At 43.5% G+C, this 144,179-nt stretch overlaps 3 protein-coding genes and 1 pseudogene across 4 annotated transcripts; 2 read left to right on the top strand and 2 right to left on the bottom strand.

Moving 5' to 3' along the window:
- Positions 1 to 13,400: 13,400 nt before the first annotated feature.
- bmp2 (Bone morphogenetic protein 2) lies at positions 13,401 to 20,290 on the bottom strand. Its single transcript, NM_001173834.1, is given in 3 exon segments — positions 13,401 to 14,681; positions 18,598 to 18,965; positions 19,927 to 20,290. Coding segments are annotated over 2 exon segments (1,269 nt in total). The 5' UTR covers positions 18,953 to 18,965; positions 19,927 to 20,290; the 3' UTR covers positions 13,401 to 13,767.
- A 38,122-nt stretch (positions 20,291 to 58,412) lies between these two features.
- On the top strand, positions 58,413 to 81,700 carry LOC106608053 (fermitin family homolog 1). Of its 2 annotated transcripts, XM_014205729.2 has the most exons (15): positions 58,413 to 58,534; positions 66,883 to 67,041; positions 69,451 to 69,684; positions 70,229 to 70,369; positions 71,206 to 71,392; positions 71,555 to 71,657; positions 71,791 to 71,898; positions 75,105 to 75,233; positions 75,458 to 75,507; positions 75,809 to 76,040; positions 76,160 to 76,236; positions 76,328 to 76,469; positions 76,718 to 76,842; positions 77,127 to 77,268; positions 80,953 to 81,700. In XM_014205729.2, exons 2-15 carry the CDS (start codon positions 66,891 to 66,893, stop codon positions 81,124 to 81,126), a joined length of 1,995 nt encoding a protein of 664 aa, XP_014061204.2. In that variant the 5' UTR covers positions 58,413 to 58,534; positions 66,883 to 66,890; the 3' UTR covers positions 81,127 to 81,700. The 2 variants fall into 2 exon arrangements, with proteins under 2 accessions (XP_014061204.2, XP_045576942.1); XM_045720986.1 differs by lacking the exon at positions 66,883 to 67,041 and having other exon boundaries at positions 58,422 to 58,534.
- A 1,661-nt stretch (positions 81,701 to 83,361) lies between these two features.
- LOC106608051 (tRNA (adenine(58)-N(1))-methyltransferase non-catalytic subunit TRM6-like) lies at positions 83,362 to 92,500 on the top strand (annotated as a pseudogene).
- A 13-nt stretch (positions 92,501 to 92,513) lies between these two features.
- chgb (chromogranin B) lies at positions 92,514 to 101,499 on the bottom strand. Its single transcript, XM_014205730.2, has 7 exons — positions 101,253 to 101,499; positions 100,924 to 100,970; positions 100,700 to 100,793; positions 97,905 to 99,642; positions 97,607 to 97,739; positions 96,382 to 96,489; positions 92,514 to 92,975 (listed from the first exon to the last, which is right to left on the bottom strand). Exons 1-7 carry the CDS (start codon positions 101,299 to 101,301, stop codon positions 92,892 to 92,894), a joined length of 2,253 nt encoding a protein of 750 aa, XP_014061205.1. The 5' UTR covers positions 101,302 to 101,499; the 3' UTR covers positions 92,514 to 92,891.
- Between the last annotated feature and the right edge of the window lie 42,680 nt (positions 101,500 to 144,179).

Here is a 144,179-nt window from a genome sequence, read left to right as displayed (position 1 = left end):
TTCAGTCTAATCAGAACAGAAGTGAGGAATATTAATATCATGAAAGCTTTGGATCCAAGATGGAACATATCTTAGTGAACTTGACCACTGCTGTTGTCCCATTCAAAATCCTGCACTCCCAGTAGATTAAACCCCACTGTGAGTTACCACTTTATAATGTAGAGCACTTTGAAATGAAGAAAACTGCTATATACAGTGCATTCAGAAAGTATTCAGACCCCTTGACTTTTTCCACATTCTGTTACACTATAGCCTTACACTAATTTTGATTGAATTGTTTTTTTCCCTCATCAATCTACACACAATACCCCATAATGATGAAGCAAAAACAGGTTTATCGATGTTTTTGCAAATGTATAAAATGTAATTTAATTAAATATCACATTTACATAACCATTCAAACCCTTTACTCAGTATTTTGTTGAGTCACCTTTGGCAGCGATTACATCCTTCAGTCTTCTCGGGTATGAGGCTACAAGCTTGGCACACCTGTATTTGGGGAGTTTCTCCCATTCTTCTCTGCAGATCCTCTCAAGCTCTGTCAGGTTGGATGGGGAGCATCGCTGCACAGCTATTTTCAGGTCTATCCAGAGATGTTCAGGTTCAAGTCCAGGCTCTGGCTGGGCCACTCAAAGACATTCAAAGACTTGTCCTGAAGCCACTCCTGTGTTGTCTTGGCTGTGTGCTTAGGGTTGTTGTCCTGTTGGAAGGTGAACATTCGCCCCAGTCTGAGGTGCTGAGCGCTCTGGAGTAGGTTTTCATCAAGCATCTCTCTGTACTTTGGTTCGTTCACTGCTGAAAAACATCCCCGCAGCATGATGCTGCCACCACCATGATTCACCGTAGGGATGGTGCCAGGTTTCCTCCAGACGTGAAGCTTGGCAGTCAGGCCAAAGAGTTCAATGTTGGTTTCATCAGACCAGAGAATCTTGTTTCTCATGGTCTGAGAGTCCTTTAGGTGCCTTTTGCCAAACTCCAAAGCTGGCTGTCTAGTGTCTTTTACTGCGGAATGGCTTCCATCTGGCCACTCTACCTTCAAGGCCTGATTGGTGGAGTGCTGCAGAGATGGTTGTCCTTCTAGAAGGTTCTCCCATCTCCACAGCGGAACTCTGGATCTCTGTCAGATTGAACAGCGGGTTATTGGTCACCTCGCTGACCACGGCCCTTCTCCTCCGATTGTTCAGTTTGGCCGGATGGCCAGCTCTTGGAAAAGTCTTGGTGGTTCCAAATGTCTTCCATTTAAGAATGATGGGGGCCACTGTGTTCTTGGGGACCTTCAATGCTGCAGAAATGTTTTGGTCCTCTTCCCCAGATCTTGTCTCACAGCTCTACGGACAATTCTTTTGACCTCATGTATTGGTTTTTGCTCTGACATGCGTTGTTAACTGTGAGACCTTACATAGACAGGTGTATGCCTTTCCAAATAATGTCCAATCAATTGAATTTACCAATAAAGTTGTAGAAAAATCTCAAGGATGATAGATGGAAACAGGATGCACCTGAGGTCAATTTCGAGTCTCATAGCAAAGGGTCTGAATACTTATATAAATAAGGTATTTCAGTTTTATTTATTTTTTGTTACATTTTCAAAAAAACTGTTTTCACTTTGTCATTATGGGGTATTGTGTGTAGATTGATGAGGAAAATGTATTTAATAAATTGTAGAATAAGGCTGTAACGTAACAAAATGTGGAAAAAGTTAAGGGGTCTGAATACTTTCCGTATGCACTGTAGATGCAAATCATGACTTGATCATTCACAGCTCAGACTAACTATCTCTCAAGTGGATGATAGGTCACATTATTGTAACAGATTGGTTGTTGCCATCTACTGGCTGATGCCAGATGATAAAGGCCCCATGTTTACAATCTGTGTGCTCCAGAGGAGGCTGGTGGGAGGAGCTATAGGAAGACAGGTGCATTGTAATGACTGGAATGGATTCAATGGAAAGGAGTCAAATATGTAGTTTCCATATGTTTGATGTGTTTGATACGATCCATTAATCCATTCCAGCCATTACAATGAGTTTGTCTTCCTATAGCTCCTCCCACCAGCCTCCTCTGATGTACTCATAACAAGATGGCCAGGTCCGTCATCTATAGAAGACATTGATATAGAATGTCATTTCAAGTAGCTTCAGAAAGTATTCACACCCCTTGACTTTTTCCACATTTTGTTGTGTTTCAGACTCCATTTTGTCTCTGGCCTACACATATTACCCCATAGAATCTAAGTGGAATTATGGTTTTTATTTTTTTATGTATACAAATTAATTAAAATTGAAAAGCTGAAATGTTTTGAGTCAATAAGTATTCAAGCTTTGTTATGGCCAACCTAAATTGCCAACCTCTGGGATTTCACCATGAGGCCAATGGTGACTTTAAAACAGTTACAGAGTTTAATGGCTGTGATAGGAGAAAACTGAGGATGGATGAACAACATTGTAGTTACTCCACGATACTAAACTAATTGACAGAGTGAAAAGAAGTAAGCCTGTACAAAATGAAAATATTCCAAAACATGACTGCTGTTTGCAACGAGGCACTAAAGTAATAATTAAAAAATGTGGCAAAGCAATTACATTTTTGTCCTAAATTCAAAGTGTTTTGTTTGGGACAAATCCAATACAAAGCATCACTGAGTACCACTCTCCATATTTCAAGCTTAGTGGTGGCTGCATCATGTTATTGGCATGCTTGTCATCGCTAAGGACTGGGGAGTTTTTCAAGATAAAAATAAATGGTATAGAGCTAAGCACGGGCAAGATCATAGAGGAAAACCTGATTTAAACTGGGAGATTAATTCACCTTTCAGCGGGACAATAACCTAAAACACAAGGCTAAATCTACGCTGGAGTTGCTTACGAAGAAGACAGTGAATGTTCCTGAGTGGCCAAGTTACAGTTTTGACTTAAATCTACTTGAAAATCTATGGCAAGACCTGAAAATGGTTGTCTAGCAATGATCAACAACCAATTTGGCAGAGTTTGAAGAAGTTTGAAAAGAATAATGGGCAAATGTTGCTCAATCCAGGTGTGGAAAGCTCTTAGAGACTTACCCAGAAAGACTCACAGTTGTCATCGCTGCCAAAGGTGCGTCTCCAAAGTATTGACTCAGGGGTATGAATACTTATGTACAGTACCAGTCAAAAGTTTGGACACACCTACTCATTCAAGGGGTTTTCTTTATTTTTACTATTTTCTACATTGTAGAATAATAGCGAAGACATCAAAACTATGAAATAACACATATGGAGTCATATAGTAACCAAAAAAAGTGTTAAGCAAATCAAAATATATGTTGTATTTGAGATTCTTCAAAGTAGCCACCCTTTGCCTTGATGACAGCTTTGCACACTCTTGGCATTGTGCCTCGTTAAAAGTTCATTTGTGGAATTTCCTTCCTTCTTAATGCGTTAGAGCCAAAAAGTTGTGTTGTGACAAGGTAGGGGTGTTATACAGAAGATAGCCCTATTTGGTAAAATATCAAGTCCATATTATGGCAAGAACAGCTGAAATAAGTAAAGAGAAATGACAGTCCATCATTACTTTAAGACATTAAAGTCAATCCGGAACATTTCAAGAACTTTGAACTTTTCATGTGCAGTCGCAAAAACCATAAAGCTCTCAAAGTCATCAAGCTCTCAAAGTCATCAAAATAGAAAAGAATTTAGATGCACTATTGTAAAGTGGTTGTTCCACTGGATATTATAGGTGAATGCACCAATTTGTAAGTCGCTCTGGATAAGAGCGTCTGCTAAATGACTAAAATGTAAATGTAAATGCTAAAATTGGCTCTCATGAGGACTGCCACAGGAAAGGAAGACCCAGAGTTACCTCTGCTGCAGAGGATAAGTTCATTAGAGCCTCAGAAATTGCAGCCCAAATAAATGCTTCACAGAGTTCAAGTAACAGACACATCTCAACATCAACTGTTCAGAGGAGACTGCATTAATCAGGCCTCGAATTGCTGCAAAGAAACCACTACTAAAGGACACCAATAAGAGGAAGAGACTTGCTTGGGCCAAGAAACACGAGCAATGAACATTAGACCAGTGGAAATCTGTCCTTTGGTCTGATGAGTCCAAATTTGAGATTTTTGGTTCTAACCGCCGTGTCATTGTGAGATGCAGAGTAGGTGAACGGATGATCTCTGCATGTGTATTTCCCACCTTGAAGCATGGAGGAGGAGGTGTGATGGTGTGGGGGTGCTTAGAATTCAAGGTACACTTAACCAGCATGGCTACCACAGCATTCTGCAGCGATATGCCATCCCATCTGGTTTGTGCTTAGTATATAATTTGTTGTTCAACAGGACAATGACCCAACACTCCTCCAGGCTGTGTAAGGGCTATTTTACCAAGAAGGAGAGTGATGGAGTGCTGCATCAGATGACCTGGCCTCCACAATCACCCGACCTCAACCCAATTGAGATGTTTTGGGATGAGTTGGACCACAGAGTGAAGGAAAAGCATCCAACAAGTGCTCAGCATATGTGCGAACTCCTTCAAGATTGTTGGGAAAGCATTCCAGGTGAAGCTGGTTGAGAGAATGCCAAGAGTGTGTAAAGTTGTCATCAAGGCAAAGGGTGGCTACATTGAAGAATCTCAAATATAAAATATATTTTGATTTGTTTAACACGTTTTTGGTTACTACATGATTCCAAATGTTATTTCATAGTTTTGATGTCTTCACTTTTATTCTACAATGTAGAAAATTGTACAAATAAATAAAAACCCTTGAATGAGTAGGTGTGTCCAAACTTTCGACTGGTACTGAAAATTAGATATTTCTGTATTTCATTTGCAAAAAAATTGCACAAAAAAATGTAAGCATCTTTTCACTTTGTCATTATGGGGCGTTATTTGTAGATGGGTGAAAAATAAATATTGAATACATTTTGAATTCAGGCTGTAACACAATAAAATGTGGAATAAGTCAAGGGGTAATAAATACTTTCTGTAGGCGCTATTGGGTAACAATGCCCTGGTTAATATTTTAATTATTTATTTAACTAGGCAAGTCAGTTAAGAACAAATTCTTATTTAAAATGACACCCTACCCCAGCCGAACCCGGACGACCCTTGGCCAATTGTGCGCCGCCCTATGGGACTCCCTGTAAGGATCTATGTGTAGCTGGTGCAGAGGAGTCAGGCGCAGGACAGCAGAGATGAGTAAATAAAAATAACTTTACTCAAAGTCATCAAAATAGAAAAGAATTACCAAGCCCACAAGTACAGAGCACAATACAATCACTCACAACCAAACATGGGGAACATTCACATTGTAATCATTTAGCAGACGCTCTTATCCAGAGCAACTTACAGTAGTGATTGCATACATTTCATTTCATGCATTTTTTATTTTTTTTGTACTGGCCCCCTGTGGGAATCAAACCCACAACCCTGGTGTTGCACACACCATGCTCTACCAACTGAGCCACAGGGAAGAGAGGGTTAAATAATAAACAGGTAATTGGGTGAGTGAGACCAGGTGTGTAAGACATAGACAAAACAAATAAAAAGTGGATCGGCGGTGGCTAAAAGGCCAGTGACGTCGACCGCCGCCCGAACAAGGACCGACTTCGGCGGAAGTCGTGACACTCCCAATCACGGCTGGATGTGATACAGCCTGGAATCGAACCAGGGACTGTAACGACGCATCTTCCACTGAGATGCAGTGCCTTAGACCGCTGTGGCACTCGGGAGCCCAAACACATTACTTGATGATATGTACACTATTTTGATGCCTTGGCACCCTATGTCCAACCCACATTTCCCCCGTTAAATAGTTTAATTTCTTGTCTATTCACAGGGGAAGACTGGACAGAGCCTGGTAGACCCCCACCTGTTCCGGGTGAGTTGATAGAAATGCCTACTTAGGCCTATTCCTTTTGATTTAGGAACCTATTTTTCTGACAGTGTTTTTGTATTTTTTTAGGAGATATCTTTCTAACCGTAATTTTGTAGTACCTACTATTTAATAAAAACCTGATTTTGCACCTTGAACTTTGCCCCCTGTTGAGACCGTAAGAAACGTTACCCAAGTCACTGTTATCAAGCCAGGGTCTTCTCAGCCTTGGTCTTTTCAGCCATGGTCAACCTAAGGCCATCAAACAGGCTACCTTCGACAAGTCTGAGAGTCGTTTTTGACCTGTGTGATATCAGTGCTGGAGAAGTTACTGTGAAAATGAGAGTAGTTTTTGACCTGTGTGATATCAGTGCTGGAGAAGTTACTGTGAAAATGAGAGTAGTTTTTGACCTGTGTGATATCAGAGTTGGGGAAGCTACTCTGAAAAGATAGTTTACCAAGCTACCAATTACTTCACGCTGGAAGAAATGAAACTACACTAAAGCTACCCTTAACAAATATAGTTTACTTAACTAAAGTTACTTGAAAAAGTAGTTCACTACATCCAAACTACTTTGTGAAAAATGATCATCCCTAAATCTGAAATGTCATAGATTTACATTGCAAAAACAGATCACTCTGTAGTCAGATGTTAACAGAATGTGTAATTTAGCCTATTAGGCAGATCTGGTGTCAAAAAAGCAAGGAAATTCTTGCCTACTTTACCCATATTTTATTTTTGCAAAAGAAGTATAGTGTAGTTCTAGTAATTAACTACACCACTGCATGGCAAAACAGTAATTGACTAATGAATACACTGCCAAGATTTGAATTTAGTTCAACTACCACCAAGCTACTGCAAAATGTAATTAAATGACTTGTTGAACTGCATATATTTCATTACTCCCCAACACTGTGTGATATACTGAAATACAACAGCTAGCGTATATCATGTGTCATAATGACATTTACAGTTCAGTAGATTGACATTTATCAACGTGGCGTGCTGGGCTTGTCATGTAGTCATTAATCTCAAAACTTCCTGCTACTAAGATGGAGAACGCTCCCCATAACCACACTGACTCCCCTTCTTCACAACCCTCCGTATGTATCTCCTTCCTTAATGCCCCCTCGCTCTGTATCTTCATTTCTCACTCTCCCTCTCTTTTTCTCTTTATTTATTCTCTCTCTTCCTCCCTCTATCTCTCCCTCTCTTTCTCTCCCTCCCTAACCCTCTCTTTATTTCTCTTTATCTCTCTCTCCTCTCTCCCTTCTCTTGATTTTCTCTCCCTCTATCATTCTCTGACATAGTGGGTCCACAGACAGACAGGCTACAAAGGTAAAGATCCTTAAATTCAAAGCATTGAGGGAATCGTGTACATACTTGAAGTCAAGAACAAAAGGCAAAGTCTGATGCACAGTTTATAACAACTTTATTGAAGCATTGTAAATATTTATAAGTTACTGAAAATGGCTTCTTGATCATATGAAATGTTATGTGTTTTTCTACACTAGTATATTTAGTCACCTTATATAATACGGACAATATTGTAAAATATCATCTTGATGACTTATCTTCCTAAATACAGGTTGAATAAATACGAAATAATGTATTTATAAACTGTTTGCCATGATGTCCGTTTTTTTTTTAATAAACATTTGTTTTTTCAGTCTTTTGATTCCAGATCCAGTTGGGACCTGGAGAGAGCGACAGATCCACGCAACATGCTAACTCACAGGAGAAACTGTGACAAGATTTAATGTTGAGGTGAGTAAGCCAAGGTTTTTTTGTGAAGACTCCTGTAATGTGGTCTTTAGCTGGTGGATTAATTGATCAGTTCAGGATATAAAACTATGACACATGGATCCCTGTTTGCCTATTGGTGAGTCCATCATACACTGGCTGCCTGGAATGGACTCATGTCCAACCATGTTGCCTTGAGGTGAAGTCTTTAACAATGTAGCCTCTTATAGAATGAGTAGGCCCTTGACAGTGAACTGTGGCTTAGCTCCACTACCACGAGAAGGCACACACACGTTTGTTTTACTTTTCTTGTGGTGACCAATCAATTGATTCCCATTTAAAAACCTAACCCCTAACCCTAAACCTAAACCTAACCCTAACCCTAAACCTAACTCGAACCCTAACCCTAACCCTAACCCCAAACCCAAACCTAAACCTAACCCTAACCCTAAACCTAACCCTAACCCTAACCCCAAACCCAAACCTAACCCTAACCCCAAACCCAAACCTAACCCTAACCCCAAACCCAAACCTAACCCTAACCTAACCCCAAACCCAAACCTAACCCTAACCCCAAACCCAAACCTAACCCTAACCCCAAACCCAAACCTAACCCTAACCCCAAACCCAAACCTAACCCTAACTCCTAACCCTTAACCCTAATTGTAACCTTAACCCTATTGCTAACCCCTAAGCCTAAAATAGCCTTTTTCCTTGTGGGGACCGTTAAAAATGTTCACTTGTTTTTTTTGCTATCCTTGTGAGGACTTCTGGATAGTAAAACCATAAACACGCACACACACACACACAATGGAATAAAATACTATATAAGAATAAGTACTATCATCTCTCCCAGTCATTCTGGAAAATCCATTTCCATATTTGTTTCTCCTGTTGACTGTGTGGACAAACGAGGGCCTGTTTGATGTGTTCAGAGCTGCAGCACAGATGCCACAGTTTCAGCTATGCTGTACGTCATCTCACTGAAGCCACAGTTTCAGCTACGCTGGACGTCATCTCACTGATGCCACAGTTTCAGCTACGCTGGACGTCATCTCACTGATGCCACAGTTTCAGCTACGCTGGACGTCATCTCACTGATGCCACAGTTTCAGCTACGCTGGACGTCATCTCACTGATGCCACAGTTTCAGCTACGCTGGACGTCATCTCACTGATGCCACAGTTTCAGCTACGCTGGACGTCATCTCACTGATGCCACAGTTTCAGCTACGCTGGACGTCATCTCACTGATGCCACAGTTTCAGCTACGCTGGACGTCATCTCACTGATGCCACAGTTTCAGCTACGCTGGACGTCATCTCACTGATGCCACAGTTTCAGCTACGCTGGACGTCATCTCACTGATGCCACAGTTTCAGCTACGCTGGACGTCATCTCACTGATGCTTCTCGGAAAACAGAAAAAACACCATGTGCAGTGCACCACCTCTAAAATTAGCGTGCAGCACATGAAGAAAAAAAGACAAAAAGAAGAAGAAAGAAAGAGTCACACCCTGCCTGGCGAGAGGCCGGGACGAGATCTCCCATAGCGACGGACGGAGCACTTCGCTTCATCAAAGGTGCACGGCACGCCGCACACTTTCCAAATAGAGCACCGCCAGAAATCTGGAAATCTGATTTCAGAACCCTTACGATTTTGGTTGTTGGAGCTGCAGATACTTTTGGTGTGGTTTGCACACAGCTAAACGAATGGGCCTGCCATGCCAGTTAGAGAGAGAGTCCCTCTCTCCCTCTCTCTCAATGTTATTCTCATCAGTTCTGCAGCCGTTCTGTTGTGTGTAAACAAAAACAGAGAAGCACACCTTTAACTTATTTACCAGATGCTCAGAAAAGGAAGAAAATAACCAGCTTTGAGTTTGGAGAGGGATTTTGTTTGAGGCCTGTGTAGCAGGTGAAGGAGGACCCCTTTAAACCAAGCATATCTCTCACAGCATATTTCACAGTTGTTTTTAGCTAAACCATAATACATGGGCATAATAGAAACATACACACACAGTCTTATCTGACAGTGTGCAGAGCTCGTGGTAGTCTACCCTAATAGAACTGAGGAGTTTCACTTTGCATTGTCACAAACAGCTTATGGCAAAGTGACAAGTCTGCTAGTCAGAGCTGTGGTAGAAGTGAGTCATAGTAGATCATTACTGTGACCTCTAACCTTGGTCCCCTAAGAGAGGAAGGGGAGGAGGTGGGGTGGGGTGGGGTGGGAGAAGGGGGGTGCTGATATAAACCTGGCCCTAAAGCGAGCCCCTGGGGGGTGAGAAACACTGGCTGACACAGAGTACCGGAACCAAGTGGAGTTGGATTAGGGGGCAAGGGGGGCAACATTCAGGAGTACACCACACGTGTCCCCCACCCTGGGAGCAGTATTTCCCCCCAATCCAATGAAAGGTTTATAGACTGTAGCTATAAAGGCAAACCATTAAATCTAACATTGTTTTAACACAGGCATTTTCTTCCAACCCCCTCTCCCCCTCTTATGACCTAAAAGTATTGGCAGTTCAGTTTTATTTTTATTTTTATTTTTTTGGGGGGGGGTTTTACTGTTGAACATTTAGTTGATTTTCATCACATTTTCAATAACTTTGTCAGCGAAGTGACCTTCTCCTGAAGTCCATTAAAATGGTGCGCTGTGGCAAGGCAGGTAGGGAGGGAGGCAGAGAGGGAGGGGAGAGGGAGGGAGGTGGGGAGGGAGGCAGAGAGGGAGGGGAGAGGGAGGGAGGTGGGGAGGGAGGCAGAGAGGGAGGGAGGTGGGGAGGGAGGCAGAGAGGGAGGGGAGAGGGAGGGAGGTGGGGAGGGAGGCAGAGAGGGAGGGAGGTGGGGAGGGAGGCAGAGAGGGAGGGGAGAGGGAGGGAGGCAGAGAGGGAGGGGAGAGGGAGGGAGGTGGGGAGGGAGGCAGAGAGGGAGGGGAGAGGGAGGGAGGTGGGGAGGGAGGGAGGCAGAGAGGGAGGGGAGAGGGAGGGAGGTTAGGGAGGGAGGGAGGCAGAGAGGGAGGGGTGAGGGAGGGAGGTGGGGAGGGAGGCAGAGAGGGAGGGAGGTGGGGAGGGAGGCAGAGAGGGAGGGGAGAGGGAGGGAGGCAGAGAGGGAGGGGAGAGGGAGGGAGGTGGGGAGGGAGGCAGAGAGGGAGGGGAGAGGGAGGGAGGTGGGGAGGGAGGCAGAGAGGGAGGGGAGAGGGAGGGAGGTGGGGAGGGAGGCAGAGAGGGAGGGGAGAGGGAGGGAGGTTAGGGAGGGAGGCAGAGAGGGAGGGGAGAGGGAGGGAGGGAGGCAGGCAGGTAGGTAGGCATACAGGTGGTGCTACTGGCAGGGCTATGGGGGGGACCATGTGCTGCGCTGAGTTCTGTGGTTGGGGTCTACACTACAGAAATGGACACCAGATGAGAACTCTCGGGGGAACGGATACAAGGTAAAATAAAATAACATGTGTAGGCCAGGGGATTGAAACTGATGGACCGGAACTGCTCTAGCTCAAAATGGCTGCTTGTTGCATCACCCAGGTGGGTGCTGGGTAAGATTAGGTATTAGGTCATCTTCTTACTGAGGAATGTAATAGTTTTTCTTTAATATTTGTATTTTGCTGTATTTTACTTGTTTTATATTGTATTAGATTTTTGTTTTTGTCTCATGAAACTTTTATATGCAGGACTCCCTTGTGAAAAAGAGCCTGGTCTCAATGGAGCCTGGTCCCTGCTTAAATAAAGGTTAAAAAAATAAAAATAACATCTGTCTGTTGCACAATGACTTCTCAATATACACAATGGCAAAACATCAGAGAATGAGTGAAAGTTGTTATCTTAGGACTTAGGGACTTAAGGATAAGACATTTCACCATTATACTGTCAGCCATTTGGAAATGTAACTCCTGTATTATTAAACGATAGATGAACTTGAGTTGAAAGCATATATTTGTTAAAATGGATTGTTTCCCCACAAGAAAAAGCCTACCAGTCTTTGCTGATTGAAAAAACAACCATGTTGGGTTGCTCTCTGCAAGTGAGTGCATGCATGTGTCTGAGTTTAAAACCAACATTCCATGGTTCCAATGTGCACTCGTATAAAAAACATTATATTTAGAGCTTCTTGAGCTGCCTTGTGTTCCGTTCCAAACTCTGTCTAATGCAAACACAGCAGAAAACAGTCTGTCAAACTCCACAACCTTTCCTCTCTCTTTCTCTCTCGCTCTCTCTTTTTCTCACTCTCTCATTATCTACCCCGCCAGTGTGGCTACGGTATGTATTTCATCTGTCTCTTTTAGGACTATTCCCAGTCACTCCATGTAGGCTAGTGATTGCATTACTTCTCTGAGAACAATACAAGTATTAAGATATTAATTCTAACCTTTATGCCTGTGCTCTGTCTTCGACATGTGATATGTTTTGTTTTTGCCATCCCATCCTACCATTATCTGTCCATATGAATAAAATATGAGCAATAATCCCGTTGTTTGTCACTTGGAGTGTTGTTTGTTAGTGTTCATTCATTCTAAAGCCCCGTTTATACCTGGTGCTAACATGGGTCCTTTGTCCTGATCTTGTCTATATTGTTATTGTGCCAACATTTACAGAAATATGTCTACACATAGTATTAACATGTGTCTGTTATCCGTCCACTGTATCTGCATTGTGGACATATTTCCTGGTCCCTTCCTTTATGCTAATTATTTCACAGCTTTTCTTTCAAAATCATATTTATCTATCTATTGTAAGACACATATTGATGCAATCAGTCAATGGTGCCTGTCAATGAATTTAGAGGGTGGAATAATGATTATTTAAATAGTTTCACTGTCCAGATTGATTTACACTTGTAAGATATCTAGACGTGTCTTACTACTACCTCTGATCACAATCAGATCACAATGTGTTTTTTTATTGTCAAAAAATGTGGGCACAATCAGAATGTGGACAAGATCAGGACAAAGGACGCAAGTTAGAACCAGGTATAACAGAGCTTAACAGAACTATTCCCACTGTTGCCAAAACCACAACAGAAGAAGGCAGCCAATAGCGGGAGAATGTGCCTGAGCATGTGCATATGGAGCAGGTACACCTATGTCTGTGTGTTTGTTTGATTGTCTTTATTAATTAAAGCAGCTGTAGACCTCGTGTCTTTGCTGAGGGCCCATTGTGTCTGTCTGATAGCTCGCAGCCTGTCATGTCTCAAATCGCACAGTCAACAATCTCACAGCACAGCCCAGCACAGCCCAGCACAGCACAGACACAATACAAATCCCTCACACACTGACACACAACTCAGCATGTTTGTTTTCTTTCTCTTTCTCCCTACTTCCCCTCTCTCTCTCTTTCTCTCTCTCTTTCTCTCTTTTAAGTTAAGAAAATGAACTATTCCCAGGGGTTAACTTTTACCTCAGCTTTCCTTCCCAGAGTTCTGTGCAATGCCATGTAAACCTACTGGAGGAAAACATCTCGCTGTGTTTTCCCAGTCCTCCCCAGAGACCTTATAACATCTGTATAGATGTAGCAGCCTTGGACCCTTCTGTGATTCTGTACCCCACTGCAGACCATTACATCACTTACACTGACCCTTTCAAAACACACCGCCAGGCTCCAGTTACTGTACGTTTATCATAAGAGGTGTAAATGCTTCATCTTGGCATTCACTGTTAGAGAGTTAGCTTTTAACCTTGTCTTCTCAGTTTTTTTGCGGCTAATTTATGTGGGAGAGGTTCTGCTACTTTTGACCCCATGACATCCTTAGTTTGATTTGAATGCTTTTAAACACACATTGGGAAGTCAGCTGGACAAGTGTGGACAATTGGAGCAACCAAAGTGTTTTCTCACGATAAATACACATTATTTATTTACAAATAAAGTGGTTATAATAGAAATAAATACAAATAGAAATCTGAGCATTGTACTTCATGTGGTATTGCACCCATTTCGAAATGTACATCAGAAATACATTTTCAAAACCAGTAAAGGATTATTCCTCTGAGTAAAATATTTATTTTTTCCCAACTTTAAGTAGACATAAATATATTCATATATATTTGTTTTTTAATCTTCTTCCAAAATAGCTATGTTTGTGTCTTTTCTGTCATATAAATAAAACATCTTCATTGGGAAACTGTCCATATAACCTCGCTCTCTCTCTCTTTCTGAGTCTCTCCATCCCTCCATCCTTCTGTCTCTGTGTGTCTCACCGGCAGCCACATCCCTCCACCACCATATCCTGGTAGTTTTTGAGGATGACCTTCTCATACTCATCCAGATAGAGCAGTGATATGGGGCTAAGCTCTGTGGGCACGCAGCACGCCCGGGGGATGTTGGAGTTCACAGAGTTGACCAGCGTCTGAACGATGGCGTGGTTGGTGGAGTTGAGGTGGTCGGCCAATGGGAAGGGGCACTCCCCGTGGCAGTAGAAGGCGTGGTAGCCAGGGGGTGCAACTATCCACTCATTCCAGCCCACGTCGCTGAAGTCCACGTAGAGGGCATGTCTGCGGCAGTTGGCCTTGTGTTGGTGCTTCTTCCTCTGTTTCCTGTGGCCTGCTGCCTGTCTCTTGTCCCTGTGCAGCACCGCATTCCCCTGTCTGTCATGACCGTAGGTCACCAGCAGGGGGCGAGCCTGGGGCCATGAGTTCTGGTCCCCGTGGAGGGAGCGGCTTACCCTGACGTGTCGTCTCTGTCTTTGGCCCTCTTCGCCCCCCAGGGTGTCTGGGTGGAGCATCTCAACCAGGAAGCCGTGGTTGTGGCGCCCCCCGGAGGCCCACTGTGACACGGCGGGGCTGACGTCAAAGCTCTCCCAGCGGCTCAGAGAGTCCTGCACCAGCCGCGTGTCCAAGAGGCGTGTCAGGGGTTCCCCACGGGGAGACGCAGGGGCTCCAAACACCTCGTACACGTTGATACGATGGAAGCCACCAGCACTGGTACTGGAGCTGTTACTGCTGTTGTGACTGGTGTTACTGGTGGGAGCTGCTGTGGCCCCCAGGACCTGGTCCCTGTATACCCGGAGCTCTGCAGAGGTGATAAGCTCTTCTCCAGGGATGGAGGTGAGGTTGAAGAAGAACTGCTGGGTTGTCCTGCCCTTCAGACTGGCCAGAGCCTCCATGGACTCTACAAGAGAGGAGAAGGAGAGAGCTAGGGTCAGTGGATGATGTTGACATAGACATTTATGGCTAAGATTAGGACATGTTTTTTTTACTGCAAAGGTTGTGTTGATAAAGGTGGTAGAGTAACTCCATGGAGAAAGTTACTGGGAGTGGAGGACAGCCACTAAGAGAGCATGCTGCAATGTAAAAAATGTAGAGGCAAACATGTATGTCTTTATAGATTATACAGGAACAGGGAAGAAGATTGACAAAGGTTTACTGTCCTGACAAACTGTTATTCTTTCCACAGCTCACTTCAACACAGAGACATTGTTGTCATTCATGTCATCATACACACGCTCACTAAATCCAGTGTAAAGGCAAAGGCTAACAGTTATGACCATCGAGCTGCAATATGGTCAGGTTCATACATTTCATCAGAGGAAATGTCATGACATCAAAGCAGTGGTGTTCCAATGTTGATAAGATGTAGTAAAGACCAGTGATAGCATCTAACCATTATGCATGTGAGGCCACTAAATGCCATGGAGAATGTCCTGCCCTTTAGGATGTGGCTGCTACATGATGAAGTGCTGTTATTATTGTGGAAAAAGGAATTGTCGTCCATCATGGAATCATCAAAGCTCGATTATTATGACATAATTACGGGCCATAGGGAAGTATGGCTCATTTATCTTCATGTTTTTTTACATATTTTTTGTAGCAGTCTATCGCTATACATTTTTATTCCTATGTGCATATTTGGCCTGATTGAGAATTAATTATTAACAATAGTGTGTAAAACAAATTTCACATACATTTGTCAATGTCAGCACTTATATTTTCTTGATTGTAGTCAAACTTTTTACATTTACCTTTAAGTGTTTTACAGATGGCACAAAGACATGCTTGTTATCTGTTTGGAGTGGTAAATAAACACTAACTTTGAACTCAGGGCGTTTTCAAAGGAGGCATTTAGGAAATTCCACCCCCTCATCCTAAATCTCTCTCCAGAAGCACAAAGACCTCAATTAGACCCATCAATCCTTACTGATGTGGGAAAACCCCTTCTCTCTATTTCTCTCCTTCAAACCCCTTCTCTCCTTCTCTCTTTCGCCCACTCACTCCAAAATCCCTCTCTCCCCTTCGCTCTCTATCTCTCTCCTCACCCCAAATCCCCCTCTCTCTCTCTTTAGCTCCAAATCTTTCTCTCTTTTCTCTCCCCCCTCCCCTGTCCCCCTCTCTCTCTCTATCCAGAACCCTGCTGTGTGAGTGAAGGAGGTACTGCATGCACTGTGTGAACAACATGTTGGGGCTTGTCTAAGAGTTGTGAACCACAGATATGAGTGTATCAACATTCCTAATTTCTTGGCTCTCTGTGGGCCAAAACAAAAGATAACGGCTAATATCAGGTCATTCATCTCTGCTGTCTTTGGCAGCCGGTTACTGAGTTAGGCCTGGAAATGTTCTGTTTGGCAAAAATAACAAAATAAAATTGAAAACCGATATTACAGAAATGAATTGCCCCTCTGAAATGAATATCACGGAACGGATGTGAAGAATGGATAAGGCTTCAGGCTTTGACATTATGGTTTACATGTGTAGCTACACGTATATTTAACATATAGGACCCCCCACTCTTCACACTTCTACCATAGGAACAATCAAAATACCCAAAACCATGCTGCACTGGAGCATTGGATGAAAAGACAGGAGGATGCAAGGGTAAACAACCAAACATGGCTGAAATGTATCCCAAATGGCTACAATTAAGGTGTGGAGTCAAGTGGAAGTTTACACTAGTGGAGTGAGTGGTCTCAGTCCCAGTCACCATGCCTCCTACCAGTGTGGTTTTGTGGTGTGTCAGTGATGTTTGTAGTGTCAGTGGTGTTTGTAGTGTCAGTGGTGTTCGTAGTGTCAGTGGTGTTTGTAGTGTCAGTGGTGTTTTTAGTGTCAGTGATGTTTGTAGTGTGTCAGTGGTGTTTGTAGTGTTTCAGTGGTGTTTTTAGTGTCAGTGGTGTTTTTAGTGTCAGTGGTGTTTTTAGTGTCAGTGATGTTTGTAGTGTGTCAGTGGTGTTTGTAGTGTTTCAGTGGTGTTTTTAGTGTCAGTGGTGTTTTTAGTGTCAGTGGTGTTTTTAGTGTCAGTGGTGTTTTTAGTGTCAGTGGTGTTTGTAGTGTCAGTGATGTTTGTAGTGTGTCAGTGGTGTTTGTAGTGTTTCAGTGGTGTTTTTAGTGTCAGTGGTGTTTGTAGTGTCAGTGATGTTTGTAGTGTGTCAGTGGTGTTTGTAGTGTTTCAGTGGTGTTTTTAGTGTCAGTGGTGTTTGTAGTGTCAGTGATGTTTGTAGTGTGTCAGTGGTGTTTGTAGTGTTTCAGTGGTGTTTGTAATGTCAGTGATGTTTGTAGTGTGTCAGTGGTGTTTGTAGTGTTTCAGTGGTGTTTTTAGTGTCAGTGGTGTTTTTAGTGTCAGTGGTGTTTTTAGTGTCAGCGGTGTTTTTAGTGTCAGTGGTGTTTGTAGTGTGTCAGTTAGTCCACTGGGTGTCATCCCGACCAGGCATCAGGAGAGGAGAACACCCAACCACCCCTCCATCCTGACCCAAACACTCCAATGAGTCATTCACTGGGTGGAAACTTCCTTGTGCAGTGCAACACTCAGGAGTCTGTGTAGAAGGCCCTCCATGGACACATTGGGCATGTACCGTACACTACTGGAGCCAGAGCCAACTAAAAGACAGGTACTATCAGATAGACTGTCCAAAAAGCATTAAGGGAAATGCTGATTTTTTTAAAAGTTTCAATATTTGGTTTTCATGTTTCATTATTAAGTGTTCTGGTGTGTTTGTTGCAGCACTGTAAATGTAGTGCCCAGATGAGCTATTCGCCTTGTAACACTAGACTAGACATCCTCTGATGCCTACCTCTCTACCCACTGCTACTATACAACATAGTACAGATACACTACCAAATCAAAAAACACCACCAGAGTTCACATCACCATAAGAAAATGTCCATGTGTGCCTCCAGTTCAGCTCTTGGATCAAATACCTCCTATTTATTTGAGCATTTAGACCAATTGGCCTATACTGAAAAAATATTCTGGTCTGCATGTGTTTCTGAGGTTTATAAATGTGTAGTTTTAATGTACAATCACGCAGTTAGCGACGCATATGCAGCTACATAATAAGTATGTACGCCTAATTACGTGGTTCTATTATTTTAACGTGCGTAATTGCGCATAAAGAGTGCGCCTTGAGAGAGCGATTGGAAAAGGATAACGCTCACCCCCAAAACCAGAATGAGTAATGAACTGACTAGTCCTGTCTAAAAATGAGACGGAGCAATGTCTGCCACAGTGGCCTCTGTCATAATGCGTGTGTAGACAGTGTAGTGTAATGTCATGTCGTGTGTTATTGAAGTAGCAGCAGGACGATGACTATCACTTGCGCACGCACACCGCCCTTTCTTTATCCCTCTCCTGTGGTGCGTGTCTGGAAAAACTGTTTTCAGGGCCCACGCAAACACCATCAATTATTAAGAAACAAATGACCCTTGTGATACCACCCACCACCCTTGATGTTTTGATGCCTGTTATAGCACTGTCAATGGAATGTTCCGTGTAACGGGTTTCATCACCGCATATTTCAGGGATTAGGCTACTTTGCACTTCAAAGTTACACATCATGTACTTCTCTGTCGAACCCTGACAATGAGTTTTACTCGTTACATTGTTAAATCCCCCTTTGTTATTTTATGATCTACTTATAAAGGGTGTGTGTCACTGACGCGTGTCACTCTGTTAGGATATGAGTGGGCCTGTCATAAAAAAGTGTAATTGCTTTGGAAATCCTCTTCACAATCTGAGTCATGTTTAAATACAGGTTTGACATGTCTGAAGGAGCAGAGGTGCTCTACCTTGCCAGGTGAAATATGCCACTAATACGTACCTTCATGGTGAAAGCTTCTAATCGTGTTGGCCTTGCTGGCGGCTCTCTCTGCGTGCCTCCCCATGCTCCGGGGCCGTTTAGTGCTGTGGTCTCCGTTCAACGAATGCATACGGTACAGGTCCACCATGTACTGAGGCACCACAGCCTGTCTGCTCGGGTTCGGCCTCCGCTTAAGTCCGAACATATTGAGGAGCCGCAGCTCGAACTCGTTGAGAAAGTTATCCGACTGCTCCGGGCTCTGCTTCTCGGACTCACTGTACTTCCTCCGGCCAACCTCGGGGATTAGTCCCGCAGCGCCTCCCAGCAACACCTGAGCCAGCAGCAGTACCATGAGAGAACGAAACACGGCGACCATGGTCAGTTAGTCCCTGCGAGGAGAGGAGAGCAGTTTATGTCAATACACATGCGCCGCCGACACAGCACACAGACAGCTATCGACAGGAGAGACATTGGAGGTTCACTGTAAAATTCCCCCAGCTCAGCTGCCATAAATTGTTTCTTCTTCCATATAATTGCAATTTGTATTAAAGCAGGTTAAAAGAAAAGACACGTCACTTTGAAGTAAAGAACATAAAGGTTGGCAATAACATAGCCCGCGGGCTACGCTTAGTGAAATAGGGGATTGATCTTTTAACGTTATAGCGGCAAAACTAAAACACCAGCATATCAAGGTGAGGAAGTTATGAAAGAGAATTGTCAAACAAAAAAATCGGGTGGTAGCCTACAGGAAAAGGAGAAATCAAAGAAACTGGAAGAAGACAGAGAGAAGACGGCAGACAAAAAGTCTGCAATTACAGAAGAGCTAGGAGGACGTGTTTGGTGGGTGTGTATAAAAGAAATACTACGTAGACCTTAGAACACACAAAGCATGACAGAATGTAGGCATCAAAAAGGTTCCACTAGATACAGTCGTGGCAGCAGTCAGATAGCGCTACAAGCGTCTATTTGGTGAGGCTTTGACGGCAATGTATGACTATAATCATGCGGGATAGAGTTACTTCAAGGGGCTCGCAGGTGTGAGATCTGACGTTCGTATCCTGGCCATATGTATCGCACTGCGCAGACAAGACATCAACACACATCTAGGTCTACATCAAAAGTACATATCCTTAAAATACTACCAGTATGAATTTTTGTATGTACACTATGTTTCGGAATTTATGTACCCCCCCCCCAAAAAAATAAAAAAATAAATACAAAATGGGGGGGAACGGGGTTATTAGATCCAGAAGACTCAGCGGATGGACAGTTTATGAGATTTTCTCAACTTTTCCCTAAATATAAAAGTTGTCATTCACTTCAATAATGAATACCTCTAACTTGTTTTACCTGATAAGGAAGCGCTGTGTCCAGTCGTCCTTCCAGCTTTGGGCTCCAATAAATTCCACATTAATTCGTGTTTATTCCACGCTTTTCCTCTGCGGGCGAAAGACAGTCCGTGCACTGCTCCGACCCCTTTCTCTCGCACATATCTCCGCAGCTGGGAATCTGGAGACGTCTTGGTCAATAGAATAAAAAATCGCCTAAAGTTATATCTATGAGGTGGAAGCAGACTGGTGTAGGCAGGACCGATCTAAGTCGTTGAACATCTTCAAATGCGAATTTATAGATAAAGTTTAGCAGAGACCGGGTGTAGAATATCAGACTGTATAGTGTGTAGCTTAATCTCTCTCTCCTGTGCGCAGCACACTAGCAGTCCAATTGATTGGTGCCTTCTCTTCCCCAACGAGGCTTTTTGTCGTGCAGTGATGTCACCAACGCAGAGCTGTCAATCATGTCGATTCCAAAGCACCTCCTGTGCGTTTTCAACCAGTCCTGCACCTACAGTAGCCTGCCCAAACTCGCGCTGCTACACACACAAAATGCTCCTTTAAATGTCTTTCGGCTCTTACAAAATGACTCAAATATGAAACTTTCTTTGATAATAGGCCTAGACTTGTATTCGTCCGTGTGATCTAACATTGTTACTTTTGACAGCTTCAAAATATCTAACTTTAGGTTTTATTTTCCTTTTTAGAAAATAGGCTACTCATCATAATGCATTCTAGTGTTCGTTCTCATTTCATGCAGAACTAGGCCTATATTTTTTCATTGTTGATCATAGAGAACAATAACTTGAATCCCATTTTAGAATCGTAATAAACTGCAACAGTTCAAAAACGAACCAGATCAAAAACGAACCAGAGCAAGTGCGCCAACGTGTGGATGGACCATATTAATATCTATTAAACCCCCCCCCCAACCCCCACCCCCCCCCACACATTCACACACACACACAGACCAGTGAGTGACATGCAGGCAGGATAGGCAATGCCCACCCTGTGATCATTTAATGTAATCATTTTTTCATGTAATGTTTTTTCTCAATGATTCTGGTGGTTTTTATGCTCAAAATCTAAACATTTGCTAAAACTGCATCAATCTCTCAGGAAAGAAGCCAGGGTATTCATGCCTTCCTTTCCACCCATTCAAATCGGTGACACGTGTGGCTGTTCCTGACTCCAGTCACTGTTAATGGACAGGGTCAGCATAGGTCACCTTGCTTTGCCTAGCTTCAAGTAGCTTCATTTGTTGCATTGCTGCACATGCATATTGCTTAAACATGATGTGTGGGTATTGCCTGGGGTAAACTCTGCACATTTGGACGTGTCTACATAATTTGGCGTAGGCATCCCTTGAACTGACACATGGACTATACTGCACTTTAAAAAATGTCTAAGTTGGAATAATGTAACTCTTTTTGTTTCAGAGTGAAAATGGAAGGAGGCCTTGGCGATGCTTCTCCCATAGCATCCCCAAATAACGGACATGGGGTTCTTCTGTGACTGCTACATTGCTGTCACTAGAGGATCACTCTGAATGACTCACCAATGTACTTCATTTTCAAGTAAAGGTAGGCCTAAATGCATTTTCTTTTGCAATTTGTACTGCATTTTTAAGTCCTTTCAATTGTTGATATGGACATTTCATAATAACCTTATTTATTATATACACTACCGGTCAAAGTTTTAGAACACATACTTATTCAAGGGTTTTTCTTTATTTGTACTATTTTCTACATTGTAGAATAGTGAAGACATTAAAACTATGAAATAACAGATATCGAATCATGTAGTAACCAAACAAGTGTTAAACAAATTAAAATACATTTATATTTGAGATTCTTCAAAGTAGCCATCCTTTGCCTTGATGACAGCTTTGCACACACATGCATTCTCTCAACCAGCTTCATATGGAATGCGTTTCCAACAGTCTTGAAGGAGTTCCCACATATGCTGAGCACTTGTTGGCTGCTTTTCCTTCACTCTGCAGTCCAACTCATCCCAAACAATTTCAACTGCGTTGAGGTCGGGGGATTGTGAAGGCCAGGTCATCTGATGCAGCACTCCATCACTCTCCTTCTTGGTCAAATAGCCCTTAGACAGCCTGGAGGTGTGTTGGGTCATTGTCCTGTTGAAAAACAAATGATAGTCCCACTAAGACCAAACCAGATGGGATGGCGTATCACTGCAGAATGCTGTGGTAGCCATGCTGGTTAAGTGTGCCTTGAATTCTAAATAAATCACAAACATTTCATCATTTTTTTTCAGTTTCAGTTTCACTTACTTAGCTAGCAAATGCAGCTAGCTAGTTTAGCCTACTAAAACACCCTGCTCAAACAGAGAGATGCTATGTTAGCTAGTTACTTTAGCTAATATGGTGACAACAATGTAGGCTGTTTGTAGAGGTTTGGCTTGGAAAGGTTTTTTCACCTGGTCACATACAGCTGATTTGTTATACATTGAAGTCCACAAGCGAAGCGAAGAGAAGGAATACAACATGGCTGTTATGAGAATGAACTTTGTTTACGCATGATCAGGAGTGTATTCATTCCGCCGATTCTGTTGAAAAACGTTTCCTAAACGGAAGCAAACAGAACAAAACGGGGATAAACAGACTAATGATTAAACCCTATATCAGCTAGATGGCAAGAGTGTACAAGGCGGTATTGAATGTCACATCAAATTTGTTTCTCGACCTATGTGCACTTACATTGTAAACTTTTATTCATAGGCTAGGTTGTAGCAACCTCATTATGGGTATAGGGAAAGTTTGAGTATCATGTAGTAGCCTAAACCTATTACTGTTACATTGAACTGGGTGAATGGAATATGAATGTGAGTCATCCAATATGATGTAAGAGAAATAAGGCCATGCTCATAAAGAAAAATGGTCCTCCCTCATCATAAACAGCACTGACCGCCACTGCTGTGGATGCTACATTGATCTGTCTGAGCTGAGTTAAGTAGTCTGTCATTTTGTTGGATGATATGAAATATACCGCCATCGGAGGCTATCGCTTGTATATCTTGGCCACATTGGTATTTTAATTAAAAAATATATATATTTATCCTTTATTTAATTAGGCAAGTCAGTTATTAAGAAAAAAATCCTATTTACAATGATGGCCTCTTCCGGCCAAACCCTAACCCGGACGACGTTGAGCCAATTGTGCACCGACCTATGGGACTCCCAATCACGGCCGGTTGTGATGCAGCCTGGAATCGAACCAGGATCTGTAGTGACGCCTCTAGCACTGAGATGCAATGCCTTAGACCGCTGCGCCATTTGGTGAAAATTGTTAGTACATATGGGTTTGTAGCTATGTGTACCGTATACACTATGAGTCAGGAAGCAGGTGCAGAAGGTGAGTTTAATAATGAGAATCAGCAGATAAACAAAACAGGAGAAGCATACTGAAGGTGAACAAAACCAATACTGCCTTAAGACTGAGGCTACTGAGAGATAAATAAAGGGGAAGTAATCAAGGTAATGATGAAGTCCAGGTGTGCATAACAATGGGGAGCAGGTGTGCGTAATGATGGTTGCCAGGACCGTTGGTTAGTAGACTGGCAACGTGGAGCGCTGGAGAGAGGGAACGAGAGTAGGCGTGACACTTTGTCACTCAGGATGTTGAAGCTATCTGTTGTATGGTGAACTTGGGCTTCATCAAGGTTTATTTGTGAGTAAATCTGGCTTTGATAATAGCCAATGCTTACCTAACCACCGACCTCACCGCACGTCACTGACACACACATGCACACACACGCACACGCGCATTCACACACACAAACACAGCAAACATTTAAAGCCTTGCACAGTAGCATATGGAAAAACATCTCATTGTTTTACTTTTACCCCCAATTTCATGGTATCCTTGGTAGTTACAGTCTTGTCTCATCGCTGCAACTCCCGTACGGACACGGGAAAGGCGAAGGTTGAGAGCCGTGCGACAGAGCCTAACCCAGAACCTCTAGTGACACAGCTAGCACTGCGATACAGTGCCTTCGACCACTGCGCCACTCGGGAGGCCAGCATAAGGAAAAATACAATACAATTGTATGTGACAAAATTGGCAGAGTACTACCCAATATTGTAGAACCTGCCTGTAGTCCTACTGTTCTCAATTGTAAATGCAGTGGTGATCACTCCTGTGTCTCAGATCCCTATGGATGATTGATCAACATGTGTTAATTCCTGGATTAAGCATGTTTGACTATTGGATTAAAACTAATTGACAATGAGCTGGGAAATGTGTTGTTTTTGGTAGTTTAGGGGGATTAGGATCTGTAGCGACTGCCTGTACTATCCTCATCCCTCAGCGCTGACCTCTGAACTTTACTCTTAGCTGGGACTGGTATCCCTCCTCTCCTGTCCTTTGTCCTGGGAAAAGGGACAAGACAAAGGTGCACCAAGTCCATAGTCTTCTCCAGGCTGAACCCATTCAGTTTGAAAAGATTCATTGATTGCCTGAGAAAATGAACTGTAGCAGTGTTTCAGTCTAGTCAGGTCAAGGTCAACCCTGAAACACTGTGTTTATTGACGGTTTGCACGAGTTTTCACTACTTCATTTCTGAGACGTTGTTTCTCTCGTCACATGTGTTCCAACAAGCTCCGCCATTTCTCATAGAGGTGATATTGTCAGTTACCAGCCCCCAGCAGCATAGTGAAGTTAGGGGTAAGAGAAACTGGGGTCCATCATTGATGTGTGGTGTCAGCTGTATACAAGCCTGTAGCCTTTACTCAACAGCCCTGATGTTAGCGACATCTCCATATGAAGACCCCTCATTGATTACAGCTAGTTATTTCCCTTAAGTGATGAGGGTAGGGCGGATGGTTGTGTTGTGACCAAAGCAATGGGCCTGTTTTGTTTGCTGAGATGTCAATAGATGAAACCACATTGAGATCAGAAGATATCTTTGTCTGGTTCCAGGACAATAACATTTTATGAAGGATAAGCCCCTGGATCATCTATTTAGAAATTAAAATACAGTAGGAGCTGATGGAGCATACATACCTTCTCCTGACTGACTGGCTGGCTGACAGGCTTACTGACTGACTGGCCGACTGACTGACTCACTGACTGACTGGCTGGCTTGCTGACAGGCTTACTGACTGACTGGCTTACTGACTGACTGGCTGGCTGACAGGCTTACTGACTGACTGCCTGTCTGGCTTACTGACTGACTGGCTGGCTGACAGACTGGCCGACTGACTGACTCACTGGCTGGCTGACAGGCTTACTGACTGACTGGCTGTCTGACTTACTGACTGACTGGCTGGCTGACAGACTGGCCGACTGACTGACTCACTGACTGACTGGCCGACTGACTGACTCACTGACTGACTGGTTGGCTGGCTGGCCAACAGACTGGCTGACTCGCTGACTGGCTGACGCTTTAGACTCTGAATGTCTTGGAACTCTTCCTCTCTGGCCTTCTTTACTTTGGTCTCTCATTCTGTTATCTTCCTCTTTCTCTTGGTTAACAATGGCAATTACATCTGATACGGCAAAGCTGATGGCAAAGCTAATTTATTCATCTGGGCACCCATTCATTCATTCATTTATTTATTTTATTTTATTCATTCATTTACAGAAACACACCACTTGGATGTGTCATAATACACCTAATGATATAATTGATGCAAAACAAACTACATTTTCTACATTGTTCTCTGTCCCTGATTGCCACAGTTGGGTCCATACTGTTGCCAAAACAGCCCTCTGTGGTGCTCTAAACCGCCAGCTAAAAGCTGTTAGTATTTAGATGCCTTAGATAGAAGGATAAGGTGGTCTCTCACACAGTGACCTGTGACTATCTTTAATTACCGAAGGAGAGGATTAGAAGGGGAGAAAGAGAGGGTTTATCTGATCCCTGCTTTCTGTGTGTGTGCATCCATGCGTGTGTGCGTGTGTGTGTGTGTGTTTGCGTGTATGTGCGTGTGTGTGTTTGTTGGCACAGCTTGTGACAGGTAGAGAGTAATGTGTCCAGCACCCTAGCAGCCTCCCTGAGGGAAGTAATCCCCTCCTCTCAGTCCAATCCAGCAGACCACACAGCTCTCTGGGTTCTGGAGTCACTCTGAGCTTCATTCACTAGTTGGTATCATTGTCTGCAGAGAAAGTAATCTACTGGGGTTATCTAGAATTAGATCATTCTGTTGTTGGTTGAAAAGAACAGTAAACAGCAAACCCCACCAGCCCTTGGTAATGAAACAAGACTGGTGAGGAGATAACATATCAAGCTTACATGAACGACCCACTGGTGATCAGGTCCAGAGGTTAACCAGTTACAGACCCTGGTTATGAAATTGCACAAGCTTTTAAAAGTCAATTTTGCCTCTATAAAGTTATCAGTTAGCTCTGTAACCTTTACAATATAGATATCATTTAACTTTGAATACATGGTGCTAAACTCTGGCAGAATTCAAGAACAGGGGTTTTGAAGTGATACATTTACATTAGGACCCCCCCTCCAGACAGCTCTTGGCATGAGAGTTGGGGTTTATCTCTCACGTGTCTCTGTTTTGATTCTGGACCCAGAGGGCCACAGCTACAGGCCCTGTCTGTCAGAACTAAAAAAGGCACAAATCCAATTTCTCAGCCCGTTGGGCCTGTCCTGTCTTTCACGTGACTGACCTGTCTGTCTCTATGATGAACTGACCCATGCCATTGGAAATCATTCTGCCTGTGTGAGCATGGTGAGCATGAAGCGAAGACACACGCAGGGGGCTAAAGTTCAGCTCTGTCGCAGACCAGAACTCCAGGCTTGGGGCTATGTGGTCGTCACACCAAACTCACACTGACCCGAGTTCACGTCAGCCGTGACATTTGGTGATGCTTGATGTGAACTTAGGTCAATTGTCAACCTTTAAGACCGGTGTTGGACGTCATGTTCGTTTATAGTTTGGTGCTCAATCTTTCACAAAAGGGACAGATATGCCAGACAAAATGTATGTTCTTCAGTAGCTTTTGATGAAGTTTGAAAAAAATAATTAACTCTAGCCTTGTATTGTGCTGTACACAGGAGGCTGCTGAGGGGAGGACGGCTCATAATAATGGCAGGAATGGAGTACATGGAGTGGTATCAGACACAAGAAAACCATTGATGTGTTCAATACCATTCCATTCCAGCCATTACTATGAGCCAGTCCTCCCCAATTAAGGTGCAACCAGCCACCTGTGCTGTACACTTAGCATTTTTACTGCAATTATCCTCTCCTTCATTACATTTTAGTCATTTAGCAGACACTCTTATCCAGAGGGACTTATAGTAGTGAATGCATACATTTCAAACATGTTTTTTTTTTTCTGTACTGGTGCCCCGTGGGAATTGAACCCACAACCCTGGTGTTGCAAACACCATGCTCTACCAACTGAGCCACAGTTCTCCCCTCCTCTCCTCCTTTCTCCTCTATTCTCCTCGATTCTCCTCTCCTCTCTTCCATTTTCCTCTATTCTCCTCTATTCTCCTCTATTCTCTTCTCCTCTCCTCTCTTCCATTTTCCTATATTCTCCTCTATTCTCCTCTATTCTCCTCTATTCTCCTCTCCTCTCTTCCATTTTCCTCTATTCTCCTCTATTCTCCTCTATTCTCCACTATTCTCCTCTATTCTCCACTATTCTCCTCTATTCTCCTCTCCTCTCCTCTCTTCCATTTTCCTCTATTCTCCTCCATTCTCCTCCATTCTCCCCCATTCTCCTCTCCTCTCCTCTCCTCTCCTCTCCTCTCCTCTCCTCTCCTCTCCTCTCCTCTCCTCTCCTCTCCTCTCCTCTCCTCTCCTCTCCTCTCCCTCTCCTCTCCTCTCCTCTCCTCTCCTCTCCTCTCCTCTCCTCTCCTCTCCTCTCCTCTCCTCTCCTCTCCTCTCCTCTCCTCTCCTCTCTCTCATCTCCTCTCCTCTCCTCTCCTCTCCTCTATTCTCCTCTATCCTCCTCTCCTCTATTCTCCTTTCCTCTCATCCATTCTCATCTCCTCTATTCTCCTCTCCTCTATTCTCCTTTCCTCTCATCCATTCTCATCTCCTCTATTCTCCTCTCCTCTATTCTCCTTTCCTCTCATCTATTCTCCTCTATTCTCCTCTATTCTCCTCTCATCTATTCTCCTCTATTCTCCTCTATTCTCCTCTCATCTATTCTCCTCTATTCTCCTCTCATCTATTCTCCTCTATTCTCCTCTCCTCTCTCTTGTCATCAGTACATTCCAGCGGTCAGGGGGAACTAAAGCCCTGAGACTACATGGCAGATCCAGTAACCCTTCACCTGCTGTTAACAGCTACTTGGCTGGATGCAGGGCCCACATTCCACTGCGTGGACAGAGATTAAACCTTAACACACGCTAACATAGATATCAGGAGATAACACAATTATGGGGCTTGTTGTACACAATAAGGATTATGTGTGTATCTGTGAACAATTATTTGTATTGAGTATAAGGGACACATTACATGCATTAGAATATAATGGTATTAGTGGCATTTATTTGGTTCAAGGTTGAGCGATGTGATGTGCTTTGCTGCTTTGCCTTAAGTTTCAATACAGTAAAAGTTTATCGATGAACATGTGCTTGACAGGGACGCAACTGCTTGCCTGCACATGGGGAATAAGTGCACATGGTGCATGAAAGGGCTTGTGGGGGGAAATGGGACCCATTTCCTATAGGTTGGTCCCAGAAAGGAAAGCCACCAAGGTCAGAGCCAGCCAGCCTGAAAGCCAGAGTCAATATTTATGGATAGTGAACATGTGGCACGCTCCTCTACCCACTAATTAAGGCAACAAGTCCACCTCCAGATTATACGGCCACTCAGAGATCACAGGAGGGGATGAAGAGACGTTAACAGCACTTCCAAGTAACTGTAATTCATTCGCACACTCATTGGAGAAGCTGAGGATAAAACGCTTTGAATGGTCCATTGCCATCGATAGGACCCGGAATTCTATAACATTCAAGATGAAAGTACACCATAAACTGTTTATCTATAGTGCTCATCTCAAACTTTAACAACAATAATGGTAGATAGTGTAAACACATGCTCCATTTAGTCCAGGGGCTGCGATGAGAGACAGACAACCACTTCCATTTTAGAGAGAGAGAGAGAGAGAGAGAGAGAGAGAGAGAGAGAGAGATGGAGATGGAGATGGAGAGACATAGAGAGAGAGAGAGATGGAGAGAGATAGGGGTAGAGAGAGACAGAGAGAGAGAGATAGGGGTAGAGAGAGACATAGAGAGATAGGGGTAGAGAGAGACAGAGAGAGAGATGGAAATGGAGAGACATAGAGAGAGAGATGGAGAGAGATAGGGGTAGAGAGAGACAGAGAGAGAGAGAGATAGGGGTAGAGAGAGACATAGAGAGATAGGGGTAGAGAGAGACAGAGAGAGAGATGGAAATGGAGAGACATAGAGAGAGAGATGGAGAGAGATAGGGGTAGAGAGAGACAGAGAGAGAGAGAGATGGAGATGGAGATGAAGAGACATAGAGAGAGACAGAGAGAGAGATGGAGATGGAGATGGAGATGAAGAGACATAGAGAGAGAGACAGAGAGAGAGAGATGGAGAGAGAAAGGGGTAGAGAGAGACAGAGAGAGAGAAAGAGAGATGGAGATGGAGAGACATAGAGAGAGAGAGAGATGGCGAGAGATAGGGGTAGAGAGAGACAGAGAGAGAGAGAGATGGAGATGGAGAGACATAGAGAGAGAGATGGAGAGAGATAGGGGTAGAGAGAGACAGAGAGAGAGAGAGATGGAGATGGAGATGAAGAGACAGAGAGACAGAGAGAGAGAGATGGAGAGAGATAGGGGTAGAGAGAGACAGAGAGAGAGAAAGAGAGATGGAGATGGAGAGACATAGAGAGAGAGACAGAGAGAGAGATGGAGAGAGATAGCGGTAGAGAGAACGAGAGAGAGAAAGAGAGATGGAGAGAGAGAGACGTAAATACAGGGACCTGCCCTTTGAATCAAACTCCTCTCATAAAGACACCACGCGTCACTGAATTATACCTCTGCATGATTGGAGAGCTGGGCTACATAAACAGCCAACGTCAAGATTGATATATTTACCGCCTAAGCACAAACAGCTGTTTATAGACGCTGAGGCCTGGAGGAAGAAAAACCCTTAAGCTGTCTATCTATATCTATATCTATACATAACATAGAGAGGCACAGCTTTTAAACCGTCAAACGTTAATGTCAAGTTAAATTGCCATGTAAAGTTAAACATTGCTATTGCTCAACTGGATTTTAATGGGGTGTAATATAGCTAAAACATGTTGTTGGTAGAGAGGTACATTCATTAACGACAGCATATGGTAATATTAGTTAACGTACAGTATATGATCATTTGATGATAATCTATCTCTTAGTGCTTATGAAGGTGCTATGAAGGTTTACTTGAAGGAACTTACGTCAGAGTTTATTTAAACATGTTTAATATATGATTACGTGTAGAGGTATGTTGACCTTCACGTGGACAGCATTTTCAATCTCCCTCAGATCAAGATGAGGCATAGACATTTCATATTCTTTCATTTTCCCTGACATTAGCCACAAAAACTAACAGCATTGAATGTTTGTGTGACTTTGACAAAACCGTTTCAACCCCAGTAAATTGGATTGCATCCTTACAGGAGGGTATGAGGACGACACAATTGATGTTGGTCTCTCTCTCTCTCTGTGTAGGCGTGCTGCTCACAAAGGTTGATTTGAAGTGTAGAGCAGAGAGGATACACAACGCTAAAGATCACATGTCAAACAGACTGAGGCTAATTCATGTGGAGAGGTAGTGTTGTTTAAAGATAAAGGTACACAATTTATGGTATTTCAATGAGAATTCTTTCCGCTTACCAAATAAGGAACAGATAGATAATGACATGTTAGCTCCCTGCACTCATAAAGACATCAAGGGTTTTTACAGAAAAAAAGTTATATTTAGCCTATGGGCTATTTAAAAACTGCTAAAAGTGTACTTTCAATTTGAATGTTTTATTCCTGATTTGCCAAATAGCCACATTACTATTTCCCTTTAATTTGAATTAATTGGCGCATAATTATTGAGACATAATTTTTCAAGCTCAATTCCAACAAACAAGACAAATTGACTCCCTTTATTCAAGACATCTCTTGGTTAATAAATATCGATGTCAGGTTATACAGAATCAAAGTCAGAAATGACAGACATTCATTATCACATGGACAAGTTCAGGCCTCTCTGTTGTGTGTGTGTGTGTGTGTGTGTGTGTGTGTGTGTGTGTGTGTGTGTGTGTGTGTGTGTGTGTGTGTGTGTGTGTGTGTGTGTGTGTGTGTGTGTGTGTGTGTGTGTGTGTGTGTGTGTGTGTGGAGGAGAGCTATAGGGAGGACAAGATTGTGTCTTGGCATCCCCACAGCAGTGACATTAAAGCTGTGTGGTTTTACGATAATAATCATCCTCAGAGCAGCTGTCTAAACATTTAACTTACATCAACTCCAAGGGCATGCAGTATCTATCTTTGACTTCTTTAACTATGTCCTATCTGATGCAACTCTGAGCACATATATTTCCTCTTTTATTTGTGTTACTTTCTCTACAACATAACCCACTGGGCACGTCAGGTCATTTCAACGTGCAAATGTTGGTAATATTTGGTTGAGACATTGATCAATGAGATTTTCAACAATTATTCTCCCATTCCAAAAAGACAGCCACAAGTTTGTTGAATTTCAAGTGTGTTCTCACTACACGTTCAACCACCGAAAAGCACAACCAAATTCCAATGGAAAAACCATGTGTGATTTTTGGTTAAGTTGTCATTTAAATATGTTATCACTGCACTTTCAACCATTTAAAAGCATAACAAAGTTCAAATGGGAATACAATGTCAGAAATGTTTTATTTATACAACAACTTAAAAGGATACTTTGGGAATTTGGCAATCCGGCACTTTATCTACTTTCCCAGAGTCAGATGAACTCATGGATACCATTTTTATGTCTCTGTGTGCAGTTTGAAGGAAGTTGCTAACTAGTGCTAGTTAGCAATGACTGGAAGTCTATCTGCTAGCATGCTAGTTAGCATTGGCTCATGAAACTACCACTAACTTCCTTCATGCTGGACACAGAGACATAAAAATGGTATCCACAAGTTCATCTGACTCTGGGGAAGTAGACTAAGGGACTCATTACCAAAATCTCGAAGTATCCCTTTAATGTGTTTTCACTTTCATCTAATAGCACAACCAAATGACCTGAATTGCCCGTTAAGATTACATTAAAGCACATAGTGCAAGTGATCAATGCTGTTCTGTGCAGATTATTACAGCAATTGTGAAGATCTCCACAGACCTGCGACCTTTACATGCTATCTTGGACATGCATGCTTGCTATGATTACATAAGAAGACATTTATAGTTACAGTAGGCTAATGTCAAAATGTGGCCATGGATGTGTTACTCGTTTTAAGGTTAAATAAATACTTTTAGATTAGCTTGTAAATTAGCCTTAACTTTTGACAACTTTTGACAAAACAACCAAATATCAACATTTAAAAGATATCTAATGCTTGGATAGTTTCGTTGGAGCCACTGGCCTAATGCTATTCTTTAACTTTTTTGGGGGGATCCAACATATTTTGTAAATCCAACATATTTTTTATTTAAATTTTTATTTCACCTTTATTTAACCAGGTAGGCCAGTTGAGAACAAGTTCTCATTTTCAACTGCGACCTGGCCAAGATAAATCAAAGCTGTGCGACAAAAACAACAACAGAGTTACACATAAACAAACGTACAGTCAATAACACAATAAATATAATTTGTTAACTTGTTAATAAGCTATTTACTGTATTGCAAAAGTGATATTGAATTATATTTGGTTGTCAACAAATTCCAGTTTGTCTACAAGTTAATAATTGATATTTTGGATTCACGTCTCCATCTCTAAGATCTAAGTTAAAGGATAGGGCTAAATCTGATCTAATCACATTTTAAATGCACTTTAAATAAAGTCTGATTTGATTTACTCCTAATCTTTAACTTAAATGTATGGTTGAAATGTAGATGTGAATCCAACGTATTAATGATTAACTTGAAGATTAAATGTCAAATCAACCAAAGCTTGAAACCCTAGGTCTATATGTATTGTCTGTTTTTAGTTGAATCCTGGGTTGGATTGAAACAATAGCTGTTGATGACTTTGTAAATTTTATGAAGGCCTAAATAGTCTCATTGATGATATATGACTTATAAAGTCTGGTTACATTTCATTTGCTCTGTCAAATCTGTCCTTTGGAATGACTTCGATAGCAACAGTGAATATATTTAGTTATTAAGAGGTCTCTCAATAAGCATTCTCACTATACCACATTGGTAGTAGTCAATGACAAATATAAAAGCTAAGCTAGGCTTGGTTAAAACACTGGATGGAAGACCAAATTTATAGCTGTATATCAAGGAGGTGCTCCCAGCCTGTTGTATTTTTTGGGGATAGTGTATATAACGTTGAAGATCTGACATTCAACATATTTTATACAAGGTTTTTCTATGTTGACAATTGATTACAATGATTACATAATCCTGTGGTTAAAATTTCACCCTCACCCTCAAAACAACAGCTTTACGTTGACTACTTTTTTTAAATCCAATGTATTTTCCACGTAGATTCCACGTCACAATACATTGACAAATTACATTGAAACAAGGTTGATTCAACCAGTTTGTGCCCAGTAGGAAATTTCAAAATCTTCTCTATAATGTTGTTGTAAAATTATGACATAACCTCTGCAATATTTTTCGACAGATGCGTTTATAGCATTGTCCTGCTGCCAGCATGGTTCAAAGGATAGGCCTAATACCAGTTTTAGAATATACCATACAAACAGCAGTAAGTCTTCAGTACTTTTAGTGGAAATTGTAAATGTGTTTAAGCGATTAGGGCCTTTCACAGCCAGTAAAGTCGTAGAAACTTTGTTAATGGTTCCTCACAATACAATACGTTTCCTTTAACCGTTTGTCTTCATTCGTGGCAGTTCGGCTAAATATTTATGTCACTAAACTAACTGTTCTGTATTCAGTAAGCCTCCCAATCTGCTCTGGAATGCCATTTAATTGGCGGTTTCCTTTGTTTACCCTATTTAATATGGTTAAGGGGTGTGCTTAGCGTAATGAATAATTAGGTGGATAAAACGAATGTGTCCTTCAATTAAAACTAGTGGCTTTAAGAAAATTAAATGAAGGTTAATACCCGTCGTAGGCCCCACGTCTGTAATTCAAAGTTCTCTCATCACATGCCAGATTACCATTATGTGCCATTTGTATCAGAATAAACAAAGCGCAGCTGGTTCGTATTCCCCTGCTACATGGATAAAGTGGAACAGCAGCAGCAATGTGAAGGGAATGGAAGCACTGCCATGATGCTTAACACAGTGAGACTAACAGAAGGACATCATGTCCCTGATCTATGCCTAGTGGTGTAGAGTCGACACAACCATTCTCTTAACAACTTGTGGATGTTTTCTTAAGGCATTCTCATAAAGTTGAACCAGGCAGTGGAAACTACATTGGTTAAGAAAAGACCATGATTATTTTAAAGGTTTAGTATTGAAGTAAAATGTTGTATGTGTTTTATCAATTATATTCACCACAGCCTACGCTAATAGGCAACTGTGTAAAAACAAATACAGCAGCCATATTGTAAAGGTTGTGTTGTTTCTGCTTTGGGTCACATACAGTAGAGCTGTTTGAGTTGGATAGGCTGACAGAGAGTGTTGTACCGCAGTAGTTTCCTTGTTCTTCGCATGTCTTTCACAATGTTAAGCAGAGCAGCTAGTGTAATCTACAGTTAAAAACTACTGAAACTCTCAGATCTCTGAATGCATCTCATTACACGCCTTGTCATTCGACAACTGCACTTTTGATCTTTTCAAATCAAACCACCCATCGCATATCATGGAGGCTTGCCATGGCACTACAAATAGACATTTCTGAGAGTTGGTGCTCTTCCAAAATACACAAAAACATGCATACACAGACAGAGTCAATGGCTCAACCTGGTCCCATAGACTAGATATTTTATCTTTATTTAACTAGGCAAGTCAGTTAAGAACAAATTCTTACTTTCAATGACGGCCTAGGAACAGTAGGTTAACTGCCTTGTTCAGGGGCAGAACGACAGATTTTTACCTTGTCAGCTCGGGGATTCAGTCTTGCAACCTTTCGGTTACTAGTCCAACACTTTAACCACGAGGCTACCTGCCGCCCCATGTATAACATTGTAAACGTAAATCCGGGACACTCAAATAGGTATGATATGTTACATTTGGTATGGTTACATAAGACAGACGGTTACTTAAGGCAAAAATTAAAGGAGGGTGGTTGGTCGGGGTTGATGGGATAGTGTATAACGCAAAAGTCTAGCAACCCAAAGTTTGCATGTTCGAATCACAGACAACTTTAGGATTTTAGCTAATAACAAACTTTGCAACTACTTACTACTTTTTAGCTACTTTGCAACTAGATATCATGTTAGCTAACCCTTACATTAACCTTTAACCTTTAACCTAACTCCTAACCCTAACCTTAACGCCTAACCCTAACCCCTAGCCTAGCTAATGTTAGCCAACTAGCTAATGTTAGCGTTAGCCACCTAGCTAACATTAGCTACAATAAATTGGAATTCTTAACATATTTGTAATATATTTGTAACATATTGTATGAGTGCAATTCATAACATATTGTACAAAATGCAATTGGTAACATATCATATGAAACGGATGATGGACATCCACAAAATAATCCATAGGCCTACCTACCATACAAAGCATAACATATCATTCTAATTGGAGTGTCCTGGATGTACATTTATTATGTGACGTCTACCCTTGAATCCAGTTTAAAAGAATAAAACATTTTCTGTCGGGTTATCTCACATCCGACTATGATTGATCAGTGATTATTTGGCCTGTGTGTGGTTGGGGCGAGGAAAAGACCACTCGCTCGGTTTATGCATGGTCCATTGAGAAACACTGGGACCCTTGTCAGTATGTCCAGATCTTACCCAAGAATGAAACATGTTATTTTCCTAACCTGGCTAAATAATTACATTACCTAAGACTCTATAAAGTGGAACAAACAGTAGCATAGAGACCCTGGCTTCTTCTTATGTGCCTTGACTGACAGATTGGCTTTCATCAAAGTGCCCAGCCAATGAACTTATATAGTCATTTTGCTACGCTAAGAATACTAAATTGATCCTCATATGCGGAACATCTGGTGAAAAGCAATTTCCACCCAAGTGTTTTAGTATTTCCTCCTAATTAATTTCATATGTACATGACAAGAGCGGAGCAGCCTCCCAGAACCGACGCATAAAGCCAGCTTTGTTCCCCCCTCCGTTAGAAAAGTCGTCTGTGGCTCCTCGCTTGTTAAACCACGATATCGCTTTGACGCTCCCATCCATGTTGAAAGCTTCGTTTCTAGGAGGAAAGTCACAACTAAAGTTTTATGTTTATATTTGGACAGTTGGATCGGTCGGTGACTTGCGTAGCCAGAAGGGCATGACAGAGCCCTAAGGTGAAGGAGTAGAGTGCATGCTCACAGAGTGCACAGAGTGCAGCATGGACGCAGTGTAAAGTGAGTGCTAAGCCGTCAAGCTAAGCCACAATGTAGAAGTTTGTGTGAGTTATGGACTTGGCTACTGTAAGTACTTTGGGTGTGATACGATACCCTATGTATCAGAAGTTGTAAGGGCATGGCAGAGTAATGGCGCACGTGAGATGTAGCTTCCGTTAAACTTTTTTTTATTTTCTGTTGATGAAAGGATCCACATACAAGTACTACAGAGCCTTCAGAAATTATTCATACCCCTTGACTTATTCCACATTATGATGTGTTACAGCCTGAATTTAAAATCTACACACAATACAACATTTTGCAAAGTATTGAAAATGAAATACAGAAATATCTCATGTACATAAGTATTCACACCCCTGAGTCAATACATGTTAGAATCACCTTTGGCAGGAATTACAGCTGTGAGTCTTTCTGGGTAAGTCTCTGTGAGCTTTAAATGCATTTTAAATTCAAGCTGTAACACAACATATTGTTGAAAAAGTTAAGGGGTGTGAATACTTTCTGAAGGCTCTAATTTAAGACCATTTTAGTCATCTAAGGTGTCACTCCCCATTGGGCAAAAACTGGTTGAATCAACGTTGTTTCCACGTCATTTCAACAAAGAAAATCAATGTGATGACATTGAATCATCTTGGAAAACTAATTGGATTTGCAAAAAGTCATCAACGTAAGGGAATTTGGTATTTTTTTCACTCACTTTTAAAAAACATTTTTTTGCTAAATTTATCTTCAATTCACATTAGTTGACAACTCAACCAAATATAAATCAAAACTACATGTTGAACCAACGTCTGTGCCAAGTGGATACGGCCCACTATCCTTGATTGATTCTAAAGTTTAATTGTAGAAGCACTGAGACAAAACAGCTCCTGTTATTACCTGTCTAGTTGACAACTCAGTGTTGTTCCCAGAACGGCATGATGTCTTCAGATGAAAGTTGAGCCTCGATCAGATGAATCATTAAAGAGCGATATGTCTCCCACCTCGTTATTGTTTTTACACAATCATCCTACCGCCACTAGATCGAAGCCAGCGTTGGGCTCTGTTTGGATAAGGTGTCTGGGACCACCTGGACGAATGGAACTTCTGTTTACCAGACCGCACGTTGCACACCTGTAGATTTTTAAACGTTTTTTTTACAATGGGCTTTCCTCCACCTTTACAGTTTAAGCTTTTCATCTTTACTGGCTTCTTCATCTACAGAGGGGGAGATGTGACAACACGTTGCTACAGAAGAAACGACTGACTGACTGACTGACTGACTGACTGACTGACTGACTGACTGACTGACTGACTGACTGACTGGGCAGGCAGAAGTTGTAGCTAGCCTAGTGGAGCGGATGTCTTGTCTGTACACAAATGAACAAGAATGGGAAATATTTCCCAACACTGATGAGGCCAGAGATAAAAGCAGGTGTTTGTGTTTGAAGGTAAAGGAGGGCGATTGAAGGTGTGTTTGAAGGTAAAGGAGAGATTGGAGGCTGAGGAAGAAAGACGGTGTGTTGGTGTTACTGTAGAACACAAGGAAACTTCATCCCTCCTTATCTTTTCATTTCACAGCTGTTTTCATAGCTGTACTCCTCTTTCAACTCAATTTGGCACCAGAGAACCATGACCTTGCCATTCCAAACATATTTCCTTTGCATTTTATGACTACAACATAACATATTTCCCAACTTGTTTACATCATATTATTTCCAGCAATTCAAACCATATTTTTTGTCAATCATCTTTTTCATGGGGACAGATAAAATCTAACCCTGCTGCCTTTTCCTGAGCCTCTTACACTCATATGTAGTCATCCACCCTGGACTCTGTGGGTAGGAAACCCTGTGTCATTGTAATCCAGAGTTCCTAGGTCTATCCCTGTACTGAAGAAACCCTCTTCTCTGCTGCAACTTCAAAGCATTTTTCCCTGAGTTGCAGAGTTACAGGCTCTTTGTGGCTTGGGCTATTTGTAAGAGGGTTTGGAGAGTGACTTGTTTCACTCTGCTTTCTGAAAGGGCCCGGTGCGTGTGTGTCTGAGGCGGTCTAAAGTTACGGCCAGGAGCACCAGCATTACAACCCGACGACTGACTGGAAAAATGGGGTGAGCTCCCTTCGACCAGCTTCTAACAAAAACACCAATAGGACGGAGCAGAGTGAGTGGAGCAGGAAACAACAGATTAGAGCTCTGATCTCAATCTAGCCTCCTCTGGTTATTGAGAAATAATAGCACTGAAGAGGAAGTCATTTAAACTGCCTTTAATCAATTTCTCTTTGACGAACGAGGGGAACGAGCAGCATGAAAGGCCAAAGAGAAGAGAGGAGAAGACAGAGGGGGGTCGTCCTAGCTCTAACCAACAGGGGCTGGTGGGTATAGAAGGGAAGGGATGGGCTCTAATTTGTCTTCTCAGGGTGTCTGGGCATCTGAAGACTACGTGATCATCACCGCAGTGCAGCCCAGCACAGCTCACAGGCCTTGAAGCCATGTGTGAGTGTAAATGGTTCCAAGGCTCCCTGGCAGTAAAATCACGTTGCCAGAATTACCACCAACTCCAAATGAAACACTACCCCCCTTTTAAAGGTCTCATTCAAAATCCTGTGGCTTTTTTTAAACGGGACATAAGGGAGCAATTTCCCCCCAAATATGGTATAGCCTAACAAGTGTTGAAGAAACTGACACAGTGTCAGTGTAAATCAAAGAGATATCTCAGATAAGTATGTTGTATTATTGAGGCATAATACATTAGTATTCATGTATGATGAATTACAAATGCAAATAATGTAATATACAAGGGACTTTAGGGATTGATTAAACAAATACAAAGTTTAGAGTTTGCTCTGAAAGACAACATAATTGTTACATTTCGTGCTTTGGTTTTACAGCTATGAAATGCACATAAATTGTAGCTATGTGTGCCTATCCACTCAAAAGACTGCAGCCTACAAATCTGCCCATTTTAAATTCAAGAGAGGAGGAACCCTTTAATTTAAGCCCTGAAAAATGAAGTCATTCATTCCGTGCTGAACTGCACCACGACCCACGAGGTTAGATAAACAAGTCCCTTAATTGCATTACTGTCAAAACACCCTGCCCTTGTTCCTGCCATGATGTAAACTCCCTCCCACTATCACGTTACACTTACATTAGCCAGTGAAACTGACAGATGACAAAAAGACAGGAGGATATTCATGCCTGGTTTTGAGGACAGGGAGGGAGAGAGGCAGGGTGGGCCTGTAGCTGCAACCTGGACTCAAGAGTAGACATAGCATAGTAAATTTAAATCTGAGACACTCCAATTAATATGATATGTTACATTTTGTATGGTGTATATATACATTTGTGGATGTCCATCATCCATTTCGTTTGATAATTTACTTATTTGATACATGTATAATACACTATGTTACAAGTTCCAATTTGTTGTGGCTAATGTTAGCTAGGTGGCTAACGCTAACGTTATGTAGGTGGCTAACATTAGCTAAGCTATGGGTTAGGGGTTAAGGTTAGGGCCAGGAGTTAGGTTAAAGGGGAAGGGTTAGCTAACATGCTAAGAAGTTGCAAAGTAGCTAAGAAGTAGTAACGTTGCTAAATAGATAAAATGCTAAAGTTGCTAGACGTTTTGCGTTATACGCCTACCCATCCAACCTGACCAACCATCCTACTTTACTTTTACCTTAAGTAACCTTTTGTCTTATGGTACCTGGGACTGTTCTCAGCTAGTTGTCTAAAGGGAGAACAGTGGAACATGATAGAAAAAGTGAAGTAAGAGAAGAACAAAAGTCCTGCATTATGGTAGGATGAAGACAGGCTACAAACCACCAACCCAGCTGGTCTCCCATATCTATTACCATCCTACAGTACATAACAGCCCCTACAGGAATATCCGGAAGCCTACCAGACTGTGGGGACTCCAACCTCAACACCGGAGTCCAATCTGGACCTAATACTGTGTTCATCCTGTTTCTCCAGTTTTCTGACCTGTTTGTTTCTGCTTAATAGGATTTGTAGGGCTGCAAGAAAGGTCCAACAGCATAAAGGCCACCGCCAAAAGGATCTGAGGAGCTATAGGTCCACATGGGAATGTTACGTTTTCAACTAAAATCACGGAAGCTGGGTATGGAAGCAATCTTTCCCTTTGAAAGCAGTTCAGCCAAGCCTTAATCGTTTACAATTATAACCCGTCCTAATGTCGTGAATGATATACAGTACCAGTCAAAACTTTGGACACACATACTAATTCCAGGATTTTTCTTTAGTTTTACTATTTTCTTCGTTGTAGAATAATAGTGAAGACATCAAAACTATGAAAAAACACATATGGAATCATGTAGTAACCCAAAAAGTGTTAAACAAATCAAAATATATTTTATATTTGAGATTCCTCAAAGTAGCCACCCTTTGCCTTGATGACAGCTTTGCACACTCCGGGTAATCTCACAACCAGCTTCATGAGGTAGTCACCTGGAATGCTTTTCAATTAACAGGTGTGTGTCACGACTTCCGCCGAGGTCGGTCCCTCTCTTTGTTCGGGCGGCGCTCGGCGATCGACGTCACCGGTCTTCTAGCCATCACCGATCCACTTTTCATTTTCCATTTGTTTTGTCTGTGGGTTTTTCACACATGATTTCAATTCCCCCCATTACCTGTTCATTATTTAACCCTCTGTTTGCCACATGTAATTGTGCGTGTTTGTTCTATGTAATGGCTGTATCTGACAGCTGGTATTTTGTTGCCGGGTTTTGTATTATGCACCTGTGTAATTTTCGTGGTACCGGTATATTTCACACACCATTGTATTGTTTCTATACTGGTGGTTTACGTGTATTAAATACCTTGTCCATGCATCTCAGCTCTCCTGCGCCTGACTCCTTTTCAACAGTTACGCAAAGCCTTGACAGTGTGCCTTGTTTAAAGTTCATTTGTGGAATTTCTTTCCTTCTTAATGCATTTAAGCCAATCAGTTGTGTTGTGACAAGGTAGGGGGGTATACAGAAGATAGCCCTATTTGATAAAAGACCAACTCCATATTATGGCAAGAACAGCTCTGTGATGTGTACGCCGAGGAACTTAAAACTTTCCACCTTCTCCACTGCTGTCCCATCGATGTGGATTGGGGGGTGCTCCCTCTGCTGTTTCCTGAAGTTCACGACATCTTCTTTGTTTTGTTGAAGTTGAGTGAGAAGTTGTTTTCCTGACACCACACTCAGTGCCCTCACCTCCTCCCTATAGGCTGTCTCGTCGTTGTTGGTGATCAAACCTACTACTGTTGTGTCGTCTACAAACTTGATGAGTGAGTTTGAGGCGTGCGTGGCCACGCAGTCACGGGTGAACAGGGAGTGCAGGAGAGGGCTGAGCACACACCCGTGTGCAGCCCCAGTGTTGAGGATCAGAAAAGTGGAGATGTTGTTTCATACCTTCACAGCTGGGGGAGGCCCGTCAAGAATTCCAGGACCCAATTGCACAGGGCAGGGTTGAGACCCAGGGCCTCAAGCTTAATGATGAGCTTGGAGGGTACTATGGTGTTGAATGCTGAGCTGTAGTCAATGAACAGCACTCTTACATACAGTTGAAGTCGGAAGTTTACATACACCTTAGCCAAATACATTTAAACTCAGTTTTTCACAATTCCTGACATTTAATCCTAGTAAAAATTCCCTGTCTTAGGTCAGTTAGGATCACCACTTTATTTTAAGAATGTGAAATGTCAGAATAATAGTAGAGATAATCATTTATTTCATCTTTTATTTCTTTCATCACATTTCCTCTGGGTCAGAAGTTTACATACACTCAATTAGTATTTGGTAGCATTGCCTTTAAATTGTTTAACTTGGGTCAAACGTTTCGGTTAGCCTTCCACAAGCTTCCCACAATAAGTTGGGTGCATTTTGGCCCATTCCACCTGACAGAGCTGGTGTACTGAGTCAGGTTTGTAGGCCTCCTTGCTCGCAAAAGCTTTTTCAGTTCTGCCCACACATTTTCTAGCGGATTTAGGTCAGGGCCTTGTGATGGCCACTCCAATACCTTGACTTTGTTTTCTTTAAGCCATTTTTCCACAACTTTGGAAGTATGCTTGGGGTCATTGTCCATTTGGAAGACCCATTTGTGACCAAGCTTTAACTTCCTGACTGATGTCTTGAGATGTTGCTTCAATATCTCCACATCATTTTCCACCTCATGATGCCATCTATTTTGTGAAGTGCACCAGTCCCTCCTGCAGCAAAGCATCCCCACAACATGATGCTGCCACCCCCGTGCTTCACGGTTGGGATGGTGCTCTTCGGCTTGCAAGCTTCCCCCTTTTTCCTCCAAACATAACGATGGTCATTATGGCCAAACAGTTCTATTTTTGTTTCATCAGACCTGAGGACATTTCTCCAAAAAGTACGATTTGTCCCCATGTGCAGTTGCAAACCGTAGTCTGGCTTTTTTATGGCGGTTTTGGAGCAGTGGCTTCTTCCTTGCTGAGTGGCCTTTCAGGTTATGTCGATATAGGACTCGTTGTACTGTGGATATAGATACTTTTGTACCTGTTTCCTCCAGTATCTTCACAGGGTCCTTTGCTGTTGTTCTGGGATTGATTTGCAGTTTTCGCACCAAAGTACGTTCATCTCTAGGAGACAGAACGCATCTCCTTCCTGAGCGGTATGATGGTTGCGTGGTCCCATGGTGTTTATGCTTGCGTACTATTGTTTTTACAGATGATCGTGGTACATTCAGGCGTTTGGAAATTGCTCCCAAGGATGAACCAGACTTGTGGATGTCTACAAGTTTTTTTCTGTGGTTTTGGCTGATTTATTTAGATTTTCCCATTTTCCCATTTTCCCACTGAGTTTGAAGGTAGGCCTTGAAATACATCCACAGGTATACCTCCAATTGACTCAAATTATGTCAATTAGCCTATCAGAAGCTTCTAAAGCCATAACATAATTTTCTGGAATTTTCCAAGCTGTTTAAAGGCACAATCAACTCAGTATATGTAAACTTCTGACCCACTGGAATTGTAATGCAGTGAATTATAAGTGAAATAATCTGTCTGTAAACAATTGTTGGAAAATTACTTGTGTCATGCACAAAGTAGATGTCCTAACCGACTTGCCAAAACTATAGTTTGTTAACTGGTCCTGTGTGGCTCAGTTGGCAGAGCATGGTGTTAGCAATGCCAGGGTTGTGGGTTCAATTCACATGGGGGACCAGTATGGGGAAGAAAAAAATTGTATGAAAAGTGTGCATTCACTACTGTATGTCGCTCTGGATAAGAGTGTCTGCTAAATGACTAAAATGTTAACAATAAATATGTGGAGTGGTTGAAAAATGAGTTTTAATGATTCCAACCTAAGTGTATGTAAACTTCCGACTTCAATTGTAGGTTTTCCTCTTGTCCAGATGGGATATGCTAGTGTGATGGCGATTGCGACTCCACTTTGTCCCTATACCAACATTTTGTTTGTTTGATTGCATTGTGGAGGGAATAACTACACTGTTTGTTTTCGGCCATTTTCCCAGTCATCTTTCCATGGTTAAATGCGGGGGTTCGCTCTGTCAGTTTTACGCGAATGCCGCCATCTATCCACGGTTTCTGGTTAGGTTAGGTTTTAATAGTTACAGTGAGTACAACATCTCCAATGCACTTCCCTATAAACTCACTCACAGAATCAGCGTATAAATCAATATTATTCTCTGAAGCTACCCAGAACATGTCCCAGTCCGCGTGATCAAAACAATCTTGATGTGTGGATTCCAATTGGTCAAACCAGCATTGAATAGTTCTTGTCACGGGTTCATCCTGTTTGAGGAGAAAAATGGAGCCGTGGTCAGATTTGCCAAAAGGAGGGCGGGGGAGGGCCTTGTACGCATCGCAGAAGTTAGAGCAGCAGTGATCCAGTATATTGCCCGCACGAGTGCTACAATCAATATACTGATAGAATTTAGGTAGCCTTGTCCTCAAATTTGCTTTGTTAAAATCCCCAGCTACAATAAATGCAGCCTCAGGATATATGGTTTCCAGTTTGCATAGAGTCTAGTGAAGTTCCTTGAGGGCCGTCGTGGTATCGGTTTGAGGGGGGATATCCACGGCTGTGACAATAACCGATGAGAATTCTATTGGGAGATAATATGGTCAGCATTTGATTGTGAGGAATTCTAGGTCAGGTGAGCAAAAGGACTTGAGTTCCTTTATGTTGTTATGATTATACCATAAATCGTTAATCATGAAGCATACATCCCAACCTTCTTCTTCCCAAAGAGATGTCTATTTCTGTTGGCGCGACTCATAAATAATCCCGGTGGCTGTACCGAATCCGACAACATATCCCGAGAGAGCTATGTTTCCGTGAAACAGAGTATCTTACAATCCCTGATGTCTCTCTGGAAAGCAACCCTTGCCCTAATTTCATCTACCTTGTTATCTAGAGACTGGACATTGGTGAGTAATATACTCGGAAGCTGTGGGTGGTGTGCACGCCCCCAAAGTCTGACCAGAAAGCCGCTCCGTCTACTTCTTCTGCGGCGACGTTGTTTTGGGTTGGTCTCTGGAATCAGATCAAATGCCCTGGGTGGTGGTGCGAACAAAGGATCCGCTTCGGGAAAGTCGTAATGTTAGTAAGTTGACATCGCTCTGATATTCAATAGTTCTTCCCGGCTGTATGTAATAACACTTAAGATTTACTGGGCTAACAATGTAAGAAATAATACATAAAAAAACGAAATACTGCATAGTTTCCTAAGGACTAGAAACGAGGTGACCCTCTCTGTCGGCGCCATCTTGCTTTCTTCTATGAGAATGCACAAGATTTAACAAGGCAATCTAATTAGAATGACCCACATGACCGCAGTGAAACGTCACTCCTATCTGGCCATGGAGGAGGAAGACTACACCTCATAAGAAAGATTTTGGTGCAGCAGATTAGTAACAGGCTTTGAGAGAGAGAGAGAGAGAGAGAGAGAGAGAGAGACTCCTCATCCAGCTGATCCTGGGGCTGAGATCACAAACTTGTTCTACTAACACACTGAAGCCTCAGGACCAGAACATCCAATCAATCAGAATAAACCAAATTACATTACAAAACTACATTGCTTATTGGGAAGCAAAATGCAATGCTATCTGGCCCTAAATCGACAATACACGGTGGCTAACTATTTGACCATGGTTACTGATCAAAACCTTGATAAAGTACACGCTCAGTGAGCACAGCCTTGCCATTGAGAAGGGTAGACACAGGAAAACCTGGCTCCCTGTAAAGGAAAGGCTGTGCAACCTCTGCACAACAGCAGAACCTGAGACGGAGCTGCATTTCCTGACAAAATGTCAAGAATATAAAACAATTAGAGAGTGTCATTTCCCCAAATTTGAAACCCTTATTCAAGGTTTCAAAGACCTCTCTGATGAAAGTAGGCTACCCGTCCTGTTGGGGGAGGACACAGAGAGCTGTGGGTTGGCAGCGCACTACATTGCTGCCTGCCATAAGTTGAGGGACAGTTGTCTGTTGTCCCGTAAATATCCAAAGTAAGCTTTGGCAATATGTACATTGTTACGTCATGCGAATTGAAAATTGAGAGAGAGAGAGAGAGAGAGAGAGAGAGAGAGAGAGAGAGAGAGAGAGAGAGATCCCTTTGCACTGACCGACTGAAGGTAATGACTGCCAATTGACTGCCTGTTCCCATAATCCCCTGTGTCACCATCGACAGATCCTCTTGACCTCTGACCCCTGAATGTAAGGGAGGAATGACAGGAAGTGACAACTTAATAAAACAACCTCATAGGTCAGGGTTCAGCAGGGGTCTCTGTTGTAGAGAAGGTGGCAGTACTTTGACAGCATCCGTTTAGGACAGAGCTAATGAATTAATGTCACAAAGCTGACCAAAGGATTCTGACTTTGATAAGTGCTTGTCTCAACAGTGAACCCAACTCAACAAAGCAGAAATTACTAAATATTCTGCCGTTTAAAATCTGTGTTTAGAAATGTGCTGTGTTTCTATCTTCAGTATCTGTGATGGAAAGACCTTGCATTAGTCTGCATCCCTGTTCTTTTGGATTCTATGGCTAGTTCACTGTGTAACCTTTTGGTAGGCTACTCCAACCCAACCGGTCAAAGAACAGTGGACAGGTGGTCAGTTTTTACACTTAAACACATGCAGTGATGTGACCTAAGCAGTGAGTTTGTATTTGAATGCTCGAATGTATGCAGTAAATATTTCCACTCGAGCTCAAGTGACTGACTTCATGGCTGAATCAAAGGTTGTTAGCATTGGCACACACATACTCAACAAATTTGAACTGACGCTAAATCACAGACAGTTAACTTCACCAGTAAACACAAGTTATAGCATTACATTGGGACTGGAATCAACAGCTAAACACATATACAACTCATACATGTAAGCGTCAATAATACTATGACACCGTCAGTTAGTTTAATGCACCAACTCAAGCAGCTAGAACCGTTCCAACATAAGCAACCAGTAACTTTCAAACACTTACTTGTCATAGTATAAGTTAACCCCGCACACATTTTCCAGCTCTAAACAAACAAACAGTCGTACTGGAATCAAACCCCCTGAGCATTTAGACAGCTATGTCTGTAACTATGTCTGTAACTATGTCTGTAACTATGTCTGTAACTATGTAACTTCTGACAAGGCAGGCTGAATGGCTTGGCACTGTCTGCTAGCGGCTAGGTATCTCTCTCCCACATTACAGGGGTATCTGTAGAGCTGAGAGAAGGAGCTGTGTGAGTGATCTACGTGTCAGCAGCCTGGTGAGCCGATGTCTGAAGAGACCAGCCAAACCTGTCAGGGAATTTGTCATCGATCCCTCCGCCTTGTCATCCACCTTATCTGATCCTGCTACATTTCTGCTTCCATCCATGTCCTCTTCCTCCTACATGCACTGCTCCTCCCCCTCCCCCTCCATGCCCGCTCCTCCTCCTCCTCCCCCTCCATGCACTCCTTCTCCTCTTCCTCCAACCCTCCTCTTCCTCCATGCCATCCTCCTCCTCCATGCCCTCCTCCTCTTCCTCCTCCATGCCCACCTCCTCCCCCTCCATGCCCTCCTCATCTTCCTCATCCACGCCCTCCTCCCCGTTCATGCACCCTCCTCCTCCCCCTCCATGCACCCCTCCTTCTCCTCTTCCTCCATGCCCTCCTCATCCTGCTCCTGCTGCTCCTCTTCCTCCCATCCCCCTCATCCTCTCTTGGAGCAAATAGAAAAATGGAATCTGTCCTCTTTGGAAATGTAAAGTATGTATTAGAACAACAAAGAAAAAACGTTGTTTAGATTTTCACCAGATGGCTTTACGTTTCACCAGATGGTTCACGTTTCACCAGATGGCTTCACGTTTCACCAGATGGCTTCACGTTTCACCAGATGGCTTCACGTTTCACCAGATTGCTTCACGTTTCACCAGATGGCTTCACGTTTCACCAGATGGCTTCACGTTTCACCAGATGGCTTCACGTTTCACCAGATTGCTTCACGTTTCACCAGATGGCTTCACGTTTCACCAGATGGTTCACGTTTCACCAGATGGCTTCACGTTTCACCAGATGGCTTCACCTTTCACCAGATGGCTTCACGTTTCACCAGATGGCTTCACCTTTCACCAGATGGCTTCACATTTTATGTCTGCTGTTTTGGGTACAGAATATGCTAATATTTTCTCAATAGCACCTTCACTTCCCTTAATAGACCATATTGTTATACGTAATACATTGTGAAAAGCCTTAGTATGTTTCATTTTACAAGGTTTGAATGCTCTAATGTTAAAACTCCAGTTACACTGTGGCCTAGACCATCTCTGTGGTCTAGGAGATGAGTCCTTCATGCACCATGTGCTTGGAAGTGGTTCCAATCACATGGAAACTATAACCAACCACCCACTCTGGTCTCAACAACACGTCTGCTGGCTCCTAGCATGTCCAGGCTACGTGTGTCTACAGTCTACAGTGCAGGGTTTATTCTCTCTGTCTCTGTGGGTCTGGCTTGGTGTCACTAGGTGATTTATATGACTGAGAGAGAAAGGACTGCTCTGGATATTCGTCCTGTGTAACCATGTCATCTTCATGTTTCTGGCTCTCCTCTCTGCAGTCTCTCTGCTGCACCGACAATTTGGTGGATAAATATACAATCAACCTCGCTACAGACAGCCCCTTTAGTTAGGGCCGAGCAGTGTGTGAGTTATGGTCTCCAAATGGAAACTGTGGAATTATGGGTGAGCTGCAGGGACTCTTGTCTGTGGGAGGAGGGAGGGAGTGAGAGAGAAAGAGAGAGAGATGTCTATAGCCTTGTGGTACAGCATTCACTATAGAACTATACTCAACAAACGATCAGAAACATTGGTTGTTCTCGACAGTGTTTGTGTGCTTGAGCGTGCTTGTATGCGTGCACAGTGTGTATGTGAGGTAAAGAGGAGGTTACTGCTAGCCCTCTCACCATACTCAAGCTTCTGTAAAGACCAACGGCAGGCTCAAAAACAGCATTGCAGGAATTCCTTCCTAATTGTACATTTTGGCGTCATTTCAAAGAGGAGAAGAAGAGAAGTGCTAGGGCCAGATACTGAGAGTCTTGTGATAGGCCGATATGGGCCAGCACCAACCTCCCCTGGGCTATTTAAAGGTACAGTAGGCTATATTTTCCACTGTGCAGCGGGGCACCCACCCTTCCGCCGGTCTCCATATTGGAACCAGATGCTGCTGGATGCGAGGCCCCACTAATTGAAGTGGACAGGGCAGATGGAAGTTCCTCGCCCTGCCTGCATACCACCCCCTGTTGGCTTTCATGTGATCGAAAATCTCTGCTGCATGGGTGGTGGTGGGTGGGGTGGTCCACCCAGGAACACATGTATACACATGCACGCATGCGTATGCACAAACTCACTCACACGTAAACACACACCACCCCCCAGGTCCAGCAGCAGAGAGGAAGAGGACTTGTTTGACCTTTAGAAGATAGATAGATGTTCCACAGCAGGAGTTAGCAGGGTTACGTACTGTGAAACATCCATGCAATACTTATGCCAACGCTGATAAGATTGGCATGTTTACTACAGTCCGCCAAACTGTTCCCCGTGGTCTACATAGCACGTAGTGTCACTGAAAGAGAAAAAAGTTAAATGAAATGTTGAAAAACACATTTATAGAGTTGGGAAATAGTTCATTTCAGAATTTAATCAATTAAAATAGTATTATTTTAAAAAATGCATTGTTCAACTTTTCTTTGTGTGTTACCAGATCTGTTAAAATTGCTACAAAAACACTACACACATAATGTAAAGAAGTATTAATAGCAGCTAATAAGCAGTGGTTCCTATGTGGACAAATTCATTCAAGTTTTAGCTACCGATTGGTTTCATTATGTTATAGTGTTCACAAGTTATTGACATTGTCCTATTGACTGGTAGGGACTCTGGGAGTGTTGTGTGTTGTGGAGCTTGTGTCTACTTCGAGTTCGACCAGAGAGTCTGAAGCCCTTTGAGCGTTCATCACCTGGCCCTAAAACACTGGCATGGTGCTAAGCCTGCAACTCTATCCAGCCATAAATTACTACAGCGCCTAGCAACCATAAGAACAATTGTGTGTGTGTGTGTGTGTGTGTGTGTGTGTGTGTGTGTGTGTGTGTGTGTGTGTGTGTGTGTGTGTGTGTATGTGTGTGTTGTGTCTGTGTGAACAAGAAATAGAGCTCCATAGTGTGTTGCAGGTGGTAAGTGAGGCAGAGAGGTAGGAGGAATTATGGCAGGGAGGCAACTTGAAACGCTGCATGGCTTTACACAGCCAAACACTGCTGTTTGGTAACCTAACATCGGGACACAACCCTGCACACGTTTGCATTTATTTTGGGTGTTATTTATGTGTAATAATGTTTGATATTTTGACACAAACATGGCCTTGAAAGTTACCAAAATGTGTCATTAAATACATTATTTTCAGTTCAAGTCAGGTCAAACTGATGCAAATAATGAAATAATCCTTTTATAGGCTTTACAGTGGATTAGAGGCTGGCTGAGCACACCTTTCATCTACAGATGTTAAAGAATTAGATGTTTTTAAACTTTATTTAACTAGGCAAGTCACTTAAGAACAAATTCTTATTTACAATGACGGCCTACCCCGGCCAACTGTGCACCACCCTATGGGACTCCCAATCACAGCCGGATGTGATACAGCCTGGATTTGAACCGGGGACTGTAGTGACACCTCTTGCACTAAGATGCAGTGCCTTAGAGAGCGGTGCCACTCAGGAGCCAGATGTTGTCTGAGTGTGAAGGAAAAGCCTGTGGATTGACAGGAAATGTCTTCTGTGATAGTGTGTGGTGTGTAGCTGGACTTGGTTGGCCTGCTGCGACCTCTCTGTTCAGCCTCAGCCATCTCTGCCCGGACCAAGATCCATGACAACATTAACAACAAATCCCCATCTGTGTAGACTGGGAATATAATCTGATCTAAATGCTGTAGTGACCTGTAGGAGAAGGTCATGACTTGAGGAGTCTGTGGCTATTACAATCCTTCTATTAGAAACCTTTCCTGGCTTAGAAACTGTAAAATGTGCAAAAGAAATACATTTTATAGGAATACCCTGTAGGTTTTTAGATTAAAGGGATTAAATCTGTGAGGGATTCATCCTGACTGAGCCGTGCATTCAGGGACGAGGAAATCAAACGAGTGACAGACTCAGACATGGGTTACCGTACGTTGTCCCCTGAACTGAGAGGTTAAGAGGTTGTATTATAAACACACACACACTCATTGGGGGGTAAAGAGGTAGTTTTGTTTCTGCTGTCCGTGCCCTATGGCTGTGATTAAGAGAATATCCCTGTCCTCTGCGTGTCCTGATGTTTAAATGTCACAGCTATTGCAGGAATGCTGAGAGGAGAGGCCAGGAGGGGTCATCGCCAGGATGTAAACATCAACAATTTCTTTCTTAAATAGACTTAGGCCACATGAAAGGCCCCTACAGCAATAGAAAGCCTGATCCAATGGCTAAAAGTCGCCCTGAGGCACCGATCTAGAATCAGATTAAACCCTCCCTAAATCCTCAACTTAACCATTAGGGCGTAAAATGCCAAACTGACCACAAATCAGCATCTAGGGACAGCTTCATCCTATATATACTCCGTGGGCGGTTGGCGATTGCCCATGAGGTCAGGGATTGGGAGAGGGGCTTTACCCTGAGATGGCTATCAGAACAGTCAGGGTTTAACACCCTCTCTGGAGCAGGGCCATGGCAGGGAGCGGACAATAGATCCTTTGTGACTCCCTGATTGGACTATCTGATCATTACAAACACACTAAATGGGGAAGTCAATGTGGGGGTAAAGAAAAGGCTCTCAGTCACAACTGAAAGTTTCTTTGGCTTCATGTCGAGCTGTCGGTTTTCAGAATGCGAAGTGGATGTTGTTTGAGCTCAAAACAGGGTTTAGTGTTATACCAGCGATTTACAACTCTGTAACTTTCATTAATCCTTTATTTAGCCAGATAAATCTTTGAGAACAAGTTCTCTTTTACAATAACGACCTGGTAAAAGTTAGATGACTGTCAGTATTGTTGTAATGACCATAAAACATTTGCTCCCCCCGTCCTCCCCTCTCCCCCCGTCCCCCTCCCCCTCCGTCCCCCTCCGTCCCCGTCCCCCCTCCGTCCCCGTCCCCCCTCCGTCCCCGTCCCCCCTCCATCCCCGTCCCCTCTCCCCCTCCGTCCCCCCTCTCCAGTGGTCCGGGATCCCTCAGGGCTAAAAAGCATTTTGAAACAGAATGAGAAGGGGAGGTACTACCTGATCTACTGAACCTGACCCTGTTGACATGGTTTGAATCAACCAGACATACTGACCCTAGTCCTCTGGGGCCGGTTTGTAATGATGCAGATATAGATTCTCTGACAAGGCCCTGACACTTGATATGTTGGTCAACTCCCCGGCGCTCCGTGCTAGGTTTACCAAACCATAAACCCTATGTCCGTAGGGACTTGTTGCACTATGAGAAAGCCCAGGACATAGACTGGCAGCCTAGTATATTGCTATGGACCTTCAGCCCCATCTACTGTTGCACTAAACACTACCAGGTAGAGGCTGGCCTTAAACACAGATCTAGGATCAGTTCATGATCCAGAATTCTAACCCGAAACCATAACGTAAGAAAACGTCAAACTGATTTTAGATTAGTGTGTGGGAGCAATGTGGCTCACAGATACAGTACTAACTGACTCCACTTACTTAAAGGGGCAATCTGCGATTTAAACAATAACAAAGCGGATTTACCAATCCCAGATTTCCGCTTTAAAGGGATAGTTCAGGATTTTGGCAACTAAGCACTCTATCTACCTCCCCAGAGTCAGATGAACTCGTGGATAACAGTTTTATGTCTCTGCGTACAGTATGAAGGAAGTTAGAGGTAGTTTCGCAATCTAAGCTAGTTAGCATTGGCTCGCGAAACTACATAAAACTGTTATCCACGAGTTCATCTGACTCTGGGGAAGTAGATAAAGGGCCTCATTGCCAAAATACAGAATTATCCCTTTTAATGTGTTTTCACTGTGTTTCATCTAATAGCACAACCAAATGACCTGAATTGCCCGTTGAGATCATATTAAAAGTACATAGTGCAAGTGATCAATGCTGTTCTGCGCAGATTATTACAGCAATTGTGAAGATCTCCACAGACCTGCGACCTTTACATGCTATTTTGAACATGCACGCTTTCAATGATTACATAAGAAGACATTTGTAGCTTATTCATTGGCAAAATTGAACTATCCCTTTAAGTTGAGGGAGAGAAATAAATTCATCCCCACAACTACAACCAGACACATTCTTTAAGGTTACAAAAATAAGTTAATGACGTCAGAAAGTAGAGTGAAATTCCCACAGCTGTGGCTGCTGTCCCAGGCCAGGTGAGTGTCTCCAGGACATATGTGTACTGTGTTGTAGTCAGGGTAGAGAGGTGTCTGTCTACGTCAGGATGTAGCTGTGAATAACCTCTGTGTCATGTGAGAGTTTCACTACCTCAGGGAAACTTCCTATCTTAAGATACAGTACATGTGCATATCTTGGCACTTCAGGGCAAATGATTTACTCAATGAAGTCAATTGGAGATCCTACAGCTGCTGCGATGAGTGAAAATGTGTGTTGTGAAAATGTGCCTGTGTAACTGAACAGAAAAATTAATACTGCTTAAAAAACAAAGTATCCCCCCTAAAAAGCCTAGCTTTCTGTTCAGGTTTTCTTAATGACTACTAATAATACAAACCCTCACACATCTCCCTCTCTTTATACAGCTGAAGTCGGAAGTTTACATACACTTAGGTTGGTGTCATTAAAACTAGTTTTTCAACCACTTCACAAATTTCTTGTTAACAAACTATAGTTTTGGCAAGTCGGTTAGAACATCTACTTTGTGCATGACACAAGTAATTTTTCCAACAATTGTTTACAGACAGATTATTTCACTTACAGTGAATTATATCACAATTCCAGTGGGTCAGAAGTTTACATACACTAAGTTGACTGTGCTTCTAAACAGCTTTGGAAGCTTCTGATAGGCTAATTGACATAATTTGTGTCAATTGGAGGTGTACCTGTGGATGTATTTCAATGGCTACCTTCAAACTCAGTGCCTCTTTGCTTGACATCATGGAAAAAACAAAAGAAATCAGCCAAGACCTCAGAAAACAAATTGTAGACAGCCGCAAGTCTGGTTCATCCTTGGGAGCAATTTCCAAACGCCTGAAGGTACCACGTTCATCTGTACAAACAATAGTACGCAAGTATAAACACCATGGGACCACGCAGCCGTCATACCGCTCAGGAAGGAGACGTGTTCTGTCTCCTAGAGATGAACGTACTTTGGTGAGAAAAGTGCAAATCAATCCCAGAACAACCGCAAAGGACCTTATGAAGTAGCTGGAGGAAACAGGTACAAAAGTATCTATATCCACAGTAAAACGAGTCCTATATCGACATAACCTGAAAGGCTGCTCAGCAAGGAAGAAGCCACTGCTCCAAAACCGCCATAAAAAAGCCAGACTTTGGTTTACAACTGCACATGCGGACAAAGATCGTACTTTTTGGAGAAATGTCCTCTGGTCTGATGAAACAAAAATAGAACTGTTTGGCCATAAAGACCATCGTTATGTTTGGAGGAAAAAGGGGGAGGCTTGCAAGCCAAAGAACATCCCCCCACAGGGGTGGCAGCATCATGTTGTGGGGGTGCTTTGCTGCAGGAGGGACTAGTGCACTTCACAAAATAGATGGCATCATGAGGTGGGGAAATTATGTTGATATATTGAAGCAACATCTCAAGGCATCAGTCAGGAAGTTAAAGCTTGGTAGCAAATGGGTCTTCCAAATGGACAATGACCCTAAGCATACTTCCAAAGTTGAGGACAACAAAGTCAAGGTATTGGAGTGGCCATCACAAAGCCCTGACCTCAATCCTATAGAAAATGTGTGGGAAGAACTGAAAAAGCGTGTGCGAGCAAGGAGGCCTACAAACCTGACCCAGTTACATCAGTTCTGTCAGGAGGAATGGGCCAAAATTCACCCAACTTATTGTGGGAAGCTTATGGAAGGTTACCCAAAACGTTTGACCCAAGTTAAACAATTTAAAGACAATGCTACCATATACTAATTGAGTGTATGTAAACTTCTGACCCACTGGGAATGTGATGAAAGGAATAAATGCTGAAATAAATCATTCTCTCTACTATTATTCAGACATTTCAAATTCTTCAAATAAAGTGGTGATCCTAACTGCATGTAACAGCATGGACTGACTGAGACGTGTGTGTGTGTGTGTGTGTGTGTGTGTGTGTGTGTGTGTGTGTGTGTGTGTGTGTGTGTGTGTGTGTGTGTGTGTGTGTGTGTGTGTGTGTGTGTGTGTGTGTGTGTGTGTGTGTGTGTGCTCCGTGTGTTCCCTTTCATTCCTTCTCCCACCCCCTATTTCCTTCAGTTCTGAAGTCTTTAGCCTGAAGGTAAGAACACCTACCAGGTTTTTTAGGTAAATCTCAGGTAAGACAATAGGATCTGTAGAGGTGTCTTGTTACAGACAGAGAGGCAGAGCTGGGTCCAGACACTGTAAACCTTTCCTTTCTCACCTACAAGGTCGCCTCCACACACCAGGTGTGAAAAATGCTACAAAAACATTGTCTTTCATGCCAGCAGCGTTGGTGACCAAAAAAGTTTCAGCATTTGCCCCCAAACTCATAATTTGACTTGAACTGTGCTGGGTTGGTTGCAGCTCTGCAAGCTGTTAAGTTTTTGATGTATCATTTTCAAGTGCACATGTTCCATGTTATCCTAGTCACTGTGGAGGAATGTGGAGTTAATGGACAATGAACTTATTGAAAAAAAAGAGAGAGAGAGAGAGAGAGAGAGAGAGAGAGAGTAAGTACTTTACCTATTTGCACATCGTTACAACACTGTAACGACATAATATGACATTTGAAATGTCTATATTCTTTTGGAACTTCTGTGAGTGTAATGTTTACTGTACATTTTTGTTGTTTATTTCACTTTTGATTATTATCTACTTTATTTGCTTTGGCAATGTCAATATGTGTTTCCCATGCCAGTAAAGCCCTTAAGTTGAATTGAGAGAGAGCGAAAGAGAGACAGAGACACACACAGAGAGAGAGAGAGAGAGAGAGAGAGAGAGAGAGAGAGAGAGAGAGAGAGAGAGAGAGAGAGAGAGAGAGAGACTTCCTAGTTTGTTTCAGAATTATATAGTAGCTCCCTCTGCTGGTCACACCACCACATCGTAACATAATACTACATGGAACTCCTCACTTGAAGGCCTTGTTCTTTTTAGAGGATCAACCACATCACTCATGGCTTTGAACTGCTTATATTCACTAAGTAGTAGTTTGGACTGCCTGGCATGACTGACTGACTGACTCACTGCTTTATACGTTTGAGGGGGAGAGAAACTCTTTGATCCACTCCCATTTAGGATCCTCCAACTCACTGATGGCTTTATAATATAGTGGTAAGTATTACATGGATGCCATCTGAGTGACTGTAGATTCTCAGCATGAGGCTTTTGCTCCAGCCCTGCTCTAACACATTTGATTCAGCTTATCACGGTCCAAATGTGCAGATGATTAGTAGTATCAGGTGTTTTAGAGGGGGCAGGAGCAAAAGCCTGCATTCCCCAGTAGTTCTGTAGGAGGAGGATTGGCCACTCCTGTATGCTGTCAGTCCACCACAAGTATCCAGTGGATGGCAGGCTTGAGTCATTATTATCTATGTAGTCCTACTATTCAATTACTCTTCTGTGTTTCAATGACTGGAGTTTCTAAATGTGTATATTCTTACGTAACATGTTGGACAGTAACTTTAGTTTTGTGAATGGATGTGTAATGCCACTACATCAATCAATCAATCAATCAATCAATAAATAGGCTATATTACATATTGTAAGTGTAGTGTTATGACTCATACTGTACAGATTTACACATGGAGACAGGATGTTATTAAAGTAAGGGAAGATGCGCTGACTGTCTGATTCATAAAACTCAGACTAGCCTAAATAGGTAGGTTAGGCTACCTGTGCTTCTTCCTCACACCTATTGCAAATTATAGTCAGCCTTTGAGAAGTAAACAAGATTATAAAATACACTATGGCCAAAAGTATGTGGACACCTGCTCGTCGAACATCTCATTCCAAAATCATGGGCATTAATAAGGAGTCCCCCCTTTGCTGCTATAACAGCCTCCACTCTTCTGGGAAGGCTTTCCACTTGATGTTGGTATATTACTCCGGGGACTTTCTTCCATCAGCCACAAGAGCATTAGTGAGGTCGGGCACTGATGTTGGGCGATTAGGCCTGGCTCGCAGTTGTCGTTCCAATTCATCCCAAAGGTGTTAGATGGAGTTGAGGTCAGGGCTGTGGGCAGGCCAGTCAAGTTCTTCCACACCAATCTCAACAAACCATTTCTGTATGGACCTTGCTTTGTGCACCGGTGCATTATCATGCTGAAACAGGAAAGGGCTTTCCCCAAACTGTTGTCACAAAGTTGGAAGCACAGAATCGTCTAGAATGTCATTGTATGCTGTAGCGTTAAGATTTCCCTTCACTGGAGCTAAGGGGCCGAGCCTGAACCATGAAAAACAGCCCCAGACCATTATTCCTCCTCCACCAAACTTTACAGTTGGCACTATGCATTTGGGCAGGTAGCGTTTTCCTGGCATCCTCCAAACACAGATTCGTCCCTTCGTATTGCCAGATGGTGAAGCGTGATTCATCACTCCAGAGAAGACATTTCCACTGCTCCAGGAGTCCAATGGCGGTGAGCTTTACACCACTCCAGCTGACGCTTGGCATTGCACATGGTAATCTTAGGCTTGTGTGTGGCTGCTCTGCCATGGAAACCCTTTTCATGAAGCTCCCGACTGACAGTTCTTGTGCTGATGTTGCTTCCAGGGGCAGTTTGGGACACGGTAGTGAGTGTTGCAATCGAGGACAGACGATTTTTACACGCTTCAGCACTCGGTGGTCCCGTTCTGTGAGCTTGTGTGGCCTGATGTAAAAAGGGCTTTAAAATAAATTTGATTGTGGCCTACCACTTCACTGAGCCTTTGTTGCTCCTAGAGGTTTCCACTTCACAATAACAGTGCTTACAGTTGACCGGGGCAGCTTTAGTAGGGCAGAAATGTGATGAACTGACTTGTTGGAAAGGTGGCATCCTTTGATGGTGCCACGTTGAAAGTCACTGAGTTCTTCAGTATCGGCCATTCTACTGCCAATGTTTGTCTATGGAGATTGCTGTGTGCTTGATTTTATACACTTGTCAGCAATGGGTGTGGGTGAAATAGCCGAATCCACTAATTTGAAGGGGTTGTGTAGTTGTTGGTAGTTTTAAGAGTAATACAGACAGCAGAACTTCATGCTACTGAGACATTTTACAAGACAAGGCTGAAACTTCTAGGCTAGCCTACTTCCTTAACTGTGTGTATGGGGCGGGTACCTGTCCTGAGCGAACGGGACAGCAGACCGCATAAGACCGCACCACACACCACAGAAAAAAAAGAGAGAAGAGGTTTCAAACTTTTATCAAGGTGAGTTTTCTAACATACCTGTGTTCTGTTACGGTTTTAGCACGAGAATAGAGATTGTAGCCTACACATGGCTGAGGTTTCGGTTGCGGCTCATTCGCAGTTGAGCCTTTGACTAGGTCAATCAGGTGAGCTAGTTCAGGGCTACAACAAAATTGTGAAACGTCTGGGGGTCCCGAGGAGGTTTGAGAAACAACTGGGCTAGTATACAATCTAGCCTATCGTTTATAATGTAAGCCTTCATTACACATTTGTTATGGCATGTGCTACTGAATTTAACCTACTCTATTATAAATCGACATATGAGTCCTTGGATATATTTTTATTCATATTTCACCATAGATGTTTCTCAGAACAGTTTTATGAGAGCTAAATACGTTTTTTGTTCCAGATTTCCTCCTGCGAATAAAAATAAGACTTATTTAATAACCAGGTTTCCAACGAAACGTTTTATGTGCGTAAAGTAGATATCGGTAAAACAAAATGTAATACAATTGTAATGACAGGCCTGATGGAAACAGAAACTTTTTCGGTAAACTTTCCAAATATGCTAGACAAGGTGGGATCTTTTTGTGTCGGTAAAATGAATTATGCTCCCACTACGACGTCGGAAAAGCATGCGGTGTATTAGGCTACAGATGAAATAAATGATTAACTTTACACGGTGGTGGAAGTGCAAGGTGATGAGCGTGGTGATCCTTTCCAATAAATATCGAAGTTCTTATTCTGGTTACATGTTAATCGATGCTTGGCAAATAAAAACTCTTGCTCGTCCATAATAATAATCTCATCATGTATAAGTGCGCAGAGCACGGGCCATTACCAGTGGGCACACTCGCTATATAACGCAACATTTTTTGGTGAGAAAACCATCAGTATAGTTGAAAATGGGATGAAAATCAATTTAACTTGTATTTTGTAGTTGGTACGTGGGTATTTTATGTGCCCAATGTCATCGCGCACAACCTTTTACCGGCAACAAGTACATTTGATGAAACATCTCTGGAGGGAAAATGCGCATATGTTTTATGCAGATTTTAAAATATGTCGACAACTGCATGGAAACCAAACTATTGGTGCTAAGCAAACATGAAATCTGGGTTAAATATTAATGTGGTATATTTGCGAAGTACACTGTATATCATAACTATGCAGCATCTTGGTTTAAAAAAAAACTTGGTCGACCAAGTCGTCTGTTTTTTCAACCAATTGATTTGTCGACATTTTAAAACTTGTATTTTCCCATATATAAGTTGAGTTTCTACATTTTGTTACGTTACAGTCTGCGTTAACACTACAATGTAGAGCACTTTGAATTGAAGAAACTGCTGTATACAGTGCATTCAGAAAGTATTCAGACCCCTTGACTTTTCCAATTTTTTTTACTCTACAGCCTTACTCTAATTGAATAGTTTTTTTCGCTCATCAATCTACACAATATATCATAATGACAAAGCAAAAACAGGTAGATTGTTTTGCAAATTTATGATAAAAAACAGAAATCACATTTACATAAATATTCTGACCCTTTACGCAGTACTTTGTTGAAGCATGTAAGGCAGTGGTTTACAGCCTTGAGTCTTCTTGTGTATGATGCTACAAGCTTGGCACACCTGTGTTTTGGGAGTTTCTCCCATTCTTCTCTGCAGATCCTCGCAAGCTATGTCAGATTAGATGGGGAGCATCGCTGCACAGCTATTTTCAGGTCTCTCCAGAAATGTTTGATTGGACACTCAAAGACATTCAGAGACTTGTCCCAAAGCCACTCCTGCGTTGTCTTGGCTGTGTGCTTAGGGTCATTGTCCTGTTGGAAGGTGAACCTTCACCCCAGTTTGAGGTCCTGAGCACTCTGGAGTAGGTTTTCGTCAAGGATCTCTCTGTACTTTGCTCCGTTCGTCTTTCCCTCGATCCTGACTAGTCTCCCAATCCCTGCCGCTGAAAAACATTCCCACAGCATAATGCTGCCACCACCATGTTTCACTGTAGGGATGGTGTCAGGTTTCCTCCAGACGTGACGCTTGGCATTCAGGCCAAAGAGTTCAATGTTGGTTTCATCAGACCAGAGAATCTTGTTTCTCATGGTCTGAGAGTCTTTAGGTGCCTTTTGGCAAACTCCAAGCGGGCTGTCATGTGCCTTTTACTGAGGAGTGGCTTCAGTCTAGCCACTCTACCATAAAGGCCTGACTGGTGGAGTGCTGCAGAGATGTTTGCCCTTCTGGAAGGTTTCTCCCATCTCCACAGAGGAACTCTGGAGCTCTTTCAGATTGACCATTGGGTTCTTGGTCACCTCCCTGACCAAGGCCCTTACCCCCCGATTGCTCAGTTTGGCAGGGCGGCCAGCTCTAGGAGGAGCCTTGGTGGTTCCAAACGTCATCCATTTAAGAATGATGGAGGCCATTGTGTTCTTGGGGACCTTCAATGCTGCAGACATTTTTTGGTACCCTTCCCCAGATCTGTGCCTCGACACAGTCCTGTCTTGGAGCTCTACAGACAATTCCTTCGACCTCATGGCTTGGTTTTTCCTCTGACATGCACTCTTAACTGTCGGACCTTATATAGACAGGTGTGTGCCTTTCCAAATCATATCCAATCAATTGAATTTACCACAGGTGGACTCCAATCAAGTAGTAGAAACATCTCAAGGATGATCAATGGAAACAGGATGCACCTGAGCTCAATTTCGAGTCTCATAGCAAAGGGTCTGAATAAAATGTCTAAAAACCTGTTTCTGCTTTGTCATTATGGGGTATTGTGTGTAGATTGATGGGGGGGAAATGTATTTAATCAATTTTAGAATACGGCTGTAACGTAACAACATTTCCAAAAGGGGAAAGGGTCTGTCACAGCTGTCTAGGACCAGTGGAGATGTGGAATCAGGAGCAGGAGACAGAGGGCCGGAGCAACTGTGTTTTAATAATATTCGTAACACGCAATAGCCGTAGGGCACCAGGGCGCGTGGCGAAGTCTGCCAGGGGAAAAACACCTTCCCAAAATAAGCGCACTGGAAACAAAAAGCGCACGGGGCGCAGCCCGGCAATAATAATCGACAATAACAATTTACAATCACAACTGTCCTGAGTGGACAATAAACAATCCCGCACGAGAACCCCAACTGAAAATACACACTAAATAACCCCCCACTAATGACAAACACAAAACAGGTGCGAGATAGACAGACAGACAGACAAAACCAAAAGACACAGAAACAACGATCGGTGGCAGCTAATAGGCCGGCGACGACGACCGCCGAGCGCCGCCCGACCGAGGAGGGGGCGCCACCTTCGTTAGATACTGTGACAGTACCCCTCCCCTGAGCCGCGCGCCGACGCCAGCCTCGGGGACGGCCCGGAGGGCGAGGCGCCGGCCGATCCGGACGGCGACGGTGGAATTCTTGTAGCATAGGTGGATCTAGAATGTCCGCCGCCGGAACCCAGCACCTCTCCTCCGGACCGTACCCCTCCCAGTCCACGAGGTACTGCAGGCCCCCGACCCGACGTCGGGAGTCCAGGATGGCTCGGACTGTGTACGCCGGGGCCCCCCCGATGTCCAGAGGGGGCGGGGGGACCTCCAGCACCTCATCGTCCTGCAGTGGACCAGCTACCACCGGCCTGAGGAGAGACACATGAAACGAGGGGTTAATACGGTAATATGAAGGGAGTTGTAACCTGTAACACACCTCGTTTATCCTCCTCAGGACTTTGAACGGCCCCACAAACCGCGGACCCAGCTTCCGGCAGGGCAGGCGGAGAGGCAGGTTCCGGGTCGAGAGCCAGACTCTGTCCCCCGGATTATACACCGGGGCGTCACTGCGGTAGCGGTCAGCGCTCTCCTTGTGACGTTCACCAGCCCTCCTTAGGCACTCCTGGACACCATTCCAGGTCTCCTGAGAGCGCTTCACCCATGCCTCCACCGCAGGAGCCTCCGTCTGGCTCTGTTGCCATGGCACCAGGACCGGCTGATACCCCAATGCCACCTGGAAGGGTGATAGGTTGGTAGAGGAGTGGCGCTGAGAGTTCTGGGCCATCTCGGCCCATGGCACGAACTGCGCCCACTCCCCTGGCCGGTCCCGGCAATACGACCGCAGGAACCTGCCCACATCCTGGTTAATGCGCTCCACCTGCCCATTACTCTCGGGGTGGAACCCCGAGGTCAAGCTGACCGAGGCCCCCAGCCTCTCCATAAACGATCTCCACACCCTGGACGTGAACTGGGGACCCCGATCAGATACGATGTCCTCGGGCACCCCATAGTGCCGGAAGACATGGGTGAACAGGGCCTCCGCGGTTTGCAGGGCCGTAGGAAGACCGGGCAAAGGGAGCAGACGGCAGGACTTAGAGAACCAGTCCACAACGACCAGGATCGCCGTATTCCCCTGGGACGGCGGGAGATCCGTGAGGAAATCCACAGAGAGGTGAGACCAAGGCCGCTGTGGAACGGGGAGGGGCTGTAATTTCCCTCGAGGCAGGTGCCTAGGAGCCTTGCACTGAGCGCATACCGAACAGGAAGAGACATAACGCCGAACATCCTCAGCCAAGGTGGGCCACCAGTACCTTCCCTTCAGGCCCCGCACTGTCCGTTCCACCCCAGGATGACCCGAGGAGGGTAGAGCGTGGGACCATCGGATCAGGCGATCGCGAACACCAAGCGGAACGTATTTCAGGCCCACGGGACATTGAGGAGGAGTGGGTTCTGACCGACCCGCCCGCACGATGTCCGCATCCACCTCCCATACCACCGGTGCCACCAGACAGGAGGCGGGGAGTATGGGAGTGGGATCGATGGTCCGCTCCTCGGTGTCGTAGAGACGCGACAGTGCGTCAGCCTTCCGGTTCCGGGAACCTGGAATGTACGAGAGGGTAAAGTGAAACCTCGTAAAAAACATGGCCCACCTTGCCTGACGGGGATTAAGCCTCCTCGCTGCCCGAATATACTCCAGGTTACGGTGGTCGGTCCAGATGAGAAAAGGGTGACGTGCCCCCTCAAGCCAATGTCTCCACACCGTCAAAGCCCTGACCACGGCTAACAGCTCCCGGTCCCCCACATCATAGTTGCGCTCCGCCGGGCTCAGCTTCTTAGAAAAGAAGGCACATGGGCGGAGCTTCGGAGGAACGCCCGAGCGCTGCGATAGCACAGCTCCTACCCCAGCCTCGGACGCGTCCACCTCCACTATGAATGGCAAGGAGGGGTCCGGATGCGCCAGGACAGGTGCATTGGTAAACAGAACCTTCAGACAATGGAAAGCTCTGTCCGCCTCTGCTGACCATCGTAGCCGCACCGGCCACCCCTTCATCAGTGAGGTAATGGGAGCCGCCACCTGGCCAAAACCCCGGATAAACCTCCGATAATAATTAGCGAACCCCAAGAACCGCTGCACCTCCTTCACAGTGGTTGGGGTTGGCCAATTACGCACAGCCGTCACGCGGTCACACTCCACCTCTACCCCCGAGGTGGAAATGCAATATCCTAGAAATGAGACGGCTCGTTTGAAGAACTCGCATTTCTCAGCCTTGACGTATAGGTTATGCTCCAGCAGCCGCCCAAGCACTTTACGCACGAGGGACACATGCTCGGCGCGTGTGGCGGAGCAAATCAGGATGTCATCGATGTACACCACCACACCCTGCCCGAGCATGTCCCGAAGGACCTCGTCCACAAAGGATTGGAAGACAGCGGGAGCGTTCTTTAACCCATACGGCATGACGAGGTACTCATAATGGCCCGATGTGGTACTAAATGCGGTTTTCCACTCGTCTGCATCTCGGATACGCACCAGGTTATATGCGCTCCTGAGATCTAATTTCGTGAAGAAGCGCGCCCCGTGAAATGACTCCACTGCCGTAGCAATGAGAGGTAGTGGGTAACTGAAACCCACTGTGATAGCATTTAGACCTCTATAGTCAATGCACGGGCGCAGACCTCCCTCCTTCTTCTTCACGAAAAAAAACTCGAGGAGACGGGGGACTTAGATGGCCGAATGTATCCCTGTCTCAAGGACTCAGTGACGTATGTATCCATAGCCACTGTCTCCTCCTGAGACAGAGGATACACGTGACTCCTAGGAAGAACCGCGTCGGCCTGGAGGTTTATCGCACAATCCCCTCGTCGATGGGGGGGTAATAGAGTCGCCTTCGTCTTACTGAAGGCGATAGCCAAATCGGCATACTCTGAGGGAATGTGCACGGTGGAGACTTGGTCTGGACTCTCCACCGTAGTCGCACCGATGGAAACTCCTATGCACCTACCTGAGCACTCCCTCGACCACCCCGTAAGAGCCCTCTGTCTCCACGAAATCTGCGGGTTGTGCGTGGCTAGCCAGGGGATTCCCAGTACCACCGGAAACGCTGGGGAGTCAATGAGGAACAGGCTGATACGCTCCTCATGACCCCCCCACGTCTGCATAACCAGTGGCACTGTGACCTCGGCTACTTGGCCTGACCCTAGCGGTCGACTATCTAGGGCGTGCACAGGGAAGGGGTGGTCCAGCTGAACCAGGGGAATCCCTAGCCTCTTCGCTAACCCACGGTCCATAAAACTCCCAGCTGCACCTGAATCGACTAGTGCCTTATACTGGAAGTGAGGGGAAAAATCAGGAAAACAAACAGAGGTGTACATGTGGTCGACAGGGGGCTCTGGGTGTGGCTGGTGCGGACTCACCTGGGGGTTCGAAGTAGTGCTCTGCCTGCCCTCCGAACTCCCGGGGGGACCACTCCAGCACCGGTCCACAGTGTGTCCTCTGCGTCCACATCGGGTGCAGGAGAGACCCCCCCTCCGGTCCTCCTCGACGCAGTCCCCCTATCTCCATGGGCTGTGGAGCGGGGGGACTGGGAGGCGGAACGAACAGGCCCCGACTGGAACGTCCCCGGGAAGCCAGCAGGTTGTCCAGTCTAATGGACAAATCCACCAGTTGGTCTAGGGTGGAGGCGTTGTCCCTACAGGCCAGCTCCCGGCGGACGTCCTCGCGAAGGCTACACCTATAGTGGTCTATCAAGGCCCGCTCGTTCCACCCCGATCCAGCGGCGAGTGTCCGGAATTCTAGGGCGAAATCCTGAGCGCTCCTCGTCTCCTGTCTCAAGTGGAATAGCCGCTCACCCGCCGCCCTGCCCTCCGGGGGGATGATCGAAAACCGCCCGGAAGCGGCGGGTGAACTCAGGGTAGTCGCCCCGAGCCGAGTCTGGGCCATCCTAGACCGCATTGGCCCATTCCAGGGCTCGACCCGTGAGACAGGAGACGAGGACGCTCACCCTCTCTTCGTCGGAAGGGGGGGGGGGGCGGACGGTCGCCAGGTATAGTTCCAATTGGAGCAAGAACCCCTTGCACCCAGCGGCCGTCCCATCGAACTCCCGGGGAGGAGTAATCCGGATACCACCGGCGACCGCTTCAGGGGGTGTGTGTAGGGGCGCAGGGTGAGGGACCGGAGCTGGTCCAGCTGGGGAAGCACCTCTCTCCCAGTTCTCCAACCGGGCCAACACCTGGTCCATGGCCGAGCCTAGGCGGTGGAGGAGGCTGGCGTGTTGAGAGACCTGCTCAGCCATGGACGGCGCTTCTGCTCCTGCTGACTCCATATTGGGTGCGGGATTCTGTCACGGCTGTCTAGGACCAGTGGAGATGTGGAATCAGGAGCAGGAGACAGAGGGCCGGAGCAACTGTGTTTTAATAATATTCGTAACACGCAATAGCCGTAGGGCACCAGGCGCGTGGCGAAGTCTGCCAGGGGAAAAACACCTTCCCAAAATAAGCGCACTGGAAACAAAAAGCGCACGGGGCGCAGCCCGGCAATAATAATCGACAATAACAATTTACAATCACAACTGTCCTGAGTGGACAATAAACAATCCCGCACGAGAACCCCAACTGAAAATACACACTAAATAACCCCCCACTAATGACAAACACAAAACAGGTGCGAGATAGACAGACAGACAGACAAAACCAAAAGACACAGAAACAACGATCGGTGGCAGCTAATAGGCCGGCGACGACGACCGCCGAGCGCCGCTCGACCGAGGAGGGGCGCCACCTTCGTTAGATACTGTGACAGGGTCTGAATACTTTCTGAAAGCACTGTATATAGTAGATTTTTTTTCACGTATGTTGTGTCTATATATGGAAAAATACACATTTAAAAAATTCAACCAATCGATGAACAGACAACTTTTGGTTGACCAAGATTTGTTTTAGTTGGGGACAGCCCTACTATATAGAGAATAGGGTGCTATATATATTTTAGTCAGTTAGTACTGCAGATGAGACTGAACATGCCATTTCGCTGACCTGTCTCTTCAGTCAACACTTTTCACAAATACAATTGTTAATAAGTCCTCTATCTCTCACCTAAACTCCCTGCCCTCCAGGCAGGGTCATGATAAACACGGCAGAGTATGGCAACATGTCGTGGGAGCTGTCAGTCCAGGTGGACCAGAGAGATGGAGATGAGGGTATGAGGTTTAAATTCAGAGTCAAGGGAGACCTGCACATTGGAGGACTCATGCTCAAACTGGTGGAGAAGATCAGTAAGTCTCTCTCTCTTTCATTCTCTCTTCCAACCCTCTCTGTCTCTCTCTCTCTCTCTGTCTCCCCCTCTCTCAGACACAGTACTAGCCTGGAGAACACACCCTTGTTTGCCCTACATTCATCTATAGTGCTGAGTAGTATTGTTCTCCCACAATGCTTCAGTACCACAGCCAGAGGGGCTGAAGTCCACCACTTTATCGCATGTTTAATCACCTGGGAGAAATCTCGACACCCTATTCTCTGTGTAGTGCGCTACCTTTGACAGTTATTACGTCTACAATATGAGTGTCCTACATGGAGAATAGGTTGTGATTTAAGACACACCCTGTCTTCATTCAGGAGGATTAGACACTATGGAATTCCCCTAGTGTAAGACAGTATGAAAGTGACCTAAGCCTTGGTTTATTTCACATAGATACAAGGAGGTAAGGGGGTGTATGACAACATGTACTTTATATGACTAAGCCATATACAGTTGAAGTCGGAAGTTTACATACACCTTAGCCAAATACATTTAAACTCAGTTTTTCACAATTCCTGACATTTAATCCTAGTAAAAATTCCCTGTCTTAGGTCAGTTAGGATCACCACTTTATTTTAAGAATGTGAAATGTGAGAATAATAGTAGAGAGAATGATTTATTTCAGCTTTTATTTCTTTCATCACATTCCCAGTGGGTCAGAAGTTTACATACACTCAATTAGTATTTGGTAGCATTGCCTTTAAATTGTTTAACTTGGGTCAAACGTTTTGGGTAGCCTTCCACAGCTGGTGTAACTGAGTCAGGTTTGCAGGCCTCCTTGCTTGCACACGCATTTTCAGTTCTGCCCACACATTTTCTATAGGATTGAGGTCAGGGCTTTGTGATGGCCACTCCAATACCTTGACTTTGTTGGCCATAAGCCATTTTGCCACAACTTTGGAAGTATGCTTGGGGTCATTGTCCATTTGGAAGACCCATTTGCGACCAAACTTTAACTTCCTGACTGATGTCTTGAGATGTTGCTTTAATATATCCACATCATTTTCTTCCTCATTTCCATTTCCTTCCTCATGATGCCATCTATTTTGTGAAGTGCACCAGTCCCTCCTGCAGCAAAGCACCCCCACAACATGATGCTGCCACCCCCGTGCTTCACGGTTGGGATGGTGTTCTTTGGCTTGCAAGCCTCCCCCTTTTTCCTCCAAACATAACGATGGTCATTATGGCCAAACAGTTCTATTTTTGTTTCATCAGGCCAGAGGACATTTCTCCAAAAAGTATGATCTTTGTCCCCATGTGCAGTTGCAAACTGTAGTCTGGCTTTTTTATGGCAGTTTTGGAGCAGTGGCTTCTTCCTTGCTGAGCGGCCTTTCAGGTTATGTCGATATAGGACTCGTTTTACTGTGGATATAGATACTTTTGTACCTGTTTCCTCCAGCATCTTCACAAGGTCCTTTGCTATTGTTCTGGGATTGATTTGCACTTTTCTCACCAAAGTACGTTCATCTCTATGAGACAGAACGCATCTCCTTCCTGAGCGGTATGACTGCTCCTTGGTCCCATGGTGTTTACACTTGCATGCTATTGTTTGTACAGATAAATGTGGTACCCTTAGGTGTTTGGAAATTGCTCCCAAGGATGAACTAGACTTGTGGAGGTCTACAAGTTTTCTTCTGAGGTCTTGGCTGATTTATTTAGATTTTCCCATGATGTCAAGCAAAGAGGCACTAAGTTTGAAGGTAGCCATTGAAATACATCCACAGGTACACCTCCAATTGACTCAAATTCTGTCAATTAGCCTATCAGAAGCTTCTAAAGCCTTGACATCATTTTCTGGAATTTTCCAAGCTGTTTAAAGGCACAGTCAACTTAGTGTATGTAAACTTCTGACCCACTGGAATTGTGATACAGGGAAATATAAGTGAAATAATCTGTCTGTAAACAATTGTTGGAAAAATGTCATGCACAAAGTAGATGTCCTAACCGACTTGCCAAAACTATAGTTTGTTAACAAGAAAGTGGTTGAAAACGGGTTTTAATGACTCCAACCTAAGTGTATGTACACTTCCAACCTCAATGGTCAGTCATCAGACTGGAGCGGCACAGCGGGGGTCTGGGTTTAGCCATGATAATGCCACAACATGATGTCATTCACAATCATCAAGCCTAACCCCTCTGCTTCCTGTGAGGACTTTTTATGCCTGTTGCAGGTGGTTTGTTTGGAGTGAACTTTTGCACAGAAGATTTCTTGTATAGTTAGAAACCTACATATAATCCATGGTGAAATTGTCAAGTTATTAGACGAGAGAATATCGGTTTTAATTGAGGATAATACATTCAGCTGTACATGTTTAATGGCAATGTTTGTGCCTTAAACCATAAATCCTCTCTTTCTCTCTTTCCCCCATCTCCATCTCTCCGTCAGAGGCCCCTCAGGACTGGTCAGACCATGCTCTGTGGTGGGAGCAGAGGAGCTGTTGGCTGCTGAAGACCCACTGGACCCTGGACAAGTATGGTGTCCAGACAGACGCTGACCTACGATACACTCCCCAGCACAAACCCCTGTGCCTGCAGCTGCCCAACATGAAAACGGTCAAACTCACCGTCAGCTACTCTGCCGTCGTCTTCAAGACCGTCGTAAAGATCTGCAGAGCACTCAGTGAGTACCCTACCCGGGTATGAGGCCCTATCCTCACCCCCTAGCCCCTAGTCCCTAAGCACTAGTCCCTTTGCACTAGTGTACTGTAGATCTGAAAGGATTGGATCAGTGTTTAATATAGTCGAGTTCCCAATACTGATTGGTGGCAAGGAAAATGTTTGTCATATTGTTTATACTTCTCCAGGCTTCTCACATCTTCACCGGGACTGAGGGGTGTAGGGGCTAGGACCTAATGGTTAGGGATTTAAATCTAGGTAAAAGGATTTGGGGTTTAGGGGTCTAAGGAAGTGATTCTCAAACCTCTCTTTGGAGACAGCCGGCCCTTCCATGCATTTATCTATTCCAGAGCCAGCACACCTTATTCAACTTGTTAACTAATCATCAAGCCCTTGAATAGATGAATTGGGTGAGCTAGTTCAGCTCTACAACAAAATTGGGAAACGTCTGGGGGTCCCCGAGGATACATTTGAGAACCACTGGTCTAGGGGCTAGGGTGTAGGGTTTAGAGGCAGGAACTCTCCTTGACGTCCTCTCTCTCCTCTAGACATCAGGAGGCCAGAGGAGCTGTCCCTGCTGAAGCCTCCAGATGACCTGCCCAAGAAGAAGAAGATGAAGAAAGACAAGAACCCAGCGCTGGAAGAAATCTTAGACATGGACATCTTCAATGGAGGCTCTGGGGGAACAGGTGAGAGAAGCAGAGTTAGAATCATGTGTTAATCATGTTATTAGACATGGATATTTTCAGTAGACGGTCAGATTCTTCCCGTCTGTTTTCATGTAAAGACTTTTCAACCAAGTTAGCCATATCCTAGGTGACTGCCTGTTTCTGCTTTACCCAACCCCATTGTTGTTGTCTCTCTGTCAATATACCTTTATTGAATTACAGAAACCATCAGGCCCTCAGGCTAAGTTATCCGCATGGTGAAGTTAGCCTGGCGTAAACTTTCCTCATATCTCGAAGTTCATCTTCAATCATGCTGTGAAGGGATTTCATTCATCACCATGGCAACACAGTCAAGGTTTAGAACCTCAGGCTAACTCAAAGTGGATCATTTCTGACTTGTATGTCTCACACCACCAGACTCAGCCCACATGGTGGCTTCTGTAGACTTCTGAAACAATCTAAGAAGGAATGGACAATGGATAATTCTGAGGATCTAAAAGAATAGAGCGATCATGACGGATATCTGAAAGAATAGTACAGTACGCTGCAATGTTCTCAAGGCTGAAACGCAGACACACGCACTTTCTGAGTCTGTTTGATTAGCTACAGTATAGAGCAGCTGACTGATTCCAACTCATAAAATCAGCCTCATTTTGACTGTAGTTCTGAACAATTTCAAAGGAGTATAACAAATGAAGACCGGCCCATTTCTCCCATAATGCTGCTGGTCCAGGATCAGGTCCCCTTGATATAATCTTATTCGTTATGATCTAAAAGGCAGAACTGATTCTAGATCAGCACTCTCATTATGAATATGGTCCCTGAACTGTGTCTCCTCCTCCACCTGACCCCTCCAGGCAGTCCCTTGTACAGTAAGACCATGGTGCCCACTTATGACCCAGAGAACGGGACTCCAGCCTCGGCCACCAGCTTATGGTTTGGGGACAACCCCCTGACCTCCAGCCAGCCCAACCTGCCCCCTGCAGAGCTGGCCAAGATGTACCAGCAGTTGTCCATGGTGGACAAAGCCATCATCAACGCAGGGTAAGAGTTACTCAGAAACAAAAACCTTGAGATGAACCAGACTATGGCTGTACAGGTAGAAGAGTTACTAGTTGTTGGCTTTGCTATGCTGGAGGGCAGTTCTCTGTTTCTTCCCTGAACACTTCCTGGTTTACTGTGATAGGCTGCTGATGTGATTGACAGGTGGCTGGACTCCTCCCGCTCCTTGATGGAACAGGGCATCGGAGAACATGACAGACTGCAGCTACGCTTCAAATACCACTGCTTCTTCGACCTCAACCCAAAGGTAACACTAACCCCTAACCTTAAACCTAAGGGAGTGTTTGAATAACACTGAACCTCAACCCGAAGGTGAGACTAACTAACCATAACACCACCTCTAACCATAACATTGACTGATTTATTGATGTGTGTTTCAGTATGATGCTGTGAGGATAACCCAGCTGTATGAACAGGCTCGCTGGTCCATCCTACTGGAGGAGATCAACTGCACTGAGGAGGAGATGCTCATGTTCGCCTCCTTACAGGTACACACACATACACGCGCGTGCGCACACACCCACACACTATTATCCATCTGGTTTGGTGTCTCAGTCCCAAAGGAGGCATGATGGGAAAGAGGACAATCCCACAGGAGGCAGTCTGGTTATCCTCCTGAACTCCTCTGGGTGAGAAAATATAAATTACATAAAAGTATTAAGTGAAAAACATATTGAATTTTAACTGTTCTTCATCTCTGACCGATTTATTCTCAACTGATCTATAAAAATGATTAAATCCCTGAGATGGTTATTGCTCTCAACTGCATAGTTACTGGAATCACAAGGCTCTCTCTGTCTTCTCCCAGTCTTGTGTCATCGTCTGGCCTCAAGTGTTGAACTAAAAACTGTTTCTGGGTTCAGACCTGCCTTTTACACAGCTAAAGACTGGGTATATTTAGGTTTTCAAACTTGTCTTATCTACCGTGTATTGTAGTCTTATCTACCGTGTATTGTAGTCTTATCTACCGTGTATTGTAGTCTTATCTACCGTGTATTGTAGTCTTATCTACCGTGTATTGTAGTCTTATCTACCGTGTATTGTAGTCTTATCTACCGTGTATTGTAGTCTTATCTACCGTGTATTGTTGTAACGGTCGTCGTACATCATGGACCAAGGCGCAGCGGGTTGAGTGCTCATCTTAACTTTAATAGAACACGTAACAAACAAAACAAGAAAACGATCGAACGAACAGTATTGCAGGCTAACACACAGCAGTACAACAACAACTTCCCACAAAGGGACAGGTGAAAACAGGGCTATTTAAGTATGACTCTCAATCAGCAACAACGATGGACAGCTGTTCCTGATTGAGAGCCATACCAGGCCAACAAAGAAATACACAACATAGAAAAACATAGAAATACAAAACAAGAACTTTATCCAAAAACCCCGGAACACATAAATCAAACACCCCTCCTACATAAATACATATCCCATTAAACCCCGAACCACATAAAACAAATACCCCCTGCCACGTCCTGACAAAACTACAATAACCAATAACCCCTTATACTGGTCAGGACGTGACAGTACCCCCCCCCCAAAGGTGCAGACCCCGGATGCACCTCACAAAACTAAACACAAAATAAACCCCCCAAACTAAAGGGAGGGAAGGGAGGGTGGCTGCCGTCACCGACGGTTCCCGTGCTACACCCCCCCCCCCAATCCTCCTACTGTGGAGGTGGCTCAGGCTCTGGCCTTAGTCCACCACCTAACCTGTCCACCCCTGCTGAATACCTCTGGCTGAGGCACGTTGCTGTAGACCTCGGGCTGAAGCACTTCGCTGTAGACCTCAGGCAGAAGGACGATTCTGGGAGCTCCGGACTGTAGAGCGTCTCACTCGGTTCCGGACTGTAGGCCGTCTCACTCGCTTCCGGACTGTGGGCCGTCTCACTCGCTTCCGGACTGTGGGCCGTCTCTGGACGGGGCACTGTCGTCGGACGCTCTGGACGGGGCACTGTCGTCGGACGCTCTGGACGGGGACTGCGCACTGAAAGCCTGATGCGTGGGGCTGGTAGTGGAGGTACCAGACTGGATACACGCACCCCGAGGCTAGTGCGGGGAGCAGGAACAGGACGAGTTGGACTGGGCTGACGCACTGGAGGCCTGTTACGTGGGGCTGGTACTGGAGATGCCAGACTGGATACACGCACCCCAAGGCTAGTGCGGGGAGCAGGAACAGGACGAGTTGGACTGGGCTGACGCACTGGAAGCCTGGTGCGTGGTGCTGGCTTTGGATATGCCAGACTGGGTACACGCACCTCAGGACCAGTGCGAGGAGCAGGAGTAGGACGAGCTGGACTGGGCTGACGCACTGGAGGCCTGGTGCGTGGGCCTGGTACTATCTTCACCAGATGGCTAGCACGCACCTCAGGACAAGTATGGAGAGCTGACTCAGGTGACATCAATCATAGTTTTCTCCTCCAATTTTCCCATCAACTCCTTTACAGTCTCTGCTTCGCTCACCTCCAATTTCACCCCGACTGGCTCTGGTTCCATCCTCGGCTCCACCGATCTGTCCGTGTGCCCCCCAATTTTTTTTATTGGGGCTGCCTCTCATGCATCCTACGTTGGGCCCGCTCTTCGCTCCACTTTCGCCGTTCCTCCCTCGCTGTCTCCACCTGTTTCCATGGCAGGGTCTTGTCCCCTGCCATTACCTCCTCCCATGTCCAAAATGCCCGCCACTCCCTTCTCTCCCTGGCCCAGGATCCTTCCTCTTCCTGGGCCCGCTGCTTGGTCCGTTGGTGGTGGGAAGTTCTGTAACGGTTGTCGTACATCATGGACCAAGGCGCAGCGGGATGAGTGCTCATCTTAACTTTAATAGAACACGTAACAAACAAAACAAGAAAACGATCGAACGAACAGTGTTGCAGGCTAACACACAGCAGTACAACAACAACTTCCCACAAAGGGACAGGTGAAAACAGGGCTACTTAAGTATGACTCTTGATCAGCAACAACAATGTACAGCTGTTCCTGATTGAGAGCCATACCAGGCCAACAAAGAAATACACAATATAGAAAAACATAGAAATACAAAACAAGAACATTATCCAAAAACCCCGGAACACATAAATCAAACACCCCTCTTACATAAATACATATCCCATTAAACCCCGAACCACATAAAACAAATACCCCCTGCCACGTCCTGACCAAACTACAATAACCAATAACCCCTTATACTGGTCAGGACGTGACAATTGTATTCTTATCTACTGTGTATTGTATTCTTATCTAGCGTTTATTGTATTCTTATCTACTGTGTATTGTATTCTTATCTACTGTGTATTGTATTCTTATCTACTGTGTATTGTATTTTTATCTACTGTGTATTGTATTATTATCTACTGTTTATTGTATTCTTATCTACGGTTTATTGTATTCTTATCTACTGTTTATTGTACTCTTATTTACTGTGTATTGTATTCTTATCTACTGTTTATTGTATTCTTATCTACTGTTTATTGTACTCTTATCTACTGTGTATTGTATTCTTATCTGCTGTGTATTGTATTCTTATCTACTATATATTGTATTCTTATCTACTATGTATTGTACTCTTATTTACTGTGTATTGTATTCTTATCTACTGTTTATTGTACAATCTCCTGTTGCTGTTAGTATGATATATCCCCCAATTCCCATCATTATGTGATGATTATTAATGATTATGTTAATATTGTTTCAGTATCACATATGTAAGATGACCATGTCCACGGAACCTCTGGACTTCTCCAATGAACCGGAGATAGATGAAGTAGAGGCTGCCTTATCCAATCTAGAGGTCACACTTGGAGGAAAAACAGACAGAATATTGGTAAGTGGAGTTTTTATTAATATAAACGATTCATATTCTTTACATACAGTATAAATGATAAACAAGTGTGTATGTTTTCAACAGTTTCAGAGGGTGCAACACCTGTATTTAAGCAAGGGTTGATGGGTTGTCTGCTTCGATTGCATGTCTCAACATGATGATGTCACTAAGTCACAGGATAATTGACAGTTGCCTCACCTCCCCCCCCCCCCCTCCCCCTCCAGGAAGACATCACAGACGTTCCAAAGCTGGCAGACTCCCTTAAGCTGTTCAGGTGAATCCTAAAGGCCCCTGTATATGGCCAGAAACACACATTAATAGGGTACTGTATACTGTAACTCTATCTGTGTAACAAATGGAAACATGGGTTTTAGAAACCTAGAATGGTAAGTCGTAAAGTAAAATGCCATTACACTTTACAGAAGGAAAGGTTAATATGCTACACTGTAGATAGTCCATGACACAGACAGTTCACACAGCAACGTGCAACAGTGTGACTGTGTGGGGACACAACCTGTTCACATTTTTTCCTCAAATCGTTTTTATTTATTTTTTGGTTTTGTTTCGTACGCCAGGCCTAAAAGGTTGGCATTGCGTTCATATAAGGAGTACTGGTTCGTGTTTAAAGACACCACCATCTCCTACTACAAGAACAAAGAGACAGCTAGTGGAGAACCCATAGAACAGCTGCATCTCAGAGGATGTGAGGTGGTCCCTGACGTCAACGTGACGGACAAGAAGTTTGGCATCAAGCTGCTGCTCCCAGTGGCTGATGGGATGAGTGAGGTCTACATCCTCTGTGACAACGTAAGATGCAATTTGTTATTGAACCAAATTATTATCATATTTTTTTTGGGGGGGGGCACCAAGAACATGACTCCATTGTTCCCCTTACATATTGTGATGATATTCCTGTTTTTATCCAGGAGACGCAGTATGCCAAGTGGAAGGCAGCGTGTACTCTGGCCTCCAAGGGCAAGACCATGGCTTACAGCTCCTACAGGTCACACGTTCTTACTTAATCCTTCCCATGCCTTACCACATTAATAGGGTTCTGACTGTAAACTGACTAGGAGAAACTGGGATTGGTCTAGGTCGGAGGTGAAGAACATCCAGTCGTTCCTGCAGATGAAGAGTCTGGCGCCCCCCCAGTCTGCTCCAGACCTGGACGCCATGGAGATAAACGCTGAGTGCTTTGTCTCTCCTAGATACACCAAGAGGTACAAGACTAAACAGGTGGGGGTCTATCTGCAATATAGGGTGATGATCAATCAAACATGATTCAGTGTTTGTGAGCCACAGACAGGGAGAGGATGTCATCAGAGCTCTCCAGTGGTTTTATAATCTCAGACGGACAATAATCTGTCGACGTCCAGATCATTCTATTCCATTCTCTTACCCTCTCAGTATTTGTTAAAGGACTGACATAATGTCTGTGTAAAGTAGCCTAAATGTCCCTGTTCTGACTCCTGTCTGCTGTCCAGCTGACAGCGAGGATCCTGGAGGCCCATCAGAACATTGCCAGTCTCTCTCTCAATGAAGCTAAAATGCGCTTCATCCATGCCTGGCAGTCCCTGGCTGAGTTTGGTATCAAATACTACATTGTCAGGTACGTAAATGTGACCGACCAGGTTCAAACACCTCAAGGCTGTGTTAGCCTGCTGAGATAACGCCTTAGCCTTAGGCGTTAGCTCAGCGAGCTAATGTAAATCTTCAGGTCCCAGGTAAAGTTACTTATCACACAATCATGGTGTGTGTGTGTGTGTGTGTGTGTGTGTGTGTGTGTGTGTGTGTGTGTGTGTGTGTGTGTGTGTGTGTGTGTGTGTGTGTGTGTGTGTGTGTGTGTGTGTGTGTGTGTGTGTGTGTGTGTGTGTGTGTGTGTGTTCGTTCCAGGTTCCGAGGCAGTAAGAAGAATGAGCTGATGGGTATCTCCTATAACCGTCTGATCCGTATTGACATGTCCACTGGCCTGCCTGTCACCACCTGGAGATTCGCCAACATGAAACAGTGGAATGTCAACTGGGAGATCAGACAGGTAAATGGCTCTAGATTGATTGATTGATTGCTTTTTACAGATTAGAAAGCAAGGATAAAAGTTGTCTTTGTAATAAGAGAAACCATTTTTTTACTGAAAATATACTTAGCCTTGCAAAAGTATTCAGACCCCTTAGATGTATTCACATTTTATTTTGTTACAAAGTGGGATTAAAATTAATTTGATTGTCATTTTTTTCCAACAATCTACTTAAAATACTCTGTAATCTCAAAGTGGAAGAGAAAATGAAGAACTAAAATATAGATGTTGTGTAATCATTCAGCCCCTCTGTTCAGGCAAGCCTAAATTAGTTAAAAATGACATGGACTCACTCTGTGTTAAATAATAGGAGTTGACTTTTTTATGATTAACTCTTCCACTTGTCCCCCATACATACAACATCTCTAAGGTCCCTCAGGCAAGTTTTGAATTTCAAGCACAGATTCAATTACAAAGACCATGGAGCTTTTCGAAAGCCTCATAAAGAAGGGCAGTGATTTGTAGATGGGTGACAATAACAAATCAGACATTGAATATCTCTTTAAGCATTATGGTCAAGTTAATAATTATGTTGTGGATTATACATAAACCACCCAGACACATCAAAGATACAGTTGTTCTTCTGAATTGAGCTGCAGGACAGGAAGGAAACTGCTCAGGGATGTTAGCATGAGGCCATTGGTGATTTTAAAACAGTTACAGAGTTCAATGGCCATAATGGAAGAAAACAGAGGATGGATTAACAACATTGTAGTGAATCCACCAGAGTGAAAAGAAGAATACAAATATACAGAATAAAAATATTCCAAAACATGCATATTGTCTACAACAAGGCACTAAAGAAATACTGCAACAAAAAAACATGGCAAAGCCTTATATTTGGGGCAAATCCAACACAACACATCACTGAGTAATTGCCTCCTTATTTTCAAGCATGGTGGTGGATGCATCATGATATGGGTATGCTTGACATTGGCAAATACTGGGGAATTCTTCAGGATAAAAATAAATGGAATGGAGCTAAGCACAGGCAAAATCCTAGAGGAAAACCTGCTTCAGTCTGCTTTACACCAGACACTGGGAGAGGAATTCACCTTTCAGCAGGATAATAACCTACAACACAAGGCCAAAACAACACTGGAGTTGTTTACCAAGAAGCCAGTGAATGTTCCTGAGTGGCCGAGTTACAGTTTGGACTTAAATCTGCTTGTAAATCTGGCAAGACTGGAAATTGGTGTCTAGCCATGGTCCCAAACATCTTGACAGAGCTTGAAGAATTATGAATCTACAGTCGTGGCCAAAAGTTTTGAGAATGACCCAAATATTAAATTTCACAAAGTTTGCTGCTTCAGTGTCTTTAGATATTTTTGTCAGATGTTACTATGGAATACTGAAGTATAATTACAAGCATTTCTTAAGTGTCAAAGGCTTTTATTGACAATTACATGAAGTTGATGCAGAGTCAATATTTGCAGTGTTGACCCTTCTTTTGAAGACCTCTGCAATCCGCCCTGGCATGCTGTCAATTAACTTCTGGGCCACATCCTGACTGATGGCAGCCCATTCTTGCATAATCAATGCTTGGAGTTTGTCAGAATTTGTGGGTTTTTGTTTGTCCACCCGCCTCTTGAGGATTGACCACAAGTTCTCAATGTGATTAAGGTCTGGGGAGTTTCCTGGCCATTCAACCAAAATATCGATGTTTTGATCCCCAAACCACTTAGTTATCACTTTTGCCTTATGGCAAGGTGCTCCATCATGCTGTAAAAGGCATTATTCGTCACCAAACTGTTCCTGGATGGTTGGGAGAAGTTGCTCTCGGAGGATGTGTTGGTACCATTCTGACCATAGTAAGATGTTATTTTCTATGGTAGAGTAGTACAGTGCGTGACAGGGGGTGTTTTGTGTTTTTCTATGTTTTTTGGGGGGATGATCTCCAATTAGAGGCAGCTGGTCCTCGTTGTCTCTAATTGGAGATCATACTTAAGTAGGTTTTTTTTTCACCTGTGTTTGTGGGTAGTTGTCTTCTGTTTAGTTTATGTACCTGACAGAACTGTGCGCTTTCGTTTTCGCTTTGTTAATTTTTCTTTAGTGTTCTGAGTTAAAATAAATATTCATCATGAGCAATCAACACGTTGCGCTTTGGTCCCCTCTCTACGACAGCTGTTACACCCACACATGAATGGTCTCAGCATGCTTTAGTGTTGGCATGACAGAGGACTGATGGTAGCGCTCACCTTGTCTTCTCCGGACAAGCTTTTTTTCCAGATGCCCCAAACAATCGGAAAGGGGATTCATCAGAGAAAATGACTTTACCCCAGTCCTCAGCAGTCCAATCCCTGTACCTTTTGCAGAATATCAGTCTGTCCCTGATGTTTTTCCTGGAGAGAAGTGGCTTCTTTGCCCCTCCTTCTTCACACCAGGCCATCCTCCCAAGTCTTCGCTTTACTGTGAATGCAGATGCACTCACACCTGCCTGCTGCCATTCCTGAGCAAGCTCTGTACTGTTGGTGCCCTGATCCCGCAGCTGAATCAACTTTAGGAGACGGTCCTGGCGCTTGCTGGACTTTCTTGGGCGCCCTGAAGCCTTCTTCACAACAATTGAACCTCTCTCCTTGAAGTTCTTGATGATCCGATAAATGGTTGATCTTACTGGCAGCAATATCCTTGCCTGTGAAGCCCTTTTTATGCAAAGCAATGATGATGGCACGTGTTTCCTTGTGTAACCAATGTGAAATGGCTAGTTAGTTAGCGGTGGTGCGCGCTAATAGCGTTTCAATCGGGTGACGTCCCTCGCTCTGAGACCTGAAGTAGTTGTTCCCCTTGCTCTGCAAGGGCCGTGGCTTTTGTGGCGCGATGGGTAACGATGCTTCGTGGGTGTCAGTTGTTGATGTGTGCAGAGGGTCCCTGGTTTAAGCCCAGGTTGGGGCGAGGAGAGGGACGGAAGCTATACTGTTATACTTGCAGGTAACCATGATTGACAGAGGAAGAACAATGATTCCAAGCACCACCCTCCTTTTGAAGCTTCCAGTCTGTTATTTGAACTCAATCAGCATGACAGAGTGATCTCCAGCCTTGTCTTCGTCAACAATCACACCTGTGTTAACGAGAGAATCACTGACGTGATGTCGCAGGTCCTTTTGTGGCAGGGCTGAAATGCAGTGGAAATGTTTTTGGGGGATTCAGTTAATTTGCATGGCAAAGAGGGACATTGCAATTAATTGCAATTCATCTGATCACTCTTCATAACATTCTGGATTATATGCAAATTGCCATCATACAAACTGATGCAGCAGACTTTGTGAAAATGTATATTTGTGTCATTCTCAAAACTTTTGGCCACGGCTGGAGGTGTGGAAAGCTCTTAGAGACTTACCCAAGAAGACTCACAGCTGTAATCACTGCCAAAGGTGTTTCTAACATGTATCGACCCGGGGAGTTGAATACTTATGCAACGACTACATTTAATTTATATATATATATAAAATATTACAAATGTTCTTCCACTTTGACACTACAGAGTATTTTGTGTAGATTGTTGACATAAAATGACAAATATATTTTAATCCCACTTTGTAACACAATAAAATGTGAAGAAATCCAAGCGTTATGAATACTTTTGCAAGGTACTATATCTATAAAGTACATGAATCAATATTAATCCATACTGTTTAATGTCTTCAGGTGGCCATAGATTTTGACCAGAATGTGTCGATAGCCTTCTCCTGTGTGAGCTGTGACTGTAAGGTGATCCATGAATACATAGGAGGTTACATCTTCCTCTCAACACGCTCCAAAGACCAGAACGAGACACTGGATGAGGAACTCTTCCACAAACTCACTGGAGGACAGGAATGAACCCGGGACATCAGCTTTCACTTAGTGCTGCTGGCAAGAAATAATTGAAATGCATTGTTGATATGGTTTTGCAAACTACATCAATTATTTGTTCATATTGTAAATTGCAGAGAAAAGTCGAACGTCTTTGTCACTATATTTCATCCCGAGACCATCTCTACAGGATGGGTAGACCATCTCTACAGGATGGGTAGACCATCTCTACAAGGCCACTTTGTCTGACGGTTAGGCCTGGCCTACTGCTTTGATTGCATGGTCCATCTGCAGAGACAGCAATTCATTCAGCACATGGGCTGTACATCTTGTCACTTATTTGACTTTGTGTAGCCCAGTCTTTGAATTCAATGTTGTAGGCTACTTTCACAATCAATATACGTTCATTGCCCTGTTTTATACATATTACTTGTATGATGTTTTAGAATGTAACTTTTGCAATTTTATTACAAGTCCAAAATATATTTATGAGATAGTTCTGGTGGTGGTTTATTATTGTGTTGAACGAGACATTTATTTTCAGAGAAAACACTGGAGTTTCTGCTGACTGAGATGCAGTGAAATAAACTTGAGAAACATGTTTTGGTCAGTTTTCTCTGTAATGGTGATTCCCTGGGAGCAATTCATGACATGTCCCCATAGAACTGTCTTTCCAGCCTTTAGATCAGTTTTAACCCCATGTGAGATTTTCCCTCTGTGCTCTCAGAGTTACCTATCAGAACCTTGAAAATCCTATAATTTCTCTACCATTAGAGGATACGCTTTACAAACAGCAAATAAGCCAATCAGAGCCGAGGACGGTGAGTGATTGATTTTTCTGCTATTGACTAATCGTCCTGAATGCTAAGGAAACGCAAGCTAGCACGTGGGTTAGATAATTCCATAGGCGACCTCCAAAAAATACTTGATTTCAGTACTTTACTGTTATCTTTAGTGATTAAAAACTCATATTATTGGGTCAAAAGTCGAATTTACTATTCAGCTGGCTATCAAGCCAGAAGACAAGCTTTCTAATGACGGACAATGAAGACGATGACTCCCAGCACAGAGTGAATGAGGGTGACTGCGTTGTACTGAAACGGGGAGACATCTACAAAGCTGTGCGGATTCAAAATAAAAAATGTGTCGTTTCACGACTGTGCTCATGCACAATCACACTATCTATTGGTTTGCATTAGCTAACAATGCTTGACAGTCAGGTCAAACATTTGCCTGCACTTCTAACATGCAAGCTATGCCTTGTTGATTAGTATTGCACTCTTGCCGTCATTGCTTTCTAGAAAACTAGGAGTAGGATACTCAGCCAGGTAACTTAACATTCATTTGTAGAAGAGAATGTCATGATGCCAGCTTGAAGTTGGATGACATATTTGCAGTTGTGTAGTGTTGTGGATCATAGTGGACTCACTTTGGGTTTATTGAAGTGATCTTACATGTCTTGCAACCCCAGGAAAACAGTCTTTGAGAAGCAGGGGTTCTTCCTGGACAATGCAGTAGGGGAGTTGTATGGGACCACCTTTGAAGTTGTGACTGGTGGGAAACTACAGCCACGGAAACCTAAATCAAATCAAATGTATTTATATAGCCCTTCTTACATCAGCTGATATCTCAAAGTGCTGTACATAAACCCAGCTTAAAACCCCAAACAGCAAGCAATGCAGGTATAGAAGCACGGTGGCTAGGAAAAACTCCCTAGAAAGGCCAAAACCTAGGAAGAAACCTAGAGAGGAACCAGGCTGTGAGGGGTGGCCAGTCCTCTTCTGGCTGTGCCGGGTGGAGATTATAACAGAACATGGCCAAGATGTTCAAATGTTCATAAATGACCAGCGTGGTCAAATAATAATAATCACAGTAGTTGTCGAGGGTGCAACAAGTCAGCACCTCAAGAGTAAATGTCAGTTGGCTTTTCATAGCCGATCATTGAGAGTATCTCTACTGCTCCTGCTGTCTCTAGAGAGTTGAAAACAGCAGGTCTGGGACAGGTAGCACGTCCGGTGAACAGGTCTGGGTTCCATAGCCGCAGGCAGAACAGTTGAAACTGGAGCAGCAGCACGGCCAGGTGGACTGGGGACAGCAAGGAATCGTCATGCCAGGTAGTCCTGCGGCATGGTCCTAGGGCTCAGGTCCTCCGAGAGAGGGAGAGAAAGAAAGAGAGAATTAGAGAGAGCATACTTAAATTCACACAGGACACCGGATAAGACAGGAGAAATACTCCAGTAATAACAGACTGACCCTAGCCCCCTGACACATAAACTACTGCAGCATAAATACTGGAGGCTGAGACAGGAGGGGTCAGGAGACACACCACTAGAGGGATATCTTCAACCACCAACTAAACACATTGAGAGCTCTGCAGGTACCTACCTACCAAACAAAAACTATTTCCATTCTCTAATTCAGATATGGATTCAGTTGTCTAGGTGCAGAGTTGATGTCTGTTTCTTGTGTCTGTGCGTCACTGTAGATGCCAAGGAAGCAGGGTCAGACAACAGGAACATTCAGGACGATGGGAAATCACAGAACCTCACCAGAGATGACATTGAGACTCTCAAAGAGCAAGGTCTGAAGGGACAGGTACATGTACTTCTGGACATATGTAGATTAGTTGTCATTTCTCCCTCAGTGGATCAAAAATATATATGAATCAATTTTAAACAACACGTCTATATGTGTACTGTGCTGTGTAAATAGTTTGTTTAGAATTGCTTTACACAAAGTACCACAACAGTGCCGGTAGTAAGTTGAGTATGAATTTATTGTGAAAGTTTTGTGTATGTTGAAGATGCTCCTCTTTCCCATCTCTCCACTCCTCAGGAAATAGTCCAGCAGCTGATAGAGAACAGTAGGACGTTTCAGGGACAAGACTGAGTTTGCACAAGAGAAATACATCAAGAAGAAAAAGTGAGTCTGAGGAATGTAGGCCTGTACACTCCAGGACCAGTGTTAGTGATGAATGAAATGGGCTTTGTGGGTTCTGAATGTCTTGTGTTCTGTTCCCTCCAGGTATGATAACAGTGTGATGGTCCTAAGGCCCTCTTGTCGTATCCTGGCTATGATGTATCAGGGCAGAGAACCAGGGAAGATATGGTGAGTTAGATGACCAGAGGGACAGTCACTCGTAGGTGGTTTTCCTGGCTAGGTCACACGGTCAGGAAAACCTCTGCCCAAATGATGTTGTTTCTGAGATAAGATTGTCTTCGTGTTATTGTAACCCAGACTGTCTGCCTCTTCTCTTCCAGCTGCCTGCGGTACAACACCCTAGCCCAGATGTTAACTCTGGGCAACATCCATGCAGGCAGTAAGGTGCTGGTGTTTGAGACCTGTGCTGGACTGGTGCTGGGGGCCGTCATGGAGAGGATGGAAGGTAACTGGACTATAGAAATACCATGTCTGGAAATATGGATAGAGCTGTCATGACCTGCATATTCTTTATATAGTGTAGTACGTTTGACCAGAGCCTCAAAAGTAGTGCACTATATAGGGAATAGGGTGCCATATCGAACGCACACATGATGCCTTATTCTGCATGACTTATGAATCATGTCTGCTCTGTAGCAAGCTGTTTTGTTCCCTGTCTATGTTGACCATGCTCTGACTGCTGTAGTCTGAGTCGCTATTCACAATTTCCCAACCGTTGAGGAAAACACGGGGAGTTCTCATGGACCGCAAGCAAAAAAGCCTCCATTTACATGTTGATTATGAGTGAATTTCACACTACTTTTGTATTATAATTGGATTGTAAGGCTTGTTTGAATGTCTTGCTTAAAGGTGCTACACAGGATTTCTTAGAATTTTTGCATTGTAATTTCATAAAATGTCCATAATATATCTGCAGTAATAGTGGAATGATAGTGTTTCACAATATTACTGACCCACCAATGTTGTGATTGGCTGTGATATTCGCCTGTCGATTTCTCCCGCCAGAGCACCATCTGTGGTCAAAATGGGAAAGCTGTTCTGACTTTGACTGTGTTATCAAGTGGAAATCAGTGGAAAGTGGAAAAAGTGGCCAATGTAGAAATCCAGAATGCTAAAATTCTACACTGCTCGCTCAATTTCAGTTTATGTGATATGACAAGCACTGAATAGTGTAGGGCAGGGATCTTTGATCGGGGTGGGGGCCACAGAAAATCATATTGCGACCAAAACATCTTAGTGGTCTCCCTATTCACAGAGGAGATATATATGTATATATATATATATTTTTTTACATTTTAGAGTACATTTTGTGCAAATCTACACATTTTATCATGGGGTGTAGAGCAAATGTTGCTGCAATGCTACACATTTTGTTAAAATCAATGGAGGGCCCCTGGCTGGTAATTCGGCCATGATAACAAGTCTGTATAGCAGGCCGCTAAACTTACTTGGCAATCTAAAAATGTTTTGCTGACATGGGCTAATCACTGACTGACATAACAATAGTAAAACTGCTGATGCACAACCACGTTTGCACCTTGTGTAGTCTACTTTTTTTTGGGGGGGGGTTGATCCGAGGGCCTTCAAAAGAGGGGCCGCCAGTTGCCCGTCCCTGGTGTAGGGAATAATTTTAAAAGTATTTTTTACAGCTGTTTTAAGCTGGTGGACCAAAACCGAAAGTAAAAGGCTCAAGAGTGAGTCTCCGCCATGTTACGAGGAAATGAGATCCGAAGGGAGAGATGTGGTTTAAATACAGCCTAGTGTCATTGCAATTCACCTAACTTCCACATAGGGCAGAAATTCTATGTGTAGCACCATTAATATAATGTTTGTCATCTTCGCCAATCAACGGCATTATAATAAAAAATTACTTCAACTTGAACCAGTACAGTGACACCTTTCCAACAAATGTCTGCCCTGCTAGAGCTGCCGCAGTCAACTGTAAGTGCTGTTATTGTGAAGTGGAATCGTCAAGGAGCAACAACGGCTCAGCCGCGAAGTGGTAGGCCACACAAGCTCACAGAACGGGACCGCAGAGTGCTGTAGTGCGTAAAAATTGTCTGTCCTCACTTGCAACGCTCACTACTTAGTTCTAAACTTCCTCTGGAAGCAACGTCAGCGCAATAACTGTTCGTCGGAAGCTTCATGAAATGGGTTTCCATGGCAGAGCAGCCGCACACAAGCCTAAGATCACCATGTGCAATGTCAAGCGTCAGCTGGAGTGGTGTAAAGCTCACCGCCATTGGACTCCTGAAGCAGTGGAAACGTGTTCTCTGGAGTGAGAAATCACGCTTCACCATCTGGCAATCCGAAGGACGAATCTGGGTTTGGCAGATGCCAGGAGAATGCTACCTGCCTGAATGCAGAGTGCCAACTGTAAAGTTTGGTGGAGGAGGAATAATGGTCTGGAGCTGTTTTTCATGGTTCGGACTAGGCCAGTGAAGGGAAATCTTAACGCCACGGCATACATACATTCAAGATGATTCTGTGCTTCCAACTTTGTTTCAACAGTTTGGGGAAGGCCTTTTCCTGTTTCAGCATGACAATGCCCCTGTGCACAAAGCGAGGTCTGTACAGAAATGGTTTGTTGAGATCGGTGTGGAAGAACTTGACTGGCCGGGCACAGAGCCCTGACCTCAACTTCATCGAACACCTTTGGGCTGAATTGGAACGCCAACTGCGTACCAGGCCTCATCGCCCAACATCAGTGCCTGACCTCACTAATGCTCTTGTGGCTGAATAGAAGCAAGTCCCCGCAGCAATGTTCCAACATCTAGGGGAAAGCCTTCCCAGAGGAGTGGAGGCTGTTATAGCAGCAAAGGTGGGATCAACTCCATATTAATGACCATGATTTTGGAATGAGATGTTCGACAAGCAGGTGTCCACATACACTACATAACCACAAGTATTTCAACAGTCAACATTTTATGTCAATTCTATCGGAACGTCCTGTAATGTTGCGTTCATCTGGAGACACCCGAACAGACTCCTCCATCTTGTGTCTCTCTCCTCTCTCCTCCAGGCTATGGGTCAGTGGTGCAGATGTACCCAGGAGGAGGTCCTGTGAGGGTGGGGGTAGAGAGCTTTGGGTCCCCCTCCCACTTCCACGATACGCTCCATGAGTTTCCCATCTGTCACGTCAACGCACTGCTGGCAGGGACACTGGACACGGAGGCCAAAGACATAGATGCAGGTGTGTGGAATATAATCCTTTGACAGACCAACAATGCTATACTGTCTCATCTATTGAATTGATTGATGTATTGTCACAACTCTAGATGCTGGACAGGCCAATGGAGACAAGTCCAACCTGACCCAGAGAAAGCAGAAGGCAATGGGGGCAGCCCAGACACAGAGGACCAGAGCATGGAGACTAGTACCAGGTCAGACCCTGCCGAGGACAAGGAGGGAGAGGGAAAAACGGAGAGAGATCAGAGTATGACAACACATAGTTAAGCAGAAAGTTGTCTCTGTTATTTGTCACACTTCCTGGTGCTTGTGTGCTCCAAAGATTTCAACGGTGTACAATTGAAGAGCAGCTGTATGTTGTGTTTCAGGCCCAGGAGAAGAAGGTGAAGATGGAGGAGAAGAGGAAGAAACTGCTGCTGCAGGTGTGCCGGAGGAGAGGAACACTGACGGGGGAGTCTGTTGTTTTGTCTCGCTCTCACCTCCCCACATAAGATCTCTGTTTTAATGACACTAAGTTAGAGTGAACTCTAAACCATGAATGTGCTGTTAATAGACATGTATAAGCAGTAATAAACAGTATAACAGCTTTTTGGCACTAAGACTACATACCACTGACACATGAGTTAGTTTCTGCTCTGTTGGTATTGTCTTGCACTGTCTGAAATCAGTCAAACATGTCTATGTTAACATCTTCATGTCAACACAAGGAACAAAACAGGAGTGTTTAGCAGTAATCTTGATCCAAAGTGAGATAGGTGTGAGATGTCTAGTTAAAGATGTTGGTGCTACAGCAGATGTCATCTGATCCTGTGTTTATTGATAGGTTTGTCGAGGATTGGGGAAACTCATGTTTCCAGGTAGTCTACATCCCTAGTATGTCTCTACACCTGAGTTCCAATACTTTCAACAGGCCTTCCATCCTCCCTCCTTTGAAGTACTCACTAATCTCACCAAATTGGTTAGGTGAAAGAGTTCTACTGTCTAGTTCTACAGTCTAGTTCTACTGTCTAGTTCTACTAATATCTCTGGTTCTTCTCCTCTTTAGATCGCTGTCTAGTTCTACTGTCTAGTTCTACTGTCTAGTTCTACTGTCTAGTTCTACAGTCTAGTTCTACAGTATAATATCTCTGGTTCTTCTCCTCAGGTTGGGGATAGCCAGTCGGTTCCTCCCCTGTCTAGTTCTACTGTCTAGTTCTACTGTCTAGTTCTACTGTCTAGTTCTACTGTATAATATCTCTGGTTCTTCTCCTCAGGTTGGTGATAGCCAGTTGGTTCCACCCCTGTCTAGTTCTACTGTCTAGTTCTACTGTCTAGTTCTACTGTCTAGTTCTGCTGTCTAGTTCTACTGTCTAGTTCTAGTCTAGTTCTACTGTCTAGTTCCACTGTCTACTGTCTAGTTCTACTGTCTAGTTCTACTGTCTAGTTCTACTGTCTAGTTCTGCTGTCTAGTTCTACTGTCTAGTTCTACAGTCTAGTTCTACAGTATAATATCTCTGGTTCTTCTCCTCAGGTTGGGGATAGCCAGTCGGTTCCTCCCCTGTCTAGTTCTACTGTCTAGTTCTACTGTCTAGTTCTACTGTCTAGTTCTACAGTATAATATCTCTGGTTCTTCTCCTCAGGTTGGTGATAGCCAGTTGGTTCCACCCCTGTCTAGTTCTACTGTCTAGTTCTACTGTCTAGTTCTGCTGTCTAGTTCTACTGTCTAGTTCTAGTCTAGTTCTACTGTCTAGTTCCACTGTCTACTGTCTAGTTCTACTGTCTAGTTCTACTGTCTAGTTCTACTGTCTAGTTCTGCTGTCTAGTTCTACTGTCTAGTTCTAGTCTAGTTCTACTGTCTAGTTCCACTGTCTACTGTCTAGTTCTACTGTCTAGTTCTACTGTCTAGTTCTACAGTCTAGTTCTACAGTCTAGTTCTGCTGTCTAGTTCTGCTGTCTAGTTCTACTGTCTAGTTCTACTGTCTAGTTCTACAGTATAATATCTCTGGTTCTTCTCCTCAGGTTGGTGATAGCCAGTCGGTTCCACCCCTGTCTAGTTCTACTGTCTAGTTCTACTGTCTAGTTCTACTGTCTAGTTCTACTGTCTAGTTCTACTGTATAATATCTCTGGTTCTTCTCCTCAGGTTGGTGATAGTCCAGTCGGTTCCACCCCTGTCTAGTTCTACTGTCTAGTTCTACTGTCTAGTTCTACTGTCTAGTTCTACTGTCTAGTTCTACAGTATAATATCTCTGGTTCTTCTCCTCAGGTTGGTGATAGCCAGTTGGTTCCACCCCTGTCTAGTTCTACTGTCTAGTTCTACTGTCTAGTTCTACTGTCTAGTTCTACTGTCTAGTTCTACAGTATAATATCTCTGGTTCTTCTCCTCAGGTTGGGGATAGCCAGTCGGTTCCACCCCTGTCTAGTTCTACTGTCTAGTTCTGCTGTCTAGTTCTACTGTCTAGTTCTAGTCTAGTTCTACTGTCTAGTTCTACTGTCTAGTTCTGCTGTCTAGTTCTACTGTCTAGTTCTAGTCTAGTTCTACTGTCTAGTTCCACTGTCTACTGTCTAGTTCTACTGTCTAGTTCTACTGTCTAGTTCTACTGTCTAGTTCTACTGTCTAGTTCTGCTGTCTAGTTCTACTGTCTAGTTCCACTGTCTAGTTCTACTGTCTAGTTCTGCTGTCTAGTTCTGCTGTCTAGTTCTACTGTCTAGTTCTACTGTCTAGTTCTACTGTCTAGTTCTGCTGTCTAGTTCTACTGTCTAGTTCTAGTCTAGTTCTACTGTCTAGTTCCACTGTCTACTGTCTAGTTCTACTGTCTAGTTCTACAGTATAATATCTCTGTTTTTTCTCCTCAGGTTGGTGATAGCCAGTTGGTTCCACCCCTGTCTAGTTCCACTGTCTACTGTCTAGTTCTACTGTCTAGTTCTACTGGGCCTCATCAAGTTCCTCGCCCCCTCCAGACCCTTTGTAGTGTACTCTCAATACAAAGAGGTGTGCATCTGAGTGTTCTCTAGTATGCTTCCTAGTGTGCTCTAGTGTGTGTGTGTCGTGTTCCCCTGTCGTGTTCCCCTGTCGTGTTCACCCCTGTCGTGTTCCCCTGTCGTGTTCCCCTGTCGTGTTCACCCCTGTCGTGTTCCACTGTCGTGTTCCACTGTCGTGTTCCCCTTTCGTGTTCCCCTTTCGTGTTCCCCTGTCGTGTTCACCCCTGTCGTGTTCCCCTGTCGTGTTCCCCTGTCGTGTTCCCCTGTCGTGTTCACCCCTGTCGTGTTCCCCTGTCGTGTTCCCCTGTCGTGTTCACCCCTGTCGTGTTCCCCTGTCGTGTTCACCCCTGTCGTGTTCCCCTGTCGTGTTCCCCTGTCGTGTTCCCCTGTCGTGTTCACCCCTGTCGTGTTCCCCTGTCGTGTTCCCGTCGTGTTCACCCCTGTCGTGTTCCCCTGTCGTGTTCCCCTGTCGTGTTCCCCTGCCGTGTTCCCCTGCCGTGTTCACCCCTGTCGTGTTCCCCGCTGTCGTGTTCCCCTGTCGTGTTCACCTGCCGTGTTCCCCTGTCGTGTTCACCCCTGTCGTGTTCACCCCTGTCGTGTTCACCTGTCGTGTTCACTGCTGTCGTGTTGTTATTAAACTCTTGTCATTTCCATCTCTTTCTGTCTGTCTCTTTCTGTCTGTCTCTTTCTGTCTGTCTCTCTCCCACAGCCTCTGATTGATTGCTATACAAAGCTCAGGGAACAAGGCGGAGCGGTCAGCCTGAGACTCACCGACTCCTGGATCAGACATTACCAGGTATAAGCCTCATCAAACTGTACAACTGTCTCTGTGGAAGCGTCCATGTTTGTAATACCAGAACTACCTCTGACCTCACTGTCTCTGTGGAAGCGTCCATGTTTGTAATACCAGAACTAACTCTGACCTCACTGTCTCTGTGGAAGCGTCCATGTTTGTAATACCAGAACTAACTCTGACCTCACTGTCTCTGTGGAAGCGTCCATGTTTGTAATACCAGAACTTCCTCTGACCTCACTGTCTCTGTGGAGGCGTCCATGTTTGTAATACCAGAGTTACCTCTGACCTCACTGTCTCTGTGGAAGCGTCCATGTTTGTAATACCAGAACTTCCTCTGACCTCACTGTCTCTGTGGAGGCGTCCATGTTTGTAATACCAGAGTTACCTCTGACCTCACTGTCTCTGTGGAAGCGTCCATGTTTGTAATACCAGAACTAACTCTGACCTCACTGTCTCTGTGGAAGCGTCCATGTTTGTAATACCAGAACTACCTCTGACCTCACTGTCTCTGTGGAAGCGTCAATGTTTGTAATACCAGAACTACCTCTGACCTCACTGTCTCTGTGGAAGCGTCCATGTTTGTAATACCAGAACTACCTCTGACCTCACTGTCTCTGTGGAAGCGTCCATGTTTGTAATACCAGAACTAACTCTGACCTCACTGTCTCTGTGGAAGCGTCCATGTTTGTAATACCAGAACTACCTCTGACCTCACTGTCTCTGTGGAAGCGTCCATGTTTGTAATACCAGAACTAACTCTGACCTCACTGTCTCTGTGGAAGCGTCCATGTTTGTAATACCAAAGCTACCTCTGACCTCACTGTCTCTGTGGAAGCGTCCATGTTTGTAATACCAGAACTACCTCTGACCTCACTGTCTCTGTGGAAGCGTCCATGTTTGTAATACCAGAACTACCTCTGACCTCACTGTCTCTGTGGAAGCGTCCATATTTGTAATACCAGAGCTACCTCTGACCTCACTGTCTCTGTGTGTAGGTGTTGCCTCACAGGACGCACCCTGTGCTGCTGATGAGTGGGGGCGGGGGTTACCTCCTCTCCGAGACGACTGTTACTACGGATACGACTAAAGCTAAGACAGGCTCAACTATAGCAGAAGAGCCGGCCACAAAGAGACTGAAACTCAGAGACCACAGAGGGATGACAGACTATTGAGGGGTGCCCAGAGTTTGTCTAATTTAAATCATTGATGACTTGATTTACATGTACTTGTGGAGGTGGGGATAGAATCACTGAAATGTCTCTCCCTCCTCCTGCTACCAGTTCTAAACGATCATGGCTGTTATTCAGCCCTGGAGCTGCTCTCCAAAGCTCTAAGCTCCCAAATGTAGCATTTTGTTTGTATTTTATACTTTTTTAGCAGAAAGTGCCATGATGTAAAGCAGCCATTTGCTATCACAGCCTCCTTACTGTGCTGCATTAGTGTGAATTTCAATAAATACAGTGCTGTTAAAATACTATTATTCTTGATAACCAACTGTGTTCCTGAGGTATTAAAATCCTGAGATACAGGTTAGTTTTGGTCCCAGAATAATACATTTTATTAAATGCAGACTGAACAAACAAACAACCATTCAAAAGTTTGAACAAAACTGTGATGCGTACTTTAAATATATAGATATCCGGACAAATTAGCAAAGCATCTACTTTATCTTTATACTATTATATTATACTATTAACTAAACAGTCTCTTTTGAGAACATCAACATTTCACAGGTACAAGGGTTAACACAGCAGAATTTGCAGCAAGGCTCTTGGATGTTAATGTTTTTTTTGTCCGGAACGCTGACAGGTCAGTCTACAGCTCTCTCTTTTTAGTCTTTTGTTACTATCTCAGTGTGCTAGCCTTGTGTATCTTAGCATTCCTGTCTGCATGCCTCTGCCTGTCTATCTAGTCACTCCTGTTCTCATGCATCTTCTGAGATATCTTCTGTAGCTCCATGTCCATAGCTGCTATGTTCTCCAGCTCCTTCTCCTGAAAACACACACACACAGAGAGAGCGTTATTACTGCTAAATACACTGAACAAAAATATAAACGCAACATGTAAAGTGTTGGTCCCATGTTTCATGAGCTGAAATAAAAGATCCCTGAAATTTTCCATACACACAAAAAACAAAGTTCTCACATTTCCTGCACAAATTTGTTTACATCCCTGTTCGCGAGCATTTCTCCTTTGCCAAGATAATCCATCCACCTGACAGGTGTGGCGTATCAAGAAGCTGATTAAACAGCATGATCATTACACAGGTGCACCTTGTGCTGGTGGACAATAAAAGGACACTAAAATGTGCAGTTTTGTCACACAACACAATGCCACAGATGTCTCAAGTTTTGAGGGAGCATGCAATTGGCATGCTGACTGTAGGAATGTCCACCAGAGCTGTTGCCAGATAATTGAATGTTAATTTCTCTACCATAAGCCGTTTGAGAGAATTCGGCAGTAGGTCCAACCGGCCTCACAACCGTAACCACCTCCAGCCCAGGACCTCCACATCCGGCTTCTTCACCTGTGGGATCGTGTGAGACCAGCTACCCGGACAGCTGATGAAACTGGGTTTGCACAACCAAAGAATTTCTGCACAAACTGTCAGAAATAATTTCAGGGAAGCTCATCTGTGTGCTCGTTGTCCTCACCAGGGTCTTGACCTGACTGCAGTTCGGCATCGTAACCCACTAGTGGACAAATGCTGACCTTTGATGGCCACTGGCACGCTGGAGAAGTGTGCTCTTCACGGATGAATCCCAGTTTCAACTTTACCGGGCAGATGGCAAACAGTGGGTATTACGTCGTGTGGGAAATGTTTTCTGATATTAATGTTGTGAACAGAGTACCCCATGGTGGGGTTATGGTATGGGCAGGTATAAAACTACGGACATGAACACAATTGCATTTTCTCAATGGTAATTTGAATGTATAAAGATACCATGACGAGATCCTGAGGTCCATTGTCGTGCCATTCATCCACCGCCATCATGCACATCCTCATGTCACAAGGATCTATACACAATACCTGGAAACTGAAGATGTCCCAGTTCTTCCATGGCCTGCATACTCACCAGACATGTCACTCGTGGAGCATGTTTGGGATGCTCTGGATCAACCTGTACGACGGCGTGTTCCAGTTCCCGCCAATATCCAGCAACTTCACACAGCCATTGAAGAGGAGTGGGACAAGATTCCACGCACCACAATCAACAGACTGATCAATTCTATGCAAAGGAGATGTGTCGCGCTGCATGAGGCAAATGGTGGTCCCACCAGATACTGACTGGTTTTCTGATCCACAGCTACCTTTTTTTAAGGTCTCTGTGACCAACAGATGCATATCTGTATTCCCAGTCATCTAAATCCATAGATGAGGGACACATTTATTTATTTCAATTGACTGATTCCGTTATATGAATTGTAACTCAGTAAAATCTTTGAAATAGTTAAATGTTGCATTTCTATTTTTGTTTAGTGTAGCTTAATTTTGGCCTCCATCCAAGGAAGAAAGAACACATAGGCATTTATTCTGTAAAAGTGCAAGCCCTTCAATTAAACCCCTTGCTCCTGGAATCTGACTTCCCCCCTTAATTAGCCACTGCTTTCCCTGGATCTTAATACAGTCAATAGTGTAGATATTCCCACTACCGGAGTCCCATTGTAGGGGATGCTGCTGCAGTGTAGTCTGAAGACTGTCAGGATGAAAAATAATACCCTAGAGTCATCCATGCTCCCCCCTCCCCGTTGCATTTCCTGGCTCCAGAGCAAGTGGTATGATGAGAGTTTATACCCGGGCCAGCCACTATCAGCTCTAACAGGGGTGGGTTGTGAGGGGATGTAATAACTTAGGTTTTGGTGCAATTGCTGCTGCAGCCATGAAAACCATGCGAGGGAGAGAGGAAAAAGAACAGCCTTTTTCTCTGCAGCTAGAAGCACATTCACTAAACTTGTGATTTTATTGCTTTCAGATGAATCCCACAGTGCAGAGGATACCATTTCTTTCAGGGACACATCTCTTGTTTAGCCTACTATCTCTCATCACTGTGAAGACTGTCAGTGCCAAAGAACAATGAGTTGCAGAATAATATATTCATTACATTATTAATTTGCTTAGTGAGCCACCATCACTATCTAGGAAGACATGCCTGGAGTCAAAGAGGGCCTTTCTCTGTAGGCATTTGTACCTGCGCTCATTCACACACAGGCTGTTTCCATTCTAGAATATCAAGGCTCATTTTGAGTTGTGAAGCCTCAACCCGAGCCAGGTCTCCTAGAGATAAACATATGGCTTCTGCATGGTTATGTAACAGAGAGGGTAGAGTCTCTTCCCACAGCAGACTACAGAGAGGGTAGAGTCTCTTCCCTGCAGACTACAGAGAGGGTAGAGTCTCTTCCCTGCAGACTACAGAGAGGGTAGAGTCTCTTCCCTGCAGACTACAGAGAGGGTAGAGTCTCTTCCCTGCAGACTACAGAGAGGGTAGAGTCTCTTCCCTGCAGACTACAGAGAGGGTAGAGTCTCTTCCCACAGCAGACTACAGAGAGGGTAGAGTCTCTTCCCTGCAGACTACAGAGAGGGTAGAGTCTCTTCCCTGCAGACTACAGAGAGGGTAGAGTCTCTTCCCTGCAGACTACAGAGAGGGTAGAGTCTCTTCCCTGCAGACTACAGAGAGGGTAGAGTCTCTTCCCTGCAGACTACAGAGAGGGTAGAGTCTCTTCCCTGCAGACTACAGAGAGGGTAGAGTCTCTTCCCTGCAGACTACAGAGAGGGTAGAGTCTCTTCCCTGCAGACTACAGAGAGGGTAGAGTCTCTTCCCTGCAGACTACAGAGAGGGTAGAGTCTCTTCCCTGCAGACTACAGAGAGGGTAGAGTCTCTTCCCTGCAGACTACAGAGAGGGTAGAGTCTCTTCCCTGCAGACTACAGAGAGGGTAGAGTCTCTTCCCTGCAGACTACAGAGAGGGTAGAGTCTCTTCCCTGCAGACTACAGAGAGGGTAGAGTCTCTTCCCTGCAGACTACAGAGAGGGTAGAGTCTCTTCCCTGCAGACTACAGAGAGGGTAGAGTCTCTTCCCTGCAGACTACAGAGAGGGTAGAGTCTCTTCCCTGCAGACTACAGAGAGGGTAGAGTCTCTTCCCTGCAGACTACAGAGAGGGCAACATCCAATATTGGACTGGTTCATAATTTTCATGGCTTGAAAAAGGTTTTCTTACTTCAATATAAAGCAGGATTGTGGTGTCTGTCTAAGAGCATGAAACATCCAAAACCTTGTGATATGTTATCTTTCAAGATATATTTTCTGAGAAGTTGAAGAGGAAGCTGATGATATAGTAATTCACCATTGAATTGTTCTGTGTCATGTTTCATAAAGGTTATTTGTGATGTTCAAATGTTACCTCCTCTGGGGTTAGAGATACGCTCCTCTTCTTTTCCTCGTCCGCCGGCTCTGATTGGCTGGCCAGCTGGTGATTCTTATAGGTCAGCAACTTCGCCAGTTCCTCCATCTTAGCCAATCAAATCACATCACACTTTAGTGTATTAAAACATTTCTGTACTAATTAAAATCAAATTGGAAACAATTGATAAGCATAATGATAGATTAATATAGATCCCGCTTTAAATGACGTGCAGCTTATAAAGGTTTCATAAAGCCTTCATAAAGCCTTCATGAACACTACATACATGTGCCACAAATCAATCATCTATAACTATGTCATACTCTATTAAGGGTTCATAAATGTGGCATAACTGTGTGACATAACCACCAATGTCAAATATGACATAAACCTGTGCTTTATAAAAGGTGCCATAAGCATCGCTTAATAAAGGCTTTATAAATCATATTAAATTGAGGCTTCACAAAGCATTTATAACCATCTTGGTAGAGCATTGCAACGCCAGGATAGCGGGTTCGATTACCGGGAAAACCCATACATACAAATGTATGCACGTATGACTAAGTCGCTTTGGATAAAAGCGTCTGCTAAATTGTAAATGTTATATTACTCTAAAACATTTCTAGGATGGCCCACCCTCTTTCCCTAATGAAGGTTTATGTGTTGGTCCACTAGATCTTCCGTGGATTTGGACAGAGTCTTGGAAGGAGATTAGATGTAACGTGACAAACATGACTTCCTTCAGCACATGTCACCCTTTATAAAGCACATGTTAATATCACATTTGACATCGGTGATTATGCCACACAGTTATGCCACATGTATTAACCCGTTATAAAGCACATGTTAATATCACATTTGACATTGGTGATTATGTCACACAGTTATGCCACGTGTATTAACACTTTATAAAGCACATGTTAATATCACATTTGACATTGGTGATTGTCACACAGTTATGCCACATGTATTAACCCTTTATAAACCATGACATACAGTTATAGATGCTGTGTAACACATTTATGTAGCGCTTATAAAGGCATTGTGAAGGCTTTATGAAGCCTTTATGGACTGAACATCATATAAAGTGGGACCTTAATATATAAACGATTAAAGAACAATAAAAGTGATTGAAAAAAATGATTAAAATAGCTCAAACTATACAAACTAATACAGCAGTAGTCCAGTCTAAACATGTAGGTTATAATAGGTTGTACATAGAAACCTTATGCAATGGTGTGTGTGGGTCTATGCTTCTCTTCCACCAGGCGGGGTGGTAGTATCCTCTGTAAGCCCAGGGAGAACGTTTCTCATACACCTCGCCCTCCCCCAGGAGACGACTCTTCTCTGCCAGGTACCTGTCACACAAACACCAGCACAACCTATACTCAGTGCCGGTTTCCCGGACACAGATTAAGCCTAGTCCTTGGTCTCAAAAGCATGTGTCTAAAATGTCCTTTGGTAAAAATTGTTATGGTTGAAGATTTATAGCCTGGAAAAAAGATGAATATATAGATACACACCTCAGAGCCTCCTGCCTATCCCTCTGTCTCTCAGCCTCCTCGGCGTCGCCATCCATCTTCTCCTCCTCATGTTCGTCCGAATCGCTCCTTCGTTCCTCGTCTTCCTCCTCTGAGGAATCCCCATTTCGTTTGTGATGCTTCTTGTGGTGGTACCTGTGAGTTGGTTTCCAAATCCTCTTCTCTCTCTCATCCTCATCCTCCTCTCTCTTCTCCTTTCCATCACCCAGACTCCAGGACTCTTGGCTGCGTTCTTCATCTGGCTCCTCTCTCCCTTCTTCTGAAAGCTCCTCATCACGTTTGTGGTGTTTTTTGTGGTGGTATCTGTGTGTGGGCTTCCAGATTCTCTTCTCTCTATCCTCTTCCTCCTCTTCCTCTGACTCAACTGATCTCTTTTCCTCTGATTCCTCGTCCGATGAGTCAGCACCTCGTTTGTGGTGTTTCTTGTGGTGATATCTGTGTGTGGGTTTCCAAATTCTCTTCTCTTTCTCCTCCTCCTCCTCTTCCTCTGAAGGATCTTCACTGCGTTTGTGGTGCTTCTTGTGGTGGTACCGATGGGTGGGTTTCCAAATCCTCTTCTTTCTTTCCTCATCATCCTCCTCTCTCTTTTCTTTCTCATCGCCCAGACTCCAGGACTCTTGGCTGCGCTCTTCGTCTTCTTCATCTCGTTTGTGGTGTTTCTTTGGGGTGTACCGATAGGTAGGCCTATATCTCTTCTCCTTCTCATCGCCCAGGCTCCAGGATTCCTGACTACGTTCCTCTTCTGGCTCTTCTCTCTCTTCCTCTAAACTCTCTTCGTCTCGTTTGGGGTGTTTTTTGGGGCTGTACCGATAGGTAGGCCTATATCTCTTCTCCTTCTCCTCGCCCAGGCTCCAGGATTCCTGACTACGTTCCTCTTCTGGCTCTTCTCTCTCTTCCTCTAAACCCTCTTCATCTCGTTTGTGGTGTTTCTTTGGGGTGTACCGATAGGTAGGCCTATATCTCTTCTCCTTCTCATCGCCCAGGCTCCAGGATTCCTGACTACGTTCCTCTTCTGGCTCTTCTCTCTCTTCCTCTAAACCCTCTTCGTCTCGTTTGTGGTGTTTCTTTGGGGTGTACCGATAGGTAGGCCTATACCTCTTCTCCTTCTCATCGCCCAGGCTCCAGGATTCCTGACTACGTTCCTCTTCTGGCTCTTCTCTCTCTTCCTCTAAACTCTCTTCGTCTCGTTTGTGGTGTTTCTTTGGGGTGTACCGATAGGTAGGCCTATACCTCTTCTCCTTCTCATCGCCCAGGCTCCAGGATTCCTGACTACGTTCCTCTTCTGGCTCTTCTCTCTCTTCTTCTAAACCCTCTTCATCTCGTTTGGGGTGTTTTTTGGGGGTGTACCGATAGGTAGGCCTATATCTCTTCTCCTTCTCATCGCCCAGGCTCCAGGATTCCTGACTATGTTCTTCGTCTGGCTCTTCTCTCACTTCTTCAGAAACCTCCTCATCACGTTTGTGATTGGGTTTCTCATGATGATACCTATGCGTTGGTTTCCAAATCCTTTTCTCTTTCTCGTAGTTGAGGTCCCATGACTCCTGGCTGCGATCTTCGTCCTCCGGTGTCTCTCTCTTCTCCTCCACAGACTTCAGGAGGGCCTCGATGTCTTTCACGTCGGCGCCTGGTGCCTCAGGCTTAGGTTCATGTTCTTTGCCCTCCTCTTCATGGGTCAGCACCTCATCACTTTTCTTCTCCACAGGAGCAGCATGTTGGGCACCTGTAGAGGGGGTGGAAGAAGAGACTCTCAAAGGGCATTCAATAGTGTGTTGACAATATCAGTGTCTACTACTTTATCCTTGTCTCATGTTGTCCAACTCAAGCCCCACTCTGCAAGTTCCCCCTCAATTCAAACATTACAGAGACAGAAGAGCTACTCGGAGGCACTGGCACTTTTTTCCAGCACTGCACTGACACCTGATTCAACTAATCAGCTACTCATAGACCCTTGATTAGTTCATTTTGGTGACCATTGTAAAATGGTTCTCAACAATATATGGAAAAAGCCCAGGCATTATCTGTCTCCCACAGTAGCATATTTAAATTCAGCTAAGTAGAATTTCCATCAATACAGAAGCAAATGCTAATTTAGGTTTCTCTATTCATATCTCCTCAGCTGGTTGCCTAAAGCCCCACCGAGCCGAAGTCCCACTGAGTCCTATGACCTACAGCAGTAACCCTGTGTAATATTACTGTCAAGCGAGAGGGTCCACTCCCGTCAATGACTCCCATTGTTAGGGCGGAGACAAGACCATCTCCTCATTATATACAGTACTGGTATCTCTGGTTGTACTCATTTTATCTCTGCCTCCAGTCAACACGGGGCTGCATCTCAATAGTCTAAAGTGGCTTCATCTGCTCATCTCCTTTCCTTCATTTCCATTGACATTACAGAGAAAGACAGGCAAAAGTGATTTATTGGTAGCATCATGGCAGACCAACATTTTACATTTTATTCATTTAGCAGATGCTCTTATGCAAGCAACTTACAGTTAGTACATTAATATTAAAATAGCTAGTTGGGACAACCACATTTTTACTCGAAAAAGTAGCTATCGGCAAAGTCAGTGCTGGTGGAGGGGCGGGGGATGGGTGAGTCAAGTGCACGTGTTAGTTTATGAAAGGCAAGTGCAAGGTTCATTAACCCCAGTCTTGTAAACAAACACTGACATCATATTGCTTTCACCGTTTATGAAATGATATAATGCTATCTTTTCAAAATCCTTCCTATATGCTGCCTTTGAAATACAACAATTAGTCATGTAAAGACTACTTGCCTGCTTTGAGAATATCTTTGCATTCCTGATCCAGAGGGTGAGAGTCAGGTTTGGTCAACGCCTTGGACAGGACCTCAACCAAGCACCGGGTTACCTGGAAAACAGTAACAAGCAACCTGTCACGACTCTCTCATTAAAGCATACAGTGCAATTTCAGTTATATAATAATGCTATTTCTTTTTAATCTGAGTTATGCAACAAGAGACGGAAAACAGTTCGCGTACCACATCCTCTCGCTGTCGTTCTTTTCCAACGGGAAGTGATAGATTTTCTGAAAATTCGTGAGAAAATGGGTCAGAATGTGGTTCTGTGCTGAAAAACACTTCTCCATAACTATATATTACATTCCATTTAGTTTTGCAAAATAAATATGTGATATTGATGAGCAATTATAAAAACATTACTCAAGAAGATTAACAGAGAAAATGCTCCACACAATGCATGACTGACTACTGCGTGCAACTCTCTCTCTCAAGCAGTGTCGCTCTCCGTGGTGCTGAAACGCGCTACAGTACACACACAATGAAACACATTGAATTTACCAATAGCTTACCTGCAAAGAAATACGCAACCACAGCAAAAACAAACACAAGTTTCATCATGGAAGACTTAGATTATCTCCCCGTAGAAATGACCTAAGAAAGAGCTGATAAATAAAGCAAAAAGTCTAAACACATCACCGCCAAGCCAGCTCCCGTTCTCCATCCGTGTGTGTAGGAGCGGTTGTGTGGGTTCTGCTGCGGTAGCTGGACTCTTGTAGTCTGAGAAGTAGAGGGAGGCACACCATATATCAGGAGTGAACTGGAAGAGGTGTAGGAGGGATGTGGACGTCACCTACATCATTATTAGATTAGATCGTAGTCAAAAAGGCAATAGCCTACAGCAAGACGTCAACAGTCATTTTAATAAAGTTGTTTGATGAATGCAACAACTGGCATCCCAATTCTAAGCGGTGTCAGTGGATTTACATCAGGCTAGTGGTCAGCAACACAGAATTGGGTGCAAAACAAGAAGTTTAATTTTATTAAAGAAAGGTTCAGGCCACGAAATAAAGAAACCATTTCATCTCTCCAGAACATTTCAAAGTGTCATGTAAGTAGCTATCAGCAAAGTTAGTATTGCTTTCACAGCTGGGGAAGCCACAATAGAATAAATAAATGTATGTTCAATATGACACTATCATTTCACAATCCTTATTACATGTGTGCAAAGCTGTCATCAAGGGAAAGGGTGGCTACCTTGAAGAATCGCAAATATCAAATATATTTTGATTTGTTTAACACTTTTTTGGTTACTACATGATTCCATATGTATTATTTCATTATTTTGATGTCCTCACTATTATTCTACAATGTAGAAAATAGTCAAAATAAAGAAAAACCCTGGGATGAGTAGGTGTGTCCACTTTTGACTGGTACTGTATGTCCTATATGCTTCAGAGACACTATGTTCAGTATATAGCCAACCATCTGTGAATAATTCATCAGAACATGCCAGTAAGCAGTAAAAATTCCATGGGAGACACTAGCGCAGTAGGCAGGGTTTACAATATGTGTGGAATGCCTGTTAACTGAATTAATCCATTGATTTTCTCATATCTCATTCCGTTTCATCTAATATTGTATAAATTAGACGACCAAACAAACTAGTGCAATTTTTTCACAAATAAACAGGAAGTCATGCTCAGCGCTATCAGGAGAGATAATGTTGTGAAAACACCAGCGCATTTAACAGAGAAGCATAAATGATTCAGAGCTGGTTGGTAGGAGAATGAGTGGGGGCTCGTAGTGATACTGTTTTGCTGGATATCTGATGATGATCTCTTGGTTTTCAATAGTTGAAGCCTCCTTTTTGACATATACTAACGGTTCTGCCAAATCTGAATATATATGGCACCAATATTACATGTTAAATGAATATCTAGGGCTTAAGATAGGGGTGAGAGAGAGAGAGAGAGAAAGAGAGAGAGAGAGAGAGAGAGTTGGTGGGAGGAGAAAGAGAAAGAGAGAGAGACAGAGAGTTGGTGGGGGAGAAAGAGAAAAACAGATGGAGAGTGAGAAAGAGAGAGAAAGAGAGAGATAGTTGGTGGGGGAGAATGAGAAAAACAGAGAGAGAGGGAGAGAGTTGGTGGGGGGAGAAAGAGAAAAACAGAGAGAGAGAGAGAAAGAAAGAGAGAGAGAGCGTTGGTGGGGGAGAAAGAGAAAAACAGAGAGAGAGAGTTGGTGGGGGGAGAAAGAGAAGAACAGGGAGAGAGATAGAGAGAGTTGGTGGGGGAGAAAGAAAAACAGAGAGAGAGCTAGAGAGAGTTGGTGGGGGAGAAAGAAAAACAGAGAGAGAGCTAGACAGAGTTGGTGGGGGGAGAAAGAGAAAAACAGAGAGAGAGAGAGTTGGTGGGGAAGAAAGAGAAAAACAGAGAGAGAGTTGGTGGGGGGAGAAAGAAAAACAGAGAGAGAGAGAGCTAGAGAGAGTTGGTGGGGGAGAAAGAGAAAAACAGAGAGAGAGAGTTGGTGGGGGAAGAAAGAGTAAAACAGAGAGAGAGAAAGAGAGTTGGTGGGGGGAGAAAAAGAAAAACAGAGAGAGAGAGCTAGAGAGAGTTGGTGAGGGGAGAAAGAGAAAAACAGAGAGAGAGAAAGAGAGTTGGTGGGGGGAGAAAGAGAAAAACAGAGAGAGAGTTGGTGGGGGAAGAAAGAGAAAAACAGAGAGAGAGAAAGAGAGTTGGTGGGGGGAGAAAGAGAAAAACAGAGAGAGAGTTGGTGGGGGAAGAAAGAGAAAAACAGAGAGAGAGTTGGTGGGGGAAGAAAGAGAAAAACAGAGAGATGTATATGAGTGTGAATGAAGTCTATTGCTATGCCTCTAGAGGTTCCCACGCGGGATCTTACCAGCTCAGATGCAATGAATTATAAATGCATCATGCTCCCCAAAGGCTGTGTGTGTGTGTCAAATCAAATCAAATGTATTTGTCACATACACATGGTTAGCAGGTGTTAATGCAAGTGTAGCGAAATGCTTGTGCTTCTAGTTCCAACCATGCAGTAATATAACCTACCAATTCCACAACAACTACCTTATACACACAAGTGTAAAGGAATGAATACGAATATGTACATAAAAATATATAAATGAGTGATGGCCGAACGGCATAGGTAAGATGTAATAGATGGTATGGAGTACAGTATATACATATGAGATGAGTATTGTAGGGTATGAAAACATATAAAGCAGCATTGTTTAAGGTGGCTACTGATACATTACATCAGGATGGCAAGATGCAGTAGATGGTATAGAGTACAGTATATACATATGAGATGAATAATGTAGGTTATGAAAACATTATATAAAGTGGCATTGTTTAAAGTGGCTAGTGATACATCTAATTACATCAAGATGGCAAGATGCAGTAGATGGTGTGGCGTACAGTATATACATATGAGATGAATAATGTAGGTTATGTAAACATTATCTAATATAAATAATATAAAAGTGGCAAGTGATAAATTGATTACATCAATTTTCCCATTATTAAAGTGGCTTGAGTTGAGTCAGTATGTTGGCAGCAGCCACTCAATGTTAGTGATGGCTGTTTAACAGTCTGATGGCCTTGAGACAGAAGCTTTTTTTCAGTCTCTCAGTCCCCGCTTTGATGCACCTGTACTGACCTCGCCTTCTGGATGATAGCGGGGTGAACAGGCAGTGGCTCGGGTGGTTGCTGTCCTTGATGATCTTTTTGGCCTTCCTGTGACATCGGGTGGTGTAGGTGTCCTGGAGGGCAGGTAGTTTGCACCCGGTGATGCGTTGTGCAGACCTCACTACCCTCTGGAGAGCCTTCCGGTTATGGGCGGAGCAGTTGCCGTACCAGGCGGTGATACAGCCCGACAGGATGCTCTCGATTGTGCATCTGTAAAAGTTTGTGAGTGTTTTTGGTGACAAGCCGAATTTCTTCAGCCTCCTGAGGTTGAAGAGGCGCTGCTGCGCCTCCTTCACCACGCTGTCTGTGTGTGTGGACCATTTCAGTTTGTCTGTGATGTGTACGCCGAGGAACTTAAAACTCTCCACCTTCTCCACTACTGTCCCGTCAATGTAGATAGGGGGCTGCTCCCTCTGCTGTTTCCTGAAGTCCACGATCATCTCTTTTGTTTTGTTGACATTGAGTGTGAGGTTATTTTCCTGACACCACACTCCGAGGGCCCTCACCTCCTCCCTGTAGGCCGTCTCGTCATTATTGGTAATCAAGCCTACCACTGTAGTGTCGTCTGCAAACTTGATGCCTTGATGGCCACGCAGTCGTGGATGAACAGTGAGTACAGAAGAGGGCTGAGAACGCACCCATGTGGGGACCCAGTGTTGAGGATCAGCGGGGTGGAGATGTTGTTACCTACCCTCACCACCTGGGGGCGGCCCGTCAGGAAGTCCAGGACCCAGTTGCACAGGGCGGGGTCGAGACCCAGGTCTCGAGTTTGGAGGGTACTATGGTATTAAATGCTGAGCTGTAATCGATGAACAGCATTCTTACATAGGTATTCCTCTTGTCCAGATGGGTTAGGGCAGTGTGATGGGGATTGCGTCGTCTGTGGACCTATTGGGGCGGTAAGCAAATTGGAGTGGGTCTAGGGTGTCAGGTAGGGTGGAGGTGATATGGTCCTTGACTAGTCTCTCAAAGCACTTCATGATGACGGAAGTGAGTGCTACAGGGCGGTAGTCATTTAGCTCAGTTACCTTAGCTTTCTTGGGAACAGGAACAATGGTGGCCCTCTTGAAGCATGTGGGGACAGCAGACTGGGATAAGGGTTGATTGAATATGTCTGAAAACACACCAGCCAGCTGGTCTGCTGCATGCTCTGAGGACGCGGCCGGGGATGCCGTCTGGGCCTGCAGCCTTGCGAGGGTTAACACGTTTAAATGTTGTACTCACATTGGCTGCAGTGAAGGAGAGCCCGCAGGTTTTGGTAGTGGGCCGTGTTAGTGGCACTGTATTGTCCTCAAAGCGAGCAAAAAAGTTGTTCAGTCTGTCTGGGAGCAAGGCATCATGATCCGCGACGGGGCTGATTTTTCTTTTGTAGTCCGTGATTGACTGTAGACCCTGCCACATACCTCTCGTGTCTGAGCCATTGAATTGCGACTCCACTTTGTCTCTGTACTGACGCTTAGCTTGTTTGATTTCCTTGCGGAGCGAATAGCTACACTGTTTATATTCGGTCAAGTTTCCGGTCAATTTGCCCTGATTAAAAGCAGTGGTTCGCGCGTTCAGTTTTGCGCGAATGCTGCCATCAATCCACGGTTTCTGGTTGGGGAATGTTTTAATAGACGCTGTTGGTACGACATCACCGATGCACTTGTTAATGAACTCGCACACCGAGTCAGCGTATTCGTCAATGTTGTTGTTCGCAGCAATGCGGAACATATCCCAGTCCACGTGATCGAAGCAATCTTGAAGCGTGGAATCCGATTGGTCGGAACAGCGTTGAACAGACCTGAGGGCGGGAGCGTGTGTCACAGTTGTCGTCTGGAAAGGACCAAAACGCAGCGGGTTGTATACTCATCTTCTTGTAATAGGTGAAAGAAGGAAAACCAAACAAACACGTATACAAAAATAACAACAATGATCAACGACGAAAAAGACAGTCTTGTCAGGCAATGACAGCTAAACAAGAAACAATCTCCCACAAACACTAAACCAAACACTTACCCATATATAGGACTCTCAATCAGAGGCAACGAGAAAGCACCTGCCTCCAATTGAGAGTCCAACCCCCCATTAACCTACACATAGAAATACACCAACCCAGAAAGAACATAGAAGTACAAAACATAGAACATAAACCAAAACCCGGAAATAATAAATCAAACGCCCTACTAAATAAACCACCACCCCGAACCACATAAAACAAATACCCTCTGCCACGTCCTGACCAAACTACAATAACAAATAACCCTTATACTGGTCAGGACGTGACAGTACCCCGCCCCTAAAGGTGCAGACCCCGGATGCACCTCATAAATAAACCAAAACAAAACAACAACAAAAAAATCCCCCTAAACTAAAGTGAGGAAAGGGAGGGTGGCTGCCGTCACCGACGGCACTTGTGCTACACCCCCCCTCCCCAACCCACTTATACAGGTGGTGGTTCAGGCTCCGGCCGACTGTCCTCCCGAATGCAGACAGACTTGATCAGTTTCGGGCCGTAGGCAGACTCCCCTCGTTCCGGATCATAGGCAGACCTCTTCCGTTCCACACTGTAGGCAGACTTATTTGATACACCGTTACTCATATTTAGTTCTGGATCGTCAATAGACTTACTCAGTTCCGGGTTGCTGATAGACTCCCTTGGTTCCGGGTCATAGGCAGACTCACCCGGTTCCGGGTCACAGGCAGACCCCTTCGGTTCCGGGTCACAGGCAGACCCCTTCGGTTCTGGGTCACAGGCAGACCCCTTCAGTTCTGGGTCACAGGTAGATTCACCCGGTTCTGGGTCACAGGCAGACCCCTTCGGTTCCGGGTCACAGGCAGAGCCCTTCGGTTCTGGGTCACAGGTAGATTCCCTCGGTTCCGGGCCGCAGGCAGACTGCCTCGGTTCCGGGCCGCAGGCAGACTCCCTCGGTTCCGGGTCGCAGGCAGACTCCCTCGGTTCCGGGTCGCAGGCAGACTCCCTCGGTTCCGGATCGCAGGCAGACTCCCTCGGTTCCGGATCGCAGGCAGACTCCCTCGGTTCTGGATCGCAGGCAGACTCCCTCGGTTCCGGATCGCAGGCAGACTCCCTCGGTTCCAGATCACAGGCAGACTCCCTCGGTTCCGGATCACAGGCAGTCTTCCTCGGTTCCGGACTAGACACTGCTGCCGGATACTCTGGACTGCACACTGGTGCCGGATACTCTGGACTGCACACTGTTGCCGGATACTCTGGACCGCACACTGTTGCCGGATACTCTGGACCGCACACTGTTGCTGGATACTCTGGACTGCATACTGTTGCCGGATACTCTGGACTGCACACTATTGCCGAACTCTCGAGTCTGGGCTGACGCACTGGAAGCCTGATGCGTGGTGCTGGTACTGGAGGTATCAGCCTGGGAACACGCACCTCAGGGCTAGTGCGGGGAGCGGGAACAGGATGAGTCGGACTGGGCTGACACACTGGAAGCCTGATGCGTGGTGCTGGTACTGGAGGTATCAGCCTGGGAACACGCACCTCAGGGCTAGTGCGGGGAGCGGGAACAGGACGAGTCGGACTGGGCTGACGCACTGGAAGCCTGATGCGTGGTGCTGGTACTGAAGGTATCAGCCTGGGAACATGCACCTCAGGGCTAGTCCGGGGAGCGGGAACAGGCCGAATCGGACTGGGTTGATGCACTGGACCGTAGAGGCTTACTGGCGGTCTCGAGCGCAGAACTGGTATCGCTTTTATGGGCTGGATGCCCACTACCCCCTGGCAAATGCGGGGCGCTGGTATAGCGCGTACCGGCCTAAAAATACTTGGCCTCACCACAGTACCCATTACCCCGAAGCATGGGACCTGTCCATTCACTGGTTGCCCAGAAAAGGTACGGGGATTTGGCCCGGGGCTCAAACCTCGTCCAGCCAAACTACCCATATGCCCCCCCCAAAAAAATTATTGGGGCTGCTTCTCGGGCTTAAACGCCAGTCGTGTTCCTCGGTAGTGTTCCCGGTCTTCGCTCCATTTTCTCCATGGGCCCTCTCCGGCCATAATCTGTTCCCATGTCCATTTCTCCCGTTGGTCCAACTTAAATTCCCCTTGCTCCTCAAAGTCCACCTGTTGCTCCTTCCTCCGCTGCTTGGTCCGTTTGTGGTGGGAGATTCTGTCACGGTTGTCGTCTGGAAAGGACCAAAATGCAGCGGGTTGTATACTCATCTTCTTTTAATAGGTGAAAGAAGGAAAACCAAACAAACACGTATACAAAAATAACAACAATGATGAACGCCAAAAAAGACAGTCTTGTCAGGCAATGACAGCTAAACAAGAAACAATCTCCCACAAACACTAAACCAAACAATTACCATATATAGGACTCTCAATCAGAGGCAATGAGAAAGCACCTGCCTCCAATTGAGAGTCCAACCCCCCATTAACCTACACATAGAAATACACCAACCCAGAAAGAACATAGAAGTACAAAACATAGAACATAAACCAAAACCCGGAAATAATAAATCAAACGCCCTACTAAATAAACCACCACCCCGAACCACATAAAACAAATACCCTCTGCCACGTCCTGACCAAACTACAATAATAAATAACCCTTATACTGGTCAGGACGTGACAGCGTGTGCATCCGTGCCTGTGTGTGTGAGTGTGTGTGCACGCGCCTCCATGTTAGCATGATCTCCCCGTGCACAGATCATCGTTAATACTTCATCCATCCATAAATAGTGAAGGGGGATTGGGACAGGAACCCAAAGCATTCAAACAGGCACTGTCAACAAGCTTCTGAACTGTCCCCGTGTACGGCAACCAACTCTGGCGTTTCATCCCATTAACATGCAAGGACAAAAAGCACCAGGAACAAGAAAGGAACCATGAAAGCCTAATGGAGCTTTGATCGTTGTGCCGACGATACATTACACTTGGTTCATCTCTGACTCAAGAGGGATAAAGAAGATGATGCATCAGGCAACTACAACAATGGAAGAGTCTGTGTAGTGATGTTGGTCAAAAGATTCATTGTTGTTTGTTTTTGTGTGAGCTCTCAGCTGAGTGCACTTTTTGTTGTAATTATTGTGATTATTCATGTAGGCCTTTCAGCTCCCTCAGAGAACATTCAGCTCGTTCAGAAAACATTCAGCTCGTTCAGAAAACATTCAGCTCATTCAGAAAACATTCTGCTCCCTTAGCAAACATTCAGCTCGTTCAGAAAACATTCAGCTCGTTCAGAAAACATTCAGCTCCCTTAGAAAACATTCAGCTCGTTCAGAAAACATTCAGCTCCCTTAGCAAACATTCAGCTCCCTTAGCAAACACTCAGCTCATTCAGAAAACATTCAGCTCGTTCAGAAAACATTCAGCTCGTTCAGAAAACATTCTGCTCCCTTAGAAAACATTCTTCTCCCTTAGCAAACATTCAGCTCTCTCAGAAAACATTCTGCTCCCTCAGAAAACATTCAGCTCGTTCAGAAAATGTTCATCTCCCTCAGAAAACATTCATCTCCCACAGAAAACATTCAGCTACAGTACAAGCACATCTACATTTATCTGAAAATAACCAGGGAAGCACCACATTGAGCCTGCAAGGGGCAAAACCTTGATTACTAATCCGATAAAATGATTACTTAGAGAACCTATAATTAATTCCTCTGCAATACTAGGGTCTCTTCTCAGATACAGTTGAATCAACAGTTGCTAGAGAGGTATGAGGGGGAGGTGGGGGAGGAGAGAGACAAGGGAGGAGACAAATTGGGAGTAGGGTCATTATGACCTGTGCAGGTGTGATTTCAAAGCTCTCTGATTACTTATGCATTCAGGAAACTGATGATTGGAGCGGGCCGCTTTGTCTCTGTGTCTTTGTAGTGCCCACTGCTATTGTTTCTCCACTCCCACACCAGATGACTACAATCCCCACGATCCTAGAATCACCATTGTAACTTAGGATGCCTTATCAATATACTCCACATCAGGACCCGTCTGTATGCTAGCAACAGGCCATCAGCAGAGACCAAGCTGGTACACATTTACCTCAAGGAGATTCAGATAATAATAATTTTACAGCAGTTGGGCAAAGCTCAATGAATATGTAGGCTAGACTAGACTAGCCGATGCCTGATTACAATAGTTTCTGTTAATTACTAGCTGATCCTTCCATCTCATCTCTGTGTCATTCAGTGTTCCCAGTTAGAAATGAGCATTGCCCTTGGAATATATTATAGACAGAAACAAATGACTCAAAGAAATGAGACTGCAGAAATCTGGTTCTCTTTTGCATTTGAATCACAATCTCTCTCTCTCTCTAAATATAAATACTATTGGAAAATGATAATGGTGTATCTGTGACACACAGTCCTATATGTAGGTCTGTGTGAACAAGAGAAAGTGAGAAGTGCCTATGGTGAGTGAATATGTTTTTTTGCAGGATCACTCATTGACAGGGCAATGGGATCTAATGCAAAGCAGCTTAATCACTGGGCCTGGGCAAGAATTGTGAGAGCTAACTGAAGAAACTCTGCTAACAAGTTCTTTAGGGAGATGAGAACGTGGGGGAAGAAATGTATGAATATCAAATGAACAGAACAGAAGAGATAACAGCTCCCTGTAACACTGAAAGTATTTTCTGGGTGAATAACACATAGAAAAACAAACTTAGGAAATACACAGTAGATATCACAACACATAATAACCCACTGGCAAAAACTGGTTGAATCTACGTTGTTTCCACGTCATTTTAACAAAACAAATCTATGTGATGATGTTGAATCAATGTGGAAAACTGATTGGATTTGCAAAAAGTCATTAAAGTAAAGGAATTCTGTCTTTCTTCCACGCAACTTTTAACCTTTTGTGTTCAAGTAAGTTCAAAACTAGATGTTGAGCTGGCATCTGTGCCCAGTGGCAACATCTTTGGTTGCATTCTCCTAATAATGTTATACATATTGTCTCTCTCATATAATGTATGAATCTCTTGTCTTGCATGGTGTTTAACTTACGACATGATTGCAATAGTCATAAGACAAAAAATATAATTTGTCTCCCTCTATTCTAGTGAAATAGGGTTTGTCTTTAAAGGGGAAATCTGCAAACGATTGGATATGCCACTAGGGAAACCTACAGTGAAGGAAAAAAGTATTTGGTCCCCTGCTGATTTTGTACGTTTGCCCACTGTCAAAGAAATGATCAGTCTATAATTTTAATGGTAGGTTTATTTGAACAGTGAGAGACAGAATAACAACAACAAAAATCCAGAAAAACGCATGTCAAAAATGTTATAAAATAATGGGCAACCTATGATGCGCATGAAACAAGTTTTCTTGACATTTTGATAAAGAAGGAGGGTGTCGGTTTAAGTACGGATCTATACAAGAAGCCGACGGACAGGAATTCCCTGTTACGCGGAGACACTTTCCACCCTACACCCCTAAAAAAAGAGCCTCCCCATTAGCCAATACAGTCGCATACGCAGGATTTGTATGACAAACAAGCCAACTATCTGGGTGAGCATTTCAGACAGCGGGGTTATCCAGAAGAATGCTGCATGACACAAGGGAATGTTATAAAAATATGGCCTAGGATGACAGCCTCAAGCCTCAAGCCCAAATCTCCACACCCTCCTCACCAACGCTGTCATGGGCGGATAGAACTGTTTAGGGTGAGTCAAGCGCAGGAGACTGAGGTCCGTTGGAACAAACTTGATTTAATAAATCCAAAGGCAAAATCCATATACGGCTGGGAGCACAACAGTCAAAAAGACTAAAAGAAGCTCCGCTCAAAAAGGGCAGACGGGGCGCAGCCCGGCAACCCTACGGCCTATACAATAAGTCCCCAAAAAATATAACACCGCACGAATCCTAACTAAACACAGACAGACTAAATACCCCCCCACTAATGACAAACACGAAACAGGTGCAATCAAAAAACAGACATAACTAACAGACACTGAAACAGATCGGTGGCAGCTAGTAGGCCGGCGACGACGAACGCCGAGCACCGCCCGACCGAGGAGAGGCGCCACCTTCTGTGGATGTTGTGACAAACGCGTGCAATGCTTCCTTCAATACTCCCCACCTGGTAAACATTAAAAAACACTGCTTACAATTACATTGTTTACAAAGAAAGGAGTAAAACAAAGGCATATTTGGGGTTTTGATTGGGTAGACAGTTAAACTAAGCTCATGAGTCATTTCTAAGTTATATTCTTCAAGAATAAAGGGCTATTTATCATTCATTTAAAAGTAAATAAATTGATGTAGCAATCACAGATTGCTCCTTTAAGGTATTTGTGAGATGGTTTTAGATGGAAACACACTATATATACAAAAGTATATGGACTGGGGCAGCTCTGCCCCGCTAGAGCTGCCCCAGTCAACTGTAGGTGCTGTTATTGTAAAGTGGAAACGTCAAGGAGCAACAACGAATCAACCGCAAAGTGGTAGGCCACACAAGCTCACAGAACAGGACTGCCGGGTCTTGAAGGGCATAGCTCATAATAATCACCTGTCCTCGGTTGCCACACTCACTACCGAGTTCCAAATTTCCTCTGGAAGCAAATGTCAGCACAAGAACTTTTAGTCGGGAGCTTCATGAAATGGGTTTCCATGGCAGAGCAGTCGCACACAAGTCTAAGATCACCATGCGTAATGCCAAGCGTCGGCTGGAGTGGTGTAAAGCTCGATGCCATTGGACTCTCACTCTTCACCATCTGTCAGTCAGACGGACGAATCTCGGTTTGGCGGATGCCAGTAGAACGCTACCTGCCCGAATGCATAGTGCCAACTGTAAAGATTGGTGGAGGAGGAATAATGGTCTGGGGCAGTTTTTCATGGTTTGGGCTAGGCCCCTTAGTTCCAGTGAAGGGAAATCTTAACGCTACAGCATACAATGACATTCTAGACAATTCTGTGCTACCAAATTTGTGGCAACAGTTTGGGGAAGGCCCTTTCCTGTTTCAGCATGGCAATGTCCCTGTGCACAAAGCCAGATCCATACAGAAATGGTTTGTCAAGATCGGTATGAGTGGCCTGCACAAAGCCTGACCTCAACCCCCTTGAACACCTTTGGGATGAATTGGAATGCCGACTGCGAGCCAGGCCTAATTGCCCAACACCAGTGGCCGACCTCACTTATGCTCTTGTGGCTGAATGGAAGCAAGTCCCCGCAGCAATGTTCCAACATCTAGTGGAAAACCTTCCCAGAAGAGTGGAGGCTGTTATAGCAGCAACAGGGGGACCAACTTCATATTAAGGGCCATGATTTTGGAATGAGACGTTTGACGAGCAGGTGTCCACATACTTTTGGTCATGTGGTGTACTAATTAATACTTGAAAAGAGTTGAAAAGGAGATAAAAATCTAGTGCTGAATACATAATAGAGTGACATAACTAGGACAAATATCAAAGGAAGTGTATTTCTTCATACGTTCCAGGAGCTAATGCATCCTAGTTCAATACTGTACTGTATAGTGCTCAATGTTTTCTTTGTCAAAGCTTACAGTAATCCTCTTCGTTAATGCTTGACATCCAATGCAACAAGCCTCGGGGGTATATTCTACACAATTACCTTTCTCTGGCCACTGATCTATTTATATATCTATGCCTCTACCTCTTGAAGACAGATACTGCCATTTACCGTAATTACATCGACATTATCATTTCCCCAAGGCAGCATTATAATTATGCTGGCCCCTATGGGTGAACTCATCAGCAGAGAAGCAGAATAGAAGGTCTTTCCATTGTAGTTTCAAACGAAGAGATTATGATAGTGCCTTTAGGACAACAGTAGCTATCATAAGAGTGAGGTCATTCCTTCACCCAGTCCATATAGATATGCCCCCTCTACACTGAGCTTCTGTAGTTTGAAAGCCTTTTAAACATTAATGGGGAATGTGTAGCTGTGTTACATCTAAACGTGCTCTCCTTCCCTGGGCTTTCATAACGCTAACATCGGTATAAATCTCAAAGTGTTAACGCAATATAGCAGCCTTATAAACACAACACTGTGTGGCCAGCAGGAATCAATATCCACAGCCAATTTAACTGTCCCCTGATTGGTTAATCAACAACTGAACCAGGGCCACAATTAGCTTAGTAAAAGGCAATTATAACCTCATAGGCTTGTGTTGTATTCGATCTTGATCTTACGGACTGTGAAGAGACACACACACACGCATATGCACTCTCTACACACACTCTACACACAGCCACACATTGTAATTTTGTAATGTGGTACATTTTATACTGTAAATGTGTAGTAATGGAGCAATGTACATACTGCACAATGTCTGGTTTGATGTACTGTTTTATTTATGATGTACGTTATTGTTTTACATTGATGTATTGTTTTATTCCTGTTTGGACCCAAGAAAGAGTAGCTGCTGCCTTGTCAGCAGCTAACGGGGGTCCTAATAAAAACACAATACTAAAATACTACGCCTGAATAGTTTTGGAAAGAAGGAAATTGATCTGATTCTTTGTCTGGACTCCGTGTGCTTTCACTAAACCACATTTTCTCTGTGAAAAAATAGACTAACTTTATTCCACAAATACTTTAGTGGGTTGTCAGAAAAGGAATGACTATCTTTCAGAAAACTAGTAGAATATCAGAATCCTACCTTTTCTTCTTCAGCAATTTTTTTGTTTTACAGACATACAGAAAAGACAAATGCTATAAACGTAATATACTTGTTAACCAGATGCACAAGCGCAGGGGTTGGAACAGCTTTTATTTCTTTCACCGCATTCCCAGTGGGTCAGAAGTTTACATACACTCAATTAGTATTTGGTAGCATTGCCTTTAAATTGTTTAACTTGGGTCAAGTGTTTTGGGTAGCCTTTCACAAGCTTCCCACAATAAGTTGGGTGAATTTTGGCCCATTCCTCCTGACTGAGCTGGTGTAACTGAGTCAGGTTTGTAGGCCTCCTTGCTCCACATGCTTTTTCAGTTCTGCCCACACATTTTCTATAGGATTGAGGTCAGGGCTTTGTGATGGCCATTCCAATACCTTAACTTTGTTGTCATTAAGCCATTTTTCCACAACTTTGGAAGTATTCTTGGGGTCATTGTCCATTTGGAAGACCCATTTGCGACCAAGCTTTAACTTCCTGACTGATGTCTTGAGATGTTGCTTCAATATATCCACATCATTTTTCCTCCTCATGATGCCATCTGTTTTTGGAAGTGCACCAGTCCCTCCTGCAGCAAAGCACCCCCACAACATGATGCTGTCACCCCCATGCTTCCCGGTTGGGATGGTGTTCATCGGCTTGCAAGCCTCCCCCTTCTTCCTCCAAACATAACGATGGTCATTATGGACAAACAGTTATAATTTTGTTTCATCAGACCAGAGGACATTTCTCAAAAAAGTACGATCTTTGTCCCCATGTGCATTTGCAAACCGTAGTCTGGCTTTTTTATGGCAGTTTTGGAGCAGTGGCCTCTGCCTTGCTGAGTGGCCTTTCAGGTTATCTCGATATAGGACTCGTTTTACTATGGATATAGATAATTTTTTCCTGTTTCCTCCAGCATTTTCACATGGTCCTTTGCTGTTGTTCTGTGATTGATTTGCACTTTTCGCACCAAAGTATGTTCATCTCTAGGAGACAAAACACATCTCCTTCCTGAGCGGTATGATGGCTGCGTGGTCCCATGGTGTTTATACTTGCGTACTATTGTTTGTACAGATAAACGTGGTACCTTCAGGAATTTGGAAATTGCTCCCAAGGATGAACCAGACTTGTGGAGGTCTACAATTCTTTTTCTGAGGTCTTGGCTGATTTATTTTGATTTTCCCATGATGTTAAGCGAAGAGACACTGAGTTTGAAGGTAGGCCTTGAAATAGATCCACAGGTACCCTTCCAATTGACTCAAATGATGTCAATTAGCCTATCAGAAGCTCCTAAAGCCATGACATCATTTTCTGGAATTTTCCAAGCTGTTTAAAGGCACAGTCAACTTAGTGTATGTAAACTTCTGACCCACTGGAATTGTGATAGAGGGAATTATATGTGAAATAATTTGTATGTAAACAATTGTTGGAAAAATTACTTGTGTCATGCACAAAGTAGATGTTCTAACCGACTTGCCAAAACTATAGTTCGTTAATAAGAAATTTGTGAAATGGCTGAAAAACGAGTTTTAATGACTCCAACCTAAGTGTATGTAAACTTCCGACTTCCAACTGTAGCTTGTAACCCAGAAACTCATTTGGTTGATTCAGAGGCAGCTAAGTTGAAAAGAGTTTGGCAGATATTTCAAGCAAAAAAACATGCTGTTGAAATTTTGGTACAGAAAAAGTAAAGTTTTGTCATGTTAAAGCAACATAAGGATGAGGAAGGAAGAATGATTTGTATTGAGGATCTGTAAATGGTAGTAAGGTTAAAATGTTTAATATTTATGCACCAAACAAGGAAGATCCTGGGTTTTTCCAAAGGTTATTAAGGTTATGGATGTACGCAGAAGCTCTGGAACTGGAGCAGCTATCTGAGACTTTTAATAAGGCTGTCACGTCCTGACCAGTAAAAGGGGTTGTTTGTTATTATAGTTTGGTCAGGGCGTGGCAGGGGGTGTTTGTTTAGTGTGTTTCGGTTTTTTTGGTTAACTTCTATGGGCTACGTGGGATGCTAATGTCCCACCTGTGGGACACAGCCAGTGAAATATCAGGGCGGCAAATTCAAAAACAATTATAATTCAACTTTCTCAAACATGCAAATATTTTACACCATTTTAAAGATACACTTCTCCTTGATGTAACCACATTGTCCGATTTCAAAAAGGCTTTACAGCGAAAGCAAAACATTAGATTATGTTAGGAGAGTACATAGACAAAAATAATCACACAGCCATTTTCCAAGCAAGGATATGTGTCAATAAAACCCAAAACACAGCTAAATGAAGCACTAACCTTTGACGATCTTTATCAGATGACATTATGTTACACAATACATGTATGTTCTGTTCGATAAAGTTCATATTTATATCCAAAAACAGCATTTTACATTGGCGCGTGATGTTCAGAAAATGTAATCCCACCAAAACTTCCGGTGAATGTGCACATCAATTTACAAAAATACTCATCATACACATTGTCAAAATATATAACAATTATTTAAAGGATTATAGATCGACTACTCCTGGATGCAACCGCTTTGTCAGATTTTAAAATAGCTTTACAGAGAAAGCACATTTTTCAATATTCTGAGTACATAGCTCAGCCATCACAGAGAGCTATTTTGACACCTGCCAAGTTCGGGGCAACCTAAACTCAGAATTAGTATTAGAAATGTTCTCTTACCTTTGCTGATCTTTGTCAGAATGCACTCCCAGGACTGCTACTTACATAAGAAATGTTGTTTTTGTTTGAAATAATACATATTTATGTCCAAATACCTCCGTTTTGTTCGTGCGTTCAGAGCACTATCCAGAGACAAAAAGTTCAAATGTTCCATTACCGTACTTTGAAGCATGTCAAACGCTGTTTAAAATCAATCTTTATGGTATTTTTAGCGTAAAATTGCGATAATATTCCAACCGGACAATAGCGTATTCATTCAAGGAGAAAAAGAAGGAAAGGCGCGCTCGCTGGATCGAGCATATCCAATCCCTTTGTCCACAGGCAGCCCATGAAGTAACTGAGCTCCTATTATCTGCCCAGTAACAGGAGAAGGCTGAAACAACTTTCTGAAGGCTTTTGACAGCCAATGGAAGCCTTAGGAAGTGCAACGTAACCCCACAGATACTGTAGTTTCGAAAGGGACTAGAAAAAAGAACTACAATTCTCAGATCCTCCACTTCCTGGTTGACCTTTTCTCAGGTTTTTGCCTGCCATATGAGTTCTGTTATACTCACAGACACCATTCAAACAGTTTTAGAAACTTCAGAGTGTTTTCTATCCAAATCTACTAATAATATGCATATTCTAGTTTCTGGGCCAGAGTAGTAACCTGTTTAAATTGGGTACGTTTTTCATCCGGCTGTGAAAATACTGCCGATGTGGAACCGACAGAGACAGCCCACAGTCCGGAACCGACAGAGACGGCCCACAGTCCGGAACCGACAGAGACGGCCCACAGTCCGGAACCGACAGAGACGGCCCACAGTCCGGAACCGACAGAGACGGCCCACAGTCCGGAACCGACAGAGACGGCCCACAGTCCGGAACCGACAGAGACGGCCCACAGTCCGGAACCGACAGAGTCGCCCTACAGTCCGGAACCGGCGCAGCCAGAGTTGCCCTACAGTCCGGAACCGGCGCAGCCAGAGTTGCCCTACAGTCTGGAACCGGCGCAGCCAGAGTCGCCCTACAGTCCGGAACCGGCGCAGCCAGAGTCGCCCTACAGTCCGGAACCGGCGCAGCCAGAGTCCCTCTCCAGTCCGGAGCTCCCAGAGTCGCCCTCCAGTCCGGAACTCCCAGAGTCGCCCTCCAGTCCGGAGCTCCCGGAGTCGCCCTCCAGTCCGGAGCTCCCAGAGTCGCCCTCCAGTAAGAGGTCTCCAGCGATGCGCATCAGCCCGAGGTCTCCAGCGACGCGCATCAGCCCGAGGTCTCCAGCGACGCGCCTCAGCCTGAGGTCTCCAGCGACGCGCCTTAGCCCTGAGCCTTCAGCGGGGGTGGACAGGTTAGTTTGGGGACTAAGGCCGGAGCCTGAGCCACCTCCATAGTAGGAGGATTGGGGAGGGGGGGTGTAGCACAAGAACCGTCGGTGACGGTGGCCACCCTCCCTTCCCTCCCTTTAGTTTGGGATTATTTTTGTTTTGGGGTTTATTTTTGTGTTTTTTTTGTTTGAGGTGCATCCGGGGTCTGCACCTTTGGGGGGGGGGGTACTGTCACGTCCTGACCAGTAAAAGGGGTTGTTTGTTATTATAGTTTGGTCAGGGGGTGTTTGTTTAGTGTGTTTCGTTTTTTTTGTTAATGTTCTATGTTAGTATATTTCTATGTTCGTTCTAGTTTTTCTATTTCTATGTTTAGTTTATTGGGTTGACCTTCAATTGGAGGCAGCTGTTCCTCGTTGCCTCTAATTGAAGGTCCTATTTAGTAGGGGTGTTTTTCCACGGGTTTTTGTGGGTAGTTGTTCCGTGTGTAGCTGTGTGCCTCACAGGACAGTTTTTCGTCGTTGTTTTGTATTAAGTGTTTATTTTGGTTTTCTTCGAAATAAAAGGAAGATGAGCATGCACATTCCCGCTGTGTTTTGGTCTACTCCATACGACTAACCTGACAAAGGCAGAAATTTTATGAATTCTCAAGAAGGATAGAGACCCCACAGACCCAGGGAGTTTTCGCCCTATCAGTTTAAACCTTTTCCCTAAATGCGGAGAAGGCATTTGATAGCGTGGAGTGGGGCTTTTTGACATATACCCTTGAAAAGTTTGGCTTTGGCCCTGGATTTTCAAGTGGGTTAAGGTATTATAGATGATCTCACAAATATCTGGTTATAAGATTAACTGGAAGAAGTCAGAGGCTATGCCTGTATCCAAATGATGAGTATAAGACTGAACAACGAACTACAGAATATCAGGCAAATTAATATGATGCCACAACTACAAAACAATTAAGAATATTCTTGATAAATGGAGGTTGCTCTTGCGTTATGGGTCAAAATAAATACTGTTAAAATGGTTGTGTCCATGATGCTCCCTGTGCCCATTTCTCCCTTACTATTTAAGCAGTGCAATCAAAAGATTAAGGATTATCTTTTGGATGGGAAAAAACGGAATAAATGTGAACAAGTTTTATGCTCCAAGGGATAGAGGAGGCCTAGCATTACCCAATGTGGAATCATACAACATATCATTTGAAGTAGCCAAATTGGCCAGACTGGGGCAATTATAATTCCCATTTGGGATGGACTTAGATTGAGAGGTCTATCACGGCCCCGTTTAAGCCTATTGAGGCCTTATTACAAAACATTGTGCAGAGGCAGCCAACATCCCACAATATTCCCGAGAGGTATGGATAAAGATTACTAAAATGCTGGGAATTTCCCAGTATAAACAAAAATATTCTTCCATATGGCACGTTTCATCAGTTTGCATAGGAAAACATTAATTTATCTGGGAGGTATGGCTTAGACAAGGCCTGCAGTGCATTAGGCGATCTATATGAGAGAAGAGTGATAATGTCCTATCTGGACCTGAAGGATATATTTAATTTGCCAGATAAGGGATATTTCTGGAAATACTTACAACTAAGGAGCTGCATGGGGTCTCTTATGAGTATTAACCTCCAGAGAGATGAAAACGTGTTAGAACAATATTTCATGTCACCAGGAATATCACATTCCACTTCAGTGTTTTATAAAAGAGTCTCGTATGCACAATATGGAAACTGTAATAATTGAAGGTTGATTTGGCAGAGGGATCTTAATTGTGACATTGAGGAGGATGTATGGAAAAATATTGTTTCCAATGTAGAGTGGTGTATGAGGGATACAAAGGGTAGATTTACACATTATACGATTGTTCATATACAATAGGACCCCAGTTAGATTAAATTACATGGGTTTATTGCAAAATAATTTATGCTGGAAATGCAAGGGTGAAGTAGGTACCTTTCGGCATGCTATATGGGGATGTCCCATGGTGCTCGCTTTCTGGAAGGAGGTTCTTAAAAAGCTTGAAGAATGTTTGGAACAGCCTATCCCAGAGTCCCCACAGCTGTGCTTATTAGTGGATATATCTATTTTACCACCAGGTGTTAGCAAAGAAGAGTTTGGTCTTGCCTCAATGGGTTTTCTTACAGCGGCTAGACTCATAGTACGCAACTGGAAGAGTGCAGATAGTCCAAAGTCAACAGATTGGCTCAAACTCATGATGGAGACTGCGTTTTATGAATCAATGATAGCAAAATTAAAGGAGAGGAAAGGAACATTTTGTATGGTATAGGAACACTTTTTGAGTTACACTACCATTCAAACGTTTGGGGTCACTTAGAAATGTCCTTGTTTTCCATGAAAACATACATGAAATGAGTTGCAAAATGAATAGGAAATATAGTCAAGAAGTTGACATGGTTGACAAGGCTTCCCTGTGGCTCAGTTGGTAGAGCATGGTGTGTGCAACGCCAGGGTTGTGGGTTCGATTCCCACGGGGGGCCAACACAAAAAAATGCATGAAATGAAATGTATGCATTCATTACTGTAAGTCCCTCTGGATAAGAGCGTCTGCTAAAATGTCTAAATGTCTAAGGTTATAAATAATGATTTTCCTTCAAACTTTGCTTTCGTCAAATAATCCTCAATTTGCAGCAATTACAGCGTTGCAGACCTTTGGCATTCTAGTTGTCAATTTGTTGAGGTAATCTGAAGAGATTTCACCCCATGCTTCCTGAAGCTCCTCCCACAAGTTGGATTGGCTTGATGGGCACTTCTTACGTACCATACGGTCAAGCTGCTCCCACAACAGCTCAATAGGGTTGAGATCTGGTGACTGTGCTGGCCACTCCATTATAGAGGCGTCTGTTTCTCAAACTAGACACTCTAATGTACTTGTCCTCTTTTGCTCGGTTGTACACCGGGGCCTCCCACTCTTCTTTCTATTCTGGTTAGAGCCAATTTGCACTGTTCTGTGAAGGGAGAAGTACACAGCGTTGTACGAGATCTTCCGTTTCTTGGCAATTTCTCACATGGAATAGCCTTCATTTCTCAGAACAAGAATAGACTGACGAGTTTCAAAAGAAAGTGCTTTGTTTCTGGCCATTTTGAGCCTGTAATCGAATCCACAATTTCTGATGCTCCAGATATTCAACTAGTCTAAAGGCCAGTTTTATAAATTCTTTAACCAGGACAACAGTTTTCAGCTGTGCTAACATAATTGCAAAAGCGTTTTCTAATGATCAATTAGCCTTTTAAAATGATAAACTTGGATTAGCTAACACAACATGCCATTGGAACACAGGAGTGATGGTTTCTGGTAATGGGCCCCTGTATGCCTACAGTATGTAGATATTCCATAAAAAATCATCAATTTCCAGCTACAATAGTCATTTACAACATTAACAATGTCAACACTGGATTTCTGATCAATTTTATGTTATTTTAATGGACAAAAAAATGTGCTTTTCTTTCAAAAACAAGGACATTTCTAAGTGAGCCCAAACTTTTGAACGGTAGTGTAATAAGGTAGTTTTTGTTTATTATGTATTATTACTCTTTTATATTATTATTATGCATTTTTAATATTCCAACCACTGATATATGGTTGAAAGGTGCTGTCTTATTTGTCGTCTTGTTGGGTGTTGTGTTTTTGATGTTTTTAATGTGATGTAATGGTGTTATGTCATATCGATAGAAAATGTACACTGCTCAAAAAAATAAAGGGAACACTTAAACAACACAATGTAACTCCAAGTCAATCACACTTCTGTGAAATCAAACTGTCCACTTAGGAAGCAACACTGATTGACAAAAAATATCACATGCTGTTGTGCAAATGGAATAGACAACAGGTGGAAATTATAGGCAATTAGCAAGACACCCCCAATAAAGGAGTGGTTCTGCAGGTGGTGACCACATACCACTTCTCAGTTCCTATGCTTCCTGGCTGATGTTTTGGTCACTTTTGAATGCTGGTGGTGCTTTCACTCTAGTGCAGCTCATCCAGAATGGCACATCAATGCGAGCTGTGGCAAGAAGGTTTGCTGTGTCTGTCAGCGTAGTGTCCAGAGCATGGAGGCGCTACCAGGAGACAGGCCAGTACATCAGGAGACGTGGAGGAGGCCGTAGGAGGGCAACAACCCAGCAGGAGGACCGCTACCTCCGCCTTTGTGCAAGGAGGAGCAGGAGGAGCACTGCCAGAGCCCTGCAAAATGACCTCCAGCAGGCCACAAATGTGCATGTGTCTGCTCAAACGGTCAGAAACAGACTCCATGAGGGTGGTATGAGGGCCCGACGTCCACAGGTGGGGGTTGTGCTTACAGCCCAACACCGTGCAGGACGTTTGGCATTTGCCAGAGAACACCAAGATTGGCAAATTCGCCACTGGCGCCCTGTGCTCTTCACAGATGAGAGCAGGTTCACACTGAGCACATGTGACGGACGTGACAGAGTCTGGAGACACCGTGGAGAACATTCTGCTGCCTGCAACATCCTCCAGCATGACCGGTTTGGCAGTGGGTCAGTCATGGTGTGGGGTGGCATTTCTTTGGGGGGCCGCACAGCCCTCCATGTGCTCGCCAGAGGTAGCCTGACTGCCATTAGGTACCGAGATGAGATCCTCAGACCCCTTGTGAGACCATATGCTGGTGCGGTTGGCCCTGGGTTCCTCCTAATGCAAGACAATGCTAGACCTCATGTGGCTGGAGTGTGTCAGCAGTTCCTGCAAGAGGAAGGCATTGATGCTATGGACTGGCCCGCCTGTTCCCCAGACCTGAATCCAATTGAGCACATCTGGGACATCATGTCTCGCTCCATCCACCAACGCCACGTTGCACCACAGACTGTCCAGGAGTTGGCGGATGCTTTAGTCCAGGTCTGGGAGGAGATCCCTCAGGAGACCATCCGCCACCTCATCAGGAGCATGCCCAGGCGTTGTAGGGAGGTCATACAGGCACGTGGAGGCCACACACACTACTGAGCCTCATTTTGACTTGTTTTAAGGACATTACATCAAAGTTGGATCAGCCTGTAGTGTGGTTTTCCACTTTCATTTTGAGTGTGACTCCAAATCCAGACCTCCATGGGTTGATAAATTAGATTTCCATTGATTATTTTTGTGTGATTTTGTTGTCAGCACATTCAACTATGTAAAGAAAAAAATATTTAATAAGATTATTTCTTTCATTCAGATCTAGGATGTGTTGATTTAGTGTTCCCTTTATTTTTTTGAGCAGTGTATAAAAAACCTGATTGACACAGTATATGTATTCGATCTGGTAATATAAAATAACCCCAGATCCTCATGGTGATATTAATATCTGCAGCAGTAATTGCTAATGAAGAAAAGTTACCATACTACTATCCATACACTTGAGAGCTATGAGGGCTTTTATCATTACAGGCAATTGCTGCAGTGGTCTTTGTTTGTTTGGTCCTGAGCAGGTCTCTCAGTGTGACCATGCTGAAATATTCCAGTTTACTTTACCTAACCTGACATAATATTTGAGATTTTCATAAAATACAAGCGTGGGCTGCTAGCACACAATACTGTTGCTCCTGGATTGCCATTTAGTTGTGTTCACCCTGGGTAGTTAGCTGTGTTGATTCTGCATCGTAACTTAGCCGTGTAGATCCAAGATCATCATTTACCTCCTATTGATACTGGATTGTCATTTGATACTACTGAAAGGAAAGGGGGATACCTAGTCAGTTGTACAACTGAATGCATTCAACTGAAATGTGTCTTCCGCATTTAACCCAACCCCTCTGAATCAGAGAAGTGCAGGGGGCTGCCTTAATCGACATCCACGTCTTCAGCGCCGGGGGAACAGTGGTTTAACTGCCTTGCTCAGGGGCAGAACGCCAGATTTTTACCTTGTCAGCTCGGAGATTCGATCAAGCAACCTTTCGGTTACTGGCCCAATGCTCTAACCACATGGCTACCTGCCGTCCCTGACAGCTCTTAGATCATGCTACGATTAGATATAAAACACATTCACCAAAACCAACACCTTGGGATGGACGACTGATTGATATTGGCACTGTCGTTCACCCTTCTCTGTTCACCCTTCTCTGTTTACGAGGAACATTCACAATGACAGATGCCTTTTCAATCTGGCCAAACCACAGGCAGTGAGTGGCCTTTCAGCACATTGGGTTAAATTGACACGGATTCTTAAGGGTTTTTATTTTCTCAGGGGCCTGTGGAGATGTGAGTAGACAGGAAAGACAGCAGACCTGTCTCTATGACCTGGAGAGGGTGATGGAAAGAGAGAGAGAGAGAGAGAGAGAGAGAGAGAGAGAGAGAGAGAGAGAGAGAGAGAGAGAGAGAGAGAGAGAGAGAGAGAGAGAGATACAAATATAGGGAAGAGAGAAAGAGTGAGAGAAAGAGGGAGGGAGAGTGTTGGAGAGAGGTAAATTAGATTGTTTTGTTTATCACCTTCTTCCCCCAGGCTGTGGAGATGAATGGGGATGGAGGCAGAGGCAGCACACAGCTTCAACCATTTGGACATGATGTGGTTAAAACCTGACCTTAGATCAGCCCTTATGGGAATATTTATATATGCTAATAATAGGCAATTTGAGTCAACTGTAATGATTCTTCACCCATGTCCTAGTAATAGGCTTGGTGACTGTCTCACAACTCAGAGATTGACACTAACCACTGGAGTCAGGTCAATGGCAATTTCCAAGAACAATCCAGTTTTATCTCCCCTCTCTAAACTTTTAAACAAATTGGAGTTGACGTAGGGTTTTTTTTGTAGTTGGTCCTGTGCTGCAGGACTATAGGCAGGATACACACTGGATGAAGATAGATCTCTAACGGAGAAAGTAGCTAACTTCTACTGAGGGCAAGTGCCTCAATAGCCTCTCCTCTGTCAGAGAGAACTGCTTTTCAGGAAACACCAATGTGTGATATCAACATGCTGTGTGGTAGAAGGTAGCTATACAATACCACCATATCAACATGCTGTGTGGTAATAGCTGTACAATACCACCATATCAACATGCTGTGTGATAACAGCTACAAAATACCACCATATCAACATGTTGTGAAGTAACAGCTATAAAATACCACCATATCAACATGCTGTGTGGTAACAGCTATACAATACCACCAATTCAGCATGCTGTTTGGTAGAAGCTATAAAATACCACCATATCAACATGCTGTGTGATAACAGGTATACAGTACCACCAAATCAAAATGCTGTGAAGTAACAGCTATAAAATACCACCTTATCAGTATGCTGTTGGGTAACAGTTATACAATACCACCATATCAACATGCTGTGTGATAACAGGTATACAGTACCACCATATCAACATGCTGTGTGATAACAGGTATACAGTACCACCATATCAACATGCTGTGTGGTAACAGCTATAAAATACCACCATATCAACATGCTGTGTGGTAACAGCTATACAATACCACCAATTCAGCATGCTGTTTGGTAGAAGCTATAAAATACCACCATATCAACATGCTGTGTGATAACAGCTATAAAATACCACCATATCAACATGCTGTGTGATAACAGCTATACAATACCACCATATCAACATGCTGTGTGATAACAGCTATACAATACCACCATATCAACATGCTGTGTGATAACAGCTATAAAATACCACCATATCAACATGCTGTGTGATAACAGCTATAAAATACCACCATATCAACATGCTGTGTGATAACAGCTATAAAATACCACCATATCAACATGCTGTGTAACAGCTATAAAATACCACCATATCAACATGCTGTGTGATAACAGCTATACAATACCACCATATCAACATGCTGTGTGGTAACAGCTATACAATACCACCATATCAACATGCTGTGTGGTAACAGCTATACAATACCACCATATCAACATGCTGTGTGGTAACAGCTATACAATACCACCATATCAACATGCTGTGTGATAACAGCTATACAATACCACCATATCAACATGCTGTGTGATAACAGCTATAAAATACCACCATATCAACATGCTGTGTGGTAACAGCTATGAAATACCACCATATCAACATGCTGTGTGGTAACAGCTATACAATACCACCATATCAACATGCTGTGTGGTAACAGCTATACAATACCACCATATCAACATGCTGTGTGGTAACAGCTATAAAATACCACCATATCAACATGCTGTGTGGTAACAGCTATACAATACCACCATATCAACATGCTGTGTGGTAACAGCTATACAATACCACCATATCAACATGCTGTGTGGTAACAGCTATAAAATACCACCATATCAACATGCTGTGTGGTAACAGCTATACAATACCACCATATCAACATGCTGTGTGGTAACAGCTATACAATACCACCATATCAACATGCTGTGTGGTAACAGCTATACAATACTACCATATCAACATGCTGTGTGGTAACAGCTATACAATACCACCATATCAACATGCTGTGTGGTAACAGCTATACAATACCACCATATCAACATGCTGTGTGGTAACAGCTATAAAATACCACCATATCAACATGCTGTGTGGTAACAGCTATACAATACCACCATATCAACATGCTGTGTGGTAACAGCTATAAAATACCACCATATCAACATGCTGTGTGGTAACAGCTATACAATACCACCATATCAACATGCTGTGTGGTAACAGCTATAAAATACCACCATATCAACATGCTGTGTGGTAACAGCTATACAATACCACCATATCAACATGCTGTGTGGTAACAGCTATAAAATACCAACATATCAACATGCTGTGTGGTGTAAGCTAGCTATAAAATACCACCATATCAACATGCTGTGTGGTAACAGCTATAAAATACTACCATATCAACATGCTGTGTGGTAGCAGCTATACAATACCACCATATCAACATGCTGTGTGGTAACAGCTATACAATACCACCATATCAACATGCTGTGTGGTAACAGCTATACAATACCACCATATCAACATGCTGTGTGATAACAGCTATAAAATACCACCATATCAACATGCTGTGTGGTAACAGCTATAAAATACCACCATATCAACATGCTGTGTGGTAACAGCTATACAATACCACCATATCAACATGCTGTGTGGTAACAGCTATACAATACCACCATATCAACATGCTGTGTGGTAACAGCTATAAAATACCACCATATCAACATGCTGTGTGGTAACAGCTATACAATACCACCATATCAACATGCTGTGTGTTAACAGCTATACAATACCACCATATCAACATGCTGTGTGATAACAGCTATAAAATACCACCTTATCAGTATGTTGTTGGGTAACAGTTATACAATACCACCATATCAACATGCTGTGTGGTAACAGCTATACAATACCACCATATCAACATGCTGTGTGGTAACAGCTATAAAATACCACCATATCAACATGCTGTGTGGTAACAGCTATACAATACCACCATATCAACATGCTGTGTGGTAACAGCTATACAATACCACCATATCAACATGCTGTGTGGTAACAGCTATACAATACTACCATATCAACATGCTGTGTGGTAACAGCTATACAATACCACCATATCAACATGCTGTGTGGTAACAGCTATACAATACCACCATATCAACATGCTGTGTGTTAACAGCTATAAAATACTACCATAACAACATGCTGTGTGGTAACAGCTATACAATACCACCATATCAACATGCTGTGTGGTAACAGCTATAAAATGCCACCATATCAACATGCTGTGTGGTAACAGCTATACAATACCACCATTTCAGCATGCTGTTGGGTAACAGCTATACAATACCACCATTTCAGCATGCTGTTTGGTATCAGCTATACAATACAACCATATCAACATGCTGTTGTACAGCTATATCCTAAACTTGTGTGTAACAGCTATAAAACTCCACCATATCAACATGCTGTGAAGTAACAGCTATAAAATGCCACCATATCAACATGCTGTGTGGTAACAGCTATACAATACCACCATTTCAGCATGCTGTTGGGTAACAGTTATACAATACCACCATTTCAGCATGCTGTTTGGTAACAGCTATACAATACCACCATATCAACATGCTGTGTGGTAACAGCTATAACATACCACCATATCAACATGCTGTGTGGTAACAGCTATACAATACCACCATATCAACATGCTGTGTGGTAACAGATATAAAATACCACCATATCAACATGCTGTGTGGTAACAGCTATACAATACCACCAAATCAACATGCTGTGTGGTAACAGCTATACAATACCACCATCAGCATGCTGTTTGGTATCAGCTATACAATACCACCATATCAACATGCTGTGAAGTAACAGCTATAACATTCCACCATATCAACATGCTGTGTGGTAACAGATATAAAATACCACCATATCAACATGCTGTGTGGTAACAGATATAAAATACCACCATATCAACATGCTGTGTGATAACAGCTGTACAGTACCACCAAATCAAAATGCTGTGTGGTAACAGCTATAAAATACCACCTCATCAGTATGCTGTTGGGTAACAGTTATACAATACCACCATATCAACATGCTGTGTAACAGCTATAAAATACCACCATATCAACATGCTGTGTGGTAACAGCTATACAATACTACCATATCAACATGCTGTGTGGTAACAGCTATACAATACCACCATATCAACATGGTGTGTGGTAACAGCTATACAATACCACCATATCAACATGCTGTGTGTTAACAGCTATAAAATACTACCATAACAACATGCTGTGTGGTAACAGCTATACAATACCACCATATCAACATGCTGTGTGGTAACAGCTATAAAATGCCACCATATCAACATGCTGTGTGGTAACAGTTATACAATACCACCATTTCAGCATGCTGTTGGGTAACAGTTATACAATACCACCATATCAACATGCTGTGTGGTAACAGCTATAAAATGCCACCATATCAACATGCTGTGTGGTAACAGCTATGCAATACCACCATTTCAGCATGCTGTTGGGTAACAGTTATACAATACCACCATTTCAGCATGCTGTTTGGTATCAGCTATACAATACAACCATATCAACATGCTGTGTGGTAACAGCTATAAAACTCCACCATATCAACATGCTGTGAAGTAACAGCTATAAAATGCCACCATATCAACATGCTGTGTGGTAACAGCTATACAATACCACCATTTCAGCATGCTGTTGGGTAACAGTTATACAATACCACCATTTCAGCATGCTGTTTGGTATCAGCTATACAATACCACCATATCAACATGCTGTGAAGTAACAGCTATAACATTCCACCATATCAACATGCTGTGTGGTAGAAGCTAGCTATAAAATTCCACCATATCAACATGCTGTGAAGTAACAGCTATAAAATGCCTCCATATCAACATGCTGTGTGGTAACAGCTATACAATTCCACCATATCAACATAGCTGTTGAGGAAAGGCAGGGTGCTTTACAATCCCCATGACTCCCTATAATGTCCAGCGGGACGCATGCATCTATCATCCTTTGGTGATAATAGCCCCAGTACCAGAACCCATGATGGAGACTCTCTCTCAATGGATGTTCTTATGTGTTGTTGTTTTGGCAATATATTATACAAGTGTTTTTGACACTTAGGATAATGTAAAGTGGGACATTAAGTGGGATTTTATATTTGTCTGGGCCTCTCTTGTAGGACTGAATAGAACGAAGGTGTCATGTTAAATGCCTAAACAATAAAGCAGCAGTTTCTTTACAACATGCTACCAAGGGATAATAGCTTTTCTACATCCCAGCTCCTAACTTTTTCATTTCATTTTCTGGTGAAGAGCATCTTCACTTCACTGAGTGTACAAAACATTAGGAAAAAGGGGGTGCAACTCAATATTAAGATGGTGTACATAATGTTTTGTTAACTCAGTGTAAATCACTGCTAAATGCCTGACTGTGCTGCTCGGCAAATTAACCCCCAAAAAATCTGCATTACCATAAAAAGTGAAAGATTTGATCTGAAATTTTGTTTTATCAATGAGAAACTATTTTTGCCTAGCCAGTAATTTCCTGCTCTTTACTTCTCACACTTAAAGGGTTAGTTCAACCCAGAGAAAAGTTTGATGAGTTTTCCTCGACCTCATTTAGCAGGATGTACAGGAAACTGCCAAAATAAAAAAAAACGTGTCTTAATAGGGTGTTGGGCCAGTACAATCCACCAGAACAGCTTCAATGCACCTTGGCATAGATTCAACAAGTGTCTGGAACTCTATCGGAGGAATACGACCCCATTCTTCCACAAGAAATTCCAACATTTGGTGATGGGGTGGAAAACGCTCTCAGGTACGGCTACAGATTCTCCCATAAGTGTTTAATTGGGTTGAGATCTGGCGACTGAGACACACACACACACACACACACACACACACACACACACACACACACACACACACACACACACACACACACACACACACACACACACACACACACACACACCGTTTAAACCCCTATGCTTCATTTAGACCCCTCTTTCAGTCACTGGTATCAATAAATCAGTCAAATGTATTTATAAGCCTTTTTTACATCAGCAGATGTCACAAAGTGTTATACAGAAACCCAGCCTTAAACCTCAAACATCAAGCAATGCAAATGTAGACGCAACCTGTTTTCGCTTTGTCATTATGTGGTATTGTGTGTAGATTGATGAGGAAAATGTTTTATTCAATCCATTTCAGAATAAGGATGTAACATAACAAAATGTGGAAAGGTGAAGGGGTCTGAATACTTTCCGAATGTACTGTACATCACAAATGTTGTGTATTATGAACGTGGTTTAACTTACGCTCACTTTTGAGGTATTAAAACAATCTAAACCTATCCGTCCCCCTAAGGTCTAAGGGCCCGGGGTTGTGGTTCTACTAAGCTACCATATGGAATTGTTTTAAGATTGTCATACTAAAGATAATTTAGCTATTTGATTTTGAATTTTAGGACCCCTGTAAGTATATATATATATTTATTTTTTTTTTATTATTTGATGAAACTTTGAATTAGGCCTTACTGTTAATACCCACAGAAACACATTTAATATATTAATCCACTGCAAAACAGATACAAAATCTATCAAAAGGAAGTATGTTTTGAAGTATATGTCCTATATATGAGTTATATAAGAAAGATCAGGAAATTATTATATACAGTACCTGTCAAAGGTTTTGACACACCTACTCATTCAAGGATTTTTCTTTATTTTTACAATGTTATACATTGTAGAAAATAGTGAAGACATCAAAACTATGAAATAACACATATGGAATCATGTAGCAACCAAATAAGTGTTAAACAAATGAAAATATATTTATATTTTAGATTCTTCAAAGTAGCCACCCTTTGCCTTGATGACAGCTTTGCACTTTCTTGGAATTCTCTCAACCAGCTTTTTGAGGTAATCACCTGGAATGCATTTCAATTAACAGATGTGCCTTGTTAAAAGTTAATTTGTGGAATTTCTTTCCTTCTTAATGCGATTGAGCAAATCAGTTGTGTTCTGACAAGGTAGGGGGGGTATACAGAAGATAGCTGTGTTTGGGAAAAGACCAAGTCCATATTATGGCAAGAACAGCTCAAAAATGCAAAGGGAAATGACAGTCCATCATTACAATAAGACATGAAGGTCAATCAATCCAGAACATTTCCAGAACTTTGAAAGTTTCTTCAAGTGCAGTCGTAAAAACCATCAACTGCTGTGATGAAACTGGCTCTCATGAGGACCACCACGGAAAAGGAAGACCCAGAGTTACCTCTACTGCAGAGGATAAGTTCATTAGAGATAACTGCACCTCAGATTGCAGCCCAAATTAATGCTTAACAGAGTTCAAATAACAGAGTTCAAATAACAGACACATCTCAACATCAACTATTCAGAGGAGACTGCGTGAATCAGGCCTTCATGGTCAAATTGCTGCAAAGAAACCACTACTAAAGGACACCAATAAGAAGAAGAGAATTGCTTTGGCCAAGAAACATGAGCAATGGACAATGGACCATTGGAAATCTGTCCTTTGGTCTGATGAGTCCAAATTGGAGATTTCTGGTTCCAACCGCCATATCTTTGTGAGACGCAGAGTAGGTGAATTGATGATCACTGCATTTGTGGTTCCTACCGTGAAGCATGGAGGAGGAGGTGTGATGGTGTGGGGGTGCTTTGCCTGTGACACTGTCTGTGATTTATTTAGAATTCAAGGCACACTTAACCAGCATGCCTAGCACAGCATTCTGCAGCGATATGCCATCCCATCTGGTTTGCGTTTAGTGGGACTATCATTTATTTTTCAGCACGACAATTACCCAATACACCTCTAGGCTGTGTAAGGGCTATTTGACCAAGAAGTGCTGCATCAGATGGAATGCTGCGTAAGATAAACTGGCCTCCACAATCATCCGATCTCAATCCAATTGAGATGGTTTGGCATGAGTTGGACCACAGAGTGACGGAAAAGCATCCAACAAGTGCTCAGTATACGTGGGAACTCCTTCCAGACTGTTGGAAAAACATAACAGGTTAAGCTGGTTGAGAGAATGCCAAAAGTGTGCAAAGTTGTTATCAAGGCAAAGGGTGGCTATTTTGAAGAATCTCAAACATATAATCTAGTTAGATTTTTTTCAACACTTTTTTGGTTACCACATGATTCCATATGTGTTATTTCAGTGTTTTGATGTCTTCATTATTATTCTACATTGTAGAAAATAGTACAAATTAAGAAAAACCCTTGAGTGAGTAGGTGTGGCCAAACTTTTGACTGGTACTCTATACTTCCATTAATTTTTTTAACAGGTACCAGCCTACCTTCAGACAAGTCTTGTGAGGCTTGGGGCATCCTAGAGTAAAACAACATGTACATTTTCATGTGAGTCTCACCTTTCAATAGTGGGGTCATATTAGTGTGTAGCCCAAACCGTTGGGACGCTACAGACAGAAGTTAGCAGATCGGCGGTACCAATTTTAGACGAGTCCCGTGCGCATGTGGGGAGCAAAACGGAGAACATCATCATGTTCGTGAGAGTTTCATCTTTCTATATTAGTTTGTAGGCCAAACCGTTCGGACGCTACAGAAGTTTTCGTGAGAAGACCAATTTTCGAGATGTCTCCTGGTCTGACAAACAGCTCTGCTGCCTTCCACCGCAGATGCAGAAGGCCGACATCGCATGATGCGTTGGATTGAGACGCAGCCCATGCAAAAAAACAGACCTCTCTCCAGCTTAAACAGACAGATTTTGATGAGGAATTGTTTATTAAGCGAATTAGATGTCCGCTTGGGCATAACCTAAGGGCAGTGTTAGGTTATAGTGAGCAGGTGTGGTGGTGTTTCTTGGTGATGTCCCACTCAGTAATGACAAGGTTGTAATGGGAATTTCCAGGTGAACAAAAAGGAGCGCAGTCATTGATAACATCAATCAAAATACTTTTGGTTTAATTACAAGTTGCAACAGGGAGACACCTCCAGCACTGAAGCAGAGAAAATATCTGACCTGGCCTTCTCTGAAAAGGCCTTATATCCTAATTACACAGCACCAAATGTTCTGTAAACAACAGCTGAGAGGCTTGTAGGAAGTCAAAACATCTTTGTCAACTGCTGCAGAATCACACAGTGTTAAGTAAAAATACAATATTTAATCAATGTCCTTGGTCCTTGTACCTCTAGTCTGGCGTCAATCACTATCAACAGATATGAGTTGAATCCATAACATACAGCATCAAGTCTAGTAACCATCAACTCACGACTTCACACACCCAGAACACTGGAAAACAAGTATATTACAGACAATGAAAATATCGAAATATGCTAAGCATTGTGTTAACAACTCTAAACTGAATAGGAACTTTATTCACCTATTTTTTCCCATTACAAAGGTAAATACTGCTCACAGACAACAGTCAATATATGTTTACCTTATCTGAGGTGGAAATGCCCTAAGAAGTTATACAGGAATCCTGCATAAAATATCCTGCGGGAGTCTTGCAGAATATATATCTGCAGGAATAAGTAGTCCTGTAGGATATCCCACAGGATTTTCAGGGCTACTTTCCTGTAGGACAACTCCTGCAGGATTCTGTAGGAATCATGCAGGTTGTCCTTCAAGAAAACAATCCTGCAGATAGTCCTCAAATAAATCCTGCAGGACTATGTGCAGGAATTGTCCTACAGCAAAATCCTGTAGGTAAGATTCCTGCAGGTTACGCCACAAGATTTTCAGTGCCATTTTCCTGTAGGACAACCTGCATGATCCCTTCCTCATCCTTCAGAGAATTTCCTGTAGGACAATCCACATTCATTCAAAAGAATGGACAGAAAGCACAAGATTCATTTTTTTTATTCACTGCAGCAACAGCAGTTTGATTGTCCATTTCAGCAGCACAGCATAAAAGATGATTCCTAAGAGAAAGAAAATATGAGATTTTGAATAAATATGGTAAAAGCATAATTTGTAACAAGAGTGAGAGTAATGGTGACATCACATGAACAGCTTATGTGTATTGCTGTGAAGGGAAATGGATGTCTGCAGTGGTAAACATGGTGATAGTTGGTTTTAACATGGCTTGTACATCAGCAACATCTGTGAGTACGGCTCTGTGTGTGTGTTAGACTCCATTTTAAAGGTATAAATGAGAGGCTGAAACTATGCGTGGTGTTACCAGTGCTGCATTCTGTGGTAGTCAGTCTCACTGTTGTTAGGCTCTGTCTTAACTGGGGAGGAGAAGAGAGAGATGAGAGGGGCAGAGTTCCAAATATAATTGTAGAACATCTCTGTGTTTGTGTTACATGAAAATCAGCGACAAAATAGTGCAAATGAGCCGTGTGGCTCAGTTGGTAGAGCATGGTGTTTGCAACGCCAGGGTTGTAGGTTCGATTCCCACAGGGGACCAATACGGGGGAAAACAGTGTGAAATCTATAAATTCACTACTTACTGTAAGTCGCTCTGGATAAGAGCGTCTGCTAAATGACTAAAATGTAAAAAAATGTAAAGGAAACCTACTCACCTTTAACTAGTAGGCTACTGGACTAATTGAGCTACAAATGAGAAAAAGAATCCTAAACAGATTAATTAGAAAATGTATTGTTTTCTCATGCACTTACCATCTCTAATGTGGTGTGGTGGCCTGTTAGAACTGCTAGAAATACAACGATTACAGTGAAATGCTAGGTGTGTGTGTGTGTGTGTGTGTGTGTGTGTGTGTGTGTGTGTGTGTTGTGTGTGTGTGTGTGTGTTGGGGGGGTCTGTGCTCCCTGTAGGGAAAAAGAAGGTGGGGAAACTGTCCAAGCAAGCTAAAAGTAAACCAGAGAGAATGTGATCTTACAATTATACATTTCTATTTAAATCAAACTATTTGTTATATTCAATTGTGACCATTTTAATTCATTATAATGTAATTCAGTGAAAATAATGTGATACAAACCATGTTGTAAACCATGTTGTAAACCCCTCTTCACTCTTTAGATGCAATCACTTCCTTATTTACAGTTGAAGTCGGAAGTTTACATACACCTTAGCCAAATACATTTAAACTCAGTTTTTCACAATTCCTGACATTTAATCATAGTAAACATTCCCTGTCTTAGGTCAGTTAGGATCACCACTTTATTTTAAGAATGTGAAATGTCAGAATAATAGCAGAGAGAATGATTTTTTTCAGCTTTTATTTCTTTCATCACATTCCCAGTGGGTCAGAAGTTTACATACACTCAATTAGTATTTGATAGCATTGCTTTTAAATTGTTTAACTTGGGTCAAACGTTTCGGGTAGCCTTCCACAAGCTTCCCACAATAAGTTGGGTGAATTTTGGCCCATTCCTCCTGACAGAGCTGGTGTAACTGAGTCAGGTGTGTAGGCCTCCTTGCTCGCACACGCTTTTTCAGTTCTGCCCACAAATTTTCTATAGGATTGAGGTCAGGGCTTTGTGATGGCCACTCCAATACCTTGACTTTGTTGTCATTAAGCCATTTTTCCACAACTTTGAAAGTATGCTTGGGGTCATTGTCCATTTGGAAGACCCATTTGCTACCAAGCTTTAACTTCCTGACTGATGTCTTGAGATGTTGCTTCAATATATCAACATAATTTCCCCACCTCATGATGCCATCTATTTTGTGAAGTGCACCAGTCCCTCCTGCAGCAAAGCACCCCCACAACATGATGCTGCCTCTCCCGTGCTTCACAGTTGTGATGGTGTTCTTCGGCTTGCAAGCCTCCCCCTTTTTCCTCCAAACATAACGATGGTCATTATGGCCAAACAGTTCTATTTTTGTTTTATCAGGCCAGAGGACACTGCTCCAAAAAGTACGATCTTTGCCCCCATGTGCAGTTGCAAACCGTAGTCTGGCTTTTTTATGGCAGTTTTGGAGCAGTGGCTTCTTCTTTGCTGAGTAACCTTTCAAGTTATGTCGATATAGGACTCGTTTTACTGTGGATATAGATACTTTTGTACCTGTTTCCTCCAGCATCTTCACAAGGTCCTTTGCGGTTGTTCTGGGATTGATTTGCACATTTCACACCAAAGTATGTTCATCTCCAGGAGACAGAACGCATCTCCTTCCTGAGTGGTATGACGGCTGTGTGGTCCCATGGTGTTTGTACTTGCGTACTATTGTTTGTACAGATGAACGTGGTACCTTCAGGCGTTTGGAAATTGCTCCCAAGGATGAACCAGACTTGTGGAGGTCTACAATGTTTTTTCTGAGGTCTTGGCTGATTTCTTTTGATTTTCCGATGATGTCAAGCAAAGAGGCACTGAGTTTGAAGGTAGGCCTTGAAATACATCCACAGGTACACCTCCAATTGACTCAAATGATGTCAATTAGCCTATCAGAAGCTTCTAAAGCCATGACATCATTTTCTTGAATTTTCCAAGCTGTTTAAAGGCGCAGTCAACTTCGTGTATGTAAACTTCTGACCCACTGAAATTGTGATACAGTATATTATATGTGAAAATATCTGTCTGTAAACAATTGTTGGAAAAATGACTTGTGTCATGCACAAAGTAGATGTCCTAACCGACTTGCCAAAACTATAGTTTGTTAACAAGAAATTTGTGGAGTGGTTAAAAAACGAGTTTTAATGACTCCAACCTAAGTGTATGTAAACTTCCGACTTCAACTGTACATGACAAGTGTAGATTGATGAGGGAAAAACATAAGTTAATCCCTTTTAGAATAAGGCTGTAATATAACAAAATGTGTAAAAAGTCAAGTGGTCTGAAAACTTTCCGAACCCACTACATAACGGAAACCTAGAATAACAGTGGCTGCGTGATCTCTCAGTCAGACAGGAGATGTTAATCACTTTAGAGGGTTGTTATCTCTTTATCTACCCATCCTCCTTGTTATGTCTTGTTGAGGTTTAGGGTATTGGAGGGTGGAAATGTTGTGTTAGATCAAACGCTGGGTCCAGTGGAACCGTCAGGGGCTGGGAGGAGATGAAGGCAGTAATCAGTCATGCTGTCTGTCTGTCTGTCTCCATTCTGCTTTCAAAGGAAATAGAAGAGGGCTGTCTGTCTGTCTGTCTGTCTGTCTGTCTGTCTGTCTGTCTGTCTGTCTGTCTGTCTGTCTGTCTGTCTGTCTGTCTGTCTGTCTGTCTGTCTGTCTGTCTGTCTGTCTGTCTGTCTCCGTTCTGCTTTCAAAGGAAATAGAAGAGGGCTTATTGCTGAATTAATCATCACACGGCACCATTACCACGCTGATCAAAAAATCTACTCAGAAGCTCTAAAGCAGTGGTGGTACACTTATCGCAGCTGCAGGGGTTCTTGTTGGCCTTTTATCTACCGTCACAGTTGGATGGGGTGTGTGTGTGTGCGTGCGTGCGTGCATGCGTGTGTGTATGTGTGTAAAATAGTAATGACTGTCATTCTTTCATTCTTCTCCCTCCTCTACTACCTCTCTTCCTCTTTCCATCTTCCTCCATCCTACCCTCTTTCTTCACCTCCTCCCCTTATTTCTTTCATTCTAAATGTTCTCTCTCATCTCCCTGTCCTCAACCTCTTTCATCCCCCCTCCATCGCTTTCCTCATCCCCTCCCTCCCTAACATGTCCTGTCTGTAACCAGTTTGAACAGGCAGTTTGGATATTACATGATTCTCTGGTCAGTGGAGGTCCCCAGGCAGGCCAGTCAGGGCACCATCAGATCCGACAATCGGTCAGTAGAGATCTGGGGGATATCTGCACTCTGTAATGCCTGCTCAAATACCTGCCATTCAGTTTTACATTAGAGGGTGGCTTCCCTCGTTGATGAGTGTGTGCGTATCCCAGGCCACTAGACTGGGTTGTGTCTGCAGGCATACACTCTTAGAAAAAAGGGTTCCAAAAGGGTTCTTTGGCTGTCCCTATAAGTGAACCCTTTTGAGTTCCAGATAGAACCCTTTTTGGTTGCAGGTAGAACCCTTTTGGGTTCCATGTGGAACCCTATATGGAAAGGGTTCAAATAAAATAAAATAAAATAAGAATGTATTGGTCACATACACGTGATTAGCAGATGTTATTGTGGGTGTAGCGAAGTGCTTGTGCTTCTAGCTCTGACAGTGCAGTAATATCTAACAAGTAATATCAAAGAAATTACACAATATATACCCAATACACACAAATCTAAGTAGGACTGAATTAAGACTATATACACATATGGACGAGCGATGTCAGAGCGGAACGGACTAAGATACAGTAGAATAGTATAGAATATACTATATACACATGAGATGAGTAACGCAAGATATGCAAACATTATTAAGCGACAAAGATATCGTAGAAGTACAGAAAACAGTGTATACATATGAGATGAGTAATGCCAGATATGTAAACATTATTAAGGTGACAAGTGTTCCATTCCTTAAAGTGGCCAGTGATTTCTAGTCTATGCCTATAGGGAGCAGCCTCTAATGTGCAAGTGATGGCTGTTTAACATCTTTAAAAGTTTGTGAGGATTTTAGGTGACAAGCCAAATGTCTTTAGCCTCCTGAGGTTGAAGAAAACCTGTTGTGCCTTCTTCACCACACTGTTTGTGTGGGTGGTCCATTTCAGTTTGTCAGTGATGTGTACGCCAAGGAACTTGATGCTTTCCACCTTCTCCACTGTGGTCCAGTCGATGTAGATAGAGGGGTGCACCCTATGCTGTTTCCTGAAGTTCCTGACGTCCACGATCATCCCCTTTGTTTCTAACTGGAACCAAAAAGGGTTGTAATTGGAACCAAAAAGGGTTCAATAAAGGGTTCTCCTATAAGGACAGCCAAAGATCCCTAAAAGTGTAGAACCACATGAGACCTCTTCACAGCAATGCACTGATGTGTTCAACAATCCTTTAAATTGGTTAAGAAAACCTGTATACATTCACATTTCTATTGAAGCCATTCTCTTGACCAAGCAGTAATTCATTTCGCTGCACTCTTTTATGATGTAATCATGAACCAGATCTGCCTATCATCACTTTCCTGCCTGCAGGCCTGGATCTCCTTCATAAGCCGCTGTACGTAGACTAGCAGGAGATCAGCACACAAGAGATGATTAGATCTGGAGGAGTAAAACTCAGAAACTCAGGTTTCTCAATCTACAGTTTGAAGGTTCTTTTTAAAATAATTTCTTCATTCTGATTTTATGCATGACAACTTGGATTCTCCTCACAGGAATTGGTCACTGCATTTCCAATTTCTCTTTGACTTGAGAACCTGTAGAAAGTGGTTATAACTTTATTTCACAGTTCTATTTTATCTGGTGTTTACCTGGGATTTTAGAGACCCACTCACAGAATATGCCTAACGAAATGACTAGTTAGCAAACCTTATTAGCAACATGTTTGTGTCAGTTTAAAGGAAACTCAGTCAAGTTGATTCCGAACTGTTACATATACAGCTGCTCTCGTCAAGTTTTTAATAGACCACATTCAATATTCAATTTGGCCTTAAATCAGGAACAAGCAATTTTGGAGATGTTCTAGGACTTGTTCCTTCCTTACATAAACCAGCTCATCCCAGAAATAAATCAGAACAGCACATGAAATTACAAATTATTTCAGGCTGATTCAAAATCCACAGAGAAGCAAATGATTAACTAATGTTCTCTGTTAAAAAATAATGTTTTTAAATGACTTTTAAATATGACACAGATGATGAAGACCTACTATTACGAATGTGAATGCATATTAACCTGGCCATAATATGCTACTTGATTGGGAATACATATTAGCCAACCATAATATGCTGTTAGGAATGCATATCAATCATAATCCATACAGTGTGGCTATGCGTTATGATAGTTAATGGTAATGATTGCCTTTGAGGGGAGCCCTGAAATAGAGTGGTCATTAAGAACCTCAGCACTGCTAATTTAGTCTGGGCTACAAACTACCCTATTATACAACAGCATTACTCTATTGCCAACACATCTGGTCATACATTACAAAGTGCATATATGTACATTCCCCAGAAATACTCGATACTCAAACTTCCCCAGAAGTTTGCATGATACTCAAACTGGATTTAAGGTATTCTTAGGCATATTGCTGTGTACTTATAAATACAAGCACTCTTCATCACATCAGCATCAGTAGTGTTTTAATGTTTGAGTCTGTGGCAGTGAGTTATCTCTGAGAGAGGAGGATAGAAACGCAATAAAGTTGAGGAGACGAGAGAAACACTCGCTCTGGGAGGGTTAAATATTTAGAATGCTGCAGTTTCTCCCATCATCGTTTTCTCTTTCTTTCTCTCGCTCACCCTCTCTTGCTCTCTTTCTCTCTCCCTCTCTCTCACCCCCTGCAGTAGTAGCCACTGCCAGACATCGATCAGTGTTGTGTAGCAAGACCTCGCTGTGAAGACACAATCTCTCCCCTTTCTATTTCTTCTCTCTCCCGGAAGTCTTCAGCGTATTCTTTACTCATAACACAAAAAAGCAACAATTGTAATTGCAGCAGAAATGCTTTTCAACATAATGCCACAGGCACAGCAGGTTCCTAAAAAATGAATATGCCTCTCTCTGCCCAGGACCATACCATGGCTCACTGGTGTCCCACTGTACTCCCACTGGAACACAGTCCACAGAAGAATTTAATAATATCCTGGTCCAAATAAATATCACACAGTGGTTTTCTATGGCTCAACATTCATCATACACTTGCACTGTGCTGGAGCTTTCAGAATTGATTTCCCCCCCAGACTCAACGTCATAAAGTGAGATCAGATTCTAAATCTATGAATATAAAGTACCTGGTACATGACCGTGCTTTAAGTTTATCGGTGTTTGAAGGGTGTTTGAAAAAGTGTTTCAGCATGTTGGGTGAGGAATTATTGATAGGCTAAGAAATCTGCTTCTCGCCTCTTCTGTCCTCGGCAGAAAGGAGGGATACAGTGAGGGAAAAAAGTATTTGATCCCCTGCTGATTTCGTACGTTTGACAAAGAAATGATCAGTCTATAATTTTAATGGTAGGTTTATTTGAACAGTGAGAGACAGAATAACAACAAAAAATCCAGAAAAACACATTTCCCTCATTAAAATGCAAATCAATTTATAACATTTTTGACATGCGTTTTTCTGGATTTTTTTGTTGTTATTCTGTCTCTCACTGTTCAAATAAACCTACCATTCAAATTATAGACGAATCATCTCTTTGTCAGTGGGCAAACGTACAAAATTAGCAGGGGATCAAATACTTTTTTCCCTCACTGTACCTACTGCTTTGAAATATGCAATACCCTTTGGGAACATTGGAGGGGGCTAAAGTCACATCAAATCTTTATGCAATCACTACTTCTCTGGCCTGGTCTGGTGAATGAACATGTTATCATGACAACACAAACTGCTACAGCAAAATAACGTGTGGTTGCCACCACTGTGTACTTAACTTGGATGTTGTGCTTCTTGACAATAATTCAAAACAGGTTAAGGATTATGGTTACACTCTCTATTACTCCCTAACCCCCCACACACATAGTCAGTCTTGGTTGTGTAAGTGGGAACCCCAGTAGCCTAGGACACATGATGCCTGTCATCCACTTTGGTATTTAGGTTCAGTCTGTCTCTCTGTCGATTCTCTTGCGAAAGAGGGTCAGGGCTAATGTCACTCTGTAAGGTCATTGTCTGTAGCCATATTCTGTAAGCCAGGATCCAGGTTCAACCTCAGGATCCTGGCTCAACCTCAAAAACAGGGACCTTATGAGGTCAGAAACACAGGCAATTGATGGATGGTTAGAAGGTGTGCTGACCTACACAGTATACATATCTGTAGCCTGTACATATATTGCTTTTGAACTATGAATAGCTGTTTTGTATTCCAGCAATACAAGGACAGAAACACTAATGCTCTGCACACTAGGCTAAGTCAAGACGGGTTTCCATAATATCATTAGGCTGTACTTCAGAAAAAAATGCTGGTCTTTTCCTTAAGCAAGCATTATATGAACTCATTTGACTGGTACATAATTTTTTTGTAATGACATAGGGACTAATGCTTTACAGCCATTTACTCACTTAGAATCTAAATGGACAAACACAATAACAGGTAGCACAGTACAGGAGGTGTTAGTTTAAATGGATATTCCAATATTTACATGTGTTTTAGGGAAGGGGGGATTGTGGGGCAAGTGTTAAAATTGTGCAGTATTTAGCAATACTGCACAATTTAGGGAACATGAGAAGCTTGTTTTTCTCAGTGATCCTGTAATAATCCAATCCGAGGAACGGACACTTGAGAGTGGCCTAAAAGCACCTGATCCCGCTCTCCTTCAGGCAGAGACAGGCACACATTCACTGGTGGGACTGTAAATAGTCTACTGACTGTTAACTGCCTTATAGCTGTAGTGGGACATTGATGTTACAGAGCTCCTGATAGTCCTAAAGTAATATATTGAGTGTCCTGTTAAGCAATGTCTTCATTTAATATTTATTTATAATTTCCTTCTTTTGCATTTGAGAGTGATAGCTGAAATCAAATGGAAACTGGAGCAAAGCAAGCATATCAACAGGAGTTGAATGTTGGCTGTGAGTCACGGGGGTTAACGGGTTTATCCTTGGTGGAGATTTAGCCTCGCTGACGCGACCCACGTGAATCACAGCGCAAGGGGAGCAGTGAGGACTTGGAGAGGTGTATGCTGCATTCAAATCAAGTGGGAAGTCTGAACTCAGAAATCTCCGACTGGGAAAAGTCTTTTGGACGGTCATCCAACTTGGAATTCCAAGACGGAAACAGGTATCTTTTATATATATGTATATATTTATATATACATAT

Source organism: Salmo salar, chromosome ssa06 (genome assembly GCF_905237065.1).
Source record: "Salmo salar chromosome ssa06, Ssal_v3.1, whole genome shotgun sequence".
Lineage (NCBI taxonomy): Eukaryota > Metazoa > Chordata > Actinopteri > Salmoniformes > Salmonidae > Salmo > Salmo salar.
The sequence above is the reverse complement of the archived record's forward strand: the minus strand, read 5'-3'. Positions and strand labels throughout refer to the sequence as shown.

What these genes read in the sequence shown, in the direction of transcription:
- LOC106608053 (XM_014205729.2), top strand. Translation starts at nt 66,891, where the DNA reads ATGATAAACACGGCAGAGTATGGCAACATGTCGTGGGAGCTGTCAGTC. An exon ending in AAAGCCATCATCAACGCAGG is followed by an intron (nt 71,393 to 71,554) that starts GTAAGAGTTACT and finishes TGTGATTGACAG; the next exon opens with GTGGCTGGACTCCTCCCGCT. An exon ending in GACTCCCTTAAGCTGTTCAG is followed by an intron (nt 75,508 to 75,808) that starts GTGAATCCTAAA and finishes TTCGTACGCCAG; the next exon opens with GCCTAAAAGGTTGGCATTGC.
- chgb (XM_014205730.2), bottom strand. Translation starts at nt 101,301, where the DNA reads ATGATGAAACTTGTGTTTGTTTTTGCTGTGGTTGCGTATTTCTTTGCA. An exon ending in AACGACAGCGAGAGGATGTG is followed by an intron (nt 100,794 to 100,923) that starts GTACGCGAACTG and finishes ACTGTTTTCCAG; the next exon opens with GTAACCCGGTGCTTGGTTGA. An exon ending in TATCTCTAACCCCAGAGGAG is followed by an intron (nt 92,976 to 96,381) that starts GTAACATTTGAA and finishes GTGTGTTTTCAG; the next exon opens with GAGAAGGAGCTGGAGAACAT.